The sequence below is a fragment of the Anas platyrhynchos genome, chromosome 6 (genome assembly GCF_047663525.1).
Source record: "Anas platyrhynchos isolate ZD024472 breed Pekin duck chromosome 6, IASCAAS_PekinDuck_T2T, whole genome shotgun sequence".
NCBI lineage: Eukaryota > Metazoa > Chordata > Aves > Anseriformes > Anatidae > Anas > Anas platyrhynchos.
This window is the reverse complement of record NC_092592.1, coordinates 32,621,258-32,743,153: the sequence shown is the minus strand read 5'-3', so window position 1 is coordinate 32,743,153 and position 121,896 is coordinate 32,621,258. Positions and strand designations below refer to the sequence as shown.

At 39.3% G+C, this 121,896-nt stretch overlaps 4 protein-coding genes and 2 long non-coding RNA genes across 15 annotated transcripts; 3 read left to right on the top strand and 3 right to left on the bottom strand.

The window, feature by feature from the left end:
- Positions 1 to 10,470: 10,470 nt before the first annotated feature.
- On the bottom strand, positions 10,471 to 48,233 carry NHLRC2 (NHL repeat containing 2). The gene is made up of 11 exons (XM_027459739.3): positions 47,993 to 48,233; positions 45,854 to 46,006; positions 38,441 to 38,896; positions 36,734 to 36,855; positions 34,903 to 35,032; positions 25,126 to 25,225; positions 24,437 to 24,668; positions 23,851 to 23,973; positions 22,802 to 23,011; positions 21,311 to 21,536; positions 10,471 to 18,452 (listed from the first exon to the last, which is right to left on the bottom strand). The coding sequence occupies exons 1-11, from the start codon at positions 48,153 to 48,155 to the stop codon at positions 18,187 to 18,189; spliced, it is 2,181 nt and encodes a 726-aa protein (XP_027315540.3). The 5' UTR covers positions 48,156 to 48,233; the 3' UTR covers positions 10,471 to 18,186.
- Positions 48,234 to 48,548: 315 nt separating this feature from the next.
- On the top strand, positions 48,549 to 65,119 carry DCLRE1A (DNA cross-link repair 1A). 2 transcript variants are annotated; one of them, XM_005014440.5, is made up of 10 exons: positions 48,550 to 49,257; positions 50,712 to 52,295; positions 54,235 to 54,368; positions 55,184 to 55,302; positions 57,017 to 57,160; positions 58,085 to 58,230; positions 59,812 to 59,966; positions 63,680 to 63,821; positions 64,474 to 64,673; positions 64,936 to 65,119. In XM_005014440.5, exons 1-9 carry the CDS (start codon positions 48,843 to 48,845, stop codon positions 64,638 to 64,640), a joined length of 3,006 nt encoding a protein of 1,001 aa, XP_005014497.3. In that variant the 5' UTR covers positions 48,550 to 48,842; the 3' UTR covers positions 64,641 to 64,673; positions 64,936 to 65,119. The 2 variants fall into 2 exon arrangements, 1 of the variants encoding a protein (XP_005014497.3); XR_005266573.2 differs by lacking the exons at positions 64,474 to 64,673; positions 64,936 to 65,119 and adding an exon at positions 60,342 to 60,466 and having other exon boundaries at positions 48,549 to 49,257; positions 63,680 to 63,815.
- A 4,644-nt stretch (positions 65,120 to 69,763) lies between these two features.
- On the top strand, positions 69,764 to 75,074 carry LOC119717303 (uncharacterized). 2 transcript variants are annotated; one of them, XR_011810149.1, is made up of 3 exons: positions 69,764 to 70,708; positions 72,112 to 72,317; positions 73,650 to 75,074. It is a non-coding gene; the product is annotated as an uncharacterized lncRNA (long non-coding RNA). The 2 variants fall into 2 exon arrangements; XR_005266587.2 differs by having other exon boundaries at positions 69,764 to 72,317; positions 73,650 to 73,718; positions 73,789 to 75,074.
- Positions 75,075 to 75,185: 111 nt separating this feature from the next.
- PLEKHS1 (pleckstrin homology domain containing S1) lies at positions 75,186 to 94,924 on the bottom strand. 6 transcript variants are annotated; one of them, XM_038181026.2, is made up of 16 exons: positions 94,701 to 94,920; positions 94,441 to 94,616; positions 92,312 to 92,379; positions 91,059 to 91,150; positions 90,847 to 90,953; positions 89,334 to 89,468; positions 88,069 to 88,141; positions 87,284 to 87,391; positions 86,459 to 86,554; positions 82,856 to 82,966; positions 81,765 to 81,883; positions 80,271 to 80,480; positions 80,078 to 80,179; positions 78,276 to 78,411; positions 77,447 to 77,535; positions 75,186 to 76,314 (listed from the first exon to the last, which is right to left on the bottom strand). In XM_038181026.2, the coding sequence occupies exons 3-15, from the start codon at positions 92,340 to 92,342 to the stop codon at positions 77,467 to 77,469; spliced, it is 1,389 nt and encodes a 462-aa protein (XP_038036954.1). In that variant the 5' UTR covers positions 92,343 to 92,379; positions 94,441 to 94,616; positions 94,701 to 94,920; the 3' UTR covers positions 75,186 to 76,314; positions 77,447 to 77,466. The 6 variants fall into 6 exon arrangements, with proteins under 6 accessions (XP_038036954.1, XP_012950140.1, XP_071895891.1 ...); XM_013094686.4 differs by having other exon boundaries at positions 80,271 to 80,477; positions 94,441 to 94,923; XM_072039790.1 differs by having other exon boundaries at positions 92,312 to 92,514; positions 94,441 to 94,921.
- On the top strand, positions 81,108 to 86,735 carry LOC140002751 (uncharacterized). 2 transcript variants are annotated; one of them, XR_011810150.1, is made up of 3 exons: positions 81,108 to 81,392; positions 82,111 to 82,134; positions 86,462 to 86,735. It is a non-coding gene; the product is annotated as an uncharacterized lncRNA (long non-coding RNA). The 2 variants fall into 2 exon arrangements; XR_011810151.1 differs by having other exon boundaries at positions 81,108 to 81,467.
- A 1,102-nt stretch (positions 94,925 to 96,026) lies between the features above and the next one.
- Positions 96,027 to 119,653, bottom strand: CASP7 (caspase 7). 2 transcript variants are annotated; one of them, XM_027459864.3, is made up of 7 exons: positions 119,531 to 119,653; positions 117,763 to 117,875; positions 100,890 to 101,038; positions 99,824 to 99,952; positions 99,217 to 99,392; positions 98,982 to 99,120; positions 96,027 to 97,635 (listed from the first exon to the last, which is right to left on the bottom strand). In XM_027459864.3, the coding sequence occupies exons 2-7, from the start codon at positions 117,873 to 117,875 to the stop codon at positions 97,412 to 97,414; spliced, it is 930 nt and encodes a 309-aa protein (XP_027315665.1). In that variant the 5' UTR covers positions 119,531 to 119,653; the 3' UTR covers positions 96,027 to 97,411. The 2 variants fall into 2 exon arrangements, with proteins under 2 accessions (XP_027315665.1, XP_005014501.2); XM_005014444.6 differs by lacking the exon at positions 119,531 to 119,653 and adding an exon at positions 118,282 to 118,430.
- Between the last annotated feature and the right edge of the window lie 2,243 nt (positions 119,654 to 121,896).

The window sequence follows — 121,896 nt, the reverse complement described above, 5'->3', positions numbered from 1 at the left end:
GTTGGCAGTGCTATGTTCAAGCAGATTTAAGAAAATCACTGATAATAAATCTTCCACTATTTCCTTTGTATATAAGTTGGTATCTCCGTTTCCCATTTTTCCTGATACATTTTATTCTGTGATTTATATCCCACGCAGAAGCAAAGCCTTTTAAACATAGGAGAAAACCTAATGTTTCACAGATGTTATAAGGAGTTTGCAGTTAAATTGAATATATTAAAAATGTGTTCTACGCTTAAAAAATGATGAGTGATCTTTGTTGCTTCTGCTTATAGATACCAGAAGAAAAACAGCCCGCTATTCAGGAAACATTAAACAGACATCTTATGAAAATTTGATCCATTTGAGGGAACATTAAGTCGGGTGTCCCAAAACTGAGGTATCATTTAAGACACTTAAAAATATTTAGAACAGAGAGGCCACCTGAAAACTAGAAAACTAGAGTGCTCCAGGACTTGCAAAGATAAAAGACTTTATGGTAGACTAGCACTGCATTACCAGATTCCTGCCTGATACTTAATTCTCAACTTAATGCTGTTTAGGTTATTTTATTTTTTTTATTATGTTTATTGAAGGATGTGCTCTGTGGAAGTGCTTATAAATTTCAAAATTAAAGGAAAAGAAGGATTCCAGGAGATTAAAGATGAGAGTGAGCGTTAGCCCCTCAGATTTAGGATGACAGAACATTGTACAGTGAACAGTATCTTGCTTACAGGATGGAGAATGTTAACTACTGAACTGGCACGCACAAACAATTTGACAATAGATATTAACCACCTGGCCACACCATTGAAAGAATCTGTTTTAAGAAGTTGTGTAAACAAACTTTGATAGTTTGCATAATAACATGCTCTTATCAGCTCTGAGGCTGATGAGTTCAAACAGCAGGACACCGGAGATCAACAACGTGAGCCTTTCTTTGGAAGTGGGATTCTAATTCATCCAGACTTTGAACTGGCTGGGGCATTTTTTGCCTCCATGAGAAACTCCCATAGACATACATTATATATATATATATATATTACATTTTTACGTATTTATTTTGTATGGTAAGTGGTGACTACAGGCTTAATTCAGTGCTCTTAACTCCCTTTTCACACAGCAGATAGTTTTCATTAAGAACATACAAAATGCAATGCAACCTTTCAAACACCAGGCAAAGAAAAAGAACAACCTAGGAAATGCTTTTTATGGCAGGGCTATTTAAATATAATCACATATCTGTCATCAGACAGGCCTGCTTGTAACACTTTGTCAGTCCTCCTGGAGAGGAGGTGGTCTGCAGGCAGGGTTTTTGAATAAGTCAGAGTGTAGGATTTTTTTTAAAGGCATAATGAGCAGCTAAGAAATCATCTGTAATTTTCATCATTTCTTTCTATTAAAGCAGCACTCAGCTGTCCCAAGGTAGGGCTAAAGCCCCACTGTGCTAAGCACATGAAAAAATTAGTGTGTGCCTCTGCAGCTGTGTATTTATGTATGAGCAGACCTCTACTAGGGTGAACAAGCTCTTTGCTGTCAGCAGCAGTGCTCCTGGACAATGAAGCATGTACGTGTTTGCTGAAAAAAAATTGAAAACAAGTAGACCCTACGAGGATCAAAGCCATCCAAAACAAACAAATCTCCCAGTGCAGGTGCAGACTATAGTCATTTTGGGAATGAATTCAGATTCATCTACAGTGTCTGTGGCAGGGGACAGGGAGCGGGTGACAGGCCGGTGAGGTAGGCTGGGCTCTTGCTTCCCGTGCTCATCTGAAACATCTTGCTCAAATACTTTGCTTATGTCCTCCTTACTGAGAAATTAAAATGCCATTAGAATTGTCAGTTTGGCACAGATTTTTTTAATTTAAGGATAAAATAAGCAGAAGAGTTTGCCTCAGACATTAGTAAGCCAGTACCAGCAAAACCAGTGCTTAATTTTGATGTAGGGGATTAGGAAACCGATCTATAATCACAGAGAAGCAAGTACTCTCAGCTCCCATTGCCATAACAGAGAAGACCTCTCTCATGCTGTTTTTGTCTGACAATTTTGGTTATTCATCCTTACATTCTTGAGAAAATATTAGTTGCATTAGCTATAGTGTTTTGTTTGTTTGTTTGTTTGCTGTGTTTTTGTTTTGTTTTGTTTTTTAATCTTAGAAGATTTCATAGAATCATAAAATTTGGAAAAGACCCCCAAGAGACTGTAAAATAAATAAACCAAAGTTAGCAAATCTGAGGTGGAAAAAATTCCTAAAGTAACATCTTAAAACTTTTGATGAATGTATGGGTCAGAGATGTCTATTTCCTAATGCTAATGTTACATACTAGCTGCTTTACATTTCAAGTATCTTTATGGCTAAGAAAAATAGCATATTTTTCTTAGAAAAATATCATATTTTTCTAATATCATATTTTTCATATTTCTAAGAAAAATAGCATATTTTTCTTCCCAGTATTTTCCTCAGATACTGTAATGTCTTAAAAGAAGAAGCAATTTGGGGAAGGTGTGAAAGAGTTAAAAAGGCAGCTTTTAGGGAAAAGCTAAGCTCAGGATCCCACGCATACTGGAATGAGGCTCTGTAAATTGGTTCTAATAAAACATGAGACAACAGGGTTAGAACATCAGACAGGAATTCTTCAGGATTAAAGGTAAAAATAAACCAGGCCAGGCTAACAGATTTATGCATGATTGCAGAAGTTCCTCCAGAAAAAAGGCTTCCTGACTGTCTGTCTGGGTTTACCTTGCACCTGGAGCCCTCCTGGATTCCTTACAGACACCGAGGTCTCACGCAACACCATCCCAGGGCCATGCCTCCTGCCTTCTCCTTTTGATTCAGAGATTTCGGTGCTGGCTGCATGCTGGTGTGTTAGAAATGCCTTTCATTACCTCTTGCCTAGACTGTAGCCGTGCAATATTGAAGATGAACTCATCGCTGTTTGAAGAACTACAGCAAAGTCACAGGACAGGTCCCAGTGAGTAAATGAGAGCTCATTACATGTCTCCCTCTTCTACCGGGACTGGCTTTCCACAGAAGAGTGCCATCCAACTGGCATCAGCGGGACTTGGACTGCTGTCTTCCCTCAGAAGAAATGACTGACAGTGCAAACAGCCAAAAGCCTCCCCCTGGCAGAGGGAGCTGAGTCTGCTCCATCCCCTGTCTCTCTGCAGGACAGCAGTAGGATGTGAGCCCCGCAGGAAACAGGAGCGATGGGAAGTGGCTTCTGATGCTGAGAGTGGAGAACTGTGGATACAACAGTTTATACAGAAGAATTGTGACAGAGGAAATTGAATCCTTCTGCTCAAAGTATCAAGTAAAATCCATGAAATTGTTCACAACCTTCTGGATGGTCAGTGCCAAACAACAACAAAAAAAAAGTCAGATGATGAGAAAGAATCACTGCTCAGTCACTCAGATTTCTATTATAAGGGTAACAGCCAGCAGTTCAGGAGACATCTCTGTGTCTTGTTCAAAGTAATAAAGTGAACTTCTGTGGGAACTACTTATCACCTCACCTCCTACAGGCACACCAAACATGGTCTTGCCAAACCATTTCTTCCCCAGATGAGAGAAGGAGACAAAGAAAGAACCACAAATGATGATTCCCACTTGTATGTCAATTATACACAGAGAGCCACGACAAGTAGTTTGATGGGTACTGTCTGGCAGTAACTGCAGCAGCAACCTTGTCTCATGCCGTATACACTACTGCATTTATCTATCATGAACTCAATATGCAGGAGCTGGTTGGTGTGATGGGGTTGTTCCCTGCTGAGCAGTCTGAACCAAAATCTAGGGACCACTGGTAAGAACTGAGCAGCTTTGCAATGACCTGCAATGGAAAGGCCTTCACTCACCTGTGTAGGATCTGTTGTATTTTGGAGAACAGATGTACCACAGCGTAAGGTCAAACACTACGTTCAGTGCTGTTTTGTTTTTCATTCATTCCAATCAATAATCTCTTTAGTAACCAGTACAAATAAAACAAAACAAAACAAAAAAAACAATAAATATTGTGAGGACTGCTGCATCTCTGGCCAACTCCAACATTTTTTCAGCATGTGATCAAACGTCCATATAAAAAGCCTGATAAAATCTTGGACCCTTTAGGGCTTGAACCTGGAGAGACGATCAGCCGAAATGTTCAGTAGCTCAGCTGAACTCCACAGGCCCTTCTGGAATTCCTGGACTAAGGACTTAATCCTCCCAGGTCACGAAGGTTTATGAATTTGTTTGCTTCTCAATTACTGAGGCTTCAGGAGGAAAAGCAATGGGAGATCTGTATGTGAACAAACAGGCATGAGCAAGCCACTGGCATGATGGAAGCAGAGCTGCAAATTTCATAGAAGTCATTTATTATTCTGGCTCCTGCATCTATTTTTAAAGCTGTTTTCCTAAGAATAAACACTGCTAGGGAAATGAACCTGCCCTACCAAGTTTTATCATCATTTATATTACCAGAGTGTCTAGGAGTCCTTCTCAGAAAAATGCTCCACTGCATTAGGCATTACGCAAACATGTGGGAAGAATAAAGGGGGCTTCCCACCGAGAGCTGGAGGCTGGGGCGATGAGCAGTGTTTGGCCAAGGACATGATGAAGGAGCAGTTTCCACAGCAGGCAGAGAGCCTGAATAAAGTGACATACAGGAGCAAATAGAAACGGAGATTTCAGAAATAAAACACAGGTTGTGTATGTTGAAGGCAATATGTTGGCAGGTCAAGAAGACAGAAGAGATTTGGCTAGCAATAGATCATTAGAAACTGTGCTGAGAGCAATTTCAGTGGTCAGCATGGGGACACAGCCAAATTAGTGGGGATCTAATACAGAAGCGAAGCACAGGAAGCAGGAGATCTTGTTAATAGCACATTTTACGAGTGTAAAAAGAAAAGGGAAAGGGATGTACAGGTTAGGAACATTTTCTTCCAGTATAAGAGAAAATAAATGACTTTTCTTTTGTGAGTGAAAAGAGCTACAAGTGGGTAGTCACTGGGACTTTAGAGAAATGAAGGTAAAGTGAAAAGGGTCAAGTGATGGTCATTAAGAAACTCAGCAGAGATTAGAGATGAGTGGAGCAATATGGTAAAAAAATGCATCTATTTGCTGTCTGGGAGAAATACGTGTATATAAGATCTACTGCCCAGCCAGAGACAGTCCAGTTTCTGACCCACATGAAACGCCTGCCTCCTCCTGAATGGGACAGCTGAAGTGACATTGCAGGCTGACAGCAGACATGAGGGGAAAGAAAGGTTTAGCTGACAGGTCAGAGGCACTGGTGTGGTGCACATCCACCAAGACCTCGTGCTTTGAGGTACTGCCATCCTCCTGCCCCTAAGTACTAGTTTAGGCCAGAGCTGTAGTGACCCCTCTGAAGCAAGGAAGGTGTTTGGGACAAATGTGTTCCTAAAGGGAATGACGGATTTATTTCAAAGGAGTTGGCCTTCACATTTTATATCGCTGAGTTAAACTTGCTACTGAATCTCTTCCTATTTTGAGGCAATATTAGTAGATATCAATGCTGAAATGTACCATCAGAGTGCCATCCAGGAACATTAGCCTAGTGAATTTCCCTCACTAATTTTCTTGGTTGACAAAAAAAATACGGATAGGACAGTGGATGGCTTATGGTAGTTCCCAAAACATATTGTTAAGTGGAAAGGTCAGAATTGCCTCAGAATAACACTGACAATTTTTTCTTGAAAATTTATTCAGTTCACTGTAAACGCTTTTCAGCTTAAAATATAAAAGTTGCCTAGGCTAGCAACATATATATATATATTTTATCATATATACAAATTTCTTTCAAGATTGTGTGAAGCTTCAACACTGATTAAATCTAAAAGAACCTTTTTTTTTTTTTTTTTTTTTTCTTGTTGCTGTAACAAGATGCTCCACAGGCTTTCTGCATATTAGAAGTTGGAAAGAAAGTGCTGTGACCAGTTCATCTGAGCTAGACCATTCTCTGCAAACAAATGCATACCTGTTGTTGGGTGTCTATAATAATGTAGTCCATCCTACTGTCAGGGCCAAAACTGTGACAGGCAGAGTCGCAGATGGCACAACAGCAATCAGACTACCATAGTGTATGAAAGGAGGAGAGACCCTATCCTGAGCATCTATGAAAACTATCCTCATGAGAGGGAACATACTTACACAGACCAGAAGTGGGTCACAAAGGTGCTGAGACTCCAGCCACTAATGTTTCAGAATCTTTATTTTTTAAATCAAGGGGTTTTATGTGTATTAGAAAAAGATGATTATACACCTCTCTAGAAAAACAAACAACAACAAAAAAAGAAAAAAAAAACCAACACTATCAGCATTCATCTTTCTTCTTGACTTCTCAGTGATTTTACCTGTGTTTTATGCACCCTTTGTAATTTAAACCTACTGTAAAGAGAATTGCTTTGTTCAGCAGCCTCAAGTAAATAAAAAATGTTAACCCCCTGCTAAGTTTAATTTCATGACTACTCCTGTTATGATTCAGTAGGTGTTTCATTTTCCAATTCCAAGAGGCAAATTTTGTCACTCTTTACTAGGGATTCCATCTCTGAATGTCCCAGCATATCCTCTGCACCTTCCACGTAGTCTACCAAGTTCTGCCTCATATGCTTCCTTTGATTCAAGTCTGCAATAACAACAGCATTTTATAGCACTTACACTGCTAAGAGCACAGCAAAAATGCTAATTAAATCCGTCTTCCTCACTCAACTGCATAAAGGAGAGAAAAATTTAAATGATGGGTTTCTCAGTAGCCCCCAGCAAATTTCCCTTGGATTTAGCTGCCATTTAGAAATCGATGCTCCTACGCACTGTTTGGCACATTTCAATTTTGTACTCTCTTGTGTGATTCCATTTGCTTAATGGATCAAGGTTCGGGAAAACAGCTACATCTCTCATTCTTAACAATCTCTGTATTTTAGTGTTAAACCCAGATAACCTGTAAAACATTATAACTTTAGTCATTAGCCTGTTAGCGTGCATAAGGAGAGGGAGGGAAAGTGCAGAGGCCTTGACTTAACTGCTACTTCCACTTGATTTAACTACTACTTCCCCTGTTAGACTGGACTGTACTTTGCATGAAACACAGCAGGCTTATCTGCTGTCATCTCAGATGAAGGGCTCAGACCTGTGCTAGGGAAGCGATGTGCTTTCCAAACCCGGCTGCATAAAGAAGACATTAAAACTGATGTACTGCCTTCTCATTAGTATTTAGAGATCATGTTAGAACAACTTCTCAGTTCTCACTGACAATGATTGCAAACTTTAACTTCAAAGATCAAAAACGATGTTGCAGTTCCACAGTAGGAATTTACACACAAATAAAAAACATGGGGGTAATTTTGACTAAATACTTGGTTTTACTGAAGCAACCTCTTCATTAATATCTAACTACTCCTTAATGTTGCAGTTTCGTTTAGCTTTTGGAAAGCATATCCATTATTTACAGCCTGTTGGTAGGCTCTCTGAGCATTGATAAGCCCACACGTTCTGCTTAAGGGAATGCCTGGCATTGGACAAATATAGAGATTTAACTGAGGGTTGCAGCATGCTAATGCTTTTCCAGAAAAGAAAGAAACAATATGCATTGCTGTAGCAGTATCTTAGAAAGCTACTCTTTTACACTTCAAGTCTAAAATCCTTGCCTCTGCTTTCACATCGGTGCTTAAGGAAGAGGGCAAAGGCAACCAAACCAGCTCTAGAAAGCCCAATTTCAGCTAAGGTAAAATTTTGCTACATACAGCAGCATGCAAAATTGCCGTCAAATACTGGTTTCAATTTCTGTTAGGACTGCATGCACAAAATACCAAGGTGACAGGTGGAAAGGAAAAAATTCAGATGAGGAAGCAGGGTCGTGATTTTGAACACCCACAGGAAACCAGACTCCGTAGATTGGAAGGACAAGGAAGGGAGAGAAGCCTTTTAAAGCCTCATCTATCCCATCTCTGGGTAAGTTCTTCTTGGCAGGAGACTGCAGAATCCCTTGCAATAACAAGAAAATATTTTGGCCCCATCGTTAAATTTCATATGAAAGGCTCCCTTCCCCTGCCTTTAGGAAGAATGTAAGTAATTGCTTCTTAGAGCAGCCACTCTGAGGCCACGGAAAGGGGCAGTGCCTTCCTCAGTTCTGGCAAAATGCACAAATCCAGCTCAGTCAAATATGTTGTTGGACACAATGGCACTTACTACCATGCAAGAAACTATAGGTTTATACATACATGTTTATTATTATTATTATTTAAATTAATACTTGGATTAAAAATTGGGGGTGAAGTTATCATTTCAGATGAGATGACTGAAAATAAGTGAACTTTCAGCTTTATCATCCAAAGCAAATGCTCACTAAGATGCTGAGATATCACACACTGCCTAAGCTGAGTTAGGTTTGGCAGGAGTTTTATATGCACTTTCTATGAAAATATAGAAATGCAAATAAATTTGCTTGAATGTTTGTCAAATTCAGACTTCATGCATCAGGCTACAGTGAATATATTTCATCTGGATGGAAAATCAAAGAAAATTAGTTGAGTTTTATAGGCAATAATAGAAATTAGCAATATTATTTAACAAGGGGGGAAAAAACAACTTAGCTACACTACTAGGGCTCAGCTATTGCAGTAAACAAGCCAGATTTTTTTGCATACAATACTTTCATTAACAATTAATTATTGTATTGTTGAGAACATGATGCAAAGCATGAGATCATATTTGTAGGTATGCTGGTATTGCTCCTCAGTTGTATCACTGCACAAGAAGCCTGTATTAGTAGTCTGTATCCATATGCTCTTAGTCAAAGCTGTAAAACTGTTATCCAAGTGAAATAATTATAATAAAACAATTATATTCGGCACAAGCTGTTGTTAGAGTATGGTTCAACCATAATTATTACAATTAAACATTTTTACTATGATAGTTATTGTCAACAGAACAAAACGTTCACCTCTCTAGGCAAGTGAGGAAGAAATGGGGGAAGGTTTTACTCCCTCATTCCTCACATTAACGTCTGGGTGAAGTCAAACCAAGCATTCGCTTACAGCAACTCCCATCTTTCCAGGGGCCATGCAACGTCAAGCAGGAGAATAGCTGTGTCTATAAGCACCCACACAGTGCAAACTGTGGCAGTTTACAGGCTACTATGGCCAACAGTGGTCCACAGCAGACCTCAATGCAGCAAGACCTGTTCCAGTAGCTAAGCTAGTTCTTAGCATCTCTGAAAAAAAAAACGACAAGTCTGCAAACAGTCTGTGACTCATCCAGCACAACATTTTTCATCTCTCTTATGTGCACAAATGGAATAAAAACAGGTCTCTTGTGTCCAGATCACTGGGTAAACCTGAAGCTGGAGAGTCTTCATGACTGCACACTGTTTTACCAAACCTCAGGTCCGTGAATGGTCAGTTGGCACCCATGGCTGCAGAGCCATGAAGGAAAGGGAGCATGAAACAAATTGTACTTGTTGTGTACAAGATTTTAATCAACTTGTAATGCCTTATGGCACACACATTTCATTACTTCCACATCTATGTTGATGTAAAGATTGACAGACAAGCCAAGCTTTGAAAGAAAAGATAAAATTTTTAATGTTTATTTTTCCATGAAAAAGCTTTACAAGGAGAAATAGGCTTCATAGGGGAGAAAATACATTCTTCAATCACTGTTTATTTGTTGAATTGAAATCTGAAGCTAGCATTTCTTCCACAGCGTATTTATTTGTTCTCATAATATTACAGGACATTTACCTTTTACTTAAAAAGGATCATAACCCATGAATATTGTTAAGAACTCTGTTAGGTGATGCTGTGTATGAAGAATCTCCACAATCTACATCAGCTGCAGATGATGTGCTTTCAGTTCTAATTCTTCCCATACTTTGTAGTAACAAATATAAAACATATCTTTTAAATGTTCAGATATTTGAAAGGCTTTGCATCATATGCAATGGAAAAAAAAAAAGAGGTTTAGTATCTCAAAGAGCAGACAAAAATATTCCCATGTCCTTAAAGCAACACTGTAGTACTCAAGGAAGAAAAAAAAAAAATTCCCCATCTTTCCATCTAAACAATACAAGCCACATACTAAGGTGTTAAGTGCTCAACTGTGACTTTCTTCACTAGTGCTATACTGCAGGGATTTTAAAGCATCCCAACAGCAGAACCTAAATGAAGTTATATGGTTTCATCACAGTGAGAACCAGACCCTTCATAGCTCCCTCTCCACACAGCTCTCTGCCATTTAAATAATCTTTGCTCATAGAATAGAAGAAACAAATGAAAACAACAACAACAAAAGCAGACCAAGTCCCTGTCCCTCAAATGTCAAGAAGAATCATCCTCGCCCTTCTAAATTAAAGTTTTAACCTCTGTCTCACTTGCATCCCAGCTTCTGCAAGACATTTGAAATCATCCTGCTAGGTTTGTTTTTAAGTGTACATAAGAGGTATGTTTGCAAGACAGAGAAAAAGCCTCTTGAAAGTAAAAGTACTTCATAGGAAGAGTAGCTTGAATAAAAAGCACTTTAATTTCAACTTAATTCTACAACATAACAGTGAAAAAAACTTTACAGCTTCTGAATTAGTACAGAATTTTAAAAAACACAAAACTCACAAATCATGAAGGTCAAATAAATACCTTATTTCAATCAACACTCCAGCTTTTCTACAAAGACACACTTTCAAGTATTTTTATTCAAGGCACTGATTTCTTCCTTCAGTCATCATGATGTAATGAAAATGCAGAATTTCTGTTGCATTGGACTGAACTACTAAAGATACTTGCTGGTAACCTTGGAGAGCCTGAATTTCACGTAGTTGCAGTTTTTCAATTACCTTATTTTTCCTTATTAATATCTATATACAATCACACAAATCCATCATAATTTAACAGTACAATGATTTACATAAGAGAAAGCTTTAAGTGCACTAATTTTCTTTTAAAAGCAAGACTGGATATTTTTGAAGTTAAATACTGAAGATATAAAACATTTAGCATTTCTGTTACGGAATCATAGAACATCCCAGGTTGGAAGGGACCCACAAGGATCATCGAGTCCAACTCCTGGCTCCACACAGGACTACCACAAAATCAAACCCAATGTCTGAGAGGTTGCCCAAATGCTTCTTGAACTCCGGCAGGCTGTCCCAGAGAGCAGAGCTCAGCGCCTGCCCCAACGCTCCCCTCGTGAGGGAGCTACAGGCCACCATGAGGCCTCCCCCCAGCCTGCTCTGCTCGGGGCTGAGCAAACCCAGGGACCTCAGCTGCTCCTCACACGTCTTGCCCTCTAGGCCCTTCACCATCTCTGTAAACCTCCTTTGGGCACTCTCTAACAGTTCTATGTCCTTTTTACACTGCTGTGCCCCAAAATGCAGAGTTCTTGAGGCAAGGCTGCACCAGCACAGAGCAGAGGGAGACAATCCCTGCCGTTGACCAGCTAGCAGCGTGGTGCTTGATGCCCAGCTGGCTCTTTGGGCTGCCAGGGCACACTCCTATTGACTCATATTCAGCTTGCCATCAACCAGAACCCCCAGATCCCTTTCTGCAGGGCTGCTCTCCAGCCTCTCATTCCCCAGTCTGTTTGTATACCCAGGATTGCCCCTTCCCAGCTGCAGAATCCAGCACTTGCTCCTGTCGAATTTCACTCGGTGATTGCCCAGACCTTTAATTTGTTGTGAGCTCTCTCCTTGCAGGCCTCTCTTCCCTTGAGGGAATCAACAACTCTGCCTGATCTGTCAGCTAATTGTTTACCCATCGTGTTGTGTACTTGCCAAGCTGTATGCTGGACATTGGAGAGAAACAATACTGTAAGCTTTGCTAAAATCCCCCCAAAATTACACCTACTGGCTTCCATTGGTCAACTAGATGAGTAACCTTGCTATAAAAGGAAATTAAATTAGTTAAGCAGGACTTTCCCCTCATGAACCCGTGTTGGCTATGTTCCACCACTCTAACTCTCAATTCCAAAATTTTAAAACCTGGAAGTTATCTGAAATAGCCAACTCTCAGCACACATTTCTTGAATGGATGGTTCAAAACCAGGTATTTCAGCTTCACCAAAAGCTTGAAGAACTAGCTCTTATTTATTTATTTTAAACATAAAACCAAATTGGGAGTAGTTATCTCACTTACTATGAAGTCTGACAATGTCCAGATGGGTTGAGTTTCTAAATACTCCATCAAGAAGGGAAAAATATATTGTGGAATATTGCTCTTCTGAGGCATGTTAAGTACAGAGCATTAAGTTAAGGTAGACTTATAAATAGATTTCTACAAGTGCGATTTCTTTAACTCAAAATTATCAACGTTATAAAGGAACTAAGCAAGGCTTGAAAAACACTTGTAATTCTTTTTCTTATCCCTAGAGCCTGCAGTTGGACAAAAAGTCCTCTCGTATGCTTTGAAAGCATTGGACCAACAAGGCAGTACACTAAACAACATGTAACTATAGCTGCACAAACACTCAACGTAAATCCAAGGTTTTAGTCTTTCAGCTGTATCAAAAGTATGTTACCCTGTGATAATAATTACGCACAATCTTCAACAAGATAGCAAGCTGGGGTATCTTTCAAATCACCTAATATTCTTAAGTATTTAATCTGCAGTTTCCTGAAACTAAGAGCCAAGAAAGTCCATGCATAAGCTACTCATGTTTGAGATGCTTTAGGAGATCTAGAAACAAATTCAGAACTTCATTGAATAGGGCCAGAGATAAAGGTAAAAAATAAAAATAAAAAATGATGGTAGCTGCATCGTTGTAGAGTTTGATGAAGTTGACTTGAGGACATAATCTTACTTTAATGTTACCTAGAACTATACGGAAGGGTTTAGACAGGTCCTGGATTTCAGTAACTATTAGCAGGTTATCTTAAAATAAAGAGCACTAAATAATCAATTGATTACATATTTTTTTCAGTGAGAGTAAGGGCTAAATTCTCACCTTCTGTATGGAGCAAAATTTTACAGGCCATAAAGAGGGATAGACCTAGAAAGCAGGTAACTCCAGAATGGCAGTACACACTAGGTCTATGCATTCTGAGGATCAGTGCTGTGCAACTCAGCTTGAAACCCTCACCTCATTTGCACCCATTTGGAATGAGCTGCCAGGTAACATTGTCCTTGAATGGAAGAGCCCTATTGCACTTTCTTTTTACACCCCAGCCCTAAAGCAGGGGAGGGGCAAGGGAATTATCCTACTTGGATCCATCTATGGTAATAAGATACTGGCCATATTTCAGTCCTGGGGAAGCTACAGGAGGAAAAAGTAGACACAGAAACCTGACCAACTCCTCTCTTCACCCTAAACCCCCTCCAATATCATGACAAAAATCAAAATAAACCCAGAAATTCAAGTCATAGTTGTGTTGAATCCTTAATAAGAATGAAAGCTAATCTTTAACAAGAGAAAGTGATTTTACATACAACAGTTCAACATCTACAAAACTATCAGAAGAGCTGGGTCTGATGGAAGACAGCAGTCAAGCTTGGTTATATGAACACAACAGAATGTAAAATATTATTAGAAATATTTCTGAATTAATGATCTGCTGCAGAATGCGAAGCCAGAAGTGATGGTTCGACTAAAAAACAAAACAAAAGGTCTCACTTTTGCAGTGACTGTCTGCAACTAACTCTCACTATTCTTATATCTTCCTGATGAGGGACAGAGAAGCTCGTGTAACCCCTGACAAACTTTTTTCAGTGAAAATGATTATAATTAATTTTAAATACTACCTCTTTGCTAACTTAAATTGGTTATCTTAGCTGATTATACAAACAACTGAGCTGGCAGATTTGAGTGTGCAGTTACCATCAGGAAGGGTAAGTAATAAACTGCTACACATGGTAAATTCTTCTGTTAGAAGAAGTACAGCCTGGAGGACACACACACACACAACCTGTTACAGCACCTCTCACACATCATACAGTGAAGAAAACTTACTTTTGACTTGCAACACAGTTTATGAATACACACTTCTGTGGAAATTTAGCTGCAATATGTCTTTGAGGTAAGTGTTAAGAAGGAACAGTAATTTTCAAGAAATGCGTAAATCTTTGCTATTGTCTGCTAAACTGTAAGCCATTTTAAACTAGATATATCATTGATAACTCTGCAAAGTCAAACATTTAAGGCTGTCATGTACATAGCAAACCTTGTTAGGAATCAAAAACTCAAGAGAACTTGAAACTGTGGTCAGTAATGCAACTCTCTTTGCTAGAGTAAATAGTCAATAATTAAAGGAGGAAAAAGACATGCCCCTGTACAAGAAGGGAAGTCACTTTGTTCTGATCATCTCCCTCCTCTAAGCAAGAGATAAGGAACAAGTTTTTCTTGATGCTCTCACAAAAGATACTTTTACTTTGAACTACAAGATTTTCCCATTGGAATAAAAAAGTGCGTAAAGAATATATATAATATACTGAAAGCCATATGCACTTTTACTCTGGCTAAACAATTTACCAAAAAAAAAAAAAAAGAAAAAAAAAGTGCTGTTCCAGGAAAGCAAATACTAGAACTAAAAACTGCAAATGCCTCTGAATTTCTTTCCATTATACAAAGCAAGCATGACCAATATTCTTTAGAGATTTGCTACAGTAATTTATGACTTTATAGGTCTGATGCAAAACCTATTAAAGTCAGTGGGAAAGCATGATTTGAAAAGGCCTTGAATTACATACTGTTACTGTAAGATACAAATCTGGGAATGCTGAGCCATACCAATATGCTGGTAGTGGAATTTTTAGTTGATTTTTTTATTTTTATTTTATATCAGGAAACACTATAAACTACATTACCATACAAATAGATAGCAGCCATCTAATTTATCAGTATTTAGAGACAGTAGTAAAATTTCCCATTTTTCTGAATTGTATTTTGAAGATGGTTTCTGGTAACTTAACTGAAACTTCTGTAGCTTGTACAAGCTATTGTTTTTGCCTGTCTGGTTACACTTATGGCACTTCTTGCTTTAGTGTAACAGCATCTTCTAAACCCTGGAGAAAGCAATGGAAATAGCATCCCTTTTGTAGAGTAAAAGTAAACATCATAAGCCTTTAAAAAGCATGTTATTCTAATTATAGAACATTCAAATGTCTGTACGCCACAAGTGAAACATAAGGAGGGACTCAGTGATGTGTGTGCTATTCCTTGGACAAAAAAAGTTAGGCTATGTGATAAACGCCAGTCATAGTGAATGCACAGACTGAGGATCAGAAGAACCCCAGTAACATCATCAGGAAGAACCGGAGCATGCTGAGAATCAGCTACATCTCAGAAGATGGAGAATGATAACAGCAGTGTCCTTGCGTGAAACCCGCTAAGACAAGTCAGGGAAAGAAGCTCTCCCTTGTAAACTGAAGGGGATATTGCATAGAATGGTTTAGAACTTATGGGATGCAGGGGGAAAAGCATTCCAGGACATTCACCTTTTTCAGGTCAAGTTTTTGAGATGGTCTCACACCTTCTGTCTCTTTTTTAGGGTAAAGCTAAAGTTCAGATTCTAGAAATAGAATCACAGAATCATTTAGGTTGGAAAAGAACTCTAAGATCATCTGCTCCAAACCTTAACTTAGCTCTGCCAAGTTCACCATTAAACCCCCTGGTTAGTATACACCCCTCAGTTTATACAGGATACAGTCAACTGCTGCAAGACATGGACTTAAGAGAAAGAAAAAAAAAAAAAGGTTCAAAAACATTTTCCTACTCCCTGCTAGTAAAGCAGAAATTGTTTTCACTACTTAAAATACGGCTACAACTAAATCTTTAAAGGTCCTTTACAGTCTGATCCCAGACTTCAGCTTGATGCTTATGCAACAGTTTTCCTACTATCTACTATCACACCTTCCCAATAAGCTGCAGTGGTTCTGAATGCATTTACACACAGTAAATAGAAAGTTGAATCTTGAAAACAAAAAGGATATGACCCTTAAACATTTGTTTATATTTTCGATATAAATGTATGTATATGTCTACTACACCATATTTAAACACTATACACTGTAGTTAAACAAAGTTAGGAATACATGGCCTTTCCCTACATTAATTAAAGCAATACTTTAATTAAAAAGTGTCATTAAGATAACAGATCTGTTGCGACTTTTTTCTGTATGCCAAAATACAAGGTAGAATTTGATGGTCTTGTCCAATCAAAACAGACAAATATAATTTTAGTTGGAAATGAGAGTGGGAAAAAAAGACAACAACAACAACAAAAAAACTTATCTGGTCAGTTGTATACTCAAGATAACTGTAAGAATTTAATTTGTTATTCTGAACTTCTGAAACTAACGCTTTCTTTTTACAGTAAGCAACAGAAAAATTGTGAGTTAGCTGGAAGCTTATCTAAGGTTTCCTGGCTACCACCCAAAGTTAAATAAACAACAACAAAAACTCTTAAAGATTTGTAATAAAGTGTGAGAAGTGATTAATGCCCTATAATCGGTTTCTTTACCTTCATCCTTTCAACAGCATTTGCAATTTGTGAACAAAGTAGCAAAGCTTTATCCTTCTTCAAAATGGTATGTGAGATTGAGAGGTTTACTCAAAGGAACTGAAACACTGAATTAGAAAAGTTGCTTAAAAAATAAACACAAGAAAATAATAGTTCAGTCCCTGCCTTGCTGACAGGTGAGATAACTACAATTTCTGGTACTGTAGAGAACTCACAGATATGCTGGCATTTCAATAGAAGGAAAAACCACACCAATCCACATGGTTCCCTTAAAACAAAAGCCTCTGGAGTTCATGACCAACATTTCAATCAGTTTTCAATTAGGAATGAGCAACAACAAATCATACCAGGAGTTTACTGACAGGTGTCAGGAACAATGGTGACTGCTTTAGAAAAGACACCATAACAATTCTTTCACTACTATACATCATACTATACGTAAAAATACCATCTTCAAATTTAAAACAAGTTCACCTTCTCAGAACTGATCCTCATAATCAGAGCACTGGACTTAATCCAATTACACTTAAGCACTGTGGAAATCCTTCCAATTCAATAAGAAAATTGCACATCCTCCCATACTCCTGCTACTTCCTATGGCAAATTGATCAAATTTTACTCACAAAACATTTAACCACCAAAGGCAGAGTTTTGGGAATACAGCTTCAAATCAAAGCACTTCACTCAAAGACTGAATCACCAGTTTTCTAGCAAAAGCTCAGAACCTCTAGACACAAATGCAACCATCCATTATTAAATGTACGGTTCTGATTCAGAGGCCACCATAACAAATGGGTGGACAAACAGCAACTTCAAAAGACTTTGAATCACACATTAGGAGTGTAGCGTCATTCTTAATATTGTATGCTTCCAAGACAGAAGTCTTCAGACTGGGTTTTACAAAGAAATCATAAAAGTGGAAAAGGAAAGTGATTCACCTGCTTGAAATGGTTGACATTTAATTTTTGCAGTTTAGATAATCAACCATTTTCTACCACTTACATAAAATGTAAATCAGTATATATCAGAAAGATTCCAGCATTTTCTTTTTCTTTACAAATATACGCACACATTAGAGAGGCACATTCTTTGTTAGAAATCAGCATGATTTTTTTTTTTTGTAGGAACTCAAACATTTCCTTTCACAGAAATTTTTCCATGAAACCGTGCTCTTCATATAAGGCAGTCATATCTAGTTAAACAAAACAATCAGTTTGCATAACATTAGAGCTGCACCTAGTTTAAGATGTATTTTCAAAATACATGTGTCAAAAGTGCCACTACAGAGAAATAAGCAAGATGCTCCTTTTACAGCCTGGAGAAAGAAACTATTAGGTTTGACATTCTATTAAAATTTAAGGGCACAAAAGGAATCTCTAACTGTTAGTCTGAAATGATCTGATTATTCTAACAGTACATATAGTGCAAAGAATTTCTTACAGTGTAATCACAAGGCAATACTAACTCTTTCAAAAGGACGTTAAAAATTTTTGCTCATTGCTTAGAATGGCGTACGTCCAATGTATTCACAACTGGCAACGGAGTCTGAAGTATTACAGTATCATTGTTTCTACTGTAATGAAAATAAATCAGGTTGTGATTATAAATTTTTATGTTAAACTGTAAGGAATTCTACTGCATTTTACCAAGAATATTATTTCTTAGGTTTGTCATAAGCTCCAGGAAAATGGCCAATGGAGAAAAGTTATCTATCCATATTTTCTCCTACAGTGGAAAGCAAAATAAAGCACCACATTAGCTGGCTTTGGGTTAGTTAGTTAAAAATGTGTATGTTAGTTCAACTTGAGTCAAGCTGGCTTGGTTTTCACTTGCTATCTGTAAAGGCTGACTGAATGAGATTCCTTTCATCAAACAGGCACTGCTATCTTTGCTGCAATAGTAGAGGCACGCTTTGATAGCCAGGACAGCTTCAGCTGATAGACAGCTCCTTGGTAACTGAAAGGGAATGACAGTTTGACAGGAAACATCCTTAATTTTTCCAGACAGACTCTGTCCTTGAAGCAACCATGTATTATCTGCAAAAGAACAACAAATTTTATCATTAGGATATTTAATACCACGTCTGAAACCTATAGAAAACACTGATTTTGCTCATATGACAATATGACCTTTTTTCCATACAGAACATTACGGGAAATTTCCCCTCTGACTTTTTCAGTCTTGGGGAAAAAAAAAAAAAAAGGAAAAATAGTTTACAAGTGCTTCTTCAGTAGTCATTTAAAGGTAATCCACAGCTTTGCTTCACAAGTGTGGGTATATCTCCACAGTATACCTTAGCTAAATGCAATGAATCTGTAATTTGTCCTATACACTTTTAAGAGAATATTAAAATTTCTTCTGATACTTAAGCAAAACTCCTGAAGTTAATTGGTTGTTATATGCTTGTATTAGAGGCCTAATACTCTAGGTAAGACATCTGCCATAAATGCACAGAACTGCAGGTACTTTATCATATTTCCAAACAGAAATGCTGGCTTTATAAACAGGTTGCTGTAATTTAGCTATGTTCAGTCTGACTATTATAACAAAATTTGAGTTTTACATTTATTTAAATATTTAAGAGTACGTGAACTGCAAAATAAACTGCACAATGCATGTACCTACTTCATTGCATTGCACTCTGTAGTTTATTCTAAAATGAGATGGATGATGTGCTCTTTCTGGCATTTTTAAGAAAATACCTTAAATTTGGCTCTAGAAGTTATGAGCTTGAAATGTTTTGTTGAGTTTAATTTGCTTATCTTCTCCAGTTTTACTAACCCTTGAAGCTCTGACATGCATCTTCACCTCAACAATATTTAGAGATTTTTATAGGTCAAAAAGTGTGCTGGAAATAGTCTATTTGTACTCCGAAAGCATAAACTACAATAAGAAACTGCCTTAAATCATGAAGTGTATAACCAGATTGCAGGCCCTGTACAGTATTTGTTGATTGCTTTTAAAAACAACCCATTTAATTAAGCTACCACATGGATATATAGACACTTTGAAAGCTAGCCAACAAAGTATGAGTCAGAAGATGAGATGTTTAGCTTCAGATCATTTTAACTGCATCTACAAGCAGTAATGACTATTAACATGTATTTATTATTGTAAAAGACAATATGGCATGTAAATTCAGGCTGAGAACAATTACTCAGAATTTTAGAATCCTGCAGCATTTAAAAAAAAAAAAGAATGTTTTCCAATGCAGTATAGTAAATGAGCAAAAGTAATTGAAATAAAAATGTTTTGTCCATTGCTCCTAAAAATCTATTGAAGGTCCAAGCGGTGAAATCTCAACATCAAACACATGAAAACAAAACTAAATAAAACTATATTCTAGTTTTTTTTTTGCTTGTTTGTTTGTTTTTGGTTTTGTTTTTTTTTGGGTGTTTGGCAAAGCTTTCCTCTGCTCTATAATTGCTTATTTTATTTGGTTCCTCTAAGAAGTAATAGATAGTTCTCTGTGCATCACCTACTTTTAGGGTGCATAAAGTCTGACAGCAAATGTGTTTACGATGTTCAGAAATTTCTCGGAGTCTGAATGAAAAGCATCCTCCCTTCACCCACAAAAGGCAAGTTCACAATGACAGTCTTGCTTAGGCACACAAGGTGAGGTACAAGATACTTTTTAGAAGCCTTGATTCCAGAGATGAATAAATTATTCCTATAGCATGAGCATACTAGACTTAAAGCAAATGAATCATACCTGAGTAACTGAATAACCAGACAAAACTGTTTTGACACAATGTGAAAAAAATAGGGGTTATTATGTATATCAGCTTCCATAGGGTACATTCATTTCAAATGGTACTTCCAAGGGCTCTGACAGATACTCCCTTCTGAGCACAGCTGGAACACTGGAAAGCACTGTCTCCAAACACTTGCTAAGGGTCACCCTGAGCAAGAAGGGGTTTCAGATAACCTTACAATTTTTGTACTGAAAAGAATTTTAAGAAACACATTCACAGAGTTTATTCTACTGGTCATGCTTCGTGCATAGCAATATCTAGTGTAAGGATGGCAACGATGGCTAGAATTAAAGCACTCCAGTGACATGCCACGTGAACATGTTCCATGTGTTCTTTTAAAATACTTAAGAGTTGAAAGAGATTAATTAAGCCTCTCGACGCTGCTCAAACATTAAATATTATTCCCATTTCACAGTAACCAAGGCATGCAGTGACTGTAAGTATTGCCCAAGGCCACAAAGGAAGAGCAAAAGTGGCCTGCAACAAATGTCAATTATTTCTGCTGCCTTGACATACCAAACTTTTCCTCCTATATTTGAAAGCATGCCTTGTTATAGAAATATTCAAGTGCAAATATATATATATATGAATTACAACAAAGTAGGTTCAAAGTGGTTAGCTAGAAATTTACTTCAAATAATTTTTTGAAGAGACAGAATGAAAAATGGGAATCTTTCTGGAATATGCTTCAGGTTCACAGTAACCTTTCTCCCAGAAGCAGACAGTAGGGCTGGGCTAAGCCTTTCACGGAGACAGAGTGGTGAGAGCAAAAATCTAAGGAGGAAAAAGCTCAGCTGTTTTGGGAGCAGTTCCTCTGCAAGCCCTCACCAGCAACTTGTTTAAAGGAGGTTTTAAAAAAAAAATATTAATGCAGCATGCATTAATTCAAGCAAGAAGCTACAATTATCAAGTTCCTTTTTTTTTAATTTATTTTTATTTTTAATTCTTCCCACTCCAGCTGTTCAATGTATCAACACTAAACAACATTTACCACATCACAGTGTTGTACAGGAACAGACTGGGAGGGACGTTTTGGTTCATCAGACTGAGATCCCTTGCACGGAAAACACATCCTGATATTATCTACTTTGTTTCTTATCTACTTCTGTTCAACTGATAAAACAACACAAGCACTTTACCTTCTGCTGTGATAAACCAGGCGTTGGGTGCTTCTTCATTCAGTGTTGAATCTGGAGGGAGGGTCAACTTCAATAAAAACTGAATTGTCTGGCCAGGAGCTACGGTCAGTGGATGAAGTTGAATGTTTGGTGCAGATTTAGGCAGTTTTGGAAGGTTTGCTGTTTTGTCCTTTTGCACAGGCAGATGATCTGGAACATCGCACATTTCTGGATTCAGGATAGGCAACTATCAGTAGAAAGCAAAGTATTAATTTTCATTTGTCCTGGTATAGCAAATAGACTTTCACAATACAATCACACTTTGATGGCTGACATGGACGAGGAAAACCAACACGTGACAATATGGTTGCTGTACTGAAACTTTCTGATGGAGCACAATAATACTGCAATGACACGAACACAAAGGAGATGACAAAATAACTTTTTTTTTCTTAAATAACTTTTAAATGTAAGAGATAAAACTGATTGATACGGATAAAAATATTTACTATTAAAATCATAAAATCTATATCTACTTTACAAAATCCACTACTTCAAGTATCCTTTAACTTAATTATTTAACATTTGCATTACATTTTTATTTTAAATAAAGTTTATAAGCATTTTCTCCCAATGGGGTGGTAATTGTATCCTTTGGCAATAAAATCCAAGATTCTAACCATGCAGATTATGCAGCAAAGTAAAGGAATATTTCCCAGAAAAGGCTCCAAGTTATTACATGGCATGGAAATTTAAATATACATTAAGATTGCATACTATTAAATGCAAGAAGCTTAAAAGAATACACTAAGATTATTATCTCATATACATACACATGAAAACACCAAGACATGGTATCATTATAAGACAGACAGTACAAATTTGTTTTGCTTTCATGTTTACCAGCAAATTGAGCACTGCTGTATTTGAAAGTGGTTCCAATTCGACAACTTGAAAGCCCCAAATAAAGAATATATAAAATTCTGCATGGCACTCATTAAAAGTTAAACACCATTTAAATGTAAATTTTAAAGTTCAGCAAAGAGTTCAGCACCATAACAGTAAAACAAAGACATTGCTGTATCAACATTTTTGTCAAATTTGGAAGAATTTGGATTTAGAAACCTGGGTTTGGAACTATAAGAGAGTGATGACAGCTCTTCTGCTCTCCCCACAGATGTCATGTTAAATAAACTGTTGTTGACTTTTCTCTCTAGATCACCGTTGCAAGTTAACTTTGTTGTATTTTATATTCTCAGTATTCTGCACAGTTTTGAATATTTTTATGTGAAACGTTTTACATGCAAAAGTTGCTTTTCCATGAATAGGGCTATCAACAAGCATGCTAACAGGCAATGCTTGTTTGCTAGATCATCACAAAATATTAGGTGAATATAACTACTGTCCCCAGAAAGTTTATTAGCTATATGATTTTTCTACCACTTACTAAAGTCTGCAATAGTAATTTACAAAGAAACACCACTATCAGCCTGTTTAATAAATATTACTTGCCATGGAAAGAATTTTTGTTTCCAAATCCAGCACTTTAATCTGATGATTATTTGTGTCTGCAACATACATCAGGCGGCCATTCTCTTCAACACACAAACCTCCTGGTTCTTTAAAAGTTGACTGTGTAAAGCTGGAACCAATAACATTGCTTGCTTCTCCTGTGCCTGCCAGGGTAGCGCAGTTCTTTGTTTTGGGATCTACAACCTTAATCTAAAACAAAAACAAACAAACAACCTCTCTGAAAAAACTACCAGAATGTGGAAGTTCTTCATTATCTTACATCCTGCATTTTCAGAAACCAACATTAACTTTGATTATCTTAGGTAACAAGCATGTGTCCTGGAAGCTATGTTATCATACTTTATCAAAAGACATCTCCCAGCTTGCTTCCTGGTCTTCATTCAGTGTTGTCCTCCAAAGGCACCTACCTCTTTGGTATAAAAGTATGCTTGCTGATCAGCTTGGCTTTTAACAAGTATTTAATTATATAAATATCTTATTCTGTAAAACAAGACAAACTACTTATTTTTTAATATATTTAATCAACATACAGTTAGGAACCTTATAGACATTAAAGCTTGAGAACAATAACACAGAACAACCTGTCTCATCTTTGAATTCCATGGGGGTAACCCAAAATACCTCTCAAAACATGAGTGTTTTTTTGAGGAAAGAACAAGTCCTCTTGCTTTCCTGGTTTTATCAAACCTGCAGTATTCCTGACTAACCATTCCTAGCTGTTTTGCCCCAGATCAGTTTCTTTGGAAAGATATAATAAAAGGGTCTTTAGTTGGATATGTAAGTTGGTACAAATTCACCTTCCCCAAGGGGCTGTCATATCAACACAGCAGCATACAACACCAAAACAATGGGTAAAGAGAAGGACCCATAAGGGAAGGAAGGAAGGAAGGAAAAAGAACTCACAAAAGAATTCTTATCCTTTCTTTCTTCAGCTCAACCAAGTATAGTCTTTGTATGCTCTGAAAATAAACTCTCGTAGTAGTAAAAATTGTAAAGCCTGCATATGTCAAGCTACTATATATGCTTACCTTATGATTATAGGAATCTGCCACATAAAGCAATTTTCTTTTCTTGTCCCATGTTATTCCTAGGGGATGCTGCAGCTTCGCATTTATGCCTGCTCCATCCACATCACCAAAGGCAAACAAGTTCTGGAAAATAATATTATTAAATTAAAATATTTGATTACTCAATGTTGACGTGAATTTAAATGATTGTAATTAAATGGAAATTCACTGAGAAAATAAAAAAAAACAAAAAACAAGACAACTTTATAACAAGGATACTGAGAACTAGGAAATAAGGATGCTAGTGATGGAAATGGAAACTACCACATTTAAATTATCAATATGAATGCAGCTGGCTTTAATAACACCACAGTACTGTTTCAGTTTGGCTATTTTATAAGTAGGTGAAGTAATTTTTGTATCTGAGGAGCAACGCTCTGCACTACAACTTGAGCACCACGACTGGTACACATTTGCATTCCAAGCAGTGAAGTTAAGAAACTGATGGCCACGGAAACTAATTTACCCTCTCACCCCAACAGTGGTTCCTCCAGGTCAGGCTTGAGGAATATTAGTAGGGCAGTGTGGGGAAGTTTGAAGTGATTACCAATGGATCTCTCTCTCCTCCTACAAGGTGCTTCACTGCTCCATCTTTCAGAGAGATTGTTCGCACGGTGCTGCTCTCACTGTCTGCTACAAAAAGGCAGTTCCACGGTTCCTCGGAAGCCAGAGAGAGACCTGAAGGTTGTGCAAAGCCTGCCTTATGAGGGTAGGTGTTGTTTCTGTTCTCTTCATTTCCACTCCCAGCAAATCGAAGACAGGTTCCTTTCTTTAAATCACTAAATGAAAATAATACTCATATTCAAGAACAAGTCTGAAATACTTGTGACATTATGCATGAACAGAAATCACGGGAAAAGCACTCGTGAATTATAAAACCAAGAAATTATTCCATGCCTTTATGCTAACTTTTTTCACCTTAGTTTATCATTTATCACTAGGTGATTCAGCAAATGCAATGAAAAGTACCATTGAATTATATGACTGTACGTTACCAAGTCATAGCTTTATAGCTAAAGCAGAATATTTCATTTCATCTAACAGACGTGGGTAAAAGCAGGCAGGCTTTAAAGGACACAAGCCTTTTAAGTCTGAAGAGAAACAGCAAGCTTCAAGCTAAGTACAGGTTGAGAAAAATTACTTTTAGATTAATTGGATTATCTCTCACTGTGGGGTTTGAAGGCTGTTTATCCAGACAAACAGCAGTTTCACGTGTCTTGTATTAAAACCGCTTACCTTCCCTTTGGCAGTTTTCCACCTTCCAACATCAGTGCCCATATCTGATGCGTGCCTGCCATCGCTATCCATAAAACATCATCTTCCTGGGTCTCTGAAACTTTTAAAGAAATGGATGTATAAGAACAGATGAAAAAACCTCTTTGGGAATGCTTCATAAAACAAGTCAACAAACCAACCCTGCCATCCCCCTAACTCCGGCTCACCATTTGCCACAGGGAAAAACAAACAAACAAGCCACAGAGCGAGAGAGTGAGAGAAAGTCTTTCATTTCTGAAGAAACCCGTTACCGCTCTTTTATTCTCTTCCTAAGGATATTAAAAACACAATTTTTATATCTTTGCCTGGTAAAGACAATACTTCAAACAGAATTTGCTCTTTGCAAGATTTTGCTATTGGCTCCACATTTCACCTGTTATTTTGGCATCATACTGGTCAACAAATATGTACATGTTTTTCCTAAGCTATGTTTTTGGGGTGTTCCTTTAAAAACAAACAAAAAACCACCACACACTATGCTGGTGACAAAATTAGATGTTCCAAAGTGCTAATAAGAACTGTTAACACATTTTAAGACAAATAACAATGGCAGTACCTTCCAGACCATACACTCATGCTAGTTCCTGGTCATTTATCCTGAATATTCTGATGTTCTAACCATACCACACGTAACAGTCCCACTGAAATCAGAGGTACTACTAATGACAGTAAAGAGGACGTATGTAGTGTTTTTAAGATAACAGAATTGATGCTTGGGCATCATGGAAATTTACGCTCTGTAGAGCAACAACCACTGTTCAATCAATCAGAGAAGTGTGATGTGTGCAGTTACTGATTTTCCTCTGCACTACCCGTCTGGTTTCCAAATAGTACTCCCTATTCACATGTGCTATCACAAATGAAAGATGCAGGTCCATGGAACAGCAACTTTATCAAGAAGGTTTCAAGTGTGTATCAAGCATCTAATTTTTTCAACTCGAAGTATAACATCAATATTCACCAATCCAAACCTATAGAAAGCTTTTCTAGGTAACACTTCACAAGTACAAATGGAAACAGAAGAACATAAGTGCTCTACAGCTTAAAATATAGCATATTACAGCATAGCAATGCATGAATTGTGAAAGGATGTTAAAAAAAATAATTATCCTTTTCTGAAAAAGCTAAGGAACAAGAAAGTTGACATCTAAAAACTGAATTAAAACATGGCCAGTGTTACCTAACATTTTAGTAGTTCATAAACATTGTATAGCTCTCTCTGATCTAGTTAAAAACAATATTAAAATATTTTCCTAAATGAATGTATTGGAATAGCTATTAGCTAGTCAACAGAAAAACACTTAAATTGCCCACACAAGCTTTTTATTCACATGAATTTATAAAAACGTGCATCTCATACTTGTTCCTGCAAACAATCTCATGGTCCAGCCCCTGCTACCCTCCCCATTCCTTATCGGGGGGTTCAGAATAAAAGCAGTTATATGTAAAATGCTCGCAAACATTTTAAATCTGTGAAGTTAGTGCAAATCAATCTTTCTAAAATGAAATTGCCACTATCCCCCCAACTGAGATCCTGCTGCTTTTCTTTCAATCCTAAATCTTTCTCACATTACAACTGCAAGCAGAAAAAAAATAGTTTCCTATCTCCAGAATCAATTTCCTCATCCTGTGAGCCCTCCTCAGAGTACCATTGGTATGGTTTTAATGCAGTTTATCTTCTGCCTTTTCTGTTTCTTGGATCGAGATACAAGTTTCCAAGGCTGCGATCAAAGGAACTCGCTGACTCTCTCCTGCACTTCCACATGGCTCCATGTCTTTACACAAACTGGAGTTCCAAGAATAAATGTCAGACTTCCAAAGCATGTAAAAGCTTTTTGTTGAGAGGGAAGGTTTTCAAAATGAGTTGGAAAACAAATGTTTTAAGTCTCCAGCCACGTTTCCAAAGTATTGGTAATACCAAGACACACACCCCAGTCACCCTAACAAAACCCCAAAAGACAGAATCCCCTTTGGTTAGAACTTGTTTCTGTAAGATTCAAACCAAGAAAATTGCTTAGGAAAACATTTCACTACTTTCCATACAGCACACAATCCATTTCCAGGATTTTGCTTCCATACTGCAGAGCTTGCATTTTTCAGATGCTGCTACTCTGAGTACCCCAAAAGATCTACAGTAGAATCCCTGGTAAGCTCAGAAAGGGAGCTCTTCATCTTGCTACGCGGTGCCATCCATACTGAGGGATGTCAGAAAAACCTTTGTTCATTATTTAATATTCACTTCATCCAACAATGAAACGAAGGAGTAAGACTAGAGCCGAGCACTTCAGAAAAACCTATTCCATAAAATCTAATTTCTGTAATTCCGCCCACTCGCACTCCTCTGTGACAGCTCCATGGTGAAAACATGAAAAGGTGTCTCACTCTAATTCCGCACACCAAATGCCTCTTCGAATAGGAGCAAAATGTATCAATATTCATTCAAATTTTACAGAATATGCAAGATCAATAGTGACAAGGTCCTTTCTTCAACTAGAGAACATGACGGGAAATGTAAGTAGGAACTCTGCAATTGCAAATTTTAACACAAATATTTTCTTCTGGCTAGCAATTAGAACAAAGGGAATGGGGAGAGGCATGGGAACAGTATGAGCATACTGAATTGCGGAAAATATGTCAAGAGCTTTCATCAAAAAAAATTATACAAAACCAGAAAAGTAAAAACAATTCATATGGCTGCAGAGATAAGGTATTTTATCACACAATGGTCCTGACACTACAGAATTTAATGTTTTATCTTCTGAAACAAAAGATAGAAACCTTCTTTGAGGATAAAACAATCTGGAGACATGCCACCATTGTCATCCCTGTACTGTGCTTGCAGGAGAAGGGGGACAGGGAGAACCAACATGTTAAAGTTACGATAATGCCATCATTACCATAACTCCTTATCGTCCCTGAATGGAAAGAAATTATTTTTAAATAATTTATTACAAAGCAACATAAAAGAACAAAGCATTTCTTTTACATTGATTCAATTAAGCGCCACATTCCAAACTATCTCAAGCTGTTTTAAAAATCCAGTTGAGTTTCTCCTTATTAGGGTATGGACTTTCTTATCTTTAGTGCTGCCTGTATCAAAGCAAAGTATGGCTTACAAATACGATATACTTATGTTATAAAGATTCACTACTAATGAACTAGAGCTCTGAATGCTCTTGTGTGATGTAGGATGGTATTTCAGTGCTTTTCAAGTTCCTGAGTCCGCCTCTGCTCTATATCCATGTTTTAAGAATTACCAGTCCTGTTTGTACACACGCACAATTTTAAGCAGTTCAATAACGACCTTTTTAAAGACTATTTCTGAGTAAATCTGAGCACACAAAAAAGACTTTAACAGCAGGCAACAACACCTGTTTGGAGAGACCCCATTCCCAGGACTACTACACAAATCCAGCTCCCCAGTCTGGGGACTGCAGGCTAACTTCCAGACTGAGAATGCAAAGTCTGGGAATTAAAGTCACATTTGGTGGCTGGCACTACTGTTATTTTCTAAATAAACTGAAGTTTGAAAATATTATTCCTGTCTACTGATTTTATCTTTTAAAGAAAGCAGTAACGAGGAAGAAGCCTGTTGCTACACTCATCCGCTGCAAAAACACAAGCAAAAAGGGCTGCTCAGCGGCCCCTCCTGCTCACAGACACATATGCTGCATACTTACGCATATGAATGCGAGTCGCGTCTTCACTTAAGTCAGTGAAAGTTTAGCAAATTAAATCCAAATCCAACTGACAAAACAACTAAAGAATCACTGGTCTTCAGTGAGACAGACGGCAAATCCCAAAAAGGAATGCTTTAGCACCAAGTCTGGACTGTTACACGTACACGTCATCCTTTTTGAAGGAGTAAAAATTCATTTTCTCCTTCTTCCTTTTTCCCTGTGCTACCCAGCACTCTTCCACTTACTCTCGTATCATGCAAAAAGCATAACCCTTTATGAAACCAAACGCTTTTAGAATTTTCCTCCTTAGTAAACTACCTCATCTCATCAAGGGAAATCTCTTGGATGTGGATATCGAGGGGATGTCATACAATGGGAGATAAAAGGGAGCTAAAAATATCTTTCTATCTCAAGTTTTCTCATTCAGGTCTTCTAACTGCAACGGCAATATATGCTTAAATAAATAAATAGAAATCCAAATTGCAAGCGATGGCATTTTTTAACGTGAAAGTGCTACTTTAGATTATGTAGTGTTGGGATACATTACTGTAACCAGTCTTTGCTTTCCTGTAGTTAGGTGTGTTATTCATTCCTATTTCAGAGCAAGCACATACACCTGAGGGTACCTCAGCACTGCACTCCCCCCATCCCCAACAGGCCTTGCACACTGGGAGCACTTTCAGCATCGGATTAGACCAGTTCAGAAGCGTGTCTCATTCTGACCCTAGCATGCCCAACAAAGCCTTTTTAAGACTTGTCAAAGATGTTTATTTTCAGCAGCTCTTCATCTGGAACTTTACATTGAAAACAGTATCTAGTACCTAAAACAACGTTTAGGAATCTGATCAGTAGTTTTAACTCCTGTATCACAAATATATATCTAATTCATGAAACAAAACATTCAGATTGTGGAAAAAAGCGAATAAGAAACCATCATTCCAGGTACAAATCTCATCATTTTATACAGAGGGCACATAAAAGGCACAGACTTCCAAATGTTACTGACTTTGACATCTGTTAAGATGCTAACTTTGCTAATCCAAATGTTTCTTTTCCTGCAGAAAGCAATCATCATCATCATCTACTTTGTCAAGCTTTAGAGAAGCCCAATTTACTAGAAAATGAGCCTGTCAAACTAAATTGTGTGGGATTGCTGCTGGAAATTCAGTCAGAGCTCCCATCGCGTTCTTATGCTATGTATATGTCGAAGGCATGCTTATACTAAAATATTAATGCAAATATCTGATTTCTTGACCTACTTCTACAGGAAACACGTGAAAAATTAATAAAGCCTGTTGCTTTACAGCCTACTGCTGTAAATTCAGCAAATACCATCAACCCTTAATCTCTTTATTTTGGTCTGGAATACAGGAATGGAGCATTCAGGCAACAGTTTAACTGGGTTACTGTACAGAAAGTTTGTTGGGGCGATCATATCAGCAGTTACTAGTTCTCTTAAGTTTCTCTCGCCTCAATTTTCCTTCAAATACTTAAAGGTAAAAAAGAAGAAAAAGGAAAAAGCCACACAAATGCCAGTTTAGGAGAAGGAATGAAAGCTGCTTAGGGATGACAGAATCTGTGCATAGACTTAGGTGAAGTTTTCACATGTCCTAACTTAATGTATTTGTCCCTCTTTGGGATTCTGCCAGCAGTACGAAGCTGACTGACCCACTCGGACAAGGCATGTAAGAACACAGTGAGCTTCAAAAACCCTCCCCAAACATTCCTCTATAGCTTTCTTCTTCTCTGCAGTCCTTTATTGCAACTACTTAATGTCACATTTCTCAAAAGATTTATTCTCCTCAAACAGTCGTTACACGGGAATGAAACCCTATAACATCTTCCATTTTACTTTAGCCTTAACTTTAATGAAGCTTCTTTTTCTTTTAAATTTGTCATATTTTATAGAAAAAATAATGACCTTTTGCAAGTAGATTTAGAATCTAGTTCAAGAAGAGAAGACAAACGATGCTTTCTAATGTCAGTGATGTCTCTAACGTGGTTTTCTGTGCCATTAACTTTTATAAGGACAGATTCAGCCCAAAACTGGGCATGGGATCTCTGAGCTTCTACTTTTGCACTGGAAACTGCTGAGGAGATGAGAAAGCCTTTTGCATTTCTAGTTAGTCTACACTGACACATCATGCAGTCATAGCACATATGCAACATACATTTAGAGCAATTCAAATTTTGAGTTGTCAAGAAAAATGGTTCCTAATTAAACCCTGATGATCTCAAAAGGAGCTCTTTTATTTTCAGCTCTAATCAAGGAAGATTCCTTTCATAAGGCAGAGAAGGCGAGAGCCTCAGATGAGACCAGACTAGAAGGGGAAAAAAAGTGACATGTAGAAAGCATGCTTTCAAGATTAAAAAAAAAAAAAAAAAAAAAAAAAAAAGATTTCCAAAAAAAAAGAAAAAAGAAGTATTTCCTCTGGAATGCAGTTGTACTAAACAATCCTCTAGCAGAAACACAAGAAAAAAATTGTACGTGCTTTTGCCTTTTAAGGGCTATAAAGATTGCACCAGTGTGATAAGGTACAGTACTTTAATTTCAATAATATCTACGTAAAACCTGTATTGACGTAAACATTTCCAACTAATTTGCTGAACACATGGGCAATACTGTGCTTGGGAGTTTCTATAAATAAAATACAACCATGAAATTTCAGGCTGGATTTTGGAATGTGAACCACAGAGTTATGTCACCAAGCACAGGTCATCGTCCTGTTCCTTCCAGCAAGAATGCAGCTATCAAGAACATTTCACACTCAGATCAACTTTGCATTTAAGTATCACTTGCTTTCAACACCCACTGAGTAAAAATAGAAGAGGACAACATAGAAAGCTAAAAAAGCACACAGTAATTTAATAATGTATTTTTAAGCTGCTGGCCTCCCCCCTGCATTGTGTATTTCCTACACATAGATTTGTGACACAATCTATGTCAATGCAAATTTCAGCACCACCTTCAACAGCAGAATTTAATCCATCGAGTTCACTCAAGACTGTTAAAGGGGGAGGGTAAAACACAAGTTCAGTAGCCACAATTAAAGAAATTAAAAAGATGATAAAGGAGAATACTGTCTACGTGAATGCCAGCAGTTTTTTGTCTTAACTCCCCTACCTTAGAGAGACATTTTTATCAGCTTTCTATTAAATTGTATTTCAGTCATTTAACCTCATGGAAGGTGACTGGGAGAGGGGCTGGAATTAGTCTTTAAGGTCCCTTCCAACCCAAACCATTCTATAGTTTTATGACCCACTTTGCCTCAAACTTCAGCAAAAATGGGGAAACAGAAGCTTATCATCTTGCAGAAATCCTCTGAGGATGGTTAGAAGAATGACAGCAGTATCTGTTCTAAAGATTAACTTGTCTATGCCTAACTTTTCTCCTCAGTATTTTCATATTTGGAATATATAGAAAGCAAATTCCAATCACACAGAAGCCTCTAACAATGGGGATACAACTGTTCTTGTCAAAGATGGTATCATACCCTTTCAGGTCTTGGTTTTGCTTATTAGATTAAATTAAAACTTTATCTTACGAATGCTGATTTCCAAAAATGTTTTCCAACGCGATCACAGTAAAACCAGATACCACAGTGCTGAACTGCACTGAAGTTAAGTCTGACTCTTAGCATACTGGGAGGCAAACTAACACACACAAAAAGTCATTCACTATTTCCTGCATTGTCAAGACAGATGTCAGCAACAGATTTGATGACTTCAGTGGGCTTTGAATCAGGCTTGATGTCATCTGGAATCCATGAAATACCAAAATGTTACAACTTAGCTTTGTATTTACTTCACACCTTTGACACCTTCTGCCTCAAAGTGATAATGACTTGTGAATACAGTGCTGGAGGATTACAGAGGGCTTTTCTTGGTTCTGTGAATGGCATCTTTCAGACGACGATTTGAATTAGTTTAACTTCACAACAAACAATACATTAAAAAATATAAGCAAACAATGAAGCCTTTTAACATATATTCCTGGCTCCCTGAGCACAATCTGTTTGGTTTTGTGCTTCATCTCGAGACAGTGTCTCAGTGAGCACCATTCGTTCATCTGCTCAAACCTCCTCTGATTCTTCCAGTTTCCTTGCAAACAGTGACTTAATTGCATCCTGCAGTTTTGGCCCCCTAAAAACACCCTTTTTAGATTAGTGTTACCGGGCTCTGGGACATTCTCTTGTTAACATTCTACTCAATATAGCCTTCTGTTTTGACATCTCTCTCTGGTCATATTTTTCTAATGAGATCTATGTAGATATTACACTCATTTACATATGGCAGGCAACTACCTTACCTTACTCACACAAAACCATATCAAAGCTCTAAAAAAACAATCTGAAAGCAGCCCTCCATTTTATCTATCTGACCTTTTACCCTCCCAAATAAGAAAACTAAATTGATTTGATCTCCTCTTAAGTGATGGGTTATATTATATTTTGTACAGATCTGAATAGCCAACTGACTGGTAGGATCTGATTGAGTATGAAAAAAAAAATCATACTGGTCTGAAAACAGTACATCTAGAAAGTTTGATTTTCATATAAACACTGATATAAATTCAGCAATGTTAAATAGCTCAGATGACTAATCCTTCACAGGTGACTAATTCAGTGATTACTATATTCATGTTGATAACAATCATATAATTTAACATTTCATTTAACAATCAGAGCTCTCAAAAATAAAAGTATCAGTGGATACTGGCAGAAGTAGAAGAAAGCATCATGAAAATGGTAAGCAAAATTAAAGGATATTTTGAATAGTTCTATTAGCTAGCTTAAATTTCTGATGCACTCGGGCAATACTTTCTGAGTTAGTGCTCCCCTCTGTTACTGATCTGCAAAACAGCTCTGTGACAACATCCCACAGCAATCAGCTTGCTGGTTCAAGATACAATGAAAACTACACCATCAAGTCCCACAGAAGTCTACTGGATCACAAAAGTGAAATCAGACTGGATAAAATTTATTAACAGCAACCTAGATTTGGTGAGATTCTCTTTCAAGTACTCCTATTAAGTAGAATTCCCTATTCCTTGACACCCTTAATTAGTAAGAATCATTGACAACCCTTTCAGTTTAGAGTGTTGTGTGTGTGTGTGTATTGTCATGTTACTGAAAGTGTGAAATGTGAAATTGATGCCTGTGGCTTACTTTAGTAGCCAAGGCTTTTGGTAGTACACTGTCTAAACTGGCAATGTATTTCTGCCAGAAGACTTCCATACAATCAGCATTCATGAACTAGCTTAAGGGAAATCTGTGTGTTTTTCCTTCCCTGATATAAGGGTTTTAAGCTACACTAAATCATTTTACTGTCATTAAGAAACTTGCATTTGCAACTTCTAAATCATACCGAGATGGAAATGTAAGAAACATGGCAGTTACTTGATGTAAGTCTCAGGAGTGTGTTAAGTTGATCAGAAAAGAAAACCATTTAAATCCTCAGAAGTTTATTCTTACATCCTATTATGCAAAGATTTTATTTTTATGCTCTCATGCTCGAAAGGTGTTTTCTGAGGTGTTCTTCTTCTATCTGTTTGCCCTCTGTTATGGTCTTGAGTCTAATGATTTCACATCGTCTAAACAGGAATAAACAGAAGTCACCAGATAAAATTATTTTTATTTCCTGAACTCAAATATTTACAAGTGGTAAGACATATCTGTATAGTCAAGGAAAAGAACTTTAGACAATGTTCCCTTCCTGTAAAATGCATCTGCTGCTTAAGCAATCCTGACATAAAGCACTGGCGCACCAAAGGTAATCACAATTCCCTTCTGCATTTGGACCTAATAACTACGTATCTTGCTACAAAATAGTTATGCTTCAGGTCAGGTACCAATTCACATTTTTTCAAGGACTTCAGAAACTTAGATGGAGCTGATAACAGCAGTGCAGTACTTGTACACAAGAAACCACTGTTTTTTAGACCCACTTGTAAAGTAAATATTTACTGAACTTCAAATTGTTACCAGAGCAGGAAAACATTTAACGAACACTTATGATGCATAAATGTGAGATGTTAAAAGTTCAACTGATACTATACCTGAATTACCAAAAACCACATCCCATGGAGAGCTGATAGGCTGCTCTTCTCCTTTTGCTCCACCTTCCTTGTCAACACCTTGTATCCCAATGCCTGCTACAGTAGTCACGATCTCTAAATCCAGGTCAATCTGCAAGAAGCAAAATGATATACGCTAAAGATACAACAGCACCTTGAGTTAATACAGAGGTAATACAGATAATCTGACCTAGCAATGTTTAAAACAGAGGATCTTTGCTTGCAACTAAAAACCAAATCCTAATACTCATTTATGAAGGAGAATAATTAATTTTACCATAATGTTTGCTGCTGGTGGGGGACAGCAGGAAAAGCAAGTGACTGAAATTTTCTTCCAGATGCACCAACAATGATCTGTCAAAATTTGGTCAGCAACTCTGGAAGAAAGTATCAACATTTTCTAGAGAAGTATTCAGATGGACAGTGGATATGGATGTTTCATTTTAGACTTCTTCTATAAAAAAAATCAGATATTGTAGAAGTACTTCCTATCTCTACATAAAATGATCTATACAAAACATTTTTGCAATTAATTTCATGTGTTGGAAAAAAAAATGTTTAATTTCTGCAGCCTAAATCCATTTATCTTTCCTTCCCCCTTTGTTTATAATCTAAGAGTTTCAATACTTCTCATGAATTTATTGTAATGATTATATAAAAAAAGGAGTCTTTCACACGTGTAGCATGAAAAATAACTTTTGGAGCAGTTTGCAAGGCCTGTGTCCTGCACAAACATTTGAAAGGATGTCCTATAGCTGACCGATTATTTTAATTCTTGGATACCATGATGGCAAACTTAAATAAAAGGGAACAGCTACTTATCATGAGAGATGCTGAAGCAATATGACCCAGAACTTCAGCAGTTTCTGCACTCTGTTAACCGTAACACCTAATTATCTCTGGTCAACAGGCTAATGTGGTGATTATTATGAAGATGAAGGCCTTAGACCAACAGGGCCACTTGGTCCTTTCCAGTTTAAAACCGGTAGCCAACGACAATGAATACAGCGCAGAGGGCTTCTAGGGTAGTGCTCTGATTGAAACACTGAATGAATGTGAACATACTGAACAGTAAAAAAAGCTTTTTGAATTGAGTAAGTGTGTACCTCTTCTGATCATGACTCAGACATCCTACTGGCTAGTAAATATGAGTAAATATCTTCTGAGATGCATAAAAACTTTTATTAATAAGGTAATATGATATTGCTTCAGCAAACTTCAGATTATTCCAAATTTTGCCTAACTGGGTTTAAGATTCAACTCCTGTTTATACTGAGCAACATTCCTATGCACTAAAAACTTCAAGTATTTAGTTAAAAAAGAAAAAATCAACACACAAATAATTCTGAAATTAAAGCAGGTATGCTTACAGGACCAAACAACTAGTTAACAAAAATTCAGATATCCACCAAACCATAAGAGTACAATAACCTTAGATAAGGATCTGAACTGTAAGTGAAATAGAAACAGCTTCTACTTCCAATACTAAGAATAGACGTTTCTCATAACAGGAAAGCAAGAGTCACAAGTTAAAAAAAAAAAAAAAAAAGCTATCAGTTATGCTAGAACAAGAGGCACATTCTTCATTTCTAGATGATCTTAGAGGTCCTTTCCAACCTGAATGATTCTATGAACGGAAATACAAAAGCATATGTAGCCCTTTAAAAATGGAAATGCACAACAATATTTATTTATATTAGTCCAAATTTCCTTCCTGATGTTGAAGATATTTGTAGAATAATTAATTTGGTATAAATTTTCACCTGTGTAAGCAGGGGAAGTACAAGAGGTTGTTTCCTTATGGAAAATTTACCTTTCTAATTAGATGATTTTCTGTATCAGCTACGTAAATAACATTATTTTTTATAGCAATTCCTTGTGGTGAGTTAAAAGATGCCTCTGAAAATCTTCCATCTTTTCTTCCACTGTTTGGACCTATAAATGAAACAAAGCAAAACTCATTTCAGAAAAATAAAACTTAAAAAAAAAACAAAGTGTATGTTTTTAAACCTGTAAGATAATTACATATTCTAAAAGATGCTTTCATTGCACCTTGTATAGCCTTTTTTTTATTCCTAATTAACAGCCAAACCATTACCAAAAGCAGCCAGCACCAAAGATTTAAAATTCCAAAACTCAATTACATTTCAATGATTTAGATTTTGCTGTAATTACACTGAAACTAATATTTGATTAGCAGCACTTTCTTATTAATAATACAAGCTGACAAAAAGATGACACGCAACTAATTACACGGAAGAACAGTGAGAATGATGGAGTGACAGCCTTCTGTATAGCACAAAGAGGAAAGAGAGGGAGGAACATGACCTGAATAAAACAGTGTGAAGGTAAGCATCGCATTTATAGGGAGTAACATTTAAAGTGCATTAGCACTGTGTGTCAGCAAAAGACATTTAGATACATGAGTTATTATGTGTGCATCATGATTTGTGATGCAAATATAGTAATTTCAACCTTTGTGCATGCCCACATTTATTACAGTATTATCAACTTCGTTACACTATTTTCTGCCCACAAAATCACTTAACTGAGTCACTGAAACACGCAAACTTTTACAACTTACTCTCAGAAAACAATTTAGACGTTAACAGACATGAAACATTGAGGTGCTGCTGTTTCAGTTTCCGATAATTCCTCTTGTAACTACATCAGGATGCCCATTCATAGGGAACAGCACAGAGTGCCAAAGGAAGCAGGGGTACCCATTCAGAGATAACAAGACTTCCCTCCAAGTTGCTATTTAATGAATATCCCAGAATACTAAAGGGTGTTTTGCTGGCAGAGACTTCATCTCACATACCAAACAGAAAACAAATTGTCTGACTCTTGTCATAAGAAACCTTGTTTGTACTTCCCATAGAAGGGTATTAAGGTCTTTATCAGGTTAGCCTGGATAATTAGCCTGTCTATTCAATGCACTGTTCCATCAAATAATGAAATATTTCCTTCCTTTCTTAAAACAGTAGTGCCACTGGTATTTTTCTGAAGTTTGTGAATCCTATTGAGGGATGTTCTTCATTTAAAACAAACAAAGAAAAGCACCCCCAAAACACACCATCAAAACCATCAAAATTCCATGTTTGTTTTTTCCTCTTGGAAAGGGAAGTATTTTTATCTCTTTTCCCCATCTTGATGCTGGATGTGAATGTATGTCACTGAAATCTAAACACATTTGAAACTCTTTCAGAAGATGGTTGGACCAGATGATCTTGGAGGTCTTTTTCAACCTTAATGATCCTATGACTCTATTCTTTTGTAATTCATATTGGCTATCACATGAAAATACAAAACTTAGTCAATGAAATAACGACAACAAATAAGGGACACCTCAACCAGTTGCATTAACAGAGCCTCCCACTGATGGTACTACGCTATATTCCCTCACCTCCTGCAAAAGTGATTTTATAAGAAAAAAATTTTATCAATGCTTATGAACTGCTAGGTCCTAGCAGCACCACCGAATATAGTCTACTCCTAAATAAAACTTACATAATCTTACCTCCAATAGTGTGCAGAATCTGCCCATTTTTCTGAGTAACCAAAATCCTGTGATGTCCAGTGTCTGCAATTACCAGCCTTTCTCCTGAATTATCTACTGTCACTTTGCCAGGAAACAGCAGGGGAGAAGGTGGGAGGGAGTCCCTGTATAGCTTTATTCCAATACTGTTGTCCTTGATTTGTCCTCTCTCCTTGTAGAATTTCAGTGCTACAGAAGTAAACAAAAACAGCTTCTCCTTGTGGCCTTCTCCAACAAGCGAAAAGAGCATGTTTCCACGAGGGCCAAGAATGACCAGAGTTGGCCAGCAGGACACTTCTAGCTCGTGCCACAATGTTGCATCTGCATCATTTACTACTGGGTGGACAATGTTGTATCTCAGAACTGCACTCTTGATGTTATCCAGGACTTTCTCATTCGGGAATTTCGCTGAGTGGACACCAATAATAACAAGGCCATCTGAAAGGAAAAATGAAGTATTGCATTGAAACATACCTGTAGTTCAATTAAAAAAAACATGTAAGAAGGAAGCACAGGTATCCCACAACATTACTAACTGCTTCCCAGAAAAAAAGGAAAGAGGATTTGAACAAATAAAGAGCATAATATGTTATATATTGTTCTTAAGCCCTGAATCTCTAAGGCAGAAAATTCTTTCAAAATGAACTGCTACAGCTTAGCCACGTTTGACTGATGCTTTGTTCTTTCAAGTGTTTAGGATACCTCTTTGACTTTTGCTTCCTTTACATAGCTATGTTGTTTACAGAAAACTAATTATTTTCCACTCTAAACTAGTGATCACGAGTCCAGAGTTATCTTGGCATATCTCACTCTAGATCAATTTAAAAAAAAACAAACAAAACAAACAAACAAACAAAAAAGAGGCACCTAAAATCAAATAGTATCCTATATTTAAAATTAAAAAAAAGAGAATTAATTATAATTTTTCCCCTCCCCTTACAGTTTTTAACCTAATTTCTATACTTAGTTAATAAAGACAACGAAAAGTTCAGGTTTTCCCACAACAGAGGGAACTGCACTTGAAATCCTAGTGTGAAGGTGCTGCACAAGCACCAAGTAATATAATTCAGCTTACATACACAGAATACATAGTATCGAGCGTAAAAATGATCAAAAAAGCACACAATTACCAGAGTCCTTGAATTGCTTTTTTTCCTCAGTTTCATGAAATTCAAAAAGAAACACAAATGTATGGCTCAGACTTCATTTGCTTTTCTCTGCGCGACAAAAAAGAAATATACATCCACCCCCTGCAGACACTTACGTAAGCAGCCCCAAAATTTCCATTCCCCCTACCTACTCAACAGAAAAAGAATGACGAGCCTTCCTTTTAGTTGAGTCACTTTTTGGTACGTCCTAGGAGCAAAAAAAGGACCCCTAACAAACAAACACACACCACTACAGCCTTTTTCAGAGCCTTAAATTACGTTTTACCAGCAGAACCTCTACCAAACGCAATGAGCTACGCACATGACATCAACACCGTATTTCGTCTCACTTTGTACCAGAGAATACTTAGCAAAGAGCATCATCTTGTTAGTCAGAATAACTTGTCAGATCTGTGATGATTTGGGTTTGGGAGTATTTTTATTAAACTTCAGAGATCTGAGCAAAATAAACGAGCCTGTCTGAACCATGACATTTGATTAAATTTCAGAACATTCCATTTCCAGAGTCTGTTGCTCACTGCCATCACGAGACATTTAGTATTTTTCCTCACTAAAGCAAGGAAGATAACAACAATAACCATGCAGTTGTAGGAAGATGCGATACAACAATTTTAAACCAGAACTGTTGATCTAATGGAAACCCTACATTCTGACCTTCCTGTGTATCCACAAATCTTTTTCTTTCTGGATAGCGTTGAGTTTTTTGTACCCACAGATAACAACAAGGACCCTTCTACTACTTTGTCTAATTTAAAGTTTTGAACTTTTATCTGATCATTTGTGTTATTTTGAGAAGGGTGAAATTAAGTGGGAAAGAAGAATATCCATAGAGCTGACACCCAGCTTGGTTCAATTCACTCCAGTATTAGAAAATATTTAGACAGCAACAACAACAAAGTGTTTTCATCCTCCCCTCCAGTCAGGTCTAAACAAATATTGAGCATTTATAACACCCTCATTATTAACATTCAAGTATCTGTAGCATTTCCTTCCCTCCCCTAGTCATCCAACGTCTATAGGTGGATCCCTTGTAGCACCACAATTTTTTTCAGTCATGGAAGTAACATGAAAAAGAAAAAAAAAAAGATGACTTGGAGGCCTTACAGGGTGGCACGGAAAAAGAAGAGACATTATCCAACCTAATCCAATTCTCACAATGCTTATACTTGGAAATAAAATCAGTGCAGACCCCTGAAGAGTTTCATGAGGTTCTTAAATTACATTCACTTTGAATTACTACGTTGTATCTTAAATTCATTTGTGCTCCTTCAAATATTCACTGCAATCAAAAATGTCATATTGTACCACTACAGACAAAATAGATTTGGTTGAATAGCTATTAAGTTTATAAAAGCAGGATACAATTTGCAATTTGAAAGGATAAAGGCTGATGCGCAAAGTCACTCAACTTCCGTTATTTGGAGTTGACTTGACTAATACGGTTACGTTTTGTCCTAAGCAAAATCCAATGGAAATAGCTGTCCCCAAAGGTCTCTAATCTGGAAAAGACTAATTTTAGATAAATGTTTTCTCAGCAAAGTTTTAAGAAGATTTCAGAGCATCAACAGTTTTAGTTACTCGAAGCAGTAGTTACTTAGATTTTTGATGACAATTTTTGTCCTTATTAAAATAACCATTTGTTACAAGGGAATGAAGACTTCGTTTACCACAAATCTAATACAAACAAAACCTAAATATTTTCAGTAACATTGCTGACAAATTTATTTCTCATCTTCTAGATTCTCACAGTTTTCAGAACAATGCCTCTTTTCCCTCTCCTGTTTCTCTTTCCCTTTTCCATTTACAACTGCAAATATCAAGAGCCAGAATTAGTTCTTTAGGATGAGAAAATTACAAAAGAAATAGCTCTTTGCAGCTTGCACGTTAATGCATCTTTCTCCTTATCAAAGGCATTTATTTTATTTAACAGCATTCTAACATTTCATATTTTATTTCACAGGAAATGTATATTTTTCCACAATAACTCACGCATCACATATTTTATTTAATTTAGGATCAACTAATATGCCACAAGTCATTCTGAATTGGAAATTTACATGTCAGATCATTCCTGTTATTTGGCATTTTCTACCTTATCCATTAAAACGCCTCCCTAATATAACCCTGGGCACGTACGTAAAAGCAGAATGCTTTTGTACAGCCGTTCTCTGAAAGCAGTGCAGTTACAGCCAGGGGAGTTCAGCACTGCAAGAAGGGTAACACCAGCCCTCTGATCAGAAAAGGGCCCAGAAGACACTTGTAAGCAACCACATGCAAGGAGAGAGGTTTGAACGGAAAGCAGTATTTGGTTTTAGGTTTTCCTCCTAGCTTTATGGTAGGGGTGGGGTCTGGCTAGCTGACGTATCTTTCTTCTGCCTCTGCTCTTCCCAGGCAGGAGCCAGAGAGCTCCACCACCATGCCTACACTGGCTGCTCTCAGTTACTTGACCATTTCTTTAAATCACTTTTCAGTTCTGTCATTTGACCAAATTTTGACCAGACTGGGCCTTAGATTTAAGCAAAATTTCAAATCCTGCTTTCAGCACTTAAAATCAGCCAACAGTCCCACATTATGCCAACACTGAATGTGACTAAGTTAGACTAAAAGTGAGGTTTTCTTCTCAAATTCACAGTCCTTGACTTCACTGGCACATGAAGAATGCTTATTTTACACAAACCCATTCGAGTTCAGAAATCTTTGCTTTGCTTCCAGGTAGGGATTATATTCAGGCATTCGCTACGTTTCGCCATTGTTTTTTCCGACAGCATTCCAAATTCCTCAGGGTCTGACTGCCAGCACAGTAATCCATGCTGAATTGGTCTGAATTTAGGATTGCAGCCTCTTTCTTTAGGTTGCTCTTCTTCAGCCTACCTAAACATACAGCTGCAAATCTCTTCTTTCCCTGTTGCTCAGTGGATCTTTTTTTTTAATTCAGTTTTTGTAAAAACAAAAGCAAACAAACAACATGAATAATAATGCCAAACCTTCTTCTCACACTCTTGAAGATTTCTACAATTCAGGTGATATTAAACCATGACATTCCCCTAAAGTTTTGCCATATGATCCTGTCTAAACTCTCATCCCAATGGTTTTATTTCTAACACCATGTTTTCTACCCAGCCATTAAAAACATCTGATGTGATAGGAAGATACGTCCAGTTTGTTCTGTTCTGCAATGCAAAAATCCAGATGCTGGCTTTGGAAAGCATTCCTGTCATGAAGAACTCTACGCCAATTTGTTTCTAGTGCCTGCACTGTTTGCTGTTTTTTGTTTTGTTTTTCATTTTGAAGCTTAAAGCAATATATAACATGGATTATGGGATAACTCTATATTACCACAAATGACCGGGGAAAAAAAAGCTTGTCCTCTTTTTCTTTTTTTTTTAAAAAAAAAACAAAAAACAAAAAACATATTATAAATGTACAAAGCCAGAGGAGAAATAATCCCTTTCTTGAAAAAGGGAGTAAGTGTTTCAGGATGCATTATGGTTGTCTGACACCTGCTGAAGGAAAGAAGTTTTCTACAGTAATGCACACTGCATTGCTAGCATTTGATGAATTAGCTCTGCAAAAATGGAAGGCTGCCAGAGCAGCTATTGTTTTGGCAGCACAATCCCTATTTAATTTTTATTTCAAGTCAATTATTTTGATGGTTTTGTGGTAGACATGCAGGAAAGGCAATTAGTTCATATCTTAAGCACTTGTATTATTGAGCTCAGAGGAGTTTAACTAATTTAATGTCAGATTGGCTTTTTATTTGGAAATTGAGAACTATTTTTCTATTTTGGCCCTTGTCCCCAACTGTAAAACAGTATTAATGGAGAAGAATAAGAAGAATAGCATCTGCAGGAATGGTAATATTTCAATATGAGAACAAAAACCAGTAAAATTCCGCACATTAATTGAATAAAACAAGTATACAGATAAATTAAAAAAAAAATCACTGATACTGTCTTTGCCAATCCTGCCTGCACAGTACACTGCTGTAAAACAGCTCAAACTGTAGTATCGTAAACTGTTGAGCTCTGAACAGCAAGTCAAACATTTTAACTACAATAGGATCAGCAGCAGTACTTATAATTTGTCCGTCAAAAGCATCGCTAGAGCTAGAAGGACAATACTATACTGGACACCTGTATAGCACATATATGTTATAATATCCTCTCATGAAGAAAACTTGTGTGGAAACTGACAGATGTTACACTGTGATATAAAAACATGCACACCATTTAAAACACTTTATTTGAAGGATTATAGCAGAGCACAACACTGGACTTATGCCAAGCTATTTCTGAATATTAAAAAGTACTCCCTCTTATAGAAGTCATTTCTGGACTGCTGATAACATGAACTGAATATGCACTGGAGTTTAAAATAACTTTCTGAACGCCACTTGAAAAACAGAAATAGCTCCACTGAAGATAGCAATGAGAACGTATCAGATAAAGATGCTAGGCGACATTTAATCCTATGGAAAGCAGTCTTTATTTTGAGACAAATCTCCTTGAGTTCCAGACAATAGAACTGTGTGCGTATATACTAAGACATTTAATGGCTTAAAAACATCTTAAAACTACAGACTCTCAGGTTCGGACATCTCACGTCTGATGATCACACTGAAACTTCAGCAACGTATTCCACATACGCCAGTATTTGAACCATGTGAACAAGAAAAGAATAATCAGAATATCAAAAAATATCTACAGAAGGTACAATCAAAAACAGATACTGCTATTAATTATATCAGTATTAAGATTTGTTCTCAGTTATGCAGAAAGATGGAGGCAACAGTCGTTCAGCTGTTCAAACAACAGATTAAGATCCAAATGCACAGTGACATAGATATCTTGTCAGAGTAAGATGCTTGTTTTCACTCTTACACTGTCTGCTAGATCAGGACCTTCTGTCACTACCACAGCACTGTAAATATGTAGATTAAACATGTATATAAATGCTATGTTTACAAAGCTGACGTTTAATAAAGTTACAATTTCACTAAATATTCTTTTTCTTCCAGTTATGAGGTATGAGGTTGGGGAACCAGCTGAGTGAAAGTCAATCTTCCCCCCATCCCCTGAAGGAAGAAGAAACTTCCATTAACTAAACATGACAGCAGATTAAAATGTAATGAAACTCCAGAATCAGGATGAATATCAAGATACCTGCATTAATATATCTTGATATTCTTACAGTATTTCTGGTACACCTGACATCCTTTCAACTTCAGTCTTATTCTTCCAATATTTCTCAAATTTATCAAGCCAAACAACTTAACTTTCCATAGCAGGATTACCATTTAAACCTACAATATATGAGTGAACAACTTAAAGTTGTAATTTCAAAGATGGTTATTTTTCTAGTGGGAGTAGGTAATGCATGAAAATAAATGCTGGCAAAATGAAAATCAAATCAGAAGAGCAAACAGAGAATCGGAAATGTAAACATTATAAGGCAAGGTTATTTTTATTATAGTATTTAACACAAGATTTTAAGGACCAAAAGTTAACACTGTTCATCTCATCATTTAGCCTACCAAAATAGCCAAGTTAGCAGCTGATACATCCCTGGGTAAGACCACGTCTTCTCTCTGACAAGTCATCAGGATGACAAGAGACTAAATTCTAAATAGGAGTTACCCTGCATTTTCATTCATTCAGAGAGAGATTGAGATTTTATCTCAGAAGTGAAATTAAAGGGATTAATTCCCTCTCCAGAACAGAGGATTACTAACTGAAAATAAGGCAATGCAAATACCAAAAAGTAAACATTAAAAAATCCTAAACCATGTTTACATATTTTGCTATTTCAGTTAGAAAGGGGGAAAAAAGGTCATTAAACTATATCCGTTCTACCATCTGTGTAACATTTTGCTCAGAGCTGGTTACTAAGTAAAGTGTACATCTATCAACTTTGAGCCCGCATCTTACGTCCTCACATTTCGTAAACCGCCCTATTCATGAGGATATAGGATTTGTGCTTCAAGCACATATCCCATTTCTTTATTTATAGAGACACAACAGATGCCATATTTAACCCCATCTAAAAATGCGATGAAAGCATAGCCGGTAACCTTTTTTTTTTTTCTTCCAATACTTTAAATATTAGAAGACATTTTTAGGCACCCCTGAAATTTTGCCAGCTGTTTAGTAACCAACAAAGTGACTCAGCTACTCCACCTGCAACACTGCCAGGAAATTTTGTTCCAAGCAAGCCAAGGCTCTTTTACCTTTATCAGAGTACTGCTGCTCTAACTCGTGGAGATCAGGCAGCAGGTGCAAGCAATTGATACAGCAGTAAGTAAAGAAATCCAACACCACCACTTTTCCACAAAGGTCTTTGTGAAGAGAAATAGGACCTTCGGTGTTCAGCCATTGTAGATCTGCAATTCAGAGAGCAGAGATACCCAGTCAGGGGAAGGGTAGGGAAAGACACGCCTGATTTACATGACAACACACATTCCTAGTATATTTCATTAAAGAAAAGTTACAACATAACTTTCTAGCAAGTACAAAAGCAAAACAGATGTCTCATATTTATCAAACCCACCCTTGTATTATACAATTCTTCAAAATTAGTAAATGAGAATATTAACTAAATGTAATGTGGAAGAGTTGTTTATATAGTTAAATTGTCACCTTTTAATCAAAAGAACATGCAAACCTCGGAACAATTCCCATACATTTTGAAAAATTATCTACGTTATTCAACACCTAACAGTCATAGGTGTAATACCTATTTACTTAAACTTCAAAGAAAAGCAAGTAAGTTAATAACCCATTACAAAATCTTACAAAATCATTAAGGGTTTAAAGAGCTAGTTTCAGAAATGACAGCAACATTTTTGTACTTAGAGCTTTGATCTTGATTTTCAACAGTTTCAAATGACAGGTGTGAAATAACACTGCCACCTGGGAATATAACCCCCTCACATATAGTCAGCAGTACTCCTGGACATTTATTTCAATTACTTGATGAAACATTAAGGCAATATTTCCTCACTGGTAACTTCTTATGGGACCAATTCCTCTGGTCCCATAAGAAACTGGTATCAAGGCATAAATGTCCTAGATTACAGTTTGCCATTATTTCCATCCAACTCTTCTGAAAATAACGGGATCAAAACCAGATAGCTAAGTCCCATTGTAAAGTTGAACTAAGTTTTTGATGAATTATGATTTTTTAAACATATTTACTCTGATTAATCTAAAAATACTCAAAACTTCCACCCTGTCAGTTTCAGCAAACCAAGTTCTTATGGCCCCAGAAGTTACAGCTACTCAAGTCAGCAGGTTTGTTTCCTCCTTCAGTAAGCAGAAATTTATTTCCTACCTATATACTATATACATATATATTTAAAAGGATAAATGAATGCACAAACGTTCAGATTTGGTGACAGTAATTACAATAATTTATGCATTATTTCTGCTGTGTATGGACAAGACTTTCCACTTGGCTTTTTCAAAAGAAAAGAGCAGGTTATTTGTTTTATGACGTATCTTCCCTCTTCAGTAGAATTGGGATATCTTTCCTAAAAATAAACTGGAAATAAATAACTCTGGCTACTATTTGAGCTGATTTCTGCAGAATATAAGCTTTGACAGAAGGCAGAAACAGAAATATTACTGATGACGAAAGTGAAAATTCAATTCGGGAGTCCAAATCCAGACAGAAAAAGCATTCACTTTGCTTCATTGGTTAAAAGTCAGAATTCACTCCTATGCTAAGTGTGTGGTTTTAATCCCACAGTTTATCTGCTTAGGCCTCCGTCTTGCAAACTCCTTAATCTCTCAGAGTCCCAGAGAGCCTCACTTAGGTTACAAGGACCCCGAGCAGGACTTGCGAGACCTTTATGTAACCCTCGATTCACACTTTTCACAAGAAGAGGTGGAGAAATATGCGAAACACGAAGGGGAAACAGGCAGAGCCCTGAAGGAGGAGGATGTCTCCAGCACAGCATGCCTTAGAGTGCAGGGATGGAAACTGACGAGCGGGAAGCCAGGGAGAGAGAGCTGAGAGCGGGAGGAAGCTTCCTGTCAACACACTGGAGGAAAACGAAACGCTTTATTGGAGGGAAAACAAAAAAAAAGAAGTCAGTGAAGCTAACGGAAGAAAGAGGATTTAAAGAACATGATTTTTGCAACCGGTACCAAACGAGCATCCATAAGGGGCTTCCCTTATGTTGCCCTTTACCCCCCCGGGGGGCTTTTGAAGACTCAGAGCCCCATAACCAGATAAAAACACCTTTAAAGAGAGCCGCTCCCAGCCTCGTCACCCAAGGCACCCCCTCAGGGTGAGCCCCTCAGGGTGAGCCCCTCAGGGCGAGCCCGGGGGGGCACCGGGGCCCATCGCGGGCCCCTCCACCCACCTCCACCGAGCTCGGGCACCGTCAGGTCCCGCTCCCGGCTGTCGGCTTTCTGCAGGTAGCCGTAGACCAAGGCCTCCTTGTCGCGGGGGCTGTCGGCGTCCAGCAGGCCGTACTCCAGCTGCGTCTGGGCGGGCCGCAGCCCGGGCAGCGCCCCCGCCGCCATGGCGCCTCCCGCCCGCCGCTGCCGCCCTGCCGTTTGGCCGCCGCAGATTCGACACGCGGGCGGCACGGTTGTAATTAAACAGTAATAATTAAAAATAATGGCCAAGCGCCGCGCGCGAGCACGCCGCAAACTCGGCTGTGTTAAAGGGGGGAGCTGGTAATTCCTCCCCGATTTTTTACAGGGCTTCTGTTATCCGGAGGAGCATATTCGTCAGGAGAAGCTCCCAGCGCGCCAACGCCGGCTCGGCAGATTCCACACAGCCTTTTATTTTCCCGCCTTTCTCCTTTTTTAAATAATAAAATAAAATAGATTAACAGATGTGAAAAGCGGCGCAAATCAGACAGTTAGGGCGGTGGGATTTTTTTGTGGGGGAGGGGGATGCTGCGGGAACGGTGACGAAACTGCCGTGGAAAGCCTCGGTGGCCGGGGCCGCTGAGGGGCAATGGCGGCGGCCGGGGCTGAAGGGAGAGAGGGAGGCGGTGGCTGAATCCTGAGGGGCTGAGGGGCCACCGTGCTGATGTCCCCTCACGGGCTGCTGCTGGCTTTGGGGCCCGGGTTGGGGTCGTTAAGATGGAATCGGGGCGCTTGGCTGCCGGGCGGAGGGGAGAGAGGGCGCCTTAGGGGAAGGCGGGCTGGGTTTGTGGGGTGTCCCCTCAGGAGGGCAGGGAGGGGGGTTTGTGCGGGGCTATGTCTGAGGAGGCTCTGCTGGAGGAGGACATTTGGGAGTACAGGTCCGTCAGGAAGCGCAAGCAGCAGAGCGCTTCGGAGAGGCCCTCGGCTCCTCTGCGGAAAGTAACCGAGGGCAGGGGCAGGCTGAAAAGGAGAAATGGAAATAAGAGAAAATCGGTGGGGAAAAATGGTGATCATCAGGAAAGCGAGCCAACATCACAGCCAAACGAGGATCCAGAGGCGAGTAAAGATGACAGCAGTGTGCTCTCCCAGGAGAGCACAGGCAGCCAGGCAGAGCGCAGCCCACAGAGCACAAGGCCGGCGCACGACGGGCACTGTCCCAGCTGCCAGATGCCCTTCGCCTTGCTGCGAGTCCAGACGCCTCGGTGGCACGTTGCCGAGTGTTTGGACACCCCCGGATCCACTGAAAAAGGTAGGAGTAGGGTAAGAGAAAAGCTCTTCAGGAAGCAGTGTGAAAGCTTCAGTTTTCATATGTGGTTCAAAAAACGAGATGGTAGCTGGTATGATTTTCAGAAAGTTGTTGCTGATCATCTATTGACATTTTCTTATCAAATTTTCAGCTCTTTGTGAAGAACGTGGAAATCTGATACGAAAATTTCAGAACCTAATCTCAAAATTTTGTGATAGAGATTCATGATGGTTTAGCAAATCCCACTTTTCACTGGCTTGAAGAAATCGAAGGTGAATATTTACCAGCTTAAAATATTGGAATTCCTTTCAATCATTCAGTCAGTGTTCACCAAAAACCTCCTTCAGCTGAGACTTCTCTACTTGTAACACTGAATTTCCCGAAGTATAAATGTTGTTATCCAATATGTTATCCATATTGGTATGGGTATCAACAATAAACATGTGATTTATGTGGTTCTCTGAGGACAGCTGTAACCAGAAATAAGTCTATTAGGTTAATTTGCTTGAAACATTAGCCCTGGGTCAAGTATGCTTTAGAAATTTTATCCAGAATTATACATGGATATTCCTGTATTACAATATAACACTGGTTCACAGTTCTGTTCAAGAGGAATAGAGATGGAACCATTCCCATGACTAGTTCCATGTGAGGAAATACAGTGTTTATAAATAACTGCAACTTACCTTTTCACATCTTTTTTACTTTCCTTGAAGTTTCTTCAGAACAGTGAAATCTGAGCCCTTATTCCTGATGTTGGCAGTGGTTTTAACTTGATGCAGATGTGTTAACACCTGATTTCCACCTCTTCCTCCCATAATTAACAGATGAAAAATACTGATTGATTTGCATCTGTCTTTAAATTCTTAAACGTTAGGCTACCAAACTCAACAAAAATTGCATAGGGAACAGCCGCGGTTTTTTTTGCTGGCAAATGGATCCTGAATACTTTTAGGACATAAGTAAATACATGACAATTTTCAAATTTAACATATAACCTAACAGACCATTTTAAATGCAGTTTCAGGTTGATTCAGAACCTAGGCTTGGTTTGTTTTGAAACATATCTTGGCCTATTTCTGGTGCTGTTACTCTGAGATCATTACCTGTGCATGACACACTTCGAAACCAGAAGCCATGTAACTATGTTAGCACAGTACTGAAACAAGGTGCCATGCTCTTGTTGGAAGGGTGAATGAATTCAAGGTTAGTGGGTTAGTGCTGTGTTAGTGTCAGCCTTTTGGTTTTAGTTTGGAAACATTCTCGTTCTGGCCTTGTCTCTGGAACGAGATCTGGCAGCTTGAAAATTACTTTGTACTTGTGGCTTCTCTCCTCCAATAGCTGTATTTATAAGAAAGAACTTTTAAGTTGTATGCCATGTGTTTTTTATTTTAATGATTATGCCAATTATATACGCAAACATATTAACAGAACTTCTCTTTAAACTGTTTTCATAGAGTGTCCTGATGGCTTACTCTGCACTTCTACCATTCCATCCCACTACAAGCGCTATAGTCATTTCCTACTTGCAGCAAGCAGGGCGGGAGAATATCTGGTAAGCTCTTCAGCACACGCTTTGGAGGGGAGGTCCACATGCTCTACTGCTGCAAAGTCTGGTTGTTTCCCAAGTCATTCAGAAGAAATTTCACAGAATGAGAAACAATCCAATAACGTAAAAAACATCCCAAAATATGAGTGTGCATCAATGGTACAGAGCTCACCACAAAAGAAGACTCTAAATATAACCAGTGAAAGTACTTCCTCTTTTGCACATGCTCAAAACTCTCAACAAACGTTTCAGTTTACACAAACCACAGATAATAGTTGTAAATTTGAATTTTATGACTTTGCGTCCTCTCAAGAAAGTGTTAAAGGAGAGGATCTGAGTAGTCAAAAAGATACAAATCAGCCAAGTCTACTACAGTCAAAAGTGGACTTCAGTGACTGTGAAATTTCTTACTCTCCACTGAGTACTTGTGAGGAAAGTGAAGAGGAAACTGATGAAGAGGAGAAAAAAGCAAAAATATCGCAAAACGAATTATTCAAAGGCCAGAACTTTGAAGATATAGAATCTGATTCTGTGGAGATCAAAAAATGCAATGGACTTCTTTTACAGCAGAAGCATCAGTACAAGCATATTGAACAGGGAAATTTTGTATTAAAAAACCAACACTGTGAGGAAGTAAATAGATGGAACTGTCAACATTATAGTGGAATAGCTGCTTTTCAGAGTCATGTGAGCAGTAACTTCTGTAATTCAGCATGTGTAGGTAATCAGCATCATCAAGAGGCCCTAGTGACAGACTCCTCTTTTCCTTTTAGCTGTGAATTATTTGAGGAGGAGGTTCAACAGCCAGGATTGATTTCCTCAGCTGCTGATGCAGGTAACGCAGAGCTGAAAGGTAGTGGTGCTCCTGCTTTGGATTCTGTGTGTGTGGGTCTTACAGGTACGCCACTGGTGGCAGTCAGGGAAGGTGCTGGCTCTCCTCTGTCACAAAAAAGTAAGGTTAGGAGGGACCCAAATAACGGTTTAACCGATCCAGGTAAAATGGCTGCTAGTGCAATTGAAAAAGCTGCTCACCAGGAGAGTTCACAGTCGGTAGTGAAGAAAGAAGAAAACCTTAACGCAGCTGATGCATGCTTTCCCAGCTCCGGCTCTAAAACAGTGTCATCTCATCCTTTAGCAAGTGCGAATGCCAAATCCAGTTCTGCCAAAGAACTCAAACAAATGGACATTGGTGTTTTCTTTGGGTTAAAACCCAAAGTAAAAGAGGAAAGTAAGAGAGAGGTGTGTTTGAGTGAGGAAAAGCAGACACCAAGTTCAGGAACTCCCAATGGAAAGAGGCCCAGACAGCAAAAAAGGAAAGCTGAGGGATCTGTGGAGGACGTAGAAGGAGCTGAAGAAAGTTCAAATAAGAATGGAGAGCTGGTAGATGTAACTTCTGGTGGCTGCAGAAAGTGGAGAAAAAAAATTAGAGAATTACCTGCTACAGGTGAAGGAGCAAGAAAAAAACAGTGCCCTTTCTACAAGAAAATACCAGGTGAGAGACAATTATTTCTTTCTGTAGTGATTAACCAATTTCGGTTGGAGTATTGTGTTTTTCCCTAATGTAAGCTTTCAGCGTGTTCGCTCCCCATAGTCATTTAGTGTTGCAGTCTGTAACAAATTTTCCTTCTTCCATCCCAGTCAATGAAGTCTTGTTTGGGTGCAGATAACCAAAAGAAAGTGATTGTAGAACCAGAGTCAGCAACAGCCTCATCAATAAAGCACACTGACATAGTCATCTCAGGAAAGTGATTTCAGGGACAGACTTTTGCATGTGTTTGACAGAATAAGAAACATGAGGAGTATTTGAAGACTGATACACATTCTAATTTTTTTGGATATATCCCTTGTTAATATGCACTTACTTTAATTCCTAAATTTAATCTTCTACATTGTTTCATTTGCCAGTGAAAATGGGGCAGTCAATAACAATTATTTCCTTACAGTAAGTTAAAAAAATTTGTTTTGTATATGAAGCTCACAAATAGTAGAAATACGAAGTGCTACAAGTATGTAAGCAAAGAAATTAAAACCAAGCAAAAAAATTAGCTCAGCAAAACAGACAGGAATCCCTCAGTCTTCTCAAGCTAAATACAGAATACATGAGGAACTTTAAAAAACAAAGAAATAAAACTTCACATCCTCTCAGTTCTGTTTACCACCAAAGGATTTAGTCTTAATAAGATATCTGAGGAAGCCAAATACATCAGTGATTCCAAGTGCCAAGCTGCTGCTTGAGGATTGACCTACAAGTGCGTGTGAGGTTACACCTGTATCTTGGGTTCTGTGGGCTGAGAGCATTTCCCATATGTAATAAATGTGAGAAGCAGAGTTCTGTGCTTACAGTGAAATTCTAAAGTTATTTTGCTATTATCTATATTATTTGGTGTTCTCAGCTTTATTACTAGACTTGAAGTGTATTTGACTGTGTTTTCTATGTTGCTAATGATACGTATCTATCCCTGTGGCCTAATATAACTCAGCCTCCCTGACGTTCAATTGTGGTACCTCTCAAACAGGTTTTTGTTTGTTTGTATTGTTTTCTTTTGTTTTCTTTTGGTTTCAATTAGCAGACCACTGTATTTTTTTTTGACTTGCAAACACTTGATGTTTGATCCTCCAGTGAATAGAACTGTTTCTAGCCCTACTGGGAGATCTGGGAAATTTGCATAACAGACAGTGAAAAATATTTGAGTGCCACCAGATGCCCTAGTTCCGTGCAGTATTTGGTGGTTTTACAAAAGTGTAACCCAATGTGCAAGGGCCATCTGTCATACATTTACACTTAAAAAATTAGATTTGCAGAGAAGAGAGCTGTCTTTATGCAACACCTTTATGCAAATAGCACCTCGCTGAAAACGTGGAATAGCAGCAAGTCAGTCAAGTTTCATCTCACCAAATTTTTTTGAAGACCCTGGATTGCTCACTTGGTAACTAGTAACTTGGTAGCATGTTTTGGGAGGAATATTAACCATAGAGTAATTGAAAAATTACAGTTTGATCACAAAATGCGTTTTTTAAGCTGTCATTGTCCATTTTATCTTGTGTTAAGATGCTGGTATTAGATTTTAATCCACATGAACTTTCAAAAATAATAGCTGAATGCAGATAGATGTTTTCTGTTTGCTTTGCCATCTGTGTAGGATGGCAGCTGAACAACAGATATATGGAAGGCCTTTGAACATATTTGCACTTGGACGCTTTGCTAAATCTTTGTTTTAATGAGATAAAATCTTTTTTGTGACTGTTGACTCATGCAAAACATGTTCATCCTTAAATCGTCCCTAAAACTTTATATGGAGTGTAACTGTTCTCCCTTTCCAATTTGGAAGAAATAAATAAAAAAGAATAACAATAAAAATCTAACTAGAAACTTGTTCTGAACTATGCATTTTTACTGACAAGGTTCTTCTGCCTTTTTCCTTCTGCTGCAGGAACTGGTTTTACAGTTGATGCTTTCCAGTATGGAGAAATTGAAGGCTGCACAGCCTATTTCCTCACTCATTTTCACTCCGATCACTATTGCGGGTTGACAAAAAACTTCATGTTTCCAATCTACTGTAACAAGGTAAGGGCTTTCAAGATCAGTGGATGTTATCCAACTATTTGCAACTACAATCACTTCTACAGTGGTGAAAATAAATAGAGGACCAGAAGTTCCGCTGTTGGGGCAATTATGCATGGTGGAAATTTGTAGGGGAATGTGGGATCCCCTTGCAAGAAAGCTTTGGGGAGACCTCATTGCAGCTTTTCAATGCTTAAAGGGGGCTTATAAAAAAAAAAAAAGATGGAGAGTGACTTCTTGTTCAGTCAGATAATGACAGGACAAGAGGGAATGGTTTTAAACTAAAAGGGGAAATTTGAGTTAAAGGTTAAGAGCAAATTCTTTGCTTGGAGAGAGGTGAGGCACAGGCTGCCCAGAGAAGTTGTGGATGCCCCATCCCTGGCGGTGCTCAAGGCCAGGTTGGATGGGGCCTTGACCAACCTGATCTAGTGGGTGGCATCCCTGTCCGTGGCAGGGAGGTTGGAACTAGGTCATCTTTAAGGTCCCTTCCAACCCAAACCATTTTGTGATTCTTGACTAGTCAATCTGTAACAGATGCTTGCTGTGTTGTTCCTCCGTGTTGGCCTCCTCTTGGATTCCAACCCATAACGTGCTGACAGGCTTTCAAAAGTTTTATTTGTTTTTTTTTTTTAAGACAGCTTTTCTTCAGTTTGCTTTTTGAGAGGTGAAATGCTACTGAAAGGCTTGATTACATGCAGGATCTCATAGTTTCTCTCAAAGCCAGGCTGTCTGGCTTTAAGAGCTTTTGTTTCTAAAATAAACAGAGGCTTTTTTTAGATTCTGTTCCTATTCCATATTAAATCCTTTTCTTGTTACAGATAACTGGCAATCTGGTGAAGAGCAAACTTCGAGTCAAAGAGCAGTACGTCCATGTGCTGCCGATGGACACAGAATGTGTTGTGAATGGGATCAAAGTGGTGTTGCTCGATGCCAATCAGTATGTATCACTCCATTGGTTGGATAGAATATTAAGATAACTGTACAGAGGCAGTTTTTATTTCTATAGTTCTTAGGTTTTAGTGGATCTGAAAAAAGGGTAGAAATTCTTCAGATACCTGACATGACTTAGTAATGTGCATTTTCACTTCACGAGAGCATTACGCATGTAGAAACCTAAATGTATAGCAAGTAGTTAGCTTTTGGAATAGGTGGGTTGTTTTTGAAAATCAAATCTAGGCTTTTTTGATAGCTCTACCTTACTTTTATTTTTGCTTGCAATGAGTCCATTAGTGTCAACCACACATAGCTCCTTAATTTTTACACTTCTGAGAGCTTGGGATTTTCCAGTGGTCTGGACACTTAAGTTTTTGTTATCTAGCTGGGAACATCCTAGAACTGGTTATCAGATCTGTTAGGTTTCAGCTGAAGATATTGAGATCTTCAGCTAAAGAAAAATGTGTTCCTTTGGATCCTGAGAGAGACAAAACCTAGCCAACATTTTTAAAATTGAATGATAAAGAAAACCCTGTTGAAATCTGGAGGGGAAAAAAAATATCTACTGGATTTGGTGATAAAGGGTGAGATCTTTGCCCAGCATTGCACTGTCAGTGTGTGGTAATGCTGGATTTAGGGTTCAGTAGCTGCTGGATTCCATCCTCGTGCTCTTGCCATTCTGTCTCTTGGTACCTTATTTGGCTATGGGCTCGAAGAGAAGTCCTTTTCCTAAACTATATATTGACACACAGCACTGTGTCACAGCTGGTTTGAATATTACTTATCTTAGGCTTTGTTTATAGTTGGAGAGATAAGATTCCATGAAGTCCTTTGAGAACCCTTTCTGGGAATGAAGGAAGCCTTGTTTCTTATGTAATTTGGACACTTTTCATTTTTCCTGTTTGCCTCCTTGATCCCCTGCCTTCAATTTAAAAGGCATGTAAACCTTAGGTACAAAGTTCAACTTCTTGGAGAGTTTACCAATTCTGTCATTTTAGCTCTGATTCATGCCAGTTTTCCTGGTTTCTGAGATTTCATTTACCCTTTACAGATGATTCATGTCCAAAATAGTCCCAGTCTGGTTTTCCAGTCTGCACTTGCCCTTCAGACAGCTTTGGTGAGGAACTGCAGAAGGCGCAGTGGATGCATTGTGGCCAACACAAGAGTTGTATTTATAACCACTGAATTCTGGATATTGGATGATGTTTAAAACCTGCAAATAGAGTTTAAAAGGAAATGCTTCAGTAAGTCCTACAGGAATGAAGATACATCTGAAATAATAATGTTTCCCCCAAATAAGAATGCCGCTGCTTTTTGGTGTGCTGTTTCTTCTTTAAATCAAGTCTCATAGAATCTCAGAAATTGCAACTGAGGCAGCATCTTTGTTGTACCTAGAAGAAAGAACATCCCCAACAGGGATATAAATAATAATGCTTGATTACTTTATTGTTGGTAATTTTTCTTCTTTCTGTCTCAGCTGAGAACTCAAGGCTACTTTGAGGCAATAAGGATAGCTTTAGGATTCCTTATAAAACAAGAATTTCTAGCTAACTTAGGCAGCGTAGTAGCTGTGATTTTAAAATGCTGTTCTGCATCCTTTCATTACACTGATATACACTGATAAACAGTGGTTTATCTCTTGTCTTAAGGCACTATACCTATATAGAAACTAACATCATTTGCATGGTGTTTTCTTGGTTTTTGTTTTTCCTTTCCAGTTGTCCAGGTGCAACAATGATCCTTTTTTGTCTGCCCAGTGGAACTGCTATCCTGCACACAGGAGACTTCAGGGCAGATCCTTCTATGCAGCGCTACCCTGCTTTGCTTGGTCAAAAAGTCCACACCCTTTACCTTGATACCACGTAAGCTGCATTTAACATACATTTTATATATTAATCCTCTTTTTAGTTTAGTAAAACTTTATGTGAACCACGTAAATGTAAGTATAAATGACCATACTGTTTTAACACTTGTTAGCTAGTGTTATACAGACTTCTGAAAAATATCTGATTTTATCTATGTCTGCCTTGTTCATCTCCTATGCTGTTACGTGAGAGATTAAAAGTAGGTGTTGGAAAAGATAGTCAAGTATTTGTTGAGATGACCATCTTATTTATACATGGTATTAAGTTCTGGGTTGCAAAATTTGTACATTAAGTGTTTAACTCTAAAAGTAGAGGATTGTGCAACGTTGCTTTTATGAGTATTCAGCTATATTATGAAAGGGGTCGGGGGAAGAGAGAATTCAGAGAGTGAAAGAATGCCAAATGGTTGTCACTTATCCAGGTTTTCATTAGACCTTTCTGTGACTCATGTATATAAAATTGTTTTTCTGTATATGATGACTAATGCCCAGCTGCAGTCTTTCATTTCTCTTCCATATGTTTCTGCGAATGAATAATGCTTTATGTTATGGTTTGTGTGCATGAGGAAAAATAGACATAAGGATGTAATTAGTACGTGCTGCAAATATCTAGCTTGAAAGAGCACTTGGTATTTATAGAGGAAAAAAAGCTACAGAATTGAGTGGCAGTGTCAGACAAGTGAATGGTTGTAGGGTTGTAGAGAGAAGACTGATATACTCAGTGTAAATTTTATTCCAATAATTTTATCTGAACACTTCAGTGATTTCTAATAGATTTTAAGTAGACTGAAGTTATGTTTCAGAATAGCATCTTTGTCATTACTTTGTGTAAGTGTGCATGCAAGTTGGAGGTCCTTCTTGTTAAATTCAGATTTTTTCCATTTAGTGTAATGAATTGGTGTGTCTTGTTTCCATGCCCCAGGTACTGTAGTCCTGAATACACTTTTCCTTCTCAACAAGAAGTTATCCAGTTTGCTGTCAATACTGCCTTTGAGACAGTGACTTTAAACCCACGTACTCTAGTTGTCTGTGGCACTTACTCCATTGGAAAAGAAAAAGTTTTTTTAGGTATGTAAAAAACCTGTAACTGATCAAATAATTAAATGTCTAAATCAGTGTTAATGACTTTTTCTTGAAAAACATAAATGGTCCCTTAGTCTTAATAATCAGATATTGCATTAAGAAATCAAACAGATTTAATAATCCTACTGCTAGTTTTTTATTTTTCTCATCAGTAAGTTTAAACTTTTTGATAGAAGTATTTTTTTGCCATTTTTACAACCACCACCCCCCACACATATACGCAGAATACATATTTGGATACCACATGAATAAACCTGTTCAATTGATTGTGGTGAGAAAAGGGCTAAAGACAACTTAAAAGCATAAATGACGTTTTCAGTTTTAATAATTTTATTCTGCTAAGAGAGCACGGGGATGTAGTTATTCTTCAACTTCTATTATTGCTAACAGTTTTTCCTTCCAGGTTTACATTATGCATTTTCATGAATACGTATAGTAATCAGTTTTAATGAAATCTGTTTTAACACAGCATTCCCCAAACCAAAACACATCTTTTCTGTCTTAATGAAAATCTTGTATGCTATGCTTCACTCAGTTACAGTGTTAGAAAACAAATTGATTGCCCAGATGTATACCCTGGAGCAGGCAGCTGTGTACCATTTGTGATTTGAGTATATTTGAAGTCATCAATACAAGAATTTCACACTGAAATTTAGATTATTTACATTGTTTGTAGCATATTCCAAAAACTAAGTGTTTCTGGCTTATTTGAAATAAATAACAATTCACCCCAGTAACATTTTACCAAAGAAATATGACTTAGAACTTATCAAAGTGCTTCTATTCTCCTTCTCTTTCCAGTTGTCATACTAAATTCTGGTACTAAAAAATATGTTTTTTGTGTTTTTTGTTTTTTTTTTAAACAGCCATTACAGATCTTTCTTCTTAATTTTAGGATATGAAATACCATTCATCCTGTTGAATATGGATTTTTTTTCAATATTAAAAATAATTGTGGTATTGTAGGGTATCCCGAGTTTGAAGGGACCCACAAGGATCATCAGCTCCAACTCCTGGGTCTGCATGAGACCACCCAGAAAATCAGACCCTATGTCTGAGAGCGTTGTACAAACACTGCTTGACCTCCATCAATCTGAGTGCAATGCCCACTGCCCTGGGGAGCCTGTCCCAGTGCCCGACCACCCTCTGGGTGCAGAACCTTTCCCTAACCCCCAGCCTGACCCTCCCCTGTCCCAGCTCCATGCCGTTCCCTCAGGTCCTGCTCAGCGCCTGCCCCTCCACTCCCCTCGTGAGGGAGCTGTCGTGAGGCCTCCCCTCAGCCTGCTCTGCTCTGGGCTGAGCAAACCAAGGGACCTCGGCTGCTCTTCACTCATCTTGCCCTCTAGGCCCTTCTCCATCTCTGTAACCCTCCTTTGGACGCTCTCTGACACTTTTATGTCCTTTCTATACTGTGGTGCCTAAACCTGCACACACCACTTGCAGTGATAGTCCAGTACAGTAACTAGGAATGTCTCCAAAACAAGTAACAAAATACCTCTTACTTTTATATTTTTTTCTGTGTGTTTGGTTGTTTACTTTTTTTTTTTTTCCCAATTAATCCTAAAGCAATTGCTGAAGTTCTGGGCTCGAAAGCAAGCATGTCCCGTGATAAATACAAAACACTGCAGTGCTTGGAGTCAGCAGCTGTTAATTCCCTCATCAGTGTGGACTGGGCTGGTACTTTGCTTCACATTCTTCCCATGATGCAAATTACTTTTAAGGTAAGTTCTGAAAATGTACTCTGTTAGTTAACTTGCTAGCTAATCTTACTGTTGGTTCCTCCCAGCCAGTGTTGTTTGGTGCTTTTTACCCTCTTGTCAGATCATATTCATTTAGTAGAGTTTTGACATACTGCAATGCATTGAAAATGAAATGCAATTAAGCATTAATAAATGTTTCCAAACGTGATGCACTGGAAGTGTAACTTCAGTTCAGTGCTTGTACAAGATAAGGTAAGGTTTGTTCAAAGGCTGGCTCTTTGCAGGCCTTTTTGAAGTAGGCTTATGTAATGACTGCAGGATCTATCCTATTAGCAATTAATATATTTTGACATTGAGTCCCTGTTTTGAGCCTGTCTTTTACTTTGTGTGATATAGGAGAAGACCAGAAGGATTTTCTGGCTGAGACTTCCTCTGTTTTGAGGCAGCCCACGAGAATTTCCGAATTTCAGCCTGTTGTTTGACATGAAAAAGGAATAGGGTTCTCCATGTTCATCTCTCAGGTCAATTTCCTTGGATTTACAATCATTCTTTCATCTGTTAAAAGAATATGCTTTCTGCTCTGGTGCTGAAGAATGTGAATATGGATACTTGGGGTACATACAGGAATACAGATATTGGAAAATCAGCGAAAAGCCCTCCATAAACAAATGCACTCAGTAAATGAATTGAAGGACACTTCATACATACATGTGCTTTGTTTTTTCCACACGCAGGAATCTTCTTTTATTTGTAGCAAAAGCAAGTAAAGCAGTTTTTAAGACATTATTTCTTCTTAGATGACTTTAAATACACATTTCAGTCAAGAGCTTTGAGACAGTAGGATTTTCTTGTTGAAAGTTTTTGTGGGGATTTCTTAGTTAGGAAAGGTGACAAATCCCTGGGGGGAAAAGGTGTTTCTAAGTAGACCACAAAATACAGAATGACAATAAGGCAAAGCAGCAGGCTCTAGTTTAAAGATAACCTGAAAGACAGAGAAACAGTGGTCACTTAGGCCTTACAAACTTGGATTTATTTTTTTGCTTTAGTGCAGGTCTGCTGTGCCATCCCAAGCAAATTCTTCAGAGCAAGATGGTATTTAGCTGCAGACCCAGTCAAGGTCAGAGTTGACCTAAAAAGGAGAAAAGGAGGTGGTGTGATTTGGACAGGAGCTCCAGGAAAAAGAACTCTAAAAAAAAAAAAAAAAAAAAAAAGTATTCTAAGTTGTTCTATAATCTTTTCGGTGGTGAGACAGGAAATGAGTGATGGGAATATATATGGATATTTTTTTAACATGTTGTCTTAATAAATAGTGCTATATGTTAGTTTCTTCTGCAGCTTTTTGGCTTGTTACACAATTCTGCTGCTGCATCCCAGTGTGTGCGGCGTACTCACATAGTTGGACTTTTTTGGGCAGAGGGCGTGATTATACCACAAGGATGTCTTACGCAGCGTTGCTTCTCAGGGTGAGGCAGTTGTATCGTGTGCAAGGGCTTATCTCTGAGTGGGGATTCTGGACAAATCGACAGCGTGCCAGAAGCGATGCCTGGACCCTGCAAAGGACTGGGAAGGGCTAAAGGTACAGAGGTTCAGAGGACAGAGATGGTGGGCCTGGGGTACCAGCTATGGTCCTCTGCACTGGGACTTTCGTTTCATTTGTGAAGTTGTTCAAATTTGGTCTCACCCTCTTGGTAATAATTTTGTGTTCATGTGAAGAAGGCAGCCCAGTGGTCTTCCAGAGGCTAAGCTTCTGATGAGGCCAGTAACTAGGTGTGAATGCCCTGGTGAAATGTAGTATCAATAAAATGTGAGAATGTTAAGTGCTTAAAGATGAGTTCCCATTGCCTTTCATCTTATTTCTGTTCCAGTAGCATCAGTAAACATGAACTCAGTATTTTAAGGATAAATTAGCTGATCAAGTACTGCTGACTTCAGCAACACTAGATAACAGCCTGTCGTGGCAATTGAAGGGGGCTGATTTAGCAGTAAAATGTATTTTCCATTTTAAAAGGATGAAGGTTTAGAATAGTGTTGGCCAAAGAAATAAAAAGAAGAGATTGGAATGTGTATTTAAAGTGAACTTGTTATGAGCAAACACTGTAGTCATTTGTTTTGTGGAAAGAGGCCGTCTTTTCTACAGTGCTTGTGTGTTTCTCTTGAAACAAAAACAACATTTTATAAGTCAAAAGTTGGGACTTCTGCCACTTGAATATGCAGTGGAAGATTTCCAGAGGACTGGGGTCTTCAGGTCCATGCACCTCCTTCACGTTGCTTAGCTCCGTAACGTCATTCACTGAAAATTGAGGGGAGATGTTGAGAAGTATCTGTGATTGAAATGCACAAATTGTTTTTGATGGGATTGAAATTGCATCCTTAGTGTGAATGTAGCACACTTGATTTGTAACAAAAATTGAGAACAAATTAGCACTGGTTACTATCATAATCATTGTGTTTGAAGTACTGGATCTCAGTCAGGCAAGGGGAGGCAATACAGTTTTTGTGAATTGTTGCCTTAAGCCCTGTCAGTCTTCTTAAATGAAGTGTGAAGAAGTAGGCTGCTGCAGTTGTATTTGTAATCTAGTGAAGATTGGACTTCTGCAGTGCATTAAGAGCCATGGAGGCTGGCCGTGATTCCTGCTGCAAGTGTGTTGTGGTAGGGTTTTTTGTAAGTCTTCTACGTGCCCAGATTGATGGGTTCTGTGTGTTGCTACTGGGCATGGTACTGAAGGTGCTACTAAATGCAGCAGTGTCGCAGGCAGCTTTCCACTTCCCTGTGTGATGATTTTCAAGTGTCTGGCAGGGTGGTTAGTGTTCTGTCACAGCCTCCCCATCTCCACCCCCTTCCCCTTTTTTATTCAGCAGTCTTTCTTTTTTGTATTCCTCTTCCTGCTGCTGCTGTGAAGTTTATGATTTTGAGTTCTAAAATCTCATAAGTCTTTCAAATGAAGAATATGCCTTTAAGGTTTTATACAGGACACATGAAATTGATTTTCTGCTTTTGGTTTGAAATAATACTGACTTCACTTTATCCAGGAATAGGATTGTACATTCCTTATACTTCTCTCATCTTCTTCCTGATCCTAGCTTAAACAACATTGAAGGCTAACTTAGCCAACTTGGCAACTATTTAAATTTCAATTTTTTTTTTTATTTTTTTTTTCTTAAGAGTGAAGAGATGGGAGCTAGTTTCCTTCCTACCATGACTGGAGACATGATAAAGCACAGTTAGTTGTCAGAGCAATACTCTACTTGTGCACTGGCTTGCTGCAATTTTTTGGGTAGTTTACTTAATCTTTGAGTGCTTCTGGAAACAAACGGATATCAAGATGTCAGTGGTACTTTAAATTAACCAGATGATTTTGCACTGAAGCTGGCTTTTACTTTCTTTTATCAGAACTCAGCTGCAAGAGTGCTGACCTCCAGCTGAGCGAAGGAAATGAATAGCTTGGGGGCAAGATATACAAGATGTAATTATGCCTCATGTGTTCTGATTTGTAATGCGTAGCTATTAATATGCGCTTATTCAGACGAAGCAGTTGAGATCCTAGCATACAAGGTGTCCTGCAAATTTAAGTATTTATCATTATTAATTTGAAGGCAGGTGGTATTTAAAAGAAAAAAGTTCTTATTCATGAAAAAATAAAATTTAGTCTGAGGTGTCTCCATCATAAAATCTCCAATATTTAGACTAAAGAGATGTTTAATGGGACTCGGTATGTGCTATATTCTTTTAACAGGGCTTGCAAGACCACTTAAATAAGTTTTCTGAGAATTTTGATCAAGTTCTGGCTTTCAAACCTACTGGATGGACCTACTCTGATTCATGCCTTTCTCTGCTGGATATCAAGCCTCAGACGAGAGGAAGGATCACCATTTATGGTATAAGTGTGGTAACGATTCAGTGCATCTGGTTGTGTGAATGATTTTCTTATTTTTTGTTCTGGAAACTCCAACTGTTCTTTGTAACTAATGCTTTTTCTGATAAATTGTTGAGAAACTGAACAGATGGATCTCTCCAGGAGAAGAGTAATCGAGGACACTGTAAATGTAGATTTTTATGTACATTTTGCTCATGTCCTCCTCTTGCAAACAAAGGCTTTTATATGGTATTGCAGAAACTTCAAGGATGAAATCTTGGTCCTAGCGATGCTGGTGGCAGTTCAGTTCCAGAGCCAAGATTTCATCCCATACCATACCTTACTCCTACAGAGGGGAGACTGGGGATCTTCTCCCTCTCATTTCTTATCAGCAGATGGAGTTGAATCTCTTAAAAACTTTAATGTTCATTTAATTGAATGTTAGATACAGCTCATTTTGCACAGATGATTGATTTGGTAACATAATTCAAGGTAACTTTACCAGAAATTAAATCTGGATTTTCCTTTTACCTTAGCTATATGATTTAAATCTCCAGTTTGATATTTTTATTTTTTTTTAAATAATTCGAGTTCTTCTGAGCTGAAAGTTTGCAAAAGTATTTTGGCAAGAAGCCAAGCGAACTGACAGATCTCTCTGATTTGCTTTATTTCAGGTATTCCTTATAGTGAACACAGCAGTTACCTGGAAATGAAGAGTTTTGTTCAATGGTTGAAGCCACAGAAAATCATCCCCACTGTAAATGTTGGTGACTGGAGAGCCAGAAGCTTGATGGAAAAGCATTTCAGAGACTGGATGACTGAGGGCAATGGACATAAATAACTATAAAGAACATATATGTATGTCTCAAAAGAGGTAGGCTGAAGGGGAAACAAAGTTCTGTGAAATTGTGTTTAATTTCTCCTTTTTCCTTTTAATTTCTCCTTTTTCCTTGGATCTCTGTTTGGGAAGGACTATGCTGCCATTCTTCTGAGAGAGATGGATTTGGAGTGGGGGGGAAAGAGCACCTTGTTTTCTGATGAAATATTAAGTTATGGGAAAATGAATTAGTAACTTGTTTGCAAATGCACATTTCAGGTTATTGAAATTAATTTCTTTTTCCCATTCTGTTCCTCAGATTATGGAGATGCCTAGATGTACGATGCTGGGAGTGAAACCACCTCCAGGTTCATCATTTTGGAAAATAATTTATTGTAATAAATACATACTTAGAAGAATGAATTTTATAAAAGATATTGCTACCTACATTCTACTCAAGACTTTCTATGTTTTTGCTTTTTTAAATAAAGAACCTCCATGAAGCCTGTGTGTTCTTTCTAAGAGCAAAGTACGTTTCTTTTCAGTACTGTAGTTGCTAATCTGAGAAAACCCTCTAATGCTTTCAGTGAATGTTCCATATATGTTGCTTGTGTTGTCCTTGCAAACTCTCAACATGTGGTCACAAAGCACAAAAGTGCTTCCTCTTTGTGTAGTACAGAGCTTCTGGGTTTGCAGGGTTGTATGTACAGGTTTGTCACTTGAATTCTGGAAAAACAAGAAAGGCAAATAGCAGTGCTGCCAACAGAAAACTGAGTTTCACTTTGCGTTTTCCTCCTGATTCCTGACAGGTTCTTAGTGCTGCTTTTTCTGTATCTACTTAGTATTTATTATATTGAAGTTGCATGCAGGCACACTGGTGTAATTTTAAACACTAATATAAAAATAATGCCAGAGTTTCAGGACTTAAGAATTTGGATCATGCATAAAGAACTATCCTTCAACTCCCTGGAATGGCTAATCTGGAATTTTCAGTGCCTTTTTTTGTCAGGAAAATGCTTATTTAATGATCAGTGTAAGTATAAACAGATCCGTGTCTTTGAATGATGAGCTCTGTACTGTGATATCACTTTTTATCTTCTCAGAGAAATAACCATGCAAGACTCTGACAGAAAAATATTCTTACACTGATTCACAGTTCTGTCAGTACGTTCACTGAAATACGACGTTAAATGGTTCTGTTTAAATAAGGCAATTAAAGGCATCTGAAGTTTTCATCCTACATAATGCATTATGCTTGCTCCCCTTATCACAAGAACCGTTCACTGTCTTGGATTTGGCATACCCATTTCTACAATTCCACTCCCTCTTGGAGTAGGTGTGTTAAATTATCTGTTAAAAATCTTGCAGCTACTGAGCCTGAAATACTGTCATGTGTACAAGTAGGAGCAAATTTGAGGGTACAGCTTGGCAGGTGAATGCTTATAACAGTTCAGTCATGTAGGAATTGTTTGTGGCTTGGGGCTCCTGTGTCTTCTTCTTGACTTGTTTTGCAGAAAGTATGAGGTGCTGGAGTAATCACACTGAGGTCAAAATAGTAATTGTGTCTCTGACATCTTCTTGCTTCCATAATTGCATTTTCAGGAATGAATATCCCTACAGAGAATGAGTGTGTGCGTGGGCTCTGACCATGCTGGTGCGGTTGCAGGTTTGCAGCTCAATTAGTGAGCCTTTATGCAGATAGTAGCAGGGAACCAAAATAAACTGGCTTTCACTGCAGATGGTAGGTGCGAGACACCTGTTGCCTCACGGTGGCTCTACCTCGTGCTATCAGATTCTACACTGTTACCTAGAGTAAAGGGTTGTGTGGGTGTGTTTTTTTTTTTTTTTGGGGGGGGGGGGGGGAAGGGAGAGGCAGGGGGACTAAAGCAAACTTATTTCTGGAACTAACCACAAAAATGTGTCTTGGAAGACACTGACATCGACATCTACAAGATTGACTCAGTTAATATTGTTCTGATTTGGAACAGATGCTGATAGGCTCACAAAGCAAAAGCAGAAGAGGAATGGCTTTTGTACCAGATTCCTTTTTAGTCTGTATGTACTGGAGTCTGTTTTCAGTTGTGTGCTCTGCTGTAGGTATTGGTGCATCAGCCCTCTGATTGTTTTCATTCCTCCTTCTTTCTGGTTTGTATGTGTACTTCTACCAGCTGTTTTTTGAGGGTAGCCTTGAATTCTGCAGCATTTCATCCTCCTTCGTGTTAGGCGTGCTCCATGTTACCATTTACTTGGCCTCCTTCATATGGAAAAAAAAAAGTCTTCTCAGAATCCAAACTCAGGAAAGAAAGTGTGGTTTTTATTCTCCATATTGTAAAGGAAGAAGATTAATAACAGGATTAGATTTCTTAGATTGCCAAGAAGAGCAGAGCAACAGATGTGGAAAGCCATTTAATTAAACAAGATTTTTGTGGGAAGATTTATTGCAGGGCCTTTTCTCTCTCCTTTCCTAGATTGTTCCTCGGGAAGGCTCTCTGATCACAGCTGATTAAGTCCTGTAGGGGGCACAGATCTATGATAAACCTTATTTCAGAGTTGTTGCTCAAGTGTAATTAAGTAGGACTTGGGGAGTAGCTCCACTTTTCCTAATGATGGAGAAAATGTTTCCTGTCTTTTGGTAATGTTGACATTCGGGATATATGATGGGAGTGAACAAAATATATATTATTTTGGTTACAAGTGTTCACTCTAACTGAGGATACCACTTTTTTAAAGTCAGTAGGCTGGAGGTTATTTGGGCTTTGTTACAGCAAGACTTGACCCCAGTCCCCCGTGCAGGGGGTAGATGAGGCAGGCTCTGTACTTACCTCCACATCAAATGAGTGTCACATGTCAAATAACAGATTTTTCTAAAGTAAGATGGGCTTGTGAACACCCTGGATCTTCTTCTAATTTGTTAAGTGCTGACAGACTTGGGGCAGAAGGCAAAGCAGGCAAAAGGGCAGCTGTAACCTCCTCAATCAGTGCCCGCTCTAAAGAATCACTTTGTATTTCCCATCAGGACTCCCTGCTCTGATTACATATCACCCCAATAGGCAGATAAATGAGCTAAAAGCAACGCTGTTTGAAAAGGGCAGCAGGAGGGGAAAGGGGAGAGGAGGAGAGCAACGTGCTCAATGAGCTGAGTCAGGCAGTGGGGTTCAGACGGGCTGTGAGAAGCAAATATCACAGAGGGCTGGGTGCTTTCCACACACACCTTGCTGCCCACGGGCACGCTGCCTGCTGCCTGCAGGCTTCCACGCTTCAAAGGGGAGCCACCACCACCTACCTGTATGAAGCCAAGAAGTCCGAAGGGCCCAGAGGAGGATTCCTCCAGCTGGTTTGGCTCCGAGATCACCAGGGAACAGAAGCAGAGAAATGCTGAGGTTTGTATGTGAACAGGAGCTTATTGCATAAGTGAGCTTGGGAACAACTCACTGCATTCAGCACGGAGTGTGAGATGCTGGTGGGTTGAGAATGAGACCCTAAATCCCTGGCCAGCACAGCCACTGCAGGCTTGTGCTTGCTTTCAGGCAGAGGGGTGTTGCACGGGTGGACCAGTTCTGCTGCAGAAGCCTGGGAAGGCTTGTGTGGAGCAGCAGCCTGCAAAGGCAGAGCCCGCACTGCCTGGGTGCCTTTCCTGGTTCCACTTTCCCTGAACCCTTACCCACTGTTGTACAGTGGCACCTCGTTATCGAATCTCCAGCAAATACTTTGGCAGGGAAGGGTCTTTTCCACTCGGTCACATTTACATGTGCCATGGTATCTCCGGGCAGATAGCATCCTGTTTGTGCCAGTTTCCAGCAAGTGCTTATATAAAACAGTTTTAAAAAAAACTAAGTTTTCCCATTTTGCATTTGAATTTAACTTTATTCACCTTTCCTTCTGTACACTGTATTGGTTGCTATGGATAGAAGCGGAGAAGATGCATCATTTCAGGTGATAAAAGAGAGAAAGATACAAGTAGTGCATGTGAGGACAAGGTGACACGAGGACACAAATGCAAACAGGGTGACATCGGAGCTGAGTTCAGCAAGATCAGGGCTGGCGATGAGGTTCTGCTCGCGCTGCCTCCCGCCCCTTCTGGCTGCCCACCAGCCTTCGTGCAGGGAGACGCTGCTTTTGGTGAACCGTGTTGCGAGAAGCAAAACTTTTATTTTCTGGTCACTCCAGTCGTTTGTGAACTCCTGGCAGCAACTTCCACATAAGCAGCACTGCCAGCACTCATGTTTCAGCTCCCATTGTAGAGAGGAGATGGGTTGGTGTGTTAATCCCAGCAGGGCTTCCTCAGTCGGAGGCAGGTTGGGCCTCACCTGGTGTCAAGCTGTGTTACTTGCACAGCTCTCTGCCCTGGGTTGGATCTGCTGCCTGAACCAGGGAGCTACAGCCAAAATCCAGTCCTTTGTGCTGTTTCCCAGGCCAAGGGAGTGAGCTCTGGGGCACAACAAGAACATGGTTTGCCTCTAGATCCTTCATGGTCACTCATGGAAGAGGTAGTGCCTCCCAGCAGCGCCCGTGAGGCAGTGACTGACAGCCCGGGGAGGCTGAAATGGGGCCCTGAGTGGTGGGCAGGGATACTAGGGGCTACCGGGGCCTCTGGAGAAACAAATGTCTCCAGCAGGGTGTAAAGGTGCCTGGGTTTCTACCCTGTAACAGTGAGCCCTCTGATTTTGACAGCAGAGACAAGAGAAGAGGGGTGAGGGTGGTACGACAGTGGGGCACTGCCTGATGGCTCGTTAGGCAATGACTAACTACCAAACTGCCCAAACAGAGGGACAGGGTGGGGGAACATGCCGTGGCCTGATTTATATCCCTTCTGTCAAATGCCACCTGCATGGAGCTGTCAGTGATCCACTCACTCGTGAGTGAAACCAAAAGGTCCATGAAAGAGCCCAGTGAACCATCAGGCACAGCACACTCACAAAACATCTTGCCCACCAAGCAACCAAAATCAAGTCATTTCCTTTCTGTTGACTACCCATTTATTTCTTCCTTTTTTCTCTTTTTTCTCCCTCTCCTTTTTAACCCCTTGAGGAGTACTGTTTGCGTTTTGGGATGCTAGCATGCAAGGCAGAGTCCAAGCCAGCAGCAGACACCAGGTAGAGAAGGAGCTCAGAGCACCACAGAAAGTTCAGGAAAGGCAGCGAAGGGATCTGGGTGCACCTGGAGCAAACAGGGCAGTGGTGAAGCTTGCCAGAGCAGCCGTGAAATGTGATGCCTAATCAACTGGGGAAATATCAGGGATTTCACAGTGACAGAACTGAATGGTCAGTGACTTACTTTCCAGTCAAAGCCAGCAGACGTGGAGGCTCTTGTTTCCTGGTTTGGTGCTTTCCAGTGCCCTCTGGGGATGTTTACTCAACCGAGCAGCCTGATTCCTATGCCCCCTGGGGACAGAAAATGCTTTACCTTTGGCTGCTATAAACTTGGCTGCAGCCCCAAGCTGCTGTTTAGGAAGCTCGGGAATGAGCACGAGGAGGTAAAGGTGCGCAGGAGCCAGCCAGGCAGGATGGCCACTCACTGAGATGAGGCTCAGATCATGCCCTCAGGTACACCTCCATCTGCTGCTTTTCTTTTTTATTCTTTATGGATGTTACAATAATTCTTCAGACCTGGGACAAAGCAGTTCCAGATGCTCAGACACCGCGACCTACCAGAGGTGCAGAAGACTCACTCCAGCAGAAGCACACCATGGGCGGGGGACACTGCTTACTGGCCCAGGGATGAAGAGGAGATGCACTTCTGGGGCCTGGGGTGGTTGGTGTCCCAAACCTGCAAGGGGTCCTGCGAGCAGCGAGACCACTGAAGTGGCACTCAGTTATCTCAGAGGTTCCTGGCCAGCTGGATGCCCAGTAGCCCCTGGACAAGACAATTGCTTATTGACTCTGTTCTGCAGGGGTACGCCGTGTTACATTATCCTCCTGTCTTCTTGCTGCAGTGCCAGAATCTCTCCGCACTCTTCCTAGCCTCTTGATCTCCAGCATCAGCAGGACTTAAACAAGACAAGTACAAATGGATGGAAACTCTTGGGGTGCCAGGAGCTGTTGAATTTAGCAATGCTTCATCAGGCTGCCAGAGAGACCGGACACGTATTTACTGTGAGTTACTTTGATGCTTCAGCTGGCCTTGAAGAGCCGGAACTGCTGCTTGTCTGATGCTAGGGAATAACCTTAAACTGTTTTTGGTGTTTTGTATTTTTTTTTTTTTTTCAAATCACCAAATGTGACAAAAATGTATTTACAGCAGAGAACTCCACTTTTACTGCCTTTGACTTGATTTTCTCCTACCCCTGTCCCTCTTTCTGTTTATAGTTACTCCTCATGACTCAGTTTTCCTTCCTCCCTCTGCGTTCTCCCCCCAGCTACCCTTCGACTGCTGGGAATTTCTTAGAAATGTTACACTACCAGCATTCACCTTTGTTCGGAGAAAAAGGAGCACAAGAACATTAGCTTGGAAGCAGAATGACATCTCTGAGGAATGACACCAGCTTTGGACATCGAATAAAACTGAAGAGGGGCAAATCTGAGGGGAGAAGGCCCGCAGGGCATCTAATCAGTCCAAGGGCATTTAGCATGTAAATGAGGTTGTTTTGGCAAAATATGCCCTCGTGTGGAATATGCCACTGATCAGTAGGGGCTGCAGAAGAGCAAGTACTTGAAAATATGGGCTCCTCTTGGGTGCAAAAGCTGTGCCACTTTCACAGCTGATGGTGGTGGTATCCTTCTAACAGCCCTTGGAGGGAAACAAATCATGATTTTGTGCTGGCTTTTGTAGACACACACAGGAAACAGGAACAGATATCATGGGAAAGCTTGCAGAGACAGCACAAAAAATATGGATGTAGCTCCTGAAGTCTACAGCCACGGCGGTGGTGCTCAGCTGGGCTTCAGGAGGGTGTTCTGTGGTGTTTTAATGTCCTCTCAGCCTTGCAAAGCCTATAGCTCCCCTCCTCTGTGCTGCAGCTGGGAGTTTCAGGTCAGGTTCCCCAGCCAGGACTATTTGCACAGTCGCTTTGCTTTGCTGGCCGTCAGGGGTCTGCACAGACCGCCTCAGCAGCACAGGCACGGCGGGACGGGTGCTTCACAGAGCGCTGGAGCTGCACGCCGCACGGATTTGGGAAGCTCAAGTGCCCAGAAATCCTGGGCAAATGTACAAGATCCTTGCAGTCTGCCAGAACAACATTTCCAGGTGGAGAAGGACATGTCTGAGAAATGCGAACATGTGACGGACTCTTCCAAATGGGTTTCATGGCATACCACTCATAATTCAGAGCTTTTCGCAGAAACACAAAGGCAGACAAGGCACATGTCCTAGCTCTTTCAAGCTTTTTTTTTTTTTTTTTTTCCCTTTCTCATTTTTCTTCGGGGATTACAAGAGGTGGAGGTTTAGATTGATTTGTTTTTCTTTTCTGGAGCAAGTGTTTGGGGATTTCACTTTTCAGAGGAACTTCTGCTATGTGGAGAAAGGTCAGAATTTGTGTGTGTGTGTGTTGTTTTTCCAGTTCCCAGGGCCGCTGGAGACAGGTCTACACTGAGCTGTGGTGGCTCCAGAAAGATGCTGCCTAGAGCAGAGCTCCAGCAGAGGAGGGCTCCCAGGAAGGACATTTTCCTCCTCCCACTAACTGGACAATGTATACTTACAGCGACACTACTGGAAGAGACGGCAGCATCCCTAGTGCTCATGGCAGTGGCTGCTTCAGATTTTCAGGTAGATTTGATTAGAAAACTGTGTAGTTACCATACAGCACTGCCTAGGATTGTTTGCTTAAAACTATGTTGTGCATAGTTTCCAACGTGCTGGTTGTTGGCATGGTCTGTGAGGACAGCCTCTGTTGCTGCCAGCCCCAAAGCTGGAGCACGTGGGCAGGTGGCTGTCCTGTGAGCAGGGGGACACTTGCTGGACTGTGCCCTTTTCTTCCTTAACTTGCTTTGTGGACACCATTTTGAAATGAAACGGGGTAAGGAACCAAACCAAGAAGGAGACTCTGGGGAGCTTTGTGGGTGTAAGCTCTGCTCTGATGCAGATGTTTTGCTTGCTTTGGTTGAAGAGGTTCTGGGCTCTTCAGGGGAGAGACCACTGGGCTGGGAGCCTGGTTGTTGTAAAAATCAATTTTTACAACAATGATAATAACAGACATGGCATTTTAAAACATGACGTTACCACTGATAGCCATGATCTTAGTGCTCCCATGGACTGCTGAACTTCACTCTCCACTGCTGGGTTACAAAAGAAACCAACTCTCAGGCACAGACCTGGATGCAGGTACCCAGGTGTGGAAAATCCAACACAGCCAGGAACTCGCTGCTGTACATCCAACCCTGCTGCCACCACAGTGGCTTTGCACCCACTGAAGAGCTGGTCCTGATCAGGGAGGAGAGGCCGAGCCTCTGTCAGGCACATTGCTGCTGGCTGCTGAGCATTCTCCCTGCTGAGCATCCTCAGTGCTGTGGGGCACAGAGACACAATTTCTCTTCAGGTGCTTTTGCTGAATCTAAGATTTGCATCAACCTTGGCTGGCCTCTCACTTTCTTCAAATGATGCAATAAATTAGAAAGTGATAAGGGACCAAAGGGAACGTTTGAAATTCCAGTGGCATTTCTAGGAACAGCCCGAGACGCTCCAAGTTCCTCACGGCGACCTGCTGGCCAGCCTGCGGGAGGGAAGGGGCTGGCTGCGGAGAGACACTTCTGTGGGAAGGCTGATCGTCCCTGGGAAGCACACCAAGAAAGCCCTCAGCGCATCTCAGATTACGTTGTCAGTTCCCCTGACCTGAAGGTCCTGTGGTTAAAGCTTTCTGCTGAGGATTCGGTGCCCCTGCTCTGACCCAAGGAGCCCTGGCAATGAAGTACCCTTATAAATATTAGTGTACCCCTTAACGGGACATGAAATATGAACTACCTAATGTGTCTGACTGAGAAGATTTCCGTTTGTGTGGTGCAGCTCTCCATAAGCAGCACACAACCAGGGTGAGCTCCCTGTGGGGAAGCAGGAGCATTGCCTCATGTTTGCTCATGTCTGTGCTGTCTCATGTTCCCGTAGGGCACCAAGGGCGGCTTCTCCCTCAGCACTGATGGGCACATCAGCACCTTTCCAGAAGTGCCGATACAGGTACGTACATGTATGTAAGAGATTGCATGATACAAATGTGTGTGAAATCACTTTTTGAATTTTACTGTAGGTGAAAGAAATGGTTCTCCCAAGGGCACCCAGAATGCTGGGGACAAAACACCAACTAGTGCCTGGTGTCCCCAGATCACCACCGACCTATTTTCTCTCCAGTGTACAAGGTACCCTTGCTCTCCCTTATTGCAACTTCTTCTTCCACTTGCTGAAAGTGCAGCCACGCCAAAGCATGCCTGGCTGGGTACCCCAGGTTGCAGGGACTCTAAATCACACCTAGCCCCATGGGCAGGTAGCACAGATCCCCTTCCCTGACTGGATTTGTTCTCCTGCAGGGCTTGGGCTCCCTCTTATCAATATTTGACTCCAACCCTGGTTCTCAGCAGTGTTGACCTGACATAGAAGCACTGGGACTGTGTGTACTGCTTTGTGCTTGCTATACATATATATATTTTTTTAACTTCAGTGACATCACATCAGTCTGGGGACTTCTCTTCCCATTAATTTTAATCTGTTCCAGGACTTGCTTTTCTCCTGGACATTTGCCACTTTCCTGTTGTAGAAGGTACCAGAGAGGTAGAAAGTGCATGACTCATATTTGGGAATTCAGAGGGAAAATCAGCGGCCAATAATGAGTGAACGTAGCCATGAACTAAGTCAGGGAAACAACCTAAAGGCACAGGAATGAAATACAGTTACTGCCGAGCACATTAATCTTTAGCTAATCATGTAATCTGTGTTGTAGTCTGTTGGTTTCTGTCTCTTGTAGACCCAGCTTGCAGGTGCAGAGTGATTCAACTGGCATGTGTTGCATCCAACACCAGCCCCTGCTTCCACACAGGTAGCTGTATGTGGTCAGTGGTGCAAGAAGACTTCAGGATTTGCAGCCTTCTTTCCACTGTGTTTTACACACAGGTGATAGTCTGTGGGTTCACTGAATTTCAGCTCATGTCAACTTAAACATCTGTGTCAGGAACCCTCCACAGACCAAAAGTTACCTGGGGACTGGCTAAGAAGATTTTTGATGCCACAGAGTGTACTGCAACAAGAAGTTACAATAGCACCTGTTACTTTAAGTGTCCGCTTACATAGCACCTTTAAATGCCCACAGGTAATCTAAAAAATTAGCAGCTCCATGCCAGCTGCCATCGGATTAAAGATGGTGTCTTGGGGGGTGGCTGGGTTTTAATGGGAGCACTGGGTACTGCTGTGCATTTCTAGAGGCAGCACAGAGATTTAGCAGAATTTGCTCATTTGAAGAAAAGTAAAATTTTCATATTGGCAACAAGTGTTACAGAAGCAGGTTGCTCTTGTTTTTTAAGAGTAGGTTAATTTTTATTTTTTTAAAGGGCTATTTGGTGTCCCATCTACAGGCTACTGGAAAGTTAAAGGTGGCCTTTGGAGGATGAAGAGGGGCTGTATTGGGAGAAAGTGAGGTAGTCAGGGAATACAATATGTGTTGTAAAGTGATAATCCATTTATTGATCATGTGCACAGACAACTTCACAAACCCTACCAGAATTTACTATACCGATGTCACTTTCATGTTGTATATCTAGCAAGTGTTGTGAATCAGCCAATATGTAACATTAATTATCTGCATTTATCATACTGCAAACTGACAGGATTGATTAATGTAACACATCAGTAACTGTTTACAGAAGTAACCCCCCAGTTTTCTGAAATATTCTGGAATTGTCTCATGCTTGATATCTCTACCCAAATCCTGTTTTTTTCCAGAAGTAGCATCCTTCCATGGCTAAGAGGTGCAGCATACGTTGCTCAACGTCAGCTTCAGCAGCAATGCCACATGCAGGTTCTGTGGTCCTGGCTTTCCTCTCACCACTGCATACAGTCTAGAGCTTCTCTTTGTTCATCTCTTCTTGGAAATGTTTCTATACAAAGTTTCAGGAAATTGCTTTAAGACTGTCTCACTTCTTTGTTCACCCATAACTGGAAAAAGGAGGTATTTGTTTTGCAGGTCAGTGACACAGGAAAGGTTACATGAAATGTTTGGGGAAAAAATGTTGAAAGAGTGCAGGATATTTGGTCTAAAAAATGGAAGGAAGAACAGGCATAAAAAATATCTTCCAGAATAAAGACTTCTGTGGAAACAGCAGAGCAATTCCCCATGCCTGCTGAAAACACGCAAGAAAAATCCCAATTATACAGCCAGATGAGTCTTCGAACAAGACAGGAAGGCTTGGCCTTTTCTAAAGTTCAGAAGAATTTAGGCAAGCCTCAGTCAGGAAAGTCAAGGGACACGTCATCGGTGGGTGCTCTTGACCTAGATGATTCATGGTTTTAGGATCCCGGCCTAGAGGCCTGTTTGAGCAGGCTGACACGGTTACGGAGCTGGCAATGCCCCGTACAGCGATGCCCTTGGCATCCTCACAGACTCCTTAGGCAGAGGGGGATTTGTTGGGCTGAGAGAGACAGCCCAGAGCAAAGGAATCCCACAGCAACTTTGGAGGAAGGCTCCTAAGGAATTTCTTTTCTTCCATTTTCAGTCTCTGTTGTTCCGGAACCGGGGTTTCCCTCAGTCTTTATGCAGAATTCAGCACAAGTGGGCCTTTGAACACCACTGTAAAAAATAATTGAAAGTGATCCTTTCTCATCCTGAGAAATAAGCATATCACAGACACTCTTATCTCAAAAACAGAAGAGAAAGGCTGTGTGAACAGTGTGAAAATTAATATTTTGAACAGGAGCTGAGTCTGAATTGTTTGTATAAATGTTTTTGTTTGTTTGAGTTACTGATACTGTTTTCATTTCTGGCTGAATACAATTTTATAAAGATATTTTTTTTTTTCAGTCCAGGTTGGACAAATTTACTACTGGAGTAAGTGGCAGAAACACTGATATTAATAAGTGTAGTTCCTTGATTTGGCCTAATTCAATTGGAAGCTGGACAAATGTCTTCTCTGGGCTAAATCCACCTTAAATATGCTAATAACAGTAAACCTATGCCTGCTAAACACAGTTTAATTTATTTTGGCTATCTAGCAAAATAAAATTATCTGTACTCAAAAATGGTTATTTAGTTTGTTGTCACAGTGTTGTATATTAACACTATGTAACAGCTATATATATATGTCTGTAAATACATACACCTGTATGTACAAATGTATGCCTATCCATACAGAATAGGTATAAGCTCTGTGTACATTCTATATGCATATTTGTGGCTGTAACATGAGGGGCATAGCAAAGAGAAGGACCCCCAATCTTCCTTCCATAGCAAGAGGAGGACCCCCAGTCTTCCTTCCAACATTAAAGTTCTCAGATCGCTTTTGCTGTTCTGAAACTGAGAGGAAGCAAGGGAAAAGGTGTCTTTGTTCCAAATGTAGGTTGTTCCCACATCCCTAAATGGTTCAGGAATTAGGGATAAGTCTATGTAACTCAGTGTAAAGAGGCAAGCAGAGGCATGAACCACTACTTTCTACTGAACTGCAAAGCGTACACAACGCAGATGTTTTGTAAATGCTTTGACCTTCTTGCTCATGCAACTGAAATATATGATAATGTGAAACAGAATTAAAACACAGCTATTCATGTCACTGAAACAAGTTATTAGGACATAAAATGAAATCTATATTCTCTGTTTTTTGTACTTAGCAACAAAATCTGTCTGGCAGCTCTAGAAGGTACAGATCTCCATACACTATACATTACATTCTTCTCCTTGATCCTTTCCCTTGAACTTTGGCACTTACTTGTTAATTGTGGTCTTTTTTCAGGAACATGAGCAGCCTTTAACATGGAAAGTATCTGAATGTGGAATCCTACATACAGTAAGTTTCACCTTAAAAGAAAAAGTGGGAGACACTGCTTTATAGATTGTTAAAACATTTGTGCTACTATCTGACTTGTGTTTTAACTAGCTAAATAAAAAATACCCTGTTAAGAGAGGTGAATAGTTTTTCCTTATGGAGACTGGCTTTCTTTTCTTTAGAGGGTAACAGCATCTAACGATCTTAACTTTCTCAGCAAAATTTAAATGTGAAGGTGTTCATGTATGGGTCAGAGAACCTGACTATTGAAATTGGGGCCCATCTGAGAGAAACGTGAGTATAAATGTGTAGCAGATTGCAGTGGTGTTAAGGTACCACTTAGAAATCTTCCACATACTTCAAAAAAGTGATAATAGCTGGATAAGGAGGTAGGAGCCTACGGTTCTGCCCTCGATACCCAAAACGACTATAAGCAAATCCATTGGAGGCAATCATTTACTTCCCAAAGTTTTCAATGCACAGACCTCAACCAAAACATACCAAGTAACTTTAATTTAAAGTTTGAGTTGCTCAGACTCTTTGAGATCAGTCCTCAAACACAGCAGTGCAGACCTTGCATTCCCCAAATAGCACAGGAATAAGAAATGCTACATCAAGTGACGTTGAGGCACTACTTGGTACTGAGGTTATTCACACCACACTCAAAACAGAGTGAACTGGTTTGAATGAAGCCCTCTGAAAGGCAAAAGCAAAGCGCTTTCTCATTTGGCTTGATTTACTTGACTATCATTTTCAGGTCAGTTGAACATACCTCCTTTCTAATGGACCTGCTGATGAACAAGGAGGCCTCCTCCAAGTTCTGAGGGTGCAGATCATTCACAGCCACTATACGGTCTCCGTGGTTAAATAAACATCCCAGGTGGCAAGGACCAGTCCACTGTGAGACACTAGGGTATTTGGAGGAGAGACAACAAAGGAATTGTGTTGAATATTGAATTACTGTTAACAGAATGGGAAAGAGTGAACAGAATTGCATTTACCATACTCCCGTCTGGAAATGACACATGGGCTGAATGACTGCAGACTCTTGATCTGGTTCTAGCTGAAACCGAGGTGCTTCACCCACACCTTGTAAAGTGTGTGTGACACTGCCATCCCAGGCCATTAATAAATGAGATTGCTGCTAGAAACATCACCAGTGAAATCTGGGGATTCCAGTCTGAAAACTGTGGGCCAGATTTGGTGCAGGTACATACATGTATATTCATGTCGGAGTGAGATAATTTTCCCAAGACATCCCAAGAGGATGAAACTAAAATTTATTATAATGTGTTTTATCTTTGATATAATTGCAAGGATCAGAGATCTCTTGCTGTCCTGACTGGACCCTTATGGAAATTCCATTATCTCTTTCCTGCTGGTCTCTGATAGACTCTCTGTGATGACAAACTGTCTAGGATTAGCTAAGCTAGCAGTCAGACCTAGTGTTCTGTTCCTACCCAGAACCAGCCCCAAATCCTTTCAATGTGATTTTCTGCTGGGAAAGCTCTGTAAATTTAGGCACAGATCAAAAAAAATTTTTTTGGGGGGGTCCTATTTTCTAGTAATTGATATTAAAGATCTAGGGAGAGCAGTAATTTCCAGTGGGACTACTAAGAGGATGTATGTGCTAAAGCCTTAACACCTACATTGAAAATCTCTGCCTAGCAGTGATTCCTAGCACTGAACAGGTGCTGGGATTAGTTTGGAGGTTACTTTATGACGGCATCAAACCGAAGTCAGCTTAATTTATGTAACATCTTTTAAATTTTCACTTACAGCTCACACATCTGGAGACTCTCTGAGTACTTTGCAGGTGTTATTACTTAAATTACAAAATGATATTATGTAGGTCAGTAATATTTGGGCTAGTAGGTTAAGGGGAAAAAGATAAGAAAGGATTTGATGAAAGAGATCATGGAACGTACTAGGTTTGGAAATGGCTTCCCCTGTGCTGGTAGTTCCGTGTTGTCATTCTTTCCACTGACAGGTTTATGGCTTTTCAAAAAAATTGTCATCTCTTTCCACACATCCCCTTTTTCTTCAGAGGACATAAATGGGATTTGAAGTCTATCCCTTGTATGTTCTTCCTAATTTTCATCTTTTTTTTTTTTTTTTTGTCAATAACAAAGGGTTACAAATTATTAGCCACCAAACCCTGCAAGATTTTTGGCTGAAAGGCCCTATTTACTCTGTCACAAGATAACGTCCCTCCACTGTATTTCTGAGACATACTTTCATTACAACTCACCAAATCAAAGACAAACCTGAGTAGCAGTAATTAGTTGATTTCACACCTATTAACATTAGAAGATTAGCTTTTGGGGTGGGACTCCATCTTGAACTATTATACAGCAAGCTAAGGGATCTCAGTGCTACACAGCCCTTTTCAACAGCAGTTGAAATAGTACATGAAATACATGAAAAGTCAGAAAGCAGAAAGGAATTTCTGCAGCTTGAGCACACACTGACCCTGTGCTGTTCTGCACTGCTAAAACTGTGTATGGATCCCAACACCGGTTGTGTCACTCATTCACACCTGATCTGCACTATCACAAAATATCCAGGACTTACCATATTTGTCCTACTGCTTCAGTAAGTTGTAGGTAACTGTTAATGTCAGCCAGGGGGATGAAAATATCCAACACCTGCAGCTGCGTCTCATCTGTAACTTGACTGTGAGAGAAAACATCAAGGACCAGTGCCTTAACTGAAACCTGTGAACATATCTGTCTTCTCTGCAACGAAAAATGCAGAAGACGCTTACCTGAGCAGGACAGACAACTGAACCACTGAAAGTGGTGATGAACTGTGCCTTCCTTTGAGGGTGAACTGCTGTGTGGTGCTGCTTTCTGGGAGTTTTGGGTCTCGGTTTGCCTCCAAGTCTCTTGGACATGTACTGCTTGCCCAGCGTTTGGGAGGAGTAGGGGGCCTATCACATCCGCACGTGAGCTGGCAACTCTTATCCAGGAGCCTACTGAAGAAGAATGATGATAAAAACTGAACTGGTTTGGCCATTCCAGACACTCCTGCCAGATCAAATGGCTGTCAGTGAAGCAAAGAATAACAAGTTCTTGTAAAACAGTCAGTGGACAAAATTACAGCTAAGTAAAATAAACAGTCCTTCTAAAAATGGACCATAAATCCTAAAATAAACCTTTTCAGCATTTAAAGACTATTTATTAAGCCTGAAAACATTCCAGCTTACAACGTGCTTTTACAAAGAAATGAGTACAGATTGTTGTCCTTGGCTTTACTGGATTTTGTCAGGATGTAATGCTGTCCCCTGGGGGATACAGTAACTCAGAAATGCTTTAATACTTTTCAGGTTATTTGACAAGCCATATAATGCCTGGAGTCAACTCCCTTCTGTGCCTCAAACAACATTTGGGTTAGTAGCAAAAACTGCTCTTGCTGCATATATGAACTCAGATTGTGTAGGTTTGTGAGATTTTTATAGTGAATCACTCCATAAAGTCTCCCAAAGACACTCGAATAACTCTATTGTAATAAACTGGTTTGTGGGTCTGCATTTCTGATTGCCTCCCACTATGTGAAATAAGACCTGACTGTCTGTAGGTGGCAGGCCATAGCCAGCAGCTATCTACCACTCTGTGCCTCAGGACTGGTGTTACCATGTAGGCAGACGTCTCTTCAGCTATATTGTGCTGGTTGTGAAGTTTCCTGGTGGCACTGCAGCTGTGAAACAAAGTTCAGGTCCTTCTCTGTGGCATACCAGACACTGTACCCCCAACGTACACAGCATCAGACCCCTACTTCCAATGGGAAAATGGAAGGAAGGAGACGACCTACTGGGAACCATATTAACTCCTTACTGGAAAAGCTGGGAGCTGTTGCTGCAATTCTTCTTTCCTCTTTTACCCACTAGGTAACCACTCTGGGGTGGACGTGTCTGAATCGCTGCTGAAACTTGGCTGTGGTGTCTGAGGACAGTGGTGGGCTGGTATGTTGTGAGAACCTAGCTAAACTGTCAGTCACCAAAACGTTCTGTGTCCTGTAATCAGAGCCTGTCTAAATGCATGAGTTGCAATGTGAGCTTAAATTTCACTTTGATGAGTCTGAATTTCACTCTGGGTGAAACTCACTCCATGAGTTTTGAACTTTCTGAACCAAGACTGAAGAATTCATTCAAACAAGATGCAGCCTTTAGATACTGCAAAGTAAATCTTGCAAACGACAGCTCTAGCTATATCACCACGTCACTTGTTATTTGCAGAACTTTAGTGGAGACGTTACTTACAGTGATTCCATCGACACATAGACATTCTCCTTTACTGGCTTCCTCTCCCATGTTTTCTTTGGTGGCACAGGGACATGGGATACAGCTGTAGGCTCAGGCTTAGATACTTCAGTAATGCACTGTTAGAAACAGTTAACAACATAAAACACAGATATTCTTGCTCTTCCAACAGAAAAAAAATCTTAATTCTCCTGTTCAGTACTGGTGCTGTTTAAGACCATTGGTTAATACAGCTTGGTTTTCCTCTAATAACTCACTTCCCAGAACTGTGAGCTAGAAATGTGGTTGAAAATCAGAGGTTCGTGTTATCTGGTATTACTGACACTACCATTTGCTTTCCTTTTAGGTTGGAATATGAGCAGCTATATTTGTAAGTACCACCACATAAAATTTGTTACATTTTAATTCAGAAAACCAGATTGAAAAGAGTCTAATCTTTTGTACATGCTTAACTTAAAAGTACTTACATTCTATGATAAAAGACATGTTAATGATGTTCAGTTAGCTGTACAGTGTTTGGAGAAAGGCTGTGACTTCTGCAGAAGTCTGGCTTAACTAGCTTCTCATGACCACTGACTACATGGGAAGCCTAGAGAAATCAGCCTCCCAAATTAAGCACCAAAATTTGTTTAAAATTACCAGTATGATTCCTCCTGCTCCCTTGTTTCACACTGAAATGCACACACCCAAATGTGTCACAGCATTTTTAAGTTACAGCATGGTTTTATGCCACTTACTAATACTTCAACAGAATTACATTTTAAAATCTATAATGTACAGCTATATTTTCTAAATGAAATTTTCATTTTTGATAAAAATAAATGGATACAATTGGCAAAAGCCATTTACAATGAAACTGTCATGTTGGGGAATTTCAACAAATGTTTTTTGTCAAAATACTACTTTTTAGCAGAAAGATCCTTTGAGTCAAGCATTTCTCCTTGTACGCATTTAAACTATTACCTACTGCTCTATCTACATATTTCTTTGGCAAGGTAGTAGTAGTTCCTCATACCAGTTCCTCTTTGGTTCATTAAATATCTCCATCTCCTTGGAGCTGTTAACAAAACAAACCACAACAGATAAATTACCTTTGCTAAAAGATTGCTGGGAGTTTCATAATAAGCTTCCACTTCCTTTTTGATGTCTTCATCTGAATCCGATGACAGCGAATTTTCGTCACTCTTTCTTAGAGTTTTACCCTGTTAAAAGTATGTTTTTATATTTAATAGGTTCAGTTATATGGATCATTTAAGATGTATTTGCCAATTACTAATAGTAACAGAATCAGCAACTATTCATAGGAAAGATGGGAAGATGCGTTTCTCCTTGAAGAGTCTGTTCAGGTTGTTTTAGGAACAGGCTTCTGTAGTTCTGCTCTTTTGAAATCATGCACATGCAATTGGCTGCTAGTATTAATATTTCTCATAGATGGATCTTTGGTAACCAGGCAGCTGCAATTGACTGCTTCTTCAAAAACTGTTATTTTGTTTAAAAATCAGGTGGGCTAAACACTTCACATATGGTTCTGCATGCATTTCTGTGCTTGTATGCAAAAGATTCTTTATTTGCAGTCTTACACTCAGTTCTTACACTAGGAAGAAAAACCTGTAGGAAATATAGAAGTGGATTGGGAAATATTTGTCATTTTTAAGTATTTTTTAACTGCTCTAAAGTAAAGAATGTATTTGGGACTTCCCTTACTGATGAGAAGTCTATAAACTCATACTTCTCCATGAGCTAGAACATAGGCCAAGGGGCTGGAAATCCTATATTGAATCTGTTGTGTCCTGAATTATATCCTCCCAGGTTCATAAATACCTGAAATATTAAATTTGTGGCCATTTGGTAAATCAAGGAGAAAATAATCACTTCACCGAGTTTACCTTTCTAAGTCACAAAGACAAATTATTTATTTTTGTTTCCTTTCTGACTTCACTGCAGTGAAGAATATAGTAATTAGTATTTTGCTGTCTCCCAATGCAATTCTCCATGCCATGTTTGTGATACAACCATTTTTTATCTCTACACTTACATCCTTGGTTTCTATGGTGATCATTTTAGTAACTGCTAAATATGTCACAGAATATATTACTGTTTTCCAGGTAAAGTAAATTCAACTAATTACTCTCATACATGTAAAGAGAAGATACTGGCATTGAATTGAAATTAGAGATGATGAATGTATTTTTGTTCCTTGTTGCTATAAATGACATAAAAAGGAGCCCATGCTGCAGTAGCGAGAACAAGCCTACAAATGGTCCTTCAAGAAGTGCATAACAAAACTCTTTCAGGAACAAGACTAACTCTGTGGTCATGATCTAAAGTCAAGAACAAATTTCCTACTGATATTCTAGGGGCTTTGGATCTATCAAAGAAGTTAACACCTGGGGAAAAGGGGAAAAGGAGGTGATTTTATTAAGTCTTGAGATGCTCCGACTCCTCCAAAATCTCAAGAGAGTACACAGCACTCATCAGCTTCCCAAACCGAGCCTGCAGTCAGACAGTGGCCACCTTTTGCCAAATGCACATGCTGGTTCTCCTTGGCACCATCACAGATTATGGGGACAATAGGAAGGAGAAGGTTAAACAGCAGCACCATGGTGTTTTCCTCAAGGAGTTTGCTGACATCTCTGTTCCTCCGAGTGCTTTACAACCAGAGAATTGCAGTTAACTTCAGTGTAAAATTATTCTCAGCTGTACAGCTAAACGAGTTCTTTAAGGCTGTGGGGAACCATGGCTGGATTTACATTAGAGAGAAAAAATGGGTTATGGAGGAAATTGGCTGTAGCAGAAAATGAAAATGAAACTTGGAAAGCAATTGAGTAATTGTTAGTTTTAAGTTCTTTAGGGAAAGGGTCAAATTTTACATGCTGCCCTTGGACAGAGGAATTTCTCTTTCAAAAAAATCACGTCTAACATGTGTTGAAGCCAGACTCTTGACTGGTATGCCTAGGTACCTGCAGGACAGTTATGAGCACCATGATACAAGCCTGTGCTCTTTATTTTGTTGCATTTTACATATTGAGTGCTGTGTGTGGCAATAGCTGATACTCAGCTGCTGAGTCAGGTGTGGTTTGGTAGAGCCAAAATGTGGGTTGAAGCGGAGCCAGGTTCTCAAAGCCCTTGAAGGTGGCTGGGTCCCGGCCTGTTTGCATGAGCAATGGCTACTGACCAAACAGTTTGCAAGATCAGGGCCTGGATGAGGGAACGGCCAATAAATAAGTAAAGCTAATCAGATACTAGAAATGTGGAGTCATACTGCTAACAGGAAGTAAATACAAGGGCTTAATATGGGAGTCAGCTGTCCAGACATCACTGAGCAAAGAATAGATCTGGAGATGTTAGCAGATGCTAATCTTATGAGGCAAATGAAGTATTTTTATCAAATGAAGGCACATTTTTGCTCCTTGTTAGCTGCATGGCAAGGTTATTCATTTTCACACAGGCTGAAACAGATTTATGAGCTTCCTGCCACTCCCTTTGCTTCAGGCTAAGGAGAACAGGTAAAATCCAAATTCCTTATCTAGGAATTTTAGTGCTGCTTGTCAGTCTGTCCTACTCTGACAAGCTGCATAAATACATACCCTCTGAGTCACTGTAAGTATGAGAAGGATTAATGTATGAGACAGAAGCGGCAAGTGTAGGAAAGGGGCAGAAAGACAGCCTTGGTAGCAGCACCAGCTAAAGCCAAACTAAGGGCTGACCCAGTGCATTTCAGAGCTAAGACTCATAACTGAATGACTGCACCTCCATAAATTACAGTGCATCGGCTGAACTGTGGCAATAACCCATGGCATTGCAATGTAATTTCAGCTCTTTTCACTTCAGTCCACTAAATCAAACTGTATTATATCATACCCACCGCCAGCCTGTGCACACGGATGGTGACTGCAACATGTGATTCACTACCCTGTGATAGCAGCAGAGATTCTTCCCCTGCATCTCAGCTACTCCAGATCATAGTTCAACGCTTAAACTGCAATTAAACATAGGTTTATCCTCAGCTGCCAAACTGCATGCTCCGTGGTGGAGCCTTGGTTGTGCCTTCTGCTCTGTTGACTGCTGCAAAGGCAGTCAGAGGGCAGGTGACAAACATCTGAAAGTGCTGCATGTCTCCTTGTTCGGGGAACATAGGTCAGAACACTCAGCTGATAAAAAATGATAACACTAATTTTTGTATCCTTTTAATCAACTCCTGCAAGATAGGGAAGCTAAATTACTTGAAGATACAGTTAGGCTAATAGAAGGTCAGACTTGAGGTGTGCCTCAATTTAAAGGCTACTTGCAGAGGCTGCAGAAAGAAACCATTTACAAAGAGTGTGGCACAGCTGGGAAATACGACAGGAGGGACAAATCCTCAGGCAGTGCAACTTCAGAGTTTTCTTCACCAAGCTTGCAGGAGCTGCCACAAGTTGCAATCACTACACAGAAATTCTGAGGATCTGCCCCCAAGAAACAAAGTAAATAAAGGGTATTTCAAGCATTTCAAGCAAGTTCTCAGAAGGTTATTTTCAGTGCTTTACACGACAACTGACTAGCTAGATTTAGGAAATCCTCATAATGAAATCCAGCTCAGTGTGCTGGGGAAGTAGGTGAATAATCTATAGTTACAGACAGCCAGGTGAGATAAGAGCACATAGTCACTTCTGCATCCTGAACAAGTCAAAAGCAGTTTTATTTGTTCTGCTCACCAGGTTTGGAAAATCTCCTCTCAGTGAGTCATTCTGGGCCTGACGAGGGCCAGGATCTGAACTGGGCCTGTTCTTGTCTTCTGAGGGATCATCAGTCTGCATTCAAAAGAAGAAAATGTTGACTCCTCCTGGAGATGCACTCTAAGTGCTTTTCCTGCATTCAGCTTCCTTCATCAGGGCCATTTGCAGCCCTGATGTCACCTTGTGACTGCAGAAAGCCAACGCTTTGGCAGCTATACAGTCTGTCACCAAAGGACAGGCTGTAGTTGCTCTAGGAATTCAGTGTTGCTTCCCTTTCTATTTAAATACTGATGGGAGAGATCTGACAGGCACAGAGACCAAGGACTGCAGGCTCCAGTGGACAGCACTGGACCAAATTCCCCTAGGCTTGAGAGTCTGAACAGAGAGAGACAAAGACAAGCACAATCATAGAACAGGAAGAATGGCAAGCAGCTGTTGAAACAATCATCCCATGGCTTTTCCAAGGCATGTCTAAGCTAATCTGCAGCTATTTTCTGCTGACCAACCTTTGCTGGTCATTTGAGGTAGCCTATGAATATCAGTGCTCATTGTCATCATCACCTGTCTTTACTGACATGTAGACTCCTAAACTAACACGCCAGTACCGGCCCTTTGTGGGGACTCTGCAATGATGCTATCATCCTGCTCTTACTCAGGAACCCCAGTACAGGCCAGAACAGGACCACCTGGGCACCCACTGCATGAGCTCTGAAGACCTTCCGATTGAAACAAGCCATGATACAAATCAAATTTCACAGACATCCCTGGCAACAAAAAATTGTTAAAGATGGCTGATCCATTTACCTCCAGGTAGCTTTGCCTTTCCAGGGAACTGGTCACATCTTCAGAATCCAAGAATAATGGCAAAGACCAGGGCCGGCTTTTGACTTCTGGATTTGCAAGATTTTGGTTCTACAAATAAGATAACAGCTGTGTAAGACAGGCACCCGAATGGCATGAGCTACAATGTACCGGCACATCACACAACAGTGTGATTTTACTCCTGATGGCTCAGGGAGGTTGTCTAGGTGGCATTTTGCAGGCAGATGCAAATTTGTGCTTCTAGCACTTTGAGCAGACTGGAAGCTGATGGGGTGTAAGAGGCTTAGAACTGGCTCTGAACTAGGTGGCCTAGCTGGCTGACATGGTGCAGAAATTTGGGCTGGAGCTGGAAATAACAGGGCTTCCAGCTCGCTCATAGCATTGACAGACTAGATGTGGATCGCTTTGTAAAACAGCGTGTAGATATATCCAAAAAGTACACGGTAAGAATTACACATGCATTTTCATTCTGACACATCAAAGGTGCAATTCGTTGTAGCACGGTGTCAATCACCTCCTCATTTCCATGTGTTTTACTCTTCAAAGAGATTCTTTCAATGTGAAAACAATCCCTGCACAAACAGCCTGTGCAGTGCCTGCTTAGTGCATAAGCCCAGGGTACAGCATTTGTATGGAAAATTAATTTCTGATTAACCAAATCAAGAGCCAACTTGCAAAACCAGGACAAGACAATTCCCTGCCTTTGCACAAGTTTCTAATGAGATTACAAGTTTATTTCTTTCTAAAATCAAGTATAGAAACGTCACCTGAGGGCAGTGTCCATCTATTTTGGCCTTCATGACTGAAGATATCGCAGTGACCCAGTCCTCTATTTCCAGGCTGTAGGTTGGAACAACAGAAATGAACACCTACTAACAGGTAAAACACAAGGAAAACCCACTTGCTCACCCACTTCTTCCCATGGACCCAAAACAATGCTTCTTGAAATCAACAGGGAAAATCTGCACCTTCCTTTCAAGAGCCAGATAAGATGGCAAAGTCTGGCCTCAGAGAGGTGCAACGTGGGGCCAGGAGCTACAAGGCACAAAGAGGCTTTTGTAGGAGAGGTGCCACGGTGCTTTCTGCTTCATTCTTGGTGTGTAATGCTGCTCTAGTGGGGCTTTGGAGCTTGGGAATGCAGGGTGAGAAACTTCTCCTGAAAGCACCCCTGAAGCCTTGTTTTTGTAAGTGGATTTTGTTGGATTAATTCTGCAGCTCTTCCCAGGGAGGGCTGGCTGTGAGAGCAGTGCCCAGGGGGAAGGCGTGGGGTGGCACGCTCAAGTAGCACACAGGTATGTGTTTTCCTTCTGTGCTTATCAGCATTTCACACATCAGCTGCTCTTCTGCAGCAAGGCAGAACCCCCCTGACCTGCCTGGGACTGGGAAGGCAAAGAAGAGAGACAGGGAAGCAGCAGCAGAGGAGCGCTGTGCCAAACCCTGGCCTCAAAAAGCTTTGAGGCTCACCTGTGTGGCAGTGATTTCTGCCCTTGCTGCAGTCCAGCCCTGAGTCGCTCCCCTTGGGACCTGCTCTCTCTCTTGGGACCTGCTCTCTCTTTTGGGAATCCTCCCCTTCAATCTGCTTCCCTTGATTACTGATCTACTTTCCAGAGCATGACTATTAACTGCAAAAGCTGTCTTGGCTCCCAGGAGCTGCTGGGTGAGGAGGCAAAGCCCTCTGCTCCTCCTCGACCCTAGTGTGTACTGGCTGACGTGGCACTGCCACACTGCCACTGCCTCTGTGCTCCCACTCCTTTCACGTGTTGGACTTGTACCAGCGTGGCTGCAGGGGAGCTTAGCCCAGTGGCCCAAAACAGCAAGGAATTAGCCTGGCTGCGGGGGATAAAACAGCACACAAGAGAGCAGTTTTCCCTGGGATCAGCCAGCTGAAACCTTGTGTTGCACACTCAGTTGCTCAGACACAGGCAGGGGCTGGCCAGAGCTTCAGGGAAGGAGCAGAACCATTCCTTGGTCTTGGTCTTACATGAGCTTAACTGCAATGTCACGTTGCATTTACACATCTTCCTCTGCCTACCTGCTCTTCCCAATGAGGTAGTAACATCTGTTTCCAGTAGTGATGGACATCACCTCTTCAAGAAAGCATCTGAACATCTTCTTCACTGTTGCCATGATTTCGGAACTACTTATTCCAATTTCAACTTTTACAATCCTGTGTAGATAATGATACGAAACATCCTATATAACTGTACATGCTTACAAATATACATACAGACACACATATGTTTATACCTCTCTGTAGGGGTGCATTTTAATTTAAGCACAGCGTGACATGAGAAGATCTACATGGAAAAAGGTAAACATTTTTCAACAGAAAAAATTCTCAGGAAAATAAGTGCCTACATTAAAAACATCTGGACTTTCACAGTGAAGAACATTTTCAAACAAAAAAATAAGATCAACTTTTACAAAGATTCATGTCTAGATTTTGGAACACCATTTCTGAAAATGGGGCTGTTGTTCTAATACAGAAATGATAGTAAGAAAAATTCATGGCAGATGTTTTTGATCCATGATAAAACAGTATATTTGGTTTGAAACTAATTGTATATTAACAGTGTTTTAATGGAGTGGCTCTGGAATAGAAAAGCTGTACTCTTAATGCATTTGGAAATGGAAGCACTACTTTCAGTAACTTACAAGAAGTTAAATCAGTACAAATAATAACAACAGTAATGATAATGATGGTAATAATGCCACCACATATTGCTGAGCAAGCTGGAAATTTTTCAGAACTTCATAATATAAATTCTTTTAATGGGAGAAGCACAACACCAATGAGTCCAGTGAACTCCTAACAGCTCCACAAGCTTTTGGCTCAAGCTCCAAGTCTGGCTGGTAAAATCTTTGCATTTCTTTGCCAGAACTGTTTCCCTTTGATGTGTCTTACACCATAGCTGACATGGTAAGGCTGCTAGCACAAAGCCAGTGACACAGACTTGCTGAAGCCTGCAGTGGATGCTGTGCCGTGAGGATGAAATGACCAACCCAAATGAGCCAAGCAGAGCAATTTCTTGGCAGGGTAAGAGGCAGGGGCAGCCAGCATCAGCCCAAAGGGCCATGTGAAAGCTGGGAGACCTCTGCACAACTTGCAAAGCACTTTGTAAAGCTGTAAGGCAGGAAAGGTTGTGTGCCTACACAGTTACGAGTGCCGTAGCCCATCCTTACTCTTGTGTGAGTGAATGCATAGCACTGTCCTCAGAGAATACAAAATGTCTTCTACTGCAGGTAGAATACTGCCTTTGGGATCATGGAGCCACCCTGTCTGCTTTGCAGGTTCCACATCACCACAATTGCTCACGTAAATGTATCAAATTCCATCAAAATCGTTTAGAATTTTTACTCCTACAAAGAATATACACTCTAAGTTGCACCCAGAGCCTACAAGAGCCCAAAGAACTCTTTTTCTGTCTTCAGTAGGATTTGGATGAAGAACCTCAATCAGGAACAAGTGTCTGTACAATCAGTGGCCAATTAGGAGGGTTGATACATGATTTAAAATAAAAAAGTGATGCATCTGGGTTACATACTCATCAACAGGTATGGAGCCTTTCACGCTCTGGCCTTTTAGATACTTCAGGATGTAATTGCCCTTGCTGGATTTGGACAGGATGAAAAAACGCCTTTTCCAGGATTTCTGCCGAAGAGAAAGTAATTTGTCTCTCATTAAAACTCAGGATAGCAGAAAGAGCAGATATTTGTTGAAGGATTGCTGGAACATGACTAATCTGTGTTTGTATACCTGTGAGTTCAAAAGTTGAAGAGGTGGTGACTTGATGAGGAATCCATGCTGGCAGATTCCACCTTCAGAGCAAAACGTCTTTTGAGCTCCCACTAATCAAAGAGAAACAAATGGCACCATTACTCGTTGCCAATTAATCTCCTCCAGGGACCTCCTTGAACTGGAAAATGAAGCTGAGCACTGGGTTTCTGTGCTTAAATGGCCATAAAGCACATTCAATTAGAGAAGACAGACAGAAATCAAAGCTATAAAACTTAGAGCCAGGCCATGCTTCCTTGATGTCCCTGTTACTGCTGACAACTGGCCAAAACTGTAAACAAGTGACAGTGGCAATGTCCTGCATTGAGGGAGGTAGCTCGGAAGATATCAGAAAGCTCTGTCTTATTTAACTGATCTGACTTAAGTTCTGGGGTCTGGTCTTACTTAACTTCTTCATTAGCGATCTGAAAGACAGTAAACAGCACCCTAATTAAATTTGTAGATGGCATTCAGTATGGACAGGCTGCAAACACCACGAAGGATAAATCATCTTACTGTGCAGATCATGATGGAGCAACAGGAAGAAGTCTTACAAAAAAAATATAAGCTAAAAGACTAGGGGTAAAAATACCTGAATGCATTTCTTCATGACCCTGCGTACTCTGTGCTCAACTACAGTTTAAGATTCATGTTTTTTTTCTAACCACTGATGGATTTCTGATCAAAATCTTAGAGCACTTGAACACCCAGTGAAAGGAGTGACAATCTTATTCTATTTTTAAGCTGCAAGCAGTGTATGGGAAATTAAGACTTTTAAAGAACCCAATGAATGACTGAAGAACGCAGTCAACCTCCAGCAGCCTGGGACGTGCCTAAGTTCTGGGAAAGGTGGCAATAAAAAAACACCCAGCTTTGTGGTGACTTCATCATCAGCTACTGACAGTTCCCAGTTGATTTTTAAGGATTTTAATGTTTTCAGAAATCAGTCCAGCCTCTGTAAGGGACAAGAAGGATTCTGCTCTAGAGGGAAACACTGCGTTTAAGACAGATTCTTTAATGAAGGAAGCAAAGGAACAAAATTAACACACAATATAAGTCCAGCTGAGCTCTCTGAAACTTTCAACATACTGTTTTCCCCTGTTTTTCACCCATTGTTTATGACAAACTCCTCGGCAGTTGGAGGTGAAAGAGACAAGTATTAAATATTGAAAACAATAGTTTGAAACCTGATTCTACCTTACCACTGGTAAATCTTAGTAAATGACATTTGGTACCTGCAGAGTTTTTCTTGCTTCCTGAAGCCATCCTGATTCTGTTGTTTTGTTTTGTTTTGTTTTTCCTTCTGAGAACAAAAGAAAGAGAACAGCAAACTTGAAGCTAATTCCTTTCACCCTGTTTCTTGCTGAGCAACATTTCACTGCATGGATGGTTGCTTGAGAAAATATCAGAGGTGTTTATTTTTGTTGTGGTGGTTAAACTATATGAAATTAAACATAGAAAAAATCCATAAGAAACTACAGAAACAATCATAAAAATTATTAAATATATTGCTATACTTAATAAGATTATATATTATAATTACATATATGCTATAAGACTGTATTTATTCTTATATTGTAAATTTGAAATGATGCTTAATAAAATGTCTAAATTTCTATAAGTCAAAGGAATGATTTGCTTTGGATGTGAGGAGAGATGCCAACAGAAGCATATTTTGCCCCTTCCTTTGCAGGAGATACAAAACTATAACTGAGGAATGCTGCATCCCACCTGTTCCTGGCACTGCCTTGGCAGTGTGGTCAGCCCCGCGTTCAGGAGGCATCACATGCCCTGCAGAGTTTAACATCTGAGGGTATTTCGAAAACCTGTTCAGAGTGCTATAGATAATAATCTAGTCTGTACTAATTTTAATACAGTGCTCTCCCAACAATTTATAAACAGCGATGGATGTGGATTAGTATCATGGTTTTTCAAAGTATCTGTTTTTGTTTATGTCAACTGGTTTTCACAGAGTCTTCTCCAATATTAACCAGAAAACAGTAATCTTCCTGTGAGCCCGAGAAGTTGCATTACCTGCTCATGGCACAGCCAGGCTGAGGCAGAGATGGAAGCAGGGGCTAGGAGGGAGGCAGAAGGCACTGATGCATTGCCATGGATTTTGCCAGCATTTTGTTAAATTACCCCACAACGAAACACACGAGCAACAATCTGTGGGACTTGGACCATTTAGATGGTAAAAGGTGGCTTTGGTTACTGACTTCCACAGGCATTTTCAGCTCATTTGCCTTTTGGTAATTTCCCTGTCAGCTACAAGGTGACACAGCCCCCAGTGTGCATGCCACACGAACCTCGTTGGCAAAATCTGGGGGACTGCAAGTGCTGTCCTCAAGTTTTTTGCTGCACTCCCTGGCTGCACTGAGAGATTTAAGGTGGTTTCTTTGTGTTTATTTCTTCACTGATTTATATGCTGGTGCTAGAAGTAAACATGGAACAGCCAGGAGTGGTGAGCACTGGCCGTCACCTGACACAGAGGAGGTTACATGCACAGTTTTACCTCCACAGTTTTACAGATCAAGCTGTGAGCTTCCATACCCAGTTCCAGGCAAAGCTGTAAATGAGAACAAACCACTGCAAACTGTTGTCTGCTGGACAACTCTGTAGAGCATTTCAGCTTGTATTTTTTTTTTTTTAGGGAAACCATTACAATTTTGCCTTTTGGGGAGAAAGATTGGTTGTATAAATGTGGTGACAGACTATTATAAAATTTACTGCCTAGTCTTTTCATCTATTGCCTACCAAAAAAAGGACAAAAAAGCTATTTCCAGAACTAAAAGTGACTGCACACAGTCAAACTCTTAATGTCAGTAGTGGGGGAACAAGTCTGGGGTTGCAATGAAGTGCAGTGTAATATTCCTCTCAGTGTGACTGACAAAGGCACCACGATGGGCAAGCGATGCATCTCAAAGCAGCATTCCAAGAACCTACAACATGATAGAAGCCTCCTCCAAGTTTCAATAAAAGTCAAGGTTTGCAGGTGGAAAGACAAAAACCCATGAGGTTACAGTAGGCTTTTCACCATTTGTGCTATCTCACTTTGCATTTTGAAAAAAAAAAAAAAAAAGTTTTTAAGTGTTGTACTTAATTTTTTTCACTTCAATGGAAAGCAAGCTTTTAAATGCATTATGTCTAATTCAGAATATACAGTGCTGACTCCAGGATTATACCCCTCAGATTTTTTTATACCTGACATTAAGAGATTTGATTGATTTCAACCTGTGGAAATGCAACAAGGCACTTCAGTCAAAATGTAAATAAAGCACTGCAAATGACAGAGATGTTGGCTATTACAAACCTTCACAAATATAATACCAAGATAAGTAAAACAAACGGTGTTAGTACTTACAGGCAGATGTCTTCATAGCGTAGAAAGTCTTCGAGAAATACACCTTGAAGTATTTCAAGATTCCTTGTATTGCTTTCTGCAGCCAAGCATGGTGTCCTCACCCTGCCTTGTCACTGCCTTCTTATAGCCAGGGTATAAATGCAGGTGAAATATGACCCACGAGGAAATTCCCGTTTCTGCCCGGGGAAGTAAATTAAAGACTTTTCTGAAAGGGGAAACCCAGATTAATATTCATGTACAAACAAATAAAAAATACACACATTTGAGGCAGCCATAAATGTCTCCCATGCAGAAAAACAAACAAACAAACAACAAAACCCACAACTCTTTTTTAACTTCAGCTTATTAACCAGTCCCTTTTTTTCCCCCAGAACTGTGTCTGAGAGATTGTATCCACCCACTACTGGAAGATAAAGGAACATTAACAACCATAAAAGATCATAAAGTGCCATAAAATGTAACTGAGTTTTGATTTAAAGAGCTGTACTGACTAACCCACGAGGTGGAGCAGGCTCTCTTATGCTACCTACGTAATGAGAGTGCACTTTCATTCTTGGGTCAATGTCCATCTTGGTTATAGGCTACTATCTGGGTTCTCTCCAGAGACATCCAGCATAATTAATGATACTGATTTTATGCAGTAAACCATTTGGCTAATCCTGCAAAAGGCCATGGAAGTGCTTTTAGACAGAAAACAGTTTTAAATTTGAATGGGAAATAGGCTAAAATGTCCTACAGCTTATAAGTCACTACTCAGCTATCTGGCCTTGCTTGAGCCAAAGGGTCAGGCTTCCTTACTCTGAACGGATTCCTGCAGACTACATAATATTAATGCTTTTTGGATGTGATCTAAAGCAATGCTCCATCTAGCAGAGACACTGGCCCCTACACAATGAACTATGTTTTTATCTCTTTCTTTCAATGTTGTCTTTCCAAGTTGCTTTCCTCTCTGGCAGTGTCTTCAGATATTTGATGCTTGATCTTTGTATACTTCACATACCGGACAAGCCTGAAGGTTGTTTAAGATTCAGCCTTAATTTCTTCCTTTCATTGTAAGTCAGCACATAGAATTGCTGTGCTCCTTTGTGTTTTTTTCCAGGAAAACTTTGGTCTACCAGGAGAGATCTCTTGCAAATTAGAGAACTGAAGAGCTTCAAATAACACTATTATTTTGCCTTTTTTCTTAGACAGACAGCAACCATTTCAGCTATTAGTTGGAAATTCCCAAGCTGTCCTTATTTAGTATCCATTAAAATAAAAGTACCACAAAGTCTAGTAAAGATCCCCTCTGTCCACTTGTTTGTTCTTTAGGACATCATATCAGATAAGGTAAGAAGCTTTTCCTACTCTCTTTTCCCCTCTGTCCACTTGTTTGTTCTTTAGGACATCATATCAAATAAGGTAAGAAGCTTTTCCTACTCTTGGAATAAACTCATAAATATTAACTCCTCTGTTTCCTTACCAGTCACAGGGAACCTCACCAGTCACTGGCTGAACCATCTGCATTCGTGTCTGAGATAACTTTTGGGAAGTATTTTGGTGGGTTTTCACTTTGCCAGATTAAATGACAAACAGGCAGATATTCATAAGAAATTAAAAAACAAAACAGGTCTTTATTGATGTCACGCTCAAGACTTCCACAAAACAGTAATTCATTTTATTCAAACAATTGTAAATTTGACTTATGAAAAAATATGCCTCATTATGCCACAATTCTTGTAAGAAAATTAACTTAATAATTTGGTAATTTGGCCCTAGTAACATGTAACTATTTTCTTAGAAGATTTATAAAATAAAATAAAATACAATAAAAAAGTATAGAATGCATTTGCTGGGAAAAGGGTGAATAACTTATCATTTAGCAGTCTAACTAAATCATAAAACTTACTTTTCTGAACTAGCTACCAAATTTAAACAGAATATAAAAAGTAGGAATATGATCATCATCGACATATCTCCAAAATACAAGATCAAGACAATACAGTAACTAAAAAGGCACTTCTGGTTTCTGATTCAAGTAAGTATTTCCAGTCTTGGCAAAATTCCTCACAGACATAAGTAAAATCTAAACATCCACTTGTAAACATTCACATAATTCTATCATTTCAACATTAAACCTTTTTTTATTTTTTATAACAAAGCCTAGACATTAACTTTCTGTGGATTCAAAACTTCTGAATCAACAATCAGATATTTTTATTTCTGCAGGCAAACAAATTTCAATACCACTGTTTCAGGCCGTTCTAACAGTTAATTGTCATTTGCAAAGCAAAAGTCTCCAAAGTGGCAATTTAATAAGGCATCATCCAATTACAATTTGCCCAATTTTAGAATAAAATAAAATTAAAATGTTTGTCACATTTCAATACTATTCAACTGAATCACTTACAAATAAAACCACCTTTTGCTAGAACGATAACTAAGTAAATTGACTTCCATATTAAACACAGAGCAACCATTAATCATCATTAATAATGCTCATAAAAAAGGAAATGAATAAATTAGACTATGAACCACCCTTTTAAAGAGCTACAAGATTAGTTTTATCTCTGGACATTCCCATAGTATGACAGTCTTCAGAAATTTCCAAGGAATTTACAGTTCTTTGAGCTAGTAGTGAGAGAAAAGATGGAGTCTCATTGATGCTTTTTAAAATAAATTTTACAATCTGTTTTCTGGAATAAACCTTTATGGATCAGGTAGGTAACTCTCAGAACATCTTCAATACCCATAAATCAAGACAGCCACACTAAGGAAAATCAAAATAATTTGTATCAGCTGTAGGGTTGGTCCAGAGCATTTATTTTTTTTAAATCTTGTATATTGTCCATCCATCAGATACTCCAGCTTATGCGATTTATAAATCTAGTGTAATTGAATTATATAAAATAGTGTTATTCCAATTTATAATCCAATCTCCACCCAAAAACATATCCTGATCTCACATCATTGGTTGCATTAAAATCTGCTTTCAGAAGTAAAGTTCCTTAGTGAGCATAGACACTACGCAAGGAATCTGCTTCTTCTCACTGAAGCGTGGATCATCAGATTGTGATTCAAAATTTGTGGCAACCACATAGTTGACCCGTGTGAGGATCTGCATGATCTCAAGTTGTTTTCCATGTTCATTTAGCACAGAGCACAGAGACTGCACAAACCAGGAGCCTCTTCCAGGATTCCTCCATGAATAATAACCTTGCAGGGAAGACACATAAAAAAAGTACATTATTTTTCCTTTTGTCTTATTGTCTTGCACTGAAGAACGGAATATCAGAGATTTACTAGTTTCTGTGAAAGATTCTGGATTTACAGTAACTGCACACACAAAGTTAAATTCTTACTAGTTGTATCACCTATCCTGCTTTATTAATGTGGAGAATAACATCATCCGTACGATACCATTCTATATTTACAGTACCATTCTATATGTCTCTGGAAGAGACATATGGAAGAGAGGTCTCTTCCAACCTAGAAATTCTGTGATTCTGTGATTCTGTGATATATTTTCCCATAGAACCTTATTTTTGTATTAGCTTCATGCCATAAATCATCCTCTTTCTGCATTCGACTCAAATTCAACATAGTCACTAAAACAGGCAGTATCCCCTTCCTTTGCCATCTGTAATGTCTGTGCCTTCTTACCTGCCAAATCTGGGCTTTCTCCTTAGCGGTCTTAGCGGTAGCTAGCATAAAAGGTGCAGATACAACAAATTGGCCCAACATACGCTGGGTCTTAGCTTTTTGCCCATCAGTGTAGACCAGCTTATCAATGAGGATCTACAATGCTAGGGCTAGTACTGCAGCAGCTGTGATGGATGCATTAGGGGCACAGACACAAGTTCTGTAGAAATACATGTTTTATCAGAGTAACTACTACACTTGGAAAATGTCTATGGAGAACTGAAGATAGGACTTCCAACTTCTTCCGGCTATATTAGCAACTCGAATCAAAGATTAATTCTCTGCCTACAAACTTTGTCTATGCTGTAATAAAGGAGTTCAGATCATGTTTCTTTATCAAGCAATTTTAAAAACATATTTAATATAACTTATTTCTGTTCCACATGATTATAGCCTCATAATCAGATTCACACTCTCTATTTTGATTATGTACCTCCTACAAAGTCAGTGCTACTGTGACATGCATGCTATACTTTTAGCTCCATAGCACTACAGTAGGAGTATGTCCTTTAAAATCTAGCTTCTTGTTAAAAAAAAAAGGTTGTTAACCATCGTAAATTAAAATTCTGAATGTTAGTGAAAGTCAACATATACAGCACATCTATTTGCACTTCTGAAAATAAAAATGTTACAGTTGCTGAAGACAAAAAACAAAATTAAAATTCTGAAGACAGAAAACAGAATTAAAAAAAAATCTAACGGAATATAACTGTTTCTTTTTTATTCACTTACACATACCCGGTTACTGAAATTTAAATGTAAAAATGCATATCTAATTTACAAATAGTGCGTAATTAATTCATATGAGTGATAAGTTGTCAGGCTTCTTTCCTCCCACACTTTTTTTTTTTTTTTTTTACCTGGCACTGTGGAATATGCAAACAGAAAATCTGCTTCAACTGGAATTTTGTATCTAGGATTGGCATCTGTTTCCAGAGTGTCATTTGCAGGTCCAGAGTCAGTTTGTATACCTTCATCAAATTCAGAGCCTCGGCATGCCTGAAATAGCAGTGAAGATGACAAGACCAGACACATGACAAAACACGTCTTCTCTGCTGCTGCAGTAGGGTATTATATTTACCTTAGAGCTATTACCTGAATGAAAAATAATTTGGGTTTCCCTATAAGGCTTTTACATTTGTCTCCTCTGAAGAGTGCAGTCAGATGTTTGATAGCCATAGGTCCATCGGTGCCATAGATGAGGCCTTCCTCCCCGTGGCTTAGAAGGATACAGGCAAAGCAAGCAGCATCACTGTGATTCTCTTCAGCAGCTACAAGTCAAATACTTTTTAACCAAAAGGAAGTAAAACTTTAAATGAAAACTTCCTGAGACTAAATGTACAGTGGGCCTCTGTTGGAAGGCATAAGAAGTGGATAAAGATGACACAACCCACTTTTTAACAATGTACCTTGAATAAATGAATGCAGGGTCTAATCCACTGGAGTAAGCAGGCCAAACTCTTCACTAAACGAGAACAGTCTTCATTTACTATGACAATAAAACTGTACTTCTGAATTGACTTTGGAGGAAGAGGTGGGGAATTAAAGCTAATCTGTTCAGAAACCCAGTCCTCCTACACAGAAAACTTCATTTAGAGGGGCCTAAGCAATCTGTTCTAATCTGACCTGCTCTGTGCAGTGCATAACTTGGGTGACCTCCAGAGGTCCTTTCCACAATTATTCTATGATTGTAAATTTTTACCTTGCTTCAGTAGTTTTTTCATATCATCACAGCTTCGGTCATTGTATATGTGAACCTCAAAACCTAAGTTTCTAAAACTCTTAGTTAGATCTCCAGCATCTTTATCAGTGCCGTTGCGTGTACCCATTCCTGTCAGAAAAGAAACAATACAGTTGATTGCACGTTAGACAATTCAGAATAATTTATATATTGAAAGGTGACAATTTCAAAACAATCCTCTAACATTTTCAGCATTTAGAACAGTTGTGAGGTTCTTTTTAATGTAAAATAATGCAAAGTTCAATGTTAACATGTATCTTATCCTGAAAAATGTTGGCATACCTCCAGAATCTTGGAACATGGAACCTCTGTGGAGCATTCTATCTCCTTTTGGTTATGCAGACTAACACATGCATAAAGCACCCCAAGGAATTATTGTTGAAAAAGAGTCCCTATGATATCCACATAAAAGACACTGATGTAAATTCTTTGGAATAAGCTCTTCATTTAATGTGTTTGCCTAGTGTGTAGGGGAAAAAAAACACAACTATAAAGTTGACTAACACAAATATCATCTGCTTCAAAACTGTACACAGTCTAGAAAGTTAAATGCATCTACCACAGAGAAGTGAGCAGAACATAGCTATAGATACTAGATTTGTAGCACGGCTACAGCTATTAAGTTATTGTTCAGGGATGGGAAAGTTATAATACAGGCTGCAGATACCAAAGTTCAAATTTTAACAACACACCCTTAAAGTCTGGGACAAAGGTTTAGTTTGAAGTTGGCAGAGCAAGGTGATGTGCTTTTTGAAATATCTACTGCAAAGGAACTGCAAAGAGGTGCTCCAATGTAAGTATTAGATACCAGAAAAAAACTGTAGGAACAACTATTTCTCAAATAAGGTAAGTATAGTAATTAAATTCAATACTCTGAAAATAATAGGTTTATTGATAAATGAAAGGGTAAAAAATCTGAAATCTGTAATGAATGTCATCAAAAGAATCACAGAACAGTTTAGGTTGGAAAGGACCTCTGGAGGTCATGTGGTCCAACCTTCCCTCTCAAGCACGCAAAGAACATTACCTGTTTTGTCTTCAAAATTTTTGTTGTTTATAATAATGCATTTGCCAACTTTCTTGTAGTCCATATTATACTGGAATGTGGGTGTAACAATTCGGTACTGATTACTGAGAGAGGACTTTGGCTGCTCTTCTTCTCCATTCTTCTTTTTTCTATGTGAACCAAACGAAAATACTGTTAGTGGCCAGTCACATGCAACGTGCCTATTTATCTTGACTCAGACTATTGCAGCAGCCCGAACTCGTGTTTTGATTTCTCTTGTATCTGTTTTCTTCCTTCGTATTTCAGACAGAGATGTAGAGATATTAACTCATTGCTTAAGTCTTGTCATTTCCATGCAGCTATTACTGTACGCTATTGGATTTTGATGATGGTAAAGTCACACTTGACTGAGCTGCAGTACGAGCAGACCCTGACCCAAATACCACGGATAAAACAAAACAAGTTAGGCTTTTGCAAACTATGGCTCAGGACATAAGTACTGTTTTACTTTTACTATAATTAATTAATGGAACTACATTAATTAATGGATCTTCCTTACTAACTATTCCACACATGACAAGAAGATACACAGTATACCCCATGGCATGATAGGATTTGTTTATTGAATCATCACCATCCCCAGATTTTATGAAGATTGATAGTTTCTACTGAGAAAGGTTACAGATATGAACAGGTCATGTGTTAACTTGGTCTGTCAATCAGTGGTTTGAACCTGAGTAAAATCTAAGTAAATTTTAAGTGTAATCTCATCAGAATCTGAACCTCACATTAAAAAAAAATAAAAATCCCCTATAAATATTCTCCATTCATACAGCTGTTCACTGACCTTTCTGCTTTGTAAGAGAGACATAGACTGAATGACAAAGAGCTGCTGAGAGATAGCATGGACCTTACCCACCAATTTACTCTAAATGAAGAATTATTGAACAATCTATTACAGCCAGCACGCCCGCCTGAAGTACAGTTACAAGGGACTCGGCAGTACTTGATTTTAGAGGTAGACTTTTTGGTCCAGCCAGGTGGCTTCCGATTTTGAGATCTCCACAAGCAGAACTGAAGCCAGTTAGAGCCTTTAAGGAGTCTGATGGTGCCTCAGAAATAAAACTGAGCTCTGGAGCAGCACAGTTAGAAACAATGCTCGGGAAAGGGCAGAAGAAAGCAACAACAAACCTCTTACTGATTTAGTCTGGCATCCTGCTTCCAACAGTACTTACTGCTGAAGTACGGGAGGAAAACATAACCTGTTTTCTTAGCACAATTAACTGCACTTTACAGTTTGTTTTTAACCACATGAGATTTTTCCCATAATTTAAGCTCCTCATTCTGACATCTTTCTAGAGAATTACCAAGCCATTTGCTTCAATAACAGCCTGTAGACATGAGATTGCTGCAAACTGATGAAATGCTGTGTAGGAAACGTGCTTTCTTACCTACCTGATCTAACAATTGTTTTGGCTCCGTGTCCTCTTTTTTATGACTAAAGGACAGGCCTAACTGGAAACTGTAACAAACCACCTCTGGATGATTCATCATGTTTATATACTACTGCAATTCGATTTTAAAACTGTTTCTTCTTATCTTTGAGTGTTGTTATAAAGGACCAAGTCAAATAGCTGCACCTAGCCAGTATTGTGTCTGTATTGTTTTTACACATAACCCTCGTAATGTCATCTCCTCTCTTAGAGTTCTTTTAGAGACTATGAAACAAGGTTTTGAATTGTGCCTACTTGAGGACTGTACTTGATACTCTGAAAGTACAGTGTTTTTTTTCTGGCAAATCACAAGTATTGGTATTCTCACTACATACTACTTCTTGAGGGCCCTGGGAGCAATAATTAAATATGCTTTGCCTCAAAGAAAAAGAAAAAAAAAAAAAAAAAGATTTTAACCATTTTAAAGAATTATTCACAGTTGTATGGTGTTAGTATCACATTTGAGATTCAAAGAGATCTTGCATTCTTATTTTAGCCTAAAATTCCCCCCTATCCCATATCACTAGACTACTCTATAGGAAAAAAAGAAAAAAAAAAAAAAAAAGAGAGAGAGAGAGAAAAAAGTTTCAAAACAAATAAGCACCCAGATCAATGAAGAGGCTAATTTCCTCAGTCCACGCTGGATTCAAGTACTACAGATTTCCCTGGCTTCACCAGCTTCCTGACAATGCTGTATGACTAGCAGTGGCTGTTACAAATAATAGGATGTTTACAAGGGTGTTGTACACAAATTCCTTTTTTATGTAGCCCATGAACACTTAGGACAGATCTACAGAAGTGGTACAGCGTTGTGCTTGCACTGACTGCTCTCCTAAAATGCTGGAAGTGATCTAACTGTAGACCAGAAGTCAGGCAGTCACGTAACCCCACAGAGAAGCTCTCTGAGAACAGCAGCTGGGTGAATTGGCCCCGGAATGTAGCCCCACAACTTCTGCTCTGAAACCACTTCACTTCCGAGTTCAGGAGTTTGCACTCATTCATGCAGAAAGCCTCAGGTCTGTATGGGATGTAGCTACTGCTGGCATTCCCAAAAGCAAGCCAGAAGCTCTGGGCTGTTCAATGTCAGAATGTCACAGACGAGCCTTGCCAGCACGGCAGTCCGCATGAACCATTTATTTAATTTCCCCATTCCTTTATAAAAGATAGTATGGCTTTGTTCTAACCATTCTTTCCATCCTGAACAGGATAATCAGATAATAAGCAACCACAGCGTATCTTGCAGGGTTACGCCTATCATTTCTTTACTGGCAGAACAACAAAACAGTTCCAGAAATCTTTTGGTATCTGTCCAAGCTGAATGAATAAGGTTGTGCTATATACTTATCCCTGCTCTGCAGTCCAGTGAGAACTCTTTTTTTTATTTTTATTTTTGGCCATGCCAAAACAGTGCAATATGGGAATTGCCTGAGTGACCTAAGCTGATAGTATAAAATCCCACTCTTCAGTTTAAACAAGCTAAATAATTGCAATAATGATTAATAATGTAATAAATATGTACTTATCAGCCCTTAAGGGAAATTCCTTGTTAGTGAGAAGCTGGCTTATGACTGAAAGGATAAAGCTTTCCAGAGATTTTTTTTTATTTTGTAAGCATTGAACTGGACACATGTTAATAAAAATGTTGACTTGTTCTCTAGGCATCCTAATCACAGCAGTTTCTGAAAGGGTTTCCACGGGTTAATTATGTGCTGTTATAAACTGTTTTCATCTATCTGCCGTCAGCTTTATTTCCTTCTGCTTCTCTGACATCCAGTGTCATCCCTCTTTTTGAATTCAAACTTGCCCAGACTAAATAGAAGCTTGAATTTTATGACTCTTTCCTCTTTCTTTAGCCTTTAATTACAGCCATGCCTTAATTCCTCACTCCACTCTTGGTCAATGTGATCTTTCCCTTGGACAGAAATAGTCTTTCAATCAGTGCTCTCACATATTTCATGTTCTCTCCTTTTGGTCAAGAGTTCAGGAAGATTGAAACTCCACTATGGCACCCTCATATAGCTTGCATGTTTCCATCCTTACTGTGTCTCTAAATCGAGGGCTTAGGCTTGACAATGGTCTGTCTGGGAATGGGACTTTATCAAGTTTATACTCAATTGGTGTCAACAGTGGAAAAATCATTATTGTCAACTTCTTACATTTCAAATATAAAATTAAAGTTTCCCATACCACTTATCATTCTCTTCCTTGAGTTTTAAATAGCAAAGGCCAAACTTCCCATCAGCATTAGTGGCCAAAATTCTGTCAAAGTCAATGGAGATAAATTCATTTGCACCAGTAGTAACTTTGATCTTGACCGTACAAAGGAATGCTAATTATCACGACAAACTTTCCTTTCTGTTACACTTTGGGTAAACTATGGTGTCACTATGTAAAGATATCAGGATTTAAGGATAAAAATACCACTGTTAATGTTTAAATATACTTAAAGATTATTTTCAATAAAAAATTAAAATCTTGTCAGTTATACTGAAAGCAGTGTCTCTTAGCAGTCACAATTGCCTTTACTTTGGCTTCCTTTCTACTAGCATCACTCCTGCACTATCTTTGCTACCAGTATGCTGGTATGACAAAGCAGCATACTAAGAATCTAAAATTATTTAGAAGAATAAAAACAAATTGCAGGTCCTGCACCTAGGTCAGGGCAATCCCAAGCATGAATACAGTGGGCAATGGATTGAGAGCAGCCCTGAGGAGAAAAACCTGGGGGTGGTGGTTGACGAGAAGCTCAACATGAGCCAGCGATGTGCACTTGCAGCCCAAAAAGCCAACCATACCCTGGGCTGTACCAAAAACAATGTGGCCAGTAGAAAAGCCGGGGAGGGGGCATAGTGATAGGACAAGGTGTGTTGGGTACTCTTCAGTTGGTACCCTCTGCTGAAAGGGGGTAGATTTAGATTAGATATTTGGGAGAAATTCCTAAGAAATTAGGAAAAAATGTCCCATCCCTGGAAGTGCTCAAGGCCAGGCTGGTTGGAGCTTTGGGTAACGTGGTCTGGTGGGAGGTGTCCCTGCCCATGGCAGGGGGGTGGGAGCTGGGTCATCTTTATGGCCCCTTCCAACCCAAACCATGCTGTGATTCTGTGATCATCACTTCCTACTCAGAGGATGGGAGGGGATCCCTGTTTCACAGAATGTGAATCACATTTGTTTGTTTTTACATTTTTTTATTTTCTAAGAGGAATTATGGTGTTAATTAAAAATTAATTAATTAACAATGATATTACAGGGCATACCTGGGCTTTGAAAACAGCTGTATTCCTTTTTACTCCACAGAAAGTCAGGGACTTTTGGTGCTATACTAAAAGATGTAAGTAGATTTAAAAAAAAACAAACAAAAAACAAATAAAAAAAAACAGACAAACCAACAATTAAGATATTATTCAATTTAAGGAAGTTTCCATTCATAGGAGAGTGGAAAAAGTTAAATTGATTCCATGTATTTCTATCCAAAGTACACATACACACAAAAGAGAGAACTCTGTCTTTTGTTCTATGAAGTTCAGTAAATTTAAGTTTTATTTGATTAGGACTGTCTCAGAATATTGTGATAGCTTTTTTTTTTTTTTTTTTTTTTTTGTCTGGCATGTTTCTTTAATCTGATGTGCAGCCATATATCAATTTTGAACGACTGGTAACAGGTTTCTATTAAAAAGAAAAATTGTTTGTCTAAAAAAGCATGCTTATTTTACACAATACATCATCTCAGGGTTGCTTCTGGAGTCCCCATACCTTTTGCCATTGGAGAATACATTTACTGTTGTTTCAGGTTGCCAGCCTTTCTGTTGAGTCCAGACAAGAAGATGACAGTAGTGGTACAGTACCAAAGTCCACAGTACAAATCTCTGTTAATCCGTCAACATCCAACAGAACCTTGATGCACTTAATGTTGTGGGATGGAAGGCATCTTAAAACTGCAGTGCTCTTTATTTATTCTATTACTAACCACTGAGGTGTCTCTCTCATTACTTCTATATTTGTTGATATCTTAAAATACTGCATTTCAATAAATTCCCCACTGAATGGGTAAGCATGAAGGACAATATTTTACTTTTAAGACTTCTACAGAAACTTTTGTAACCTATACTGCTGATTTTATTTATATGCACTTTGTGTGGTTCTATGCTGCTTTATCTCTTAAAAACCCCACTTCTTCCACTATTGCATGCATGGTGTTTGCACAAAAAACAGGGTGTTTGCAACTACTTATCACAAGTGCTATGTTTGCACTCCTGGGGAAAACCTCCCGCAGTGGATTTTCATTTTTCTTTTTAGTAAGCAGTTAAAGGATAGATGGGAAATGCTGAAAATGCAAGGTCAATTTTGTCTGAATTCATAAGACATCATCAAATTCTGTGTAGTAAAGCTGAGTGTGGTGGAGACCAATTCAGTTATTCTTTTGAAGAAGTGACCAGGAAACAAAATTCATAAATTTGACAAATCAAGGTTCAAAATTTGGTTTCCCGATTCTACTCCAGTCTCTTCTCTCAGTTAGTAGTCTCTTCATGTCTGTTGCTTTCTGATCATGCATGGATATGTCTTATTCCTATACAACCAAACTGCCAGCTTTAATACTTTTAGCCTGTTTCAATATTTTTATCCAGTCTAATTTCACCATATTTAGTACACCTTTAATTGCTGTACACTTTTCCCTCTTTGATTTTTTTTTTTTCTCTTGGAACCTATTGGTAATAACAAGCACAAGACACTTGTTAAACCTGACTAGAGCTTTTTAGATCTTAAGTATTTTAAGGCAGACTCTTTGTTCTTTGTCAGATCCATTTTGGTAAAATGTCATGCAGATTTAGAGCTGCATGCAAATAATAGATTATTCTGTTGCCTTTTCCCATTAATATTGCATCAGGTTGGCAAAGCAGCAACATTTCTGGACAAGATGAATGTGTCACTATTTGAAGCTTCCTTTATAAAATGAATATTCTTTTACTGTTAATAACCAGCAAGTATAAATTATATGGGATTAAGTAAGCATAACCCAGAAAGGCTAGTCCAAATACTACATCTGTCTTACACTGCATTTGATTATATGATTCTGGGTCACACACTAGCAAGGCTGCATGCTGGAATATGAAATACAATCTACTTTAAATACTAATTGGAGCCACTGCATAAGAGATTGACTTTTGGGAGATCTCCATTCTGTTTGCAATCTGTCTGTGACACACAATTGGCTCTCAAACCTTTTCTCCTGAATATACCCCAGCAGCAGATGAGATTTCCACTTCTCTCTTTTTCAGACAGGTAATGCCTTGCCAACGACTCTCCTTAAAGAGCTTAAATATAATTGTAAACCAAGTAAGAAAAAAAATAATATGCTTTACAATCTATTACTTTAAAGGTTTCCCAAGCTTCCAAATTATGTGCCAGTTGGTAAACTGAAAAACGGCTTAATAGTTGAACTATCTCCTGAGGAAAAGGAGGAATATTTAATAACATAGGAAGAAGTTCAAGTAAATATTGCTTACTTTCCTTACAGAAAGCTATTAACAAATGACTGCTGACTTTGATGAACCAGCACCAACAAAACAAGCAGTCCTTAGAAAGCCATTTTTAAATATGCTCCAGAGAAATATTAAAAGAGTTAAAGAGATTTCTAATATTGAAGTCAGAATCTTTTCAACAAAACAGAAACTCTTCATTTAGAAGAGAAAAGGGGTCCTACAAAACTGAACATAGAAGTTCCCCTAAAAGCATCTACACGTAATTGCACCTATATTTCTGTGGCAAGGAGATTGGACAAAAGGCATGAAAACTGACAGTGTCAATTTAGAAAACAATAGCAAACATAAAAAGCACAATACAAAGAAGCATTTAAACAGAAAACAAACAAACAGTCCTATACTTCTGTTCCCTCTAACACAATAGCCTTGTTTTCTATGCTAAAGAAATTTTAAATGGTGGTGAAGCAGATCAATTTGATAACTCTGGCATGTAAGGTTCATATTTATCAATGACATAAAAAGTCTGGCCAGTGCTTTCTTCTTCATATACCACTCTGCTGAAGTGCCTAAACCACAAAAGTCATTTTTAGGAAGTGGTAGAATGCCAGGAAGTGGCAAGTGTGTTTACTCAAACACCACACCCCCTAATGAGCACATCCCACAGACCTACTAAAAGTAAGAGGACCAGACAGGCCATAAAATAAAGTCTGCTTCTAACTGTTCACAAGATCAGGGCCATAGTAAATATTTAGTCCTCAGCCGCCTTTTAAACTGATGTTCATGACTTCTTTGGAACAGGATTGTCAGCTGACGGAACAAAGATCATTTAAAATCACCAGAGGAAAAGGCTTGAATGGACCTGATACGAGGAAGCTGATGAAGAGCGTCCCTTGTTTCTTAGGAAAAAAACATGTCCTGAGTCCTTCTTCTAACTATAAACACACTAATCTCAGGATTCATTTTGAAAGGGAAATATTCTTGTATCAGTCCTGAAAGAAAGGAGTTAAGTAAACAGTGGAATTACTTCCTTGAACTTGTGAAGATGCCAATAGGGCTGGGAAAGACCTGAGCTTTCATTAACAATTTCTTTGCCCAAGGCAAGACCGGGTTCCAGGCCAGTAAAACAGTTTCATATCGAAATCTGACTTTTGGTCTTGCTATGAAACACATAGCAGTATTGTTACAGGTATTGCAGAAAATCTGCAAAATAAAATGCTTCAATTTTTTAAAGAAATCTTGGCATTTTCCTACGTTTCTTATAGCATTCTGTACCACCTCCAACAGTAAAACACAAGCCATAAAAGTATTTATTAAGATAACATGCTAGCTATGCTTTGCTGAGTTAACTTGATGAAAAGTATTAAACAAACCCAAAATGCTTGACTGGTTCCAGGGGGAAGATACATGCCGTTACCCACACTGAGAGCCATATAGATGTGCTCAGGATGGAGAACTGAGTTCAAATTTTGCTTCTGCTGTTGAATAACTGTGAGGAACTAATTCCACATCATTGGGCCTTCATTTTTTTTCATTACAAATGTAGCCTGAACAAACCTATTTCAAGCAATTACAATCTCATGAAGCAATTACAGATCTCATGGCTTCTGTACAGGATGGTATCAATGTGCAGTAACCCAGAGAATGAATTTAAAATCCCCTGTTTTGCCCTTAGCAAACACACATTTGCACAATCTTTAGGTCCAGAGTAGGTGAGGTAGCTTACTGGCACGTGCCTGGTGGAAAAAACTGCTGCACTGTGGAGGTCTACAGGGGATTTTAGTCCAGAAACCACTCCCTAGCTTTGGTTACTGCTCATTAGCTTCTCTGAATAGTAAATAATCATGTGTAGGCATTAACAGTTTTACGTTAACTGCAAAATACACAAACGGTTGCAGTGCACAGAATATGGCATTCCCCTAAAGGCCCCCGGCACCTTAATGGCCAATCTGCCATGGTTTATTGGGTTGCAGCTACTCAGCTCAACTGCAGCAGTGGTTGTGTGCATGTTCAACATCCTTTGAAGCCACAATCTGAAGTGTATTAGCTTCAGCCCCAGTACAGCCTTACCTACCACAAAACTTCACAAGTGCAACAGTCGCAGAGGCGAGCAAAATCCACCGGTGAGCTGCAGCATGCTCACTGCAGTAGCTGACTCTCCTGTGTGTGAGCATGAGCATGCTTTTCCTTTGATCTCTTGCAAAACAAACCACACAACCCCATTCAGTAGTTTCTACAAACCTGCAGCTTGTTTTATCTGAAGCATGTTTTTCAGATTCATACCCAAACTTTTTCAAACATTTGCGGTGCCTAAATAAAAATCCAGTGTTTAAATGCCCTCACTATTAAATATCTGCTTGGCTGAATTTATCTTGTGTATGTTTTCCCTCTGTTGGATCTACTTCTGAATTGCTTTTTTGCAAAAAGTGCCTCCTATTTCCTAATACTATATCCCACACATACTTATAAAGTATAAACAAATTATCTTTCAACTTCACAGCAAGTAAACAGAATACATTTTAAATCCCTCATTGTATGACATTTTTTTAAAACCTGAACTACTCTTGTAGTTTTTTTAGTGCCATTTTAGCTTCAGACCCCTCTCCAATCAGGAGGGAAAGTTTTCTAAGAAACTTTCTATGTTTTCTAAGTTTTCTAAGAAACTTGGAAAACACAGAAACCCAGTTAAGGACAACCGGAAACTCACTGTGTAACAAAAGGAGTTGAGCTATTTGAAAGAACAAACCTCGGACTACAACTTTTAACATATTTTGTACATTACAGCTATTTCTAGAGTGCTAGTTGTTGTACCTAATCTATCATAAAATCACAGAATCACCTGGGTTGGCAAAGACCAACCAAGGTGGATCCTAAAGGATCCCATCAAGTTGACCTACCAAGTCCCATCAGTAAAACATGACCCTCAGTGCCAAGTATCTCCCTGTCCTAATTTTGTGATAGTGATGGTTTTAACATAACTCAAAATCAAAACCATGGCTACATTTTTATTTGTTAAACACAAATGAAGCAGATGGAGTACACAAGTTCTAAGCAAGTCCCACTTAGTAAAAAAAAAGTTTCAACAGTCTTTTATGTCTTATATTGCCCACATTTCATGAGTTAAAAAAGACAGGATAAAATAAGATAAAATAAAAACAAACAGCAGGTAGCAGTATCCTACTCTTTGGGCACCTAATATTGTATGGATATTTTACAGCCTACACGAAAATTTGGAGGTGTAACACCCGCAGTTGACCAAAATAGAGCAAACTCTAAACTCTCAACCATTAATTTGTAATTCACCTTCAGCTTCCTAATTAACTTCCTGCATGGTATCTCCTGTGCAGGTCTCACAATATTATATGCACCATAACATTCAAAAGGTAAAATTTGACCAAATTGCTTTAACATACTGCTTGCTGAAAGGCTTTCTACTCATTTCTGGAAAACCTGAGCATACACACCTTCCACAAGGGTTCTGAGAATTGAAATCTTGCATATAATATCCCAAGTAGTATAAAGTATATAGGCAACTCCCAATTATACAATAAAAAGATACAGTCTCTTTTATCTGTCATAGGAACTAGGAACTACTAAGAGGTTTATAGAGGCTGCTTGGAAAATGACTCAAAATAAAGTAAAACCCACAAATGCTACTTCTAAAAAAACCCATTCTAGCTAGGATTACCTATTGGAAACCACCAGTAAAATTATTAGCTAAACTCTTTCAGGGTGCACATCCATGAGATTTCCAAACAGGTGGTGGAGAAAGAAGGAGATAAATAACTTTCTACAGTACCTTGGCTCATCATCAAATGGCACTCCACACTGCATCTGAAAGTAGCTTCAGCTTGTGCTCAAGAGCAAGTCTAATCTTCTTAGCTAGTGCTAGGAGCCCACCATGCTCAGGGCTACATTGGAGAGTGAAACAGATTGTGTTCTGTGCTCAGGCCCAAAGATTCGCCTGTGTCAGCAGTGGGTCACGCTGGACTTTTCTATGGGGCTATTCAAACCCTCACAACTATCACCCTGCGAGCTGAGGTCATGCAGGCCTGACCTACCTTTGCTGACAAACGGAAAACACGCTCCCATCACTCTGATTCTATCACTGCTCCTATGCAGGAGTGTAGGAAAACAGAGCAGATCTTGAGATGAAGGTGGGACAGCAAGCTTTGCTTTTTAACACATCTTCCTTCCTTCTCTAAGAAGCTGATTCATCATCACTGCAATATTTACACAGTGAACGTTCCTAAGAAAATAATGCAAAACAGCACACACAGTTTACAAAACCTCTTTTGTATTCTAATTCACTGAACTATTTCCCACGTTTACTCTTACGCTGTTTTTGTTTATTTTAAATTTGGATCGTCGTTGGTTGTTTTACAAGGTTAAAAATGAAAATATACAACAGCTTTCCTCCAAATTTTAACTGCTGACAAGCAGAGTTTATTGTAAGGAAGGAAATAAATTACTACAATAAAAAGGAATTAGGCTACTTAGCTCACTGTTGTGATTGCTACAGATATACTTCAAGAATAACCCCACATTTGCTGTGCTGCACATGAGAAAGTCTCCAAGGAGACTGGAAGCAAATACTGACTATGAATTAATGACTTCTTATACTTTAGGATAGATGCTATTTCAAGACACTTTGGTATTTCCTATATAGCACTTTTATTAAGTGTCCAAGAGAAAGCACTGTCCACAATTGTAACTCGTTGTTAAATGTTCCTGCCGTGTACTCTAGAAGTTGAATTCTAGATCTAACAAAAAGTACAGTAACAAAAAAATAAAAAACAACCTCCAGCTTAAGGGAGAGCAATGAAAAAGAAACACCTCTGTTGCACTATGTTAGAATCTTATTGTCTATGTAGGAATTAATATTAGCAGGCTAGAGATGCCAAAAGCTATTACTTCTGAAATTATATGTTCAGTGCTTTGGGGGACATACTCTGGTATTTAGCCTGTGAAAGCAGAACCCACAAACATCAAACAAATTAAAATGACAGCCTTTACGGGATGCTGAAAGGAAAGATCATCACCCGTTTACAGGAAAAACTACGGCACATGGTGATTTGCTTGGAGACATAGAGGAAACCTGAGGCTGAACCAAGTGTTCAGTTCAGATCTCTTTATTCCAGCCCAGAGCATAAATTCAAATAATGATTCATTGGCTCTTATTTCTTTTAAGGTAACTTGCTATTTTTATTACACCTAATTTAAGGATAAAAGAGGCACTTAGCAATATTTGGGTTTGAAAGGTCTGTAATATTCTGTGGCTGGAAAACCTGTAACAGAACTTAATTTTTTACCTTAAAACTGTGAAAGTTACGGTAAAAAAAGATGAGTTATCATTCAAAGCATCATTTGGATTTGAACACATTAATTTCAATGCAGAAACAGCAGATCTGGAGGCCAATACAGTTGCTTCACAACCATTCAATGATACCAGCAGCAGTTTTTCAGTAAATAAAGTAATTAATGAATTAGAGCAAGCACAGTGTTCCCCAGTGTCTCCCCAGTTCTGGCCCCCCCAAAAACAAAATGGGCAACTCCAGAAAACATGCAGATGTGAGAAGGAATAAAGAAATACACAATGTGAAACTATTCTTCACCAAGTGCTACCTGCAAAACATCTTATAAACCAAACAAAAAGAAACTGTTGGTAACCAAAAGTGAACGGAAAATATCTCCTGAAATGCTAGAAGAGCAATAAAAGAGCAAGGCCAAAACAAAGACAATTTTCTACTCTCATTGCAGCTCCAAAGCTGTGGCTGAATCTCAAAAATGAGTATTTATTCTTTGAAAGATAGGATTATTTATTTTGAGAAATGTGACTATGCTAATATGTGGGGCATGAAGTTAAAACAGCTTTAGTAACATCCATGGTTCCTCACTTTGATGCCACGTAGCCCAAATAAACACCATATAGATGAAATGAAAAACACCCCTATATATCTGTGAACCTTGGATATTTAATTGGTGGATATCATAACTCTTGAACTACGGAAGTAAGATATGCACTGATGTTTCTTGCAAACTTTCAAATTAATTAAAATAAAGAGTCTCAAACTTTACAGTAGCCTGACTTGGTAGAAAAAAGTAACATAGAAATATTCTGTTGTTTTACACTGTTAAACAGCTGAAGTACTCTTGGTGAGTGTATGTCAACGTACCCTACCAGACTCTCAATCTCTTTATGGGTATTTTGTTAAAATACATGTGAGGCATTTGGCCTTCCAATACCTAAAAGGAGCTACAGGAAAACTGGGGAGGGACTCTTTGTCAGGGAATGTAGTGATAGAATGAGGAGTGATGGCTTTAAGCTAAAAGAAAGTAAGTTTAGATTAGATGTTAGGAAGAAGTTCTTCACTCAGAGGGTGGTGAGGCACTGGCACAGGCTGCCCACAGAAGCTGTGGATGCCCCATCCCTGGAGGTGCTCAAGGCCAGGTGGATGGGGCTTTGGGTAACGTGATCTGGTGGGAGGTGTCCCTGCCATGGCAGGGAAGTTGGAATTGGATGGTCTTTAAGGTCGCTTCCAACCCTAAACCATTCTATGATTCAAAGTTTTTTGCATTAATGGTACTACAGTATCACAGAGTTTCAATGGTAACTCAGTATTTGTAATTTTTACATATATATTCAAATGATGTCTTCTGTTTCCAGACAGCAGAGCTGCCGTGGATAAAAGTAACTAGCGGACAACGGTTTTTATATAATTAAATTAGTATAAACCTGGTATCTAGATACTACTAACAACTACCCTCTTCTGCATGATGCTTCTTCATTGAAGCCAACTGTCATGATTATTAACAGAGCCAGTGCTAGTCTACCAAATTTTGGGCATTTTCAGATGTAGCTTTAAAAAATATAACAATATATTTTGAGTAAGAGAAATCCTAGCTCCATATAATACACTGGCACACAAATTCTACTCTATTTCATGAAAAATTTGTTACCTGGATGCTAATCTAGGTTTTACTACTCTGTTTCTCAATCTCCCTAACAGAGTTCCCTAATAAAAGACTCCAAATGAAGATATTAAATCATCCTTTGGAGAAGTAGAGACTATTTTTAAAGTCTCAAAAAGCATAACATGAATACATGCAAGAAAGAAGACAAAAAAAAAAAAAGGAAAAGTTGTATTAGTTTTTAATTATAACAAAGAATTTAAAAATGTGTTTCAAATCCTCAGCTCAATATTTTTTTATTGTCTTTTAACATTTTGTTTGGCCCAGGCTTGCCAGAGTGCACCCTGATGTCTCTGCTTTCTGAAACACAACTTTTTTGTTCAACTGCAAGTCTGTAATTTTTGTCTACGTTGTGTTTTGTAGTAAACAAAAGTGAAGCCCGTCTGCCATCTAGTGGCTAAAAAGACGCAACACTCCTAAAACAAACCCAAACACTTTATTCACCCAAATTATCTAAGTAATAGCATTTTTTTCCCAGAAAAGGAAATATGTAGGAAGGAATTCCCCTAAATTGTGGCACACGCAAGCCACTCTGTGCCTTGTTCTGAGCTTTGTTACCTCCTTGGTAAACCAGGGTCACAGACTTCGTGGAGAGAAATGTGCCGTATCGAAGATTTTCACCTATTTACTGCTCTTGCTACATAAATCTCCAGTCACAGCCAAAGGAAGGCAAATTGAAGCTGTGAAGCTACTGGAATAAGTTGGTCTTTCTGCATGGCTTTGAATACAATTTCTCACTGTTCTGTTCTCTTCAACATTAGAATTAACATGCAGATCTACCAAGTTAGTTGTTTTCCTACTGAGATTACGTATATTAAGCACTAATAATTGAAACAGAATGCTGAATTTCCTTGAAAGTACTGCACAGCTGGTAAAAATTTGGTTGCTAAAACAAAACAACAGAACATATAATTGCAGACAATCTAAAGCTTTCTAGACACCTTTTATTTTCTCAGGTATTAACTTTCTGTTGCCAAAGTGGAGTCTTGGCAATCAAGAACCAATTCGGTTCTACCTAACAGTACATATAACTAGTATCTGGTACTGACAAGTAATGAGAGTTAAGAGAACAAATAAAAAAAATGTAGTACGGAATATTCTCAGAGAAAACTCATTTAGGGACATCTTGTACCAAAGATTTTAACATCAATATTCCCACCAGCCTTTTCTTCCATGTATTCATCTATTTTCTTCTGAATTCAAGTAAAGTATTTACATCTGCATATCCTGTGACATTTTACAACTTCATCGTACAATTGCACTCTGAGTTTTGTTGAAAATACATCTGATTCTTTTAAAGTGACTGCATAAACTTTTCATTGGATGCCCCCTAGTTGTTTTGTGAGGCACCATGATCAGTCACTCTCTATTCACTTTCTCCTACATCACAGTCACTATCATTCCCCATCTTTCTTTATGCTCTCACATTCTTTTCCTATCTTCCTCCAGGCCAAAGAGTTGTAGTTTCTGTAAGACCTTCTTGGTAGAAGAGCAGCTCATCACTCTTTAAACTATCATCAGCTTCTTCAAGGAGCTTTGACAGATTTCTTGGGCTTTATTTTTCTTCTACAAAATCTACGTTGAATCTTCTCAAGTACCTCTTATTTTTTTTTCTGTATTTATTTTATCTGAGTGATTTTTTATTTCTAAAGAAAAATGTTTCAAATTGTATCTTCAAGGAGTTGCCAAAAGATGAATGCCTCAAACTGATGAATAGCCAAATTACTTGAAAAATTTCTTATAAAAAAAGAAAAGTGACAGAAATGCTGATTCTTGCCTTTCCTTCAGGAATGATTAACTTTGAGTTGCATAATTTAATAACAGTATTAGCATATCACCTCTTATAAAGAAGACCAATCGTATATTAAAAGACACATTTAATAAGTTTTAAAAGAAACCTTTGAAAAGTATTTTGCAAGATTTAGAAATAAATGTTACATTGTCTATTTTGTATTATGTGAGTTTGTGAAAATTAATAATACGCATACACATCATATAACACACTTGAGGAATGAGAAAATGAGAGACAGCAAAAGTAGAGTGATTTGCTTAACAGCACATCAAAAGTCTTCTAAGACTAAGGCAGCTTCAGTTCTCTCACAGATTTGCTATACCCATTAGCCTCTCATAATAAGATGCAAAAATAAAATTAACTGGTACATATACTTTCTCTGAATTATACTCTTCGCTTGAATGTGAATGTCCAATAAAAAAAAATAAATCAAAACCTCTCTGTAAATGTCTTAGTAATAAACACCTGTAATAAAATACAAGAAGTTCACAATGTGAAGTAGTCTTTTTCTGACAATAGTATTTGTAAATTTTGCATGTTCAGTTTTTGTCTTTTTCATTTTCAATCACATTTATCTAGTGTTTTCAGGAGTACAGACAGCAGTACATAGTTCTTGCGGCCTGTACATTTAATGAAAGTGAGATTATGCTTCAGTGAGACTACTAGGCTTTAAAATGAAATGCTTTTAATTTCCTCTGTAATGGGTTACATCTCTAGACTCAGTGAGGCTTCTTTGTGCTACAGCCTAGGCACATCCAGGCTTCAAACTAACTTAAATAGTCAGCAGGGGATTCCAGTGATGTAGGAGATTAGCTGAGCTGAATGCAGTAAAATAGATAATTAATGGCATATTTAATTCCCAGCTCTACGAAAGGGCAATGTTTAAGACGAGGGGCTACAATTGATGCTAAACGAACTTAGCGGTCTCTTGACTACCAAATAAGCTGATGAGAGATACTATAGGTCTGTGTAAATCAGAGCAGCTTGAGGGCTGTTCAGCTTTAGGGTACTGATTAGATACACCAGACCTGACACAACATACAGCTTCTCTCTATCAGACCCTCTTTGACACTGTGGGCACAGCAAACTGAATAGTAGAATCTCATTAGAAGAGTAGTATCATAGCTGATAGAAAAATAATAGAAATAAAAGTAGCAACTTACCTTGAAAAAATTGAGAGTCTGCTACTTCTGTCTGGCTTTGCATCAACTACATCATCTTGACCTTCATCACTTCTCTCTTCAGTAGGACTATCAACGTGGTGAGCTCCTGACATCTACAAACATAAGTACAAGAATGTAAGTGTCCCTCAATGAACACTATTATTTCAGAAATTCTTATACAAACCGAAACATTAAACCAGATACATGTGGGATTGCTGGTCTCGTATGATACTTAATCAAGGAAGAGTGGCTATAGATTTTTGACACCGCATTCACGTGACCCTGCACGTGCTCAGCCACCTCTGTACTTACTATCTTGTGGTTGTTACCAGCAAGTGAGTTGTCTAACAGCACACAGAACTGCAGATAAGGACAGAAATAGAAATCATTCTATGATCTAAGATCATTCTGTGATCTATGATCTAAGATCTTACTACTAATTCCCTGAAAATTTTCATGGTTTGGGAAGAGGTGTGTTTAGAACAAAGCAAAGACAATTAACTAAAACTGCAGTCTCACCTGGTACAGAAACACCCAGAAATCTCCTGTGTTTTCATTTACATAAGCAAATGAGCATAAGAGAAAACTCGGTGTTATCTTCCATGGATGGAATCTTAATTTTTAATTTCTCTGTTTTGTCTATATCAACCGTTAAGACCAATTTTATATTCTTCTAATGATTAATTAATACATGTGTACAGTCGTTAGGAAAAAACATGAGTGTTTCTTGGAAATTAAAAGACTTTTCATGACATAAACAAGCCTCTTATGCAAATTGCTGTATTTCAGCCAATTTTTTGGTACTCTGGTGTAAGCTTGGAACATCTTCAGCCATCTCAAAAGGGACAGCAGGTACCATAAGGCTGAGTTGGTCTAGTGGCTTTTCTTTCTTTCTTTTTTTTTTTTTCTTTATTTTTTTTTTAATTTTAAATTAAAAAAAAAAAAAAGAGGTCTTCTGTGTACTGAGTTGACCACTCGCTAAGTTTACTTAGGTTGTTAAACTAGCAGAAAACTGTAAGGAGTCACTTTTTGATAGTGCTGCACCCTGCATCAGCTCAGCGCGGGGCGAGAAGAGCAGCGGAGAAGCAAAAGCGGGACCCCACACCTTTGCTACCAGTGGGATTTGCTGAGCCGTTTGTCTAGCTTTGGCCTCAGATTTTCAGGAGGAAAATCCAGCAGCTTTTCCTGCCCCATTCCCATATTTAGGCAGATTAAAGTTGCTTTTGCAATGCTTTTACTCAGAAGCATACAGCTCTGTATCTAGCTCGGGCAGCCTGCAGCAGGACCAGGCTGGCTGCATGACCCCCAACACCACCCAGCAGACTTTTAAGCTCCCCGAGAGCAACAGCAGCCCCCATTCGACAAATAAACTACTTGTTAGCCACGCTTAGAACAGGCAAGAAAGGAAAAAGCGAGCAGTCAGAGGAGGCCGAGAAGCCGCCCCAGGGCAGCTGCCCCACACAGGTGGGGCAAGCACCAGCGGCCATGCCCGGAATCGCCAGCTCGCCTCCAGGAAATGGCCGTGCGGCCACCCGGCGGGACGGCCCCGCCACAGGGGGAAAGGCCGGCGAGAAGGAAAGGACCGGCAGGGAGGGGACCGGGGGGGGCCGGGGGAGGAGAGGCGAGGCCGGGGGAGGAGAGGCGAGGCCGGGGGGGAGCGGGCAGCGGGACAGCAGCAGGGCTGGGGAGGGTGGGGGGGCGCGGAGCGTCAGCCTTGGGAGGAGCGGGGAGGGCGGCCGGGGGGCAGCGAAGCGGATCCGGGGCTTGCCTTGGCGCTGGGCTCCGGCGAGGCAGAAGCGAAAACGAAAACGAAAGCGCCAGGCAGCGGGGAGGGACGCCCCGGCCCGGCCCAGCTCCGCCCGGTGCCCCAAGGGTGCCCCCAGCTCGTCGCCCCCCCACCCCGCCTGCCCGTAGCCACAGGCTGGTCGCAGCCAAGAGAAAATTAGGAAATTGCCGGGTTTAGTAGCGGCGCTCCCTCACACCCCCCTCAAAAGGAGAGCCTTAAGTTTCATGGTGATACGAGGTTGTCTAGATCTAAGGAATTTTTTTTTCCCATTTATAAACTTCTGTGGCATTTCCGTATCTTTCCAATTATTCACTGTGTTGCATCTCTGCTAATTACGATGTCCCACTGTGTAGCCTCTGCATCAGGCCCAGCAGTCCAGTACACGGGCTGGAGATTGGCACAGTCTTACTAATTACTCCTGGATGCGGGCTCCAATCCTGCAAAATCATACACCTCCCCAGCGGTGCGCGGTGTTTAACATTCACTACCTGAAGAGATTTACATCAAAGCGACATCTTTCACTGTAACTGCTTCGTAATTGGCACAAAACACAGGCGCCGTAACAAACAGCCTTTTGCTTCCCGACAGGTCACCGCTTCGATGTGAGCGAGCAGCCTCTGAACTGCGCCGTGGCTCTCGCCGTGCCTCCGTGTGCCGCTGCCGGGCCCGGCCTCGGCTTTGTGGGATGACGCCTGTAGCTCCTGGTTGGACATGCAGCCAAAGTTTGCACCTGAGAATCAGACTCTGACATGATCCCATGGCTCCTTGCTTGCCATCTGTTAGCTGCTGCTTTTCAAGAAGCCAACTCCATTTCTAAATCTGTGATAGAGCATTATGGGCAACAGAGAAACTGGGAATGTGTAGGTCTTTGAGTAAACATGTGCACGGGAAAGGTGGGAGTGGACTATGCCATAACCAGCTATGAGTGACACTGGCTCCTGAGCTTCAGAACATCCAAATATGCTTTCCTGATGATGTGTGGAGGTTATCCAGGAAATCCAGAAGCTGTATGCTGACTGTCTTTCTATGTCTTGACAGCTAAGTTTGTCCATTGCCACCCAGCCCTCACAGCCAAATCAGTAGATCTAGAAATGTCTGTTCCCAAAGTCATTGTAATGCTATTGCAAAAGTAGTACGATATTTGATAACACTTCTCAATTTTGAAGAGATCACTTATAGATCTATATGTGGGAAATTTACGACTGAAACTGTTGATGAAACCTCTCTTTGTCATTTTCATGTTAGTTGCTGACATTCACAAAGTGAAGGGTTGATTCCTCAGTGTGCTGCGATGCCTTTCTTAACTACCTGTTAGATTAACTGATTTTAATGCAGAGTAAAGTGCTAGATTTTTCAGAAATTCTTGCTGGTTTCCAGTGCTGAGTAAGGGATAAATTAGAAAATACAGATGTAGAAGGAAATACCTTGCTTCAGGGCATAGAGTGATTGCTACCTGGGGAAGGGTCAGGAAGGAAAATTTTTCTCACGTGTAATACTGCACAGCTGGCCATGTGCATTATTGGGCAGAGGGAAGAGCCAGCAATGGGATGCATCAGCATTCCTTTTCTTATCCCCAGAGACTCACTGCAGTCTCTAAAAACATTAATAATAAAGCCTTTGAGTGGATATTTGCATTGTGGAAAAGAAGTGTTTAACTACCATGTAAGCAGTTGTAGGATGACAATGGAACATACCTTTGGGAAATAGAAAGGTAGATGGCGGGTACATACTAGAAGACTTGAGGCAACTAAGTAGTACCTGTCAGGAATAATAACTTTGTGCTGTGTTCTGCACAACAGCTGTGAAAACAAGGGTGAGTCGTTGCTGTGACCTGGGAGGCAGAGGTGGGGATACTTCTAGGATGGAGAGCTTGAACGACTCTCAAGGTATTCCCTCCTAAATTATGGTTGTTAGGATTTTATATATTTTGCAAGAAAAGGTGGATGGTTTGATACACTGTTGGCAATATTGGGGGTGTATGATATGATACACCCCCAATGATGTATGATACACAAAAGCTTTATGAAACTCAGTAGAGTAATGCATTTCAGTCAGCTTGGCATATGTGTTTGGGTGGGATTTATCTGGAATTAGGCAGGGGTGATCTGTTGCACTTACCATGTTTTACTGGTTTTAAATGTGTGGCATTTTTAGGTTGTGATACGTGATAAATGGGAATATTTGGACAATGGAGGTGTTTGCAAAATCCCCTCACTCTCAAGTTTTCCAGACACTGTCAACAAAGGGAACGTGTAAGCACAAGTCATGAAATGTAAACAGTTGCTGGTTGGTTTCCAAAGCAGCAAAAATGTAGGAAGCTACTGTACAGATTTGGAAGGCAGCCCCAT

Excerpts from the sequence above, each read along its gene's own strand:
- DCLRE1A (XM_005014440.5), top strand. The coding sequence starts at position 48,843 with ATGTCTGAGGAGGCTCTGCTGGAGGAGGACATTTGGGAGTACAGGTCC. Across the intron at positions 54,369-55,183 it reads TTCCAATCTACTGTAACAAG|ATAACTGGCAATCTGGTGAA; the intron begins GTAAGGGCTTTC and ends TTCTTGTTACAG. Across the intron at positions 57,161-58,084 it reads ACCCTTTACCTTGATACCAC|GTACTGTAGTCCTGAATACA; the intron begins GTAAGCTGCATT and ends TCCATGCCCCAG.
- CASP7 (XM_027459864.3), bottom strand. The coding sequence starts at position 117,875 with ATGTCAGGAGCTCACCACGTTGATAGTCCTACTGAAGAGAGAAGTGAT. Across the intron at positions 99,393-99,823 it reads GAAAAAACTACTGAAGCAAG|CTGCTGAAGAGAATCACAGT; the intron begins GTAAAAATTTAC and ends TTTGACTTGTAG. Across the intron at positions 97,636-98,981 it reads TGCATATTCCACAGTGCCAG|GTTATTATTCATGGAGGAAT; the intron begins GTAAAAAAAAAA and ends CTTCCCTGCAAG.
- NHLRC2 (XM_027459739.3), bottom strand. The coding sequence starts at position 48,155 with ATGGCGGCGGGGGCGCTGCCCGGGCTGCGGCCCGCCCAGACGCAGCTG. Across the intron at positions 23,974-24,436 it reads GAGGAGAGAGAGATCCATTG|AACTTGTTTGCCTTTGGTGA; the intron begins GTAATCACTTCA and ends ATTATTTTCCAG. Across the intron at positions 18,453-21,310 it reads CTGGTTTATCACAGCAGAAG|ATAATACATGGTTGCTTCAA; the intron begins GTAAAGTGCTTG and ends GTTCTTTTGCAG.
- PLEKHS1 (XM_072039790.1), bottom strand. The coding sequence starts at position 92,342 with ATGGCTTCAGGAAGCAAGAAAAACTCTGCAG. Across the intron at positions 88,142-89,333 it reads TACCTCATTGGGAAGAGCAG|CCTGGAAATAGAGGACTGGG; the intron begins GTAGGCAGAGGA and ends TCCAACCTACAG. Across the intron at positions 87,392-88,068 it reads TAGATGGACACTGCCCTCAG|AACCAAAATCTTGCAAATCC; the intron begins GTGACGTTTCTA and ends TCTTATTTGTAG.